Source organism: Pan troglodytes, chromosome 1 (assembly GCF_028858775.2).
Source record: "Pan troglodytes isolate AG18354 chromosome 1, NHGRI_mPanTro3-v2.0_pri, whole genome shotgun sequence".
Taxonomy (NCBI): domain Eukaryota; kingdom Metazoa; phylum Chordata; class Mammalia; order Primates; family Hominidae; genus Pan; species Pan troglodytes.
This window is the reverse complement of record NC_072398.2, coordinates 123,130,948-123,275,126: the sequence shown is the minus strand read 5'-3', so window position 1 is coordinate 123,275,126 and position 144,179 is coordinate 123,130,948. Positions and strand designations below refer to the sequence as shown.

The 144,179-nt window shown below is 39.7% G+C and overlaps 1 protein-coding gene across 1 annotated transcript; it reads right to left on the bottom strand.

Moving 5' to 3' along the window:
* Positions 1 to 79,024: 79,024 nt before the first annotated feature.
* Positions 79,025 to 143,146, bottom strand: SLC25A24 (solute carrier family 25 member 24). The gene is made up of 10 exons (XM_514375.8): positions 142,714 to 143,146; positions 128,562 to 128,688; positions 124,676 to 124,763; positions 103,864 to 103,975; positions 101,701 to 101,859; positions 99,221 to 99,373; positions 92,507 to 92,614; positions 87,773 to 87,940; positions 83,267 to 83,417; positions 79,025 to 81,042 (listed from the first exon to the last, which is right to left on the bottom strand). Exons 1-10 carry the CDS (start codon positions 142,894 to 142,896, stop codon positions 80,858 to 80,860), a joined length of 1,434 nt encoding a protein of 477 aa, XP_514375.5. The 5' UTR covers positions 142,897 to 143,146; the 3' UTR covers positions 79,025 to 80,857.
* Positions 143,147 to 144,179: the final 1,033 nt, after the last annotated feature.

The window sequence follows — 144,179 nt, the reverse complement described above, 5'->3', positions numbered from 1 at the left end:
AATGTTTATGCACTGTTGGTGGGAGTGTAAATTAGTTCAGCCATTGTGGAAGACAGTATAACAATTCCTCAAAGACCTAAAGACAGAAATAACATTTGACCCAGCAATCCCAGTACTGGGTGTATACCCAAAGGAATATAAATCATTCTACCATAAAGACACATGCACATGAATATTCATTGCAGCACTATTCACAATAGCAAAGATATGGAATCAACCTAAATGCCCATCAGTGATAGACTGGATAAAGAAAATGTGGTAAATATACACCATGGAATGCTATACAGCCGTAAAAAAGAATGAGATCATGTCTTTTGCAGCAACATGGATGGAGCTGGAGGCCATCATCCTTAGCAAACTAATGCAGGAACAGAAAACCAAATACCACATGTTCTCACTTATAAGTGGGAGCTAAATTAGGTGAACACATGGACACATAGAGGGGAACAACACACATGGAGGCCTTTTGGAGGGTAGAGGGTGGGAGGAGGGAGAAGATCAAGAAAAACAAGTAATGGGTACTAGGTTTAATACTTAGGGGATGAAATAATCTGTACAACGATCCCCCATGACACAAGTTTACCTATGTAACAAACCTGCACTTGTACCCCTGAACTTAAAATAAAAGTTAAAAAAAAGAGCTGCATGGGGACAAACTGTCCTTTCTTTCTTTGGACATGATCATGGGAGGACGCAATGCTTGTAGCAGATTTCCCTTTTGTGCCCATGAAGGGAAAACCAAGAAATATGAAAGAAGTTGACCTGTAGTCCAATTAACCAATTCTGGAACTATGGGAGAAAATAAATGCTTTATTGGTTAAGTCACTTTTAGTTGGATATTCTGATATTTACAGCCAAAAGCATCCTCACTGATTCAATGGAAAAACCCAGAAACTTCTAGTCTGTTATTCATATCTTGATATGGGCTGTATAGAGGGCATGCTTTCAGCAGCAGGAATACCTTTCTAATTATGGCATTTCTGGTCTCATGGCAGACATTAAGAGTTGTTTGGGGAAGAAAGCCATCCTAAGACCAGCCCCCTCCATGATCTTGCAGAAATGACCAAAAGTCTTGACATCTATATTAAGAAACAGTAACTATGACCAGCTACCGCCTGATTTAAGATGCTGCCTAAGACCAGCATCTTACAGCTCAGTGCAATACTGAAAAATCAGGTTCACTTGTTTTATGAGTTTTTCAGTTGGGAAAGAATTCCACACTATAAGCATCAGTTGTATTTGAACTTCATTCTCTGGGGTATAGAAATCATGGCAGAGACCACAGAATCCTAGAATTTTAGAATTGGAAAAAAGTTGAAGATCATCTAGATAAAACATTTGATTTTATAGATAAGGACAGAAGTACATGACTTAACTCCTCTAGATAATTACTGAGATCCTTAAAACTAATAAAACGCTCACTTTTCATGATGAGAGAGAATTTCTTCAATAACTTCTAGACCATCTACTTTAAACAAGACAGCTTACTTTTACCAGGTGCTTGGCATGCAGAATTTTCTTTATAAATATTTGTTGAATTAGGTGGAAAAAAACGAACTCATGCAAAAGAAAAATAATCTGGCTTCTTTCTCCGCGTTCTCAAGATGTTATATGAAAGAGACCATGGGCTGCCATGTTTCTGAATTAGCATCAAGATAAAATTATTCCTTCAAATAATTAAGCCAGAATGAATAAACTAAATTTGCATTTAGGCCTAGTTTACCCCTTTCCCTCTAGGATCTTATAAACATGTAAGTATATGTTTATTAGCCATATTAGAAACATGTAAATATATGTTTATTAGCCATATTATTAGCCATATTAGAACTAGTTTACCCCTTTCCCTCTAGGATCTTATAGACACGTAAGTATATGTTTATTAGCCATATTAGAATGTTGTATTCCTACTTTTATTTTACTACTTAGACCCCATGCACTGGGGAGTGTGTGTGCCCTTCTCCTCTCCCAGTTCTAAAAGGAAATGATCCCGTGACACTCTTTAAGTCAAGCTCAGCTGCCTGTCTCACCCTGGGAAACTAATAAGAGAACAGCCCCACCCCCAACCCCATTTCCTGCCTCCTCCTCTCTGCTGTTTCCCAACAAGCTGTCTGCCCTCAGGAATCAAAAGTGTCAACAGCTGAAGAGAAAGCAGGACCTAACGAAGGTTTTCAGAGTTTGTAACAAACAACATGGACGTATTTTGTATCAAAAGAATGGCATTTGTACTTTGACAAGGTATGGATATACTAAAAAGCTGAAATGAATTTAAGGAGTTTTTTGATCCTACAGTTGATAGGTTCAGATTCAAAATAACTTCTGATGGGAGAAAATAAAATCCTAGTATTATCTATTACTTCCCTTGTGGGGAGCACAAACCTTACGCACAAGAGGTTCACCTGGGAGTAATTTCAAGCATACAAGGAGTAAGAAAATAAGATTTTAATACAAATATCTTAGGGAGAGGTAACATGTTGATTTAAATGCATGCTCAGATTAAATACGAACAAGATTATTCCTGAACCTTTGTTTAAATAGTGGGGAGAGGAGAAAGTCTGGGTTGGGAGAAAGGATGTGTAAATGCTGAGAAGTAGAGAAATGAACAGCAGAAAGAGGATCCCAAAACAAAAGAGTCCCTGCTTCAGCAGCCTCTCAGTATGGTCCTGTTCATGGAATTAGATGTGATGCTTCTCAGGGGCTTCAGAATATGAGTTACAGGAGCAGGCAATGTGTCACCTCCAGAGAGGTGGTCTGCCCCACCTCTCCCTAGGCAGCAAAACACAACCACTTGGTTTGCATTCATCTCAAGCACATCATTATTGGCCAAATTGTAAGGGTGTTTCTCAGAAGGAGATGTGCAAATGGAATGTGTGAAGAATACTGTGGAATAATGAAGCTGATATCCTGCCTTTGTCCCTGGTTTCTGGTACAGAGCTTTGCAAACCCTTAGCATTTCCCCAGTGTTATGTCCCCGCCCCACCCCCCAAAATTCATGTGTTGAAGTCCTAACCAGTACCTGAGAATGTGACTGTATTTGTAGACAGGGTCTTTCCAGAGGTTAATGAAGTAAATGAGGTCATTAGAGTGGGCCCCAAATCCAATAGGACTGATGTCCTACTGGAAATTAGGACACAGACATACACAGAGGGAAGACCAAGTAAAACCACAGGGAGAAAAGAGACATCTGAAGCCAAGGAGAGAGGCCTCAGAAGAAACCAACCTTTCCCGTACCCTCTTGTTCTCTGACATCTAGCTTCCAGAATTGTGAGAAAATAAATTTCTATTAGTGAAGTCATCCAGTCAGTGGTAGTTTGTTATGGCAGCCCTAGCAAACCAATATACTGAGTAGCAGGAGTGTCTGTTATGATGATGAGGGGACTCTTGGTAGGCACCTAGATAGCTTCAGGATGGGGGCTGGTCACCAGAGAGACCAATCATGTGATTAGAGGATTGGGACTTTGGGCCCACTGGACCTCCAGGAAAAGTAGATGTGCTAGAAATTAAGTTCAATCACATGGCCAGTGATTTAATCAAGGACATCTAAGTAATGAATCCCCGGTGAAAACCCTGGACCCAAGCTTGGAGGGGTTTCCTGGTTGGTGAACACGTTGATGAGCCGGGGGATGATATACCAGGATTTCATGAGGGGAGGACATAGAAACTTAGCGTTGGCCCCCACTCAAGACCTTGCCCTGTGCATCTCTTAGTTGTCATTCCTGATCTGTATGCTTCATAATAAAATCGTAAGTATAATTCTTCTAGTCAGTTGAGTGTGTTGTTCTAGCAAATTATCAAACCTGGGAGGATTGTGGGACCCTTCAAATATATAGCTGGTTGTCAGAAATAGGGATGGCTCCCGGGGCTTGTGGCTGGCATCTGAAGTAAGGGAAGTTTTGTGGGACTGAACCCTTAAATTGTGGAGTCACACTAATTCTGGGTAGTTGGTGTCAGAATGGAATTGAATTGCAGGACATCCAGCTGGTGTCAAGGAACTGGAGTCAGAACAATAAGATTCTTCTGACAACCCTGTAGTTTGAACTCTTTTCACAAAGCATTTTGTCTACCATCCCAAATGTAAAACATTCCTTTCTTAGAGGAAATGTTCCTCTGAAATTATTCAAGGCTCTTCAGACAAAAAACAGAAAGAGAGAGAGAGAATTTTAGCCAAGTTCTATCTCCCAGATATTTTCATAAGCAATATGCTTTGCTCATTCAGAAAACCTAAATCTTTGGTAACAGCAACAATTTGACATACTACCAGCCAAAGTAACTCTTAGAGATTTTTGCTGAATTTAAATTTTCAAGTGAAAGATACATAAGTTTGGGAGATGATTTGTTGCTATTATGAAAGGAGAAAGTAGAGCAAAAAATAGAGTAAAAGTAGAGTAGGCGTTCATTACTTAGAAAATGATACTTTCATCATCCATACGGTTGGCTTTGAGTAGTTCTAATAATGCCAAAAGTTCTTGGAGATAGTTGTGAGGAACACCCACGATTCCCTTAGCAGAAACAAGAGCAAAGTAATTGCATAAGTAGATGTTAAATTATATCCAAGTTCTCTTTTCTGGGAAAGAAATAAAGCAACCAAAAACTTGTATAAATGTGGTACAAAAGTGACAGCGTAGAAAACATCAAGACCAAAGCAATTATCCCTTTAGTCTTCTAGCATGAAGCATTGTTGTAGTGAGTTGAAAGGAGATTTGACCCCAGATAAAATGGAATTAGGTGACTTTTTTTTTCCAGGAAACTAGTTTAAAAATTAAGAGGAATATTAAAGGCATAGTTATTAAAATAAAATTTAGTCAAAGTCAGTCATGTGTTTAAAAAAGAAAAAAAATTGTTTACAGGCCAGGCTGGTGGCTCACACCTGTAATCCCAGCACTTTGGGAGGCCGAGGTGGGCAGATCACAAGGTCAGGAGATCGAGACAATCCTGGCTAACATGGTAAAACCCCATCTCTACTAAAAATACAAAAAATTAGCCGAGTGTGGTGGCGGGCACCTGTAGTCCCAGCTACTCGGGAGGCTGAGGCAGGAGAATGGCGTGAACCCAGGAGGCGGAGCTTGCAGTGAGCCGAGATTGCGCCACTGCGCCACTGCACTCCAGCCTGGGCGACAGAGCAAGACTCCATCTCAAAAAAAAAAAAGAAAAAAAATTGTTTACAGCTGTTTTAGTAGGTGAAAAGAAGGCCAGAGAGTCTTTTATAAAAAGAGAAAACTTATAATATACTGAGGTGTCCTCCTACCCAAGCCATCACTTGACAAGTCTCAAGAAACATAGGAAATTTACATAAATTCTCACTTCTTTATGGCATTGAATAAAAATTATTTAATTGTAATTTGCTTTAAAATACGTTGGCAAAAAGATCATGTAGATATGCATACATTGCTTAATCTAGGTTGTGAATAAGTGGATGTTCACTAAACTTTTTTTTCTACTTTTCTATATGTTGAAAGTTTTTTACAATAAAAAGTCTAAAATTAGTTAATCAAACAAGAGACCTTTAAAAACAAAATGTAGAAAGGCTACAGAATTCAAATATCCCATTAGCTGTTGCCAAAAAGGACCAAATATTATTAAGACTTTTCCTAAAACATGATTAAAAGATAAAGACTGCCTTTTATCTTAGGCTTATAAGATTTTATATATTTTTATCACAAGATGAGAACTAAGACACCTGAGAAACAAAGGGAGTGAATAAATTTTTGTTGTAGTCAATTAAACATAAAGATGTATTGGTGTTTGTGTTTACATCAAAGAAATATATAATATTTGTCAATGAAGAGAATGAAATTCTAAAACCAATAGGTAAATATGCACCCAGCTGTCTGACAGATATATGCCCCCAGGGGATTGATACTTGATAAGGAAAAATGGCACTTCCATACCCAAAATAATTATAAATTATATAAAGAATGGAGCTAAATTAAATACAGTTATGGATTAAAAGGTATTATAGATACATGTGTATAGAGTATTTCTGGTAAGCAGAATAATGGTTCCCCAACGATGTCCACATCTTAATCCCCAGAACCTGTTACTTTCCATGGCCAAAGGGACTTTATAGATATGATTAAGTTACAGATCTTGAGATGGGAAGATTACTCTAAATTATTTGAGTGGGATTACTGTACTCACAGGGTACTTAAAAGAGGGAGGCAGGAGAATCGGAGTTAGAAAAGATGTGACAATAGAAGCAGAGGTTGAAATGATATGGGGCCACAAGCCAAAGGATGTGGGCAGCCTCTGGAAACTAGAAAGAGCAAAGGAATGGATTATTTCCAGGAGCCTCCATAAGAGGCATAGCCCTCCCGACCCATTTCAGACTTCTGAGTTCTACAGCTGTAAAACAATAAATTTCTGTTGTTTTAAGCCACTAAATTTTTGGTAATTTGTTACAGCAGGGTTAGAAAACATAAAGCATATTATAAGTGAGGGTGTTGTAGAGATTAGAAAAGAGATAAATATATATTAAATAAAGGAGTCTTCATGGGAGAAATGAGATATGTGAAATATATTAATAGATTTTAGAGACTAGAGAGGCTCTTGAGCTTAGAGAGATGAAATGTTTAACCCAGTATTGAAAGGATATATCTTATTAATAAAAAGCAAAGAGGCAGAGAAATGGCAACACTCTAGGGTAAACTGGTAAAACCTCATCTGGGAATCCATGATTCTGATAATACATACAAATTAGGAAATATTTAGGTGGGGATAAAAACAAAAAGGATACAAATGAAATGTCCGTGGGCAGCTTCATAGAACACCAAGCTACGTGAAAGTCATTGCTTTCCTGACAGAGATTAAAAATTAATGGAATATGCAGAAGATGAACCCCTTCCTTACACCATACATAAAAATCAATTCAAGATGGATTAAAGATTTAAATATAAAACCTTAAACTATAAAAACCATGGAAGATAACCTAGGAAATATCATTCTGGACACAGCCCTAGCAAAGATTTCATGACAAAGAGGCCAAAAGCAATTGCGACAAAAACAAAAATTGACAAGTGAGACCTAATTAAACTAAAGAGCTTCTGCACAGCAAAAGAATATACCAACAGAGTAAACAGACAACCTACAGAATGGGAGAAAATATTTGCAAACCATGCGTCCAACAAAGGTCTAATATCTAGAATCTATAAGGAACTTAAACAAACCAGCAAGCAAAAAACAACCTCATTAAAAAGTGGGCAAAGGACATGAACAGACACTTTTCTAAAGAAGACATAAACACAGCCAACAATCATATGAAACAGTGCTCAACAGCACTAATCACTAGAGAAATGCAAATCAAAACCACAACGAGACACCATCTTACACCAGTCAAAGTGACTATTATTAAAAAGTCAATAAGTGACAGATGCCGGCAAGGTTGCAGAGAAAAGAGAATGCTATACACTGCTGGTGGATGTGTAAATTATTTCAGCCATTGTGGAAAGCAGTGTGGTGAATTCTTAAAAAAACGTAAAACAGAATTACCATTTGACCCAGTAAGTCCATTACTGGGTATCTACCCAAAGGAATAGAAATCATTCTACCGTAAAGACACAGGCACATGTATATTCATCGCAGCACTATTCACGATAGTAAAGACATGGAATCAACCTAAATTTTCATTAATAGTAGACTGGATAAGGAAAATGTGATACATACACACATTGGAATGCTATGCAGCCATAAAAAAGAACAAGATCCTATCCTTTGCAGCAACATGGATGGAGCTGGAGGCCATTATCCTAAGCAAACTAATGCATGAACAGAAAACCAAATACCACATGTTCTCACTTATAAGTGGGAGCTAAACATTAAGAACACATGGACACAAAGAAGGGAACAACAGATACAACATGGAGCCTACTTGAGGGAGAAGATCAAAAAACTACCTATTGGGTACTATGCTTATTACCTGGGTCACAAAATAATCCATACACCAAACCCCTGACACACAATTTACCTATATAACAAACCTGTACATGTACCCCTAAACCTAAAATATGAGTTAAAAAGAAAAGAAAAAATCCATGGCAGAGTTCAACTGTACTAATGAACCCTAATGACATCAACAGTTTCTAAAAGTCCTTTTCTACTGAAAACCAAGTATCAGACTCATTCTTTACTTGCCCTGCTGGTAATATCATCTCTTGGGAGGCACAGGAAGCCACAAAGGGAACTGATACTCCATACCTAATTCCAAGAAATAAGGGAAATGTGGTTGGTGATTGAATGTGACAGGAAGTGACGATGTCATTTTGGAGCCTGTAATAGTGAAAGAAAGGATAGCTGCAAACTGTTGGACATGTACCATAGGCTTTAGACAACAGGACACTTTATTTTAGAGAAAAGATAGATATGACTGGAGATCTTGAAAAGGAATTTGGCACATGTGGGTTCAGATATTTTACAAGTATGAAATTCTAGGTAAATTGTCACAATCCCATCCTTTTTGGAAGAAAAGTGGAGTAGCATTTAAAGAAATAAAAGATTTCACAGAAGTTGTCTGATTAGCTCAGACTCAAAACTATACATTTTTTAAAAAGGATAGGCATAAAACCAGGAATAACCACCTATAAGTATAGACTTTGTGAGGGTAGAAATAGCTTTTTTCCTTAATTTTGTATCTGTAAAAATTGTGTCAGAAAGTAAAAAACTTCCATAGGTAATTAACAAACTTTAAGGGCAACTAATATTTAATTAGTTAAGTATAATTGATATATATGATATAGCATATTGATTATTGATCATATATTGATACGCTATATGAGATTAATATGGTATAATCTCAATAGATGATAGAAGACATATCCATTTTTGCTTCCAGATTCATTATAAAGAATGATGTTCAATTTTTTAAATTAAGATAAGCATGTTAAATATTATAATAAAGGAGAGTGGTCCTCAAAGTAAAATAGTTCAAGAGAGCAGAATGGGCACATGTTTGATTTGCTCTCCATCAGATCCCATTGATATAGAATAAAGATATACAAATATAACCCAAATAAACATCTGTGCCCCAAATTATAGCCTTAACATGGTGTCTTCCTTAATGAAAAAAAAATCCCAACAATATAGTAAGAAGTGCATTCTTAGGTCACAGCAAATACCTGCAATAACCTCTTTCCATCTTCTTCTATATCTTCTCCCCTGTAGCAGCAGTACTCTGTGTGTGTGTGTGTTTGTGTGTCCCCAATCTCCCAGATACTTACCCCTCATATTCTTATCCTTCCTCCATTCCCCACATACTACTATAATATCTCCCTACTATACACTTACAAGTAGCAACAGTTACAAATAGAAACTTTTATTCTTCCCTGTGAGCTGTATCAGATAGCTTCAGAATTCTGGAAAATATAATGTTTCTCCACTTTTCTCCTCAAGAAGAAAATGTGTGGAGCTTCCTAGGAAGTATAATTTTCTCACTCTAACAAATTTTCAAATCTTTTTGGAGAACTTCTGGTGAACAAAATTCTCTACCACATGACCCCGAAAAGAATAAATTTATAGATGTGATGAAGTAAAACAATGTGGCATCAGACAGATGTTTTTGATAGAGTTTCTGACAAAGTGAGTCTAATCATATTAACGTATAGCCAGAGTTAGGAAATAATAGATGAACAAAGAAAATTCCCAGAAGTGGAATACCAGAGGCAGCAGAAGTAGAGGCAGAGTCATTCTTCTTTAGAGAACCAAGAGAGGCCCAGACTCAAGATTGGAAGGTAGAGAATGCAGCATTGGATCTGGGGAAGCAATCAGCAAAAAAGACAGAGTGATGCATTACTGTCCCTGCCAGGTAAAAGCCAACTGCTCTACTAGTCTCTGCTATTCGGTTTGGAGAAACGAAGCATTTTCCAGATCACTAGCAGATGTGAGGGGCTATGCTAATTGATTCTAGCAAAGATAAGACTTTAGGAACAATCGATGCAATTAGAGTCACCATCGGATTACATTTTGGATACCCTACTGTCATTATCCAAGATCCATCTGTCTCCTTGCACAGGCCAAACAGACAATAAATGAAGAATAGGAATCACCAGCCATGCATCTTGCACATCGTTAAAGGCAACCTTAATCTCTGCTATTCTCTTGAGGATTCAGTATTGCTTTGGTTTATAAATTTGTCCTTTCTACTATAATAAATCTTAAACTACAAGTCAGAGTGAATATTTTGCTAGTTGCTTAGTATGCCTATTCTAACTTTCCATTCAGGTCCTGGGGAAAAACCACTAGTTAGATCTGTGAACCTATTGGACCCACCATGATAGAGGCTTGGGGCAATTGACACCCGCATTAGTCAAAATCATCTATGTTATGTAGAAAAACAAATAACTCCAAATATCAGTGACTTATAAAAACAGAAGATAATTTCTTGTCCATATTACATGTCCATCATGGGCTGGATATGGCTCTGTCCTACACTTCTTTGCTCCAGGGTCTAGGCTAGTAGCTGCTATCTGGAGCATTGCTAATCTTGTGGGAAAAGAAAAAGAAACATGGGAAAACATACTGTGTCTCAAATCTTTTGTCCAGGAGTGACATATGACACATGCCCACATGTTTTCAGCCAAAGCAAATCACACATACACTCCTGAGTTCAAAATGGCATCATAGAATCCTGCCATCTTGAAGGCACTGCAAAGAAAGAAAATGGAGTATTCAACAAATAGTAATAGGATCTACTGCATTGTCTGACCTGCATGGACTTCCACCCTGACTGTGGGACCACAGCGACATGTTGGAGCCCTATGGAGTAATGTCATCTCAGAGGCAGTATACAGTAAGTCCAGAAAAATCTTGGAATTCCTCTGTAGAACATTTAAAACATGTACTTGTAGCAATGTCAGAAGATTCTTCCTCCAGGAGATAGGCTTTCCTTCCCATTCTAGGGTTCCAGATTTGAGAAGTGGCTGAGGTCTGGAAATGGTGTGAACAGTATTAACTCTCCATTGTGATTAAAATTAAGCCTGTACTCATGACCTAGAACTTTTTCTATTTTATATATAAAATAAAATTGTATTACATAAATGTAAAAATTGCCCATCTATTTCAGTCTTAAGGACACTCTGATCAATTAGCCATCATCAAAAATATGTGTGGGGTAAACTTTTCTAATTATCACTAATCAATCCCACCCCACCTTGTCTTGTCAGTATCTGCTGCCACTTACCGTCTATCACTCTGAAATCCTTCATCCTCACTGAAATCAAGGAGCCTATTTCTACAGTAGCATCTTCAGTCATCATCCTCAGCTTTCAAGGACAGACACAAGAGGGCTTTCCAAGAAAGATGGAGTTCCTCTGACTAATGTTTTCCCCTATGTTTTGATAAAGGTAGTATCCTTTGATATCTTTGATGAGATGAGTAAGAGTGTGTATTAGTTTGCTAAGACCGCCATAATAAAATACCACAGACTGGTTGGCTAGAACAGCAGAAATTTATTTTCCCACAGTTCTAGAGGCTGGAAGTTCAAGATCAAGATAGGGTCACTTTTTCCTGAGATCTCTGTCTTTGGCTTGCAGACAGCCATCTTCTCATTGAATCCTCACCCAGCCTTTCCTCTCTACCCTGAGACCTCTGTCTTTGGCATGCAGACAGCCATCTTCTCATTGAATCCTCACCCAGTGTTTCCTCTCTACATGTGCATCCCCAATGTCTCTTCTTTTACTTAGAAGGACACCAGTAATAGTGAATTAAGGCCTCGTCCTTGGGACGTCACTTGACATTAATTACCTGTTTAATGACCCTATCTCCAAATAGTCACATTGGGGATGAAGTCTTCAAAATATGAATGGATAGGGGGACATAATTCAGTCCACAACATACTCTTCTTTCTTAATATGTCATATGTTAATTAATATGTCCTATAACTCTAAAAGATAAGATATTATTTTGAGGCAGTCACAACAGAAGCTCTCTGGTTTTCTGATAATGTCTAAGCAAACATTTTTAAACCCTGATGTCATTTCTGTAATCTCTCCAGTGTACTCAGAAATATCCAGCCCACCACGCAGTCTCTGTAGTCTTCACTCCAACAGTATGCAAATACTGCAACAGCATCTTTGTCTCCCAAAACTATATCTTTAATATTAGGCACTTAATTCTGTGCAAGTATAGGTAATAATTTATGTAACTCTTTTGCCATGAACTACTGATATCTCAGAGACCATCACTGCTTCAAATCTTAGTTATTGGAGGTGTCCAATAACTAAGCCAAATTCATATTTTTGAAGATCTTTTTCTTGAAGCCATTCTTGGTAAGTGTTCAATTAGAAAAAAAAAATCTATTATAGATACTCCAAGCAGGAAATAATCTAATATACTGACCTCATACTGCTGAAATGGCTAGAGGGGTAGGAGGATGCTACACAATAATCAGGAAACCACATAAATCTGTTGGTAAAGCTACAGCTGCTAGTAATGCATATTGAAACACAAGACAGCCACTGCAAAAGCCCATGCTTTTGCATGTCACTACTTCTGATAGAAGAATTAAACCTACCTCGCTTCCTACTTTTAAGTATCATATGAACATCTTTCATTGACCTACTCTAAACAAGAACATTGATAGCAAGGAATTCTGGGAAATGTAGTTTCCAAGCTTCCAGCCTCTATCATACAGGAAATACCAAGAAAGCTACTGAATACCGGTAGACAGATACCTGGCACACACTTTTTCTGGAAGTCATTGGAGAATATCCTCCACAAAATGAAAGATTAAACCAAAAAGGAAGACATCATGAGATCCTAGAAACTCAGAATTCAAGACAGAAGAGAGACAAAAGAACTTTCCTGGATGATGACATTAGAAAGTCCTAGGATAACAGCTATATTACTTGCCTATATAGCAGCCAACCCAAATTAGAACAGAGGGATGAAGAAATTTAAGAGAAGACTTTAAGGAAAACAAATGAAACTGATAATATAGTGTGACTATGTTGACAGGAATTTTATAGTTCTTTTGGAAAGATAAGAAAGAATTAGATAAAAGACAAGTACAGCTTGGTGCAACGGCTTATGCCTGTAATCCCAGCACTTTGGGAGGCCAGGAGAGGTGGATCACTTGAGGTCAGGAATTCAGGATCAGCCTCGCCAACGTGGCGAAATACCATCTCTATCAAAATACAAAATAATTAGCTGGGCATGGTGGTGCATGCCTGTAGTCCCAGCTACTCGGGAAGCTGAGGCAGGAGAATCACTTGAACCCGGTAGGCAGAGGTTGCAGTGAACCAAGATCGTGCCACTGCATACACTCCAGCCTAGGTGACAGAGCGAGACTCCATCTCAAAAAAATACAAAAACAGAACAAAACAAACAAACAAACAAACAAAAAAAGACAGGTACATAAAAAATCTAAACAAATAAAAAAGGAAGGCAATAACTACAGGAAAAACACAAAAGGGTACTCTACTTGGTTTGATGACTAAGGTTTATAGTCATAACACTAAAACACTAAATATTAGTTTAATCAAAATTATAATTATGTTGGAAACAGGATAGATAAGTCAAAGTGGTAGTATAAGAAAGTTAAGTTCTCACCTGCTGTGAAAAGTACAGGTTAGTTTTAAAATGGATAAACATATAAAGAGTAATATAATTATTTTTATTTCAGAATTGGAGGTAAATACTGGAAGAAATAGTTAAAGATGTAAAAGTTGATCGATTCTAGGAATTTGTTAGTAGGGATGGGGAGGAGTTAAAAAGGGGCCTGCCATTTTTTGTTATGAGCCTTGCAGAATTGACTATTAAACTCTATGTATGTACTAGTTAAATATAAAATAGGAAAAATTTTTAAACGACTGAATGGGAAGAAAGCAAATAGAGGCACAAGCCATAGCTTGGTGTGTCTCAAACTTTAATGTACATATAAATTACCCGAAGATCTTATTCAAATGCACCTACTGCCTCAGTAGATCTGAAATGGGATCTGAGATTCTACATTTCTTTCAACCTCCCAGATGATGTCAAGGCTGCTGATCCACAAATCATAACTTTGAGTAACAAAGATGTATACTGTTCTTTGTCTTAGGGAGACAGAAAGAGAAGTAATTAGATGAATACCAAGGATAAAAGTGGGGTTTTAATTGTGAGAGGTTACTCTCTTTCCACTCTATATTTTCTGCCTGAAAATGTATGCATGCTTTAAGTTTTTTCTGTGAAACTTTCCTGAAATTTCTCCCTCTCACTCCCACCACCAGCCCCAAGCAAATTAATTATTTCCCAGCTTGGAAGCTCCCAGAAAAATCTATAAGAGCACTTGTCTCATTGTATTGTTATAGTTGTTATCTTGTCTGCTTCCCCCAATAATTGTGGGAACATAAATCCTGGTTTCTTTTCCTAAACTGGTGTAATCCTTGAATTTAGCATAAATATTTGAAATATCAAAATTTAAATAAATGCTTAGGAGAAACAAATCATTAATGAGTGAACATAGTAACAAATTATAGTCACTAGAATTGTTTGGAAGACAGGTACATGCTCATCGGTGATATTATAGAAGGAATTTTAGGTGGCAAAAAGTAGATGACCATATAAATCCCCTCCTAAGAGCCTGTGATTCTATACCCTGAATGTTACGAAATAGTAATAATAACATTGCCGTGGGATATTTGTTATCGTGTTTTCATGCTTTCAGTAATTTATTTTGAGGAATTTTTAAGCTTTTTTTTTTTTTGAGACGGAGTTTCACTCTTGTTGCCCAGGCAGAGTGCAATGGTGCGATCTTGGCTCACTGAAACCTCTGCCTCCCAGGTTCAAGTGATTCTCCTGCCTCAGCCTCCTGAGTAGCTGGGATTACAGGTGCCCGCCACCACACCTGGCTAATTTTTTGTATTTTTAGTAGTCATGGGGTTTCACCATGTTGGCCAGGCTGGTCTTGAACTCCTGACCTCAGGTAGTCCACCTGCCTCAGCCTCCCAAAGAGCTGGGATTATAGGCGTGAGCCACCACACCTGGCTGAATTTTTAAGCTTTTAATACACCTGGTTACAGCCAATTCCCTAAGTACTGAGAAAAAAAAAGAATGTAGAAGTAGGCTTAGGAAACTATACAAGGTTTTAGCCATCAAAGTTACTCTGGCAAGTTTCAGATCCCATAAACAAAACTGACCTCAACTTGGCAGCCGCTGCACCCTAAATTATGGGGCTGAAAAGGCCAACACTCATTCTAATTAGGATGATAACCAGCTGTTAGAAATGAGCAACTGAGCCTAGAGAGGGTACACTGCCAGCCCAATTTTTAAATAGCAGGAAGTTAATTAAAATAATAAGAAAAGAGCGATAAGACACTGATATATTCTTCCAGCTAGTCCTGGGAGGTAGAAAGTGCTGGCCTCAGATGGATGTATCATTCCACATTTTGGGTTTAAGGTTACAAACGTCTGCAAATGTGGGAGTAAATGATAATGATTAGAAAAGAAATTAGGAAAAAATAAAGCATTGGAAGAGAAAGGAGCTGGGGCAGCCAATGATCTGTCATCTGCCAAAATTTAGACTTCAATTTGTATTTCAAGGTCTGGAAGGGAGCTTTTAGATCAGTTATTAGTGAGCGGATACTATTCCGGGATGCACATTAAAATCACCTAGATGCTTTTAAATAATTACTGATACTCAAGTACCAAAACAAGGAATTCTGATGTACCAGGTTTGGACTGGGGTCCAGGTCTCAGGTCATTAATTTGCCCAAGATCACTCAGCTTTTAGTTAGTTGCAGGCTAGTGATGATCATTGTTGGTATCCGGGTCTACTGACTCCCAATTTAACACATGCTTTCTTCTACCCTCTACAGTGACCACTCCCTGATATGCTGCAGATGCAATTGAGTAGCAGCTTCATTCCACATTTCTCCAACATCTTTCATGGTGAGGTCAAGAGCACATTCAAAACCATGTGTGGCTCAGTCCAACTGGAGAGACCAAGTCAAAGAGCCTCATTTCCATAAGGTAGAATCTTGTCCATACCTCTTCACTCACAACACAGACCAATCTTGCAGAAGCCAGGAGGTTCTGAGTAAGGTCTGCATAAAGAAATAATACCGTAGTTTCCAATTGGCCAGTTTCGTTCTCTAACCAAACAGCTGCTGCGTGCTTACTGAGTGTGCATGCCCACACACACTCACACTGACTGTAACTCACCATCAGCTGTAACCAGGCAGTTCTCTCAAGCCATCTGCAGCTGGGCAAAAACCTAGAATGATTAAGTCATTGATAGAACACCACTTTCCTAAAAATGGCAATACTTAAATACATCTAATCCTGATCAATACCTTGATATTCTATATCATACATTTAAAAATCAAGTTGCCTAATTATTTTAAATATATTCCAAATGAACAAAAACACATTATAACTCCAAATCACCATGTTACCACCACCATGGCATGGAACCTTCCTGTCCACTCCAGAAGGCAGTTTTGTGCCCTCCTGGGCACCTGTGTCGCAGCCTAGAGACACTTAGACATCCACTGGGATAGTCCCAGGGCTCAGCTGTGTTGTTTCCATGTCTCAGTGATCACTTTTCTTTGTTGCCTGATGTCTCAACATTTTGAAAACTGCTGTTTCACATATTTTGTCTGGTTTTCTAGTTGCTTCAGACAGGAGTTAACTACAGTCCTTATTACTTTTTCTTTCCTGAAAGCAGAAGTCTTTTAACTAAAGAAGGGTAGATATTAAATGTATCATCTTTAGAATTTGATGAGAAAGTAAAATTGCTTCCTCACTGTCCTCACCAGATTCACAGGGGGAAATGATTCAGAGGCTTTTGCCTTTACCTCCTAGAGCATGTTCTTGCAACTGTTGGGCTAGTCTTATCTGGCCAAACTCTGTTACTAACAGAATGTCTAGTTATTTTGCAGGCACAGAGTTAAGAAGTGGCAAGTTACACAGCCAGAGCATGCACAGAAGAAAACTTTGACCTCAAATAACACCTAGAACCAAAGTCCCTACCGCAGAACTAAAAGATTGGGATGTGGCTGGAACTCAAGCACCTAAACACTTTCAAAAGTGAGCAGTTTGTTTTCTAGGAATGTTCACTGATAAGACCCTTCCCCTTGCCTTACCATAAATAGTTACTTAAAGTTCCTCCAATAATCAAAACCTCCCCTGCCAATGCTTCTGCATACCAATCTACCCTCCTTAACTGATAAACCTTGCCCCAAATCCCAGATTAGAGAGACAGATTTGAGTTATCCTCCTGTCTTCTTATAGGTGGACCTCACAACAAATCTTTTCTTTCCTCAAAAACTGGTGCCATATCATTGGCTTCTATGTGCATCAGACAGCAAGCCCATTGCTCAATAACGTTCTGACTACTACATTTCCTCAGTTCTAAGATGTCAAGTGCAAGACACATTTTTCATCTAAAAGTCATTTTAGAGGGTTTGGTGAGAAACCCAGCACACTGAAAGTACACCAAATTGTAAGGTGCATCTTTATTTCAGAGATATTAGCTTATTAACAACTACTCATCTTAAAATTGAGGAAATGTGATTTCCTTTTAACTTTGAATTTTTGTCACCTATAACAAAACTTCCCTTGTTGCAAACAAACCTGTAGAAGGGATAGTGTTACTGATATGGCAAACAGACATGCCACAACTCTAAGATCCCAAACCTTCTAAATGGTGATCAGATCGGTATGAGTACTTCAGTCATGTTGTGGATAAGAGAAACTTCTGTGGACCTTTCTAAGATCCCTATCTGATTCTCTATCAGTCATGTTGTGGACAAGAGAAACTTATGTGGACCTTACTAAGATCCCTATCTATTCTCTATTTATAAAGCGTTGTTTGAGTGAAAAAAATTGTTTCCAGGCAAAGAGAAAATAACCTTCTTTCCTGATCCTCTAGAACTCTCTTTGTTACTTTGGTGACAGTGTCTGGAGTATATGAAAGAAGGGAATTCATGATACAGAGAGGATTTCACTCCCATCTGTTAGATTGGTGGTTCTCTAGTGCATCAGAATTACCTGGAGGGGATGTTATCCCACACATTTTGGACCCCACTCCAGAGTTCCAGAAGTGGTTAAGGTAGAGATGGGACCCCAGCATTTGCATTTCTAACAAGTTTCCAGGTGATGCTAAGGCAGCCAGTCCTGGAACTACACTTTGAGAATCACTGCTGTGGAGGCTTATTGGCCACAGGCCACATGGTTTGCAAGAGGATAGAACTCCCTGTCTTGGGGACATCTGTCTTTTAGATTTGGTGATAAGCATAGGTTGACCTTTGTATGGATAAGGCATTTATAAGTCAGATTTTTCCATCCTTAAGGACCCATGCTTATCTATCCTACAGTTTTAACACAGTTTACCTATTTGCTTGTTTTGTTGTTGTTGTTGTTGTTGTTTTTAAAGAATGAGTTTTAGATGATCGTCTTCCTTTACTAAACTTCAGAGGAATAAAGTATAGGTTGCTTTTATCCAAGGGAAGAGAGGATGCTTAGCCAATTATTTCTTCTAATAGCTTTTGTTTTTATTATCTTGTCATTCAATAATCAATAGCCAGTGAAGAAAAATGAAAATTGTTGACTTCTGGAAGTCAGGAGTATTTTTATTATTACATACTGTTCATGACAGTTTTTAAAACAAATCTCATACAGTAACAAATGATCCCACTAGCTGTGTATAACCCCTAAATTGTAGGAAGAAATAGGCAACCACAGGAGATTTGGAACCCACACGTTTCCCTCACCTCCTCTCCACAGGGTTTTGCCTTCCAGTGTCTACTTGGCCTTCCAGTGTCAGACAGCTTCTTGCACCTGACCCACCCAGCTGAGGACACAGATGTCAAAAAAAAAACCATAAATACAGAATTCCAGAAAATTTTACCAATATGTTATATTTGCTGTGGTTGCTTTATAGATTTTTTAAAATTATTGGTCCAGTAACAGGTCTGAAATTTAACCCTTCTCCTGGTTTTGAAGCATTTTTTAGGTAAGTAGTTTTCATGCTTTGATGTATATCATCAGAATTACCTGGGTGGTGGATCTGGAAATGTGTATTTTTAAAGTTGCTGTTTTTATTAATAGACTTTATTTTTTAGAACAGTTTTAGACTTACAGAAAATTAAGGCAATAATACAGAAGGTTATCCACACACACACATAGAGTTTCCCCTATTAACATCTTACATTAGTATGGTACCTTTGTTGCAATTAAGGAACCGATATTAATATATTATTATTAACAAAAGGCAATAGTTTACTTCAATTTCCTTAGATTTTACCTAATGCCTTTTTTCTGTTCTAGAATCCAATTCAGGATCCCATATTGTGTGTTTAGTTATTATGTCTCCTTATGCTGCTCTTGGCTGTGACCATTTCTCAGACTTCCCTTGTTTTTGGTGATCTTGACAGTTTTAAGGAGTACTGTAATATTCAACTGTTTTGTAGAATTGCCCTATATTGGAATTTGTCTGATGTATTAGTCTCGGGTTATGAGTTTGGGGAAGGAGGATCACAGAGGTAAAGAACCACTGTCATCATAGTCTATAAAGGGTACATGTTGTCACATGACTTATGGGTGTGGTTGACCTTGAGCATTTGGCTTCAGTAGTATTAGACAGATTTCTACGTCGTAACGTTACTCTTTCATTTCCCCTTTTCATAACGTATTCATTGGAAGGAAGCCACTATATGCAGCCCACACCTAAGGAATGGGGAGTTATGCTCCCCCTCCATTAGGATGTAATCTACATAATTTGGAGTTTTCCTGCATAGGAGATTTATCTCCTCTCTATAATTTATTGATTTATTCAATAATTTCTTTATGTCAGTATGGACTCATAGATATTTATTTTATACTTTGGGTTATACTCTAAAGTGACTTTATTTATGTTATTTCTCAAAATATGCTAGCTTTGGCCAGTGGGAGCTCTTTCAGTTAGCTCATGTACACTTTTGACGTACCCCATCTGTGTGTGTGTGTGTGTGTGTGTGTGTGTGTGTGTGTGTGTGTGTGTTGAGTATTTACTTACCTTCTGGCGCTACAAAATGCTCTAGAGTCATTTCATGTAGTCACTGCCCCAGTCCTAGAATCAACCATTTCTCCAAATAGCCCTGGTGCCTTTTATTGAAGAATAGTATAAGAAACCAAGATTTGAGTGCTTGGTGTGCTCCTTACTACTGGATGTCATTTCTTTTACACCTTGTCAGCTCACAGAGCAAAGAAATACATGTGCATATAAGAAGCTGTGTGTGTAAATATACAGCTTGGAAACACCTGTATCTACTTTAAGTTAAACATGAGTTCTTACCGATGTCATTAACTCTACTCCATTACCACATGGATCATTCTCTCACTTACCTATCATCTCCCACTCAAACAGTAAGAAACCTGGCTCCCACCATCTGCAAATTCTTTTACAAAAAATTAATTGTTCAATTCCAGCAGACATGTATAGCAGTATCAGAATTGTTAATACTTCCATGAGAAACAACTTTTTAAAATAAAATACACTACTTAATGTGCCTTTAGCCTTATACACCCCATTCATTTCCAAAGTTACCTATGTCAGTGCCTTTTCTCCCTTCAGGGAATGAAATATTATTATGATATATATAATTACAATAAAAATATTATATATATAATTATAATAAAAATATTATTATTATTTGTTTTTTGAGATGGATTCTCACTCTGTCTCCCAGGCTGGAGTGCAGTGGCACAGTCTCGGCTCACTGCAATCTTCGCCACCTGGGTTCAAGCAATTCTCCTGCCTCAGCCTCCCAAGTAGCTGGGATTGCAGGTGGCTGCCACCACGCCCAGCTAATTTTTGTAGTTTTAGTAGACACGGGTTTCATCACATTGGCCGGGCTGGTCTTGAAGTCCTGACCTCAGGTGATCCACCTGCCTAGGTCTCTCAAAGTGCTGGAAGTGAGGACGTTTTATACATTTATAATACAATTAGATTCTCTTGCCACAGTCTGCATTTTCTCCTGGGATCCCTGACCTCCTAAATTATTTATTAAATTTGCATACATTAAGGCTTATTCTTTATGTTGTAAAGTCATATGGGTTTTGACAAATGCATAATATCATGTATACATTGTCACAGTATCATACAAGGTAGTTTTACTGCCCTAAAACGTCCCTGTACTTCATGTATTCATGCTTTCTCCCACCCCAAGCCCCGGACAAACCACTGATCTTTTTATCGTCTATACAGATTTGTCCTTTCCAGAATGTCATACAGTTGGAATGAGAAAGTAGCCTTTTTAGACTGGCATCTTTCACTTACCTGTATGCATTTAAGCTTCCTCCATGTTCTTTTGTAGTTTGATAGCTAATTTCTTTTTATTGCTAAATGATATTCCATTGTATGGATCTACCACAGTTTGGTTATCCATCCATCCATTAAAGGACATCTTTATTATTTCTAGGTTTTTACAATTATAAGTAAAGCTGCTATAAACATCTGCGTGCAGGTTTGTGAACATAAGCTTTCAACTCAATTGAGTAAATACCCAGGAGTATGAGTGCTGAATAGTATGATAAGATTATGTTTAGCTTTGTAAGAAACTGCCTGTCTTCCAAAGTGGCTGTACCATTTTGCATTCCCACTAGCAATCAATAAGAGTTTCTGTTGCTCTGCATCCTCACGAGCATTTAGTGTTATTGGGTTTGTTTTTTAAAAGATATTAGTCACTCTAACATATGTGTAGTGATATACCATTGTTTTAATTTGCAATTCCCTAATGATGCATGATGTTAGAGCATCTTTTTATGTACTTCTTTGCATATATCCACTTTTGTAGTGTCTGGAAATTTGTATTTTTTAACGATTCTTCTGAATGATTCTGATGAAGACCAAAATTAAAGGGCCATTATTCCAGACTCATCATTTGCCACTCACCTCAACTTAGCCACTTGCCTCCAATTATAGCATCTTAGATACCAATAGGGACTCTTTCCCCTTTACCTCACTTCACAGCGAAACATTTTGGTCTTTAAATTTTCACCACTTATAATGAGCAATCTATTTGAATAGGAGGGTGATCTATTCCCAAAGGCCTAAAAGGGAGGTAAACATGAGGATGCCTATATCTGAGGATGGGCTAAAGTTTATACTTTCAGCTTATGGACTCACTAATTTTTACAATTTGATGAATTCTTACTCACTGAAGTTTGATTCTATGGGCCATGGTCATCTGGCCCACCTATCCAGGATCTCTCCATGTGAGGATAGCGGGTGCCATAGCTTTTGATTCACAATTCAGAACACATGATTTTTCTATGAAATTATAGATCTTTAATAAATGAGAATGTTTAAGTCCATTTGTAAACAGCATAGCACACAATCTAGAATAAGGCTTAAAACTCGAGTAGAAAACAGGTAGTTTCACTATAAACATCAATCGTTGGACATTGACCACTGAATCCAATGCTGTTTCTCTTTTTTCTTCTAAGAAGAAACTTTCTACTTTCCTTCATGCTTCAGATGTTTGAAATCTCAGGGCCTGTGCAACCCACAACTTCCTGGAGACATCACTTCCTACACTCTTCTCAGGAGCTTCAGAGCATTTTATTGTTTTCATAAAGAAGGGGTCCTTTACCTTCTTAACTCTCCTGATCACACAACCTGGTGCTCTGATACGTACCCAGGTCCTTCTGGAGGGGATTAGTAGTTCTATTTGCCTCATGTTTCCTGTTTACTTTCTTTGAAAGTTCAGAACAGACAATCTTCATCATCATTATCACCTGGTTATACCATGTATACCTAAACATCTGCAGGTATCATTAACTGCCTTTTTCCTGCCCCCGAAAAAGACAGGGTTTGTATCCTTGGCAATCAAGTTCCTACTCTCTCACTTACCATCTCCCATGTTTGGCAGCTCTGGGGAGCTGTGATAATTTTCACATTAATTCCTTAAAATCACCTAGTAATTGGCCCTCCCCTAAAACCACCTCTGGGTCGTTGTTTTTATTCCAGGTTTTGACCAGTAATTCCTAAAAAAAAAAAAACTGTTTTTAACCTCTCCAAAATTTTAAATAGGTTTACAATAGAAACATTCTATGGGTTATAATGTAGTTTCTTCACAAGGTCTTAAAGAATCCAGCAAAGGAAAGCAAGGTTATACCTACTGCCTTTCCCTAAGGAAGATAACCAATCTTCTTTCTTTTCTGTCTTCGGCCTTGGTTTATGTGGAAATCCATTTGAATGGGGACTATATTTATCTATATGATCTGTCTTATGTATTCAGTTTGGGCTCACTGTGAGAGATGTATATACACCTGTCAAATTATGACAATTGGTTATTCTTGGCTGCAATGCTGACTTAAGTGATGACCTTCCTCAAGTCTCATATATTTCTCACCTTGTAAAAATACTAGCCTACTTAAATAGAAACACTGTGAGGATTAACTAATAGGTTGTTCTGAAAATGTCAATGTCTATAAACATTATTATTAATGAGTTAAATTATAAATATACATGTTGAAGTAAGCAAGCCCTTGATTTTAAACTCCAAAAGAATGCTAGTTTGAATAGTTTAATGTTGTTACTCCAGTATAACACTAGATTTTTAAAAATCTAGGACTACATTTTGCCCAAGACTATGGCCAATACACACCAAATTGGTTTTTTGTTGTTTTGTTTTAATTACCTTTATTATTCACATTAAAGAATTTTCTAGAATCCAAGACTAGGCAATCTTAAAGATCATCATACTTTTACCCTGAGTGGGGTTATAATTGTATAACCACTTAAAAATCTGGTCATTCAGCCTCCCATTAAACTCTAGAATAGCATTCTACTTCATATGAAGACCCTTTGAAGTGTTCAGTGAAAACTAATTGTTAGAAATGTCTTTCTGTAAACTGAGATGAATTCCATTGAATTCCTAACCTTTGGTCTGTGTTCTGGAGCTAAATCTTATCAATCTTCTCCATGACAGCCTTTTAACTATTTGATGACAGTCGTCAGAGCCACACGAGTGTTTTTTTTTCTCACAGCCCCCAGCTCCTTTTTTCATCCTTAATGTGACATGGTTTCCTGAACTCAGCCTTCATCCTGTTTGCCCTCTCAAGACAGGCTGCAATTTCTCATGGTCCCTTTCAAGCGTGGTGCAGAGGACTGATGACAGAACCCTAGAAGTAGCCTCCGAGTGGGAACTAACACTGGGGCCCGCCTCCCTTCCTGTCCCCCTCCCACCTGCACAGGAGCCCAGCTGCAGGCAATGATAAGATGCTCTGCTTCTGGGCCCCGCTTCATTTCCTGCCTTCCAGCCAAGGGCTTCAACTGCAGACAATCAGAACTGTTCAGATCCTGGGGCCCCACTGTACATCCTTCCCCCTAAATCCCTGGGTGCCAAAGGTAAGTGCCAGTCAACACCCACCCCCTCACCCCCAGCAACTGGAGGCCCATGTCAGCTTCAGCATAAAAATCTCCTTATGCCCAAGGGCTCCTTGTTCACCAGTAGTTCACCATCCTGACTGCACATTAGAAATCCCTGGGGTCCTTTTAAAAATATCAATACTGCTATACTACCCACAGATTCTGATAGAATTGGGCTGCTGTAGGACCCAGGCATGATACTTTTGAAAAGCTCCTGGGGAGTTCTAACGGACAGTCAGGGTTAAAATCCAGTGAGGAAACCCGGATTCCTCCTGAGGCTATGAAAATGTTTTATCTCCCCTGCCCGACTTATCATCAAGTCAGTGGTGATTTCTCAGTCATCCAGGTCATTACTGTAGGCACTTAATATCAAATATTGAATGAATAAGTAGCCTCATGTTCCTTTGAGACCCACACCCTCTGTGAATGATAAGCTGTCTGCTTCTTCAACCTCGTCATTTGGTGATCTCTTGTCAATTCTCTCATATTCATCATGAACTTTGGCTTGCCATCCTTCTCCTCCATCTTTTCATCACCTGCTTGGGGACCAGCACCCACACAGACTGTGTTTCCACATCCTGGCCTCCACTTCCTTGATCTCAACTCCAGTGACCTTCATCACCACCCCACCACAGACACCTACACCCAAGACCACACTCACACTTTGTCATCATTCAGAACATCTTCTCCTCTGAAATATTAAATCCCACTGTTCCATTCTAACCATTCTCTGTCAAGCTCTCACTCTTTTTACTCCATCTCAATCATTCTTTTTTACCCCCTGGTCAAGCTTTAAGAAAGAGTGCTTTTCACTTTTTCCAATGCTTTCACTCTTTTCGGTGCTTTCCAATGCCCATTTTGCTATCTTCCACCTACTCCTCAACTCACTTCACTCTGTCTTCTCACCTCATCTTGTCACCAAAACTCCTTCTTCTAGGGATACTTCTAAATCTTCATTTACTGGAATGCTTTACAGCATTTAGTGCTGAATATAGTCACTCTCTCTTGAAACCATGTCCTCACCCAGTTCCTGGAGCCACACTCTCCTGCCTCACCTATCATCACCTATCTCACTTATCATTACTTTTCAGTGTCCTCTGCAGGCTTCTCTTCTTCCACCAGACTCCTAAATGTTGCTGGTCCCTAAGACTCCAGTGTGGTCCCATAATGACATTTACATTTTTAAAAATCATGCCCATAGCTTCAAATACTGCTTTTAACAGGCAACTTCCCCAAATAAATATCTAGCCCAGACCCCTTTCCTGATGTATGAATTGAATTTCAGTTCACTACATATCTCCAAAAGAATATCCCACAATTCTTCTCAAATCCAGTGTATTCAAAACTGAACTCATCATCTTCTCTGATAGGAATTCTAAATCCAAAAGGGACGGCAAAGTCTATTTGGTTCAATTTTTATCCTACAGCTTCAAGAACTCTCTAAGAACACAAGCATTGCTGCCCAAGAGCTACCTTGTGGTCCATTTAACTCAATATCTTCCTGATGAGACTTTTTGGATTAATCTCTCTCCTGAATTCCCTTTCTGAGCATATGACACCATCTTCACCCACTTGCCAAAGCAAAGAACTTGAGAGTCCTACTAATTTCACCTTTCTTTTAAGTCTACATCCAATCACCAAGTCCTATTACTTCTACCTCCTAAAAATCTCCCATTGTTCAAAAATATTTCTTGAGCATCTACTATCTTCCAGGTACTGTTCTAGACTCTGGACAGAGTGGTAAATAAGAAAGCGAAACCTTGCCCTCACCATGTTCATACTCAATATCGATCAGGGTTTGATCAAAAAAGCAGAACCACTCAGAGTGATAAGAGGTTTGCAATATGGATTTGACCTTATACAATCGTGGGAGCTGGTTAACAAATTTATGTACAGCTGTTGCTTCTTCATTTGGTGCTGGCCTGAAGTCATCAGGGTAGGCAGTCAGGAAGGAAAGATGGACAGGAAGTGGGGGAGAGCAAGGACAAGCTGGAACCCAAGAGGACAAACTGGAATGAGTGTTGGTCTCTCATCGCCTCCAAGCTTTCAATTTCAATGATGTGGGTGACCTGCCAAAGATGCTGGCACCCTTTGTCAGGAATCTAAACCCACGGCTGGCCCAGGAGTTGGACACACTGAAAGAGGAGAGCTGGCAGTGGTCACAGTAGCTGCAAGCCCAGCGGCTGCCTCATGCCAAGAAGGTGAGCCAGCAGATCCTGGACTATGCATGTGAGCTGCAGTAGCTCCTGATCCTATGCTGACTTCCTGTGACAATGTGGCTGCTGCCTCACTTCCCCCTTCCCAATCCTAACCATAGCCATCCAGGGAAAGGAATTCTGGGAAATCTGTTTTCAGTTAGCTAAGCTGACTTAGTGCAAAGCCACTCCCTGCATCGTCTCTCCCCTGAATCATGTGGCTCTACCTGCTGGTAATTGGTCCCACTCTAATCAGTCTTTCCCAGTGTCTTCAGGAGATGGTTCTAACATGCAACTCTGATCATGGTGCTGCCCATGATCAAATTCTCCACCACCTGTCCATCAGCAACAGCATGAAATCTAAACTCCTTTGCTCAATGCATTAAAATTAGATATATCTGTAAGAGACAGAAAACTCAAAATAACAGTTGTTTAAACAAAACAGAAATTTTTCTCTCTTGGGTAGAAATCTGGGTAGTGATTTATGGCTGCAAAGTTTTTCATGGCTTCAGGAACCCAGGATCTTTCTATCTTGTTTTATATAGCCAACGCTATTTGCTTTCCAGAATTTAGATGGAAATGGGGACAAAGACAAAGACGAGTAGAGAGAGAGAAAGAGGGAGAGATGCTGTCTTGCTGTCTGTCTTTAAGGGCAGACTCCCTGGAGCTGCTATGTGACACTTCCCTTTACAGAATTTAGTCAACTAGCCATGCCTACATTCAAGGGAGCTTGGGAAATGTAGTGTTTAATGCAGGCGGCCTTGTGCCCAGCTAACCTGTCTATCACCAATTGAAGAGGGGAGAAAACAAATAATGGAGACGATTAACAGTCTCTCCCACACATGACATATAAGATTCCTCATCTCCTGTTCCTGCCAACGCCTCTAACCTCATTTCCTGCCCATCTACCTTTCCTGTTTTAATAGCAAAACTAGAATACTTGATGTTTCACCCTACATTCCATAAACTAGTATAGTTTCCTGACTTTGCACATGCTGTTTTCTTGCCTAGAATCCCCTCCACTCACATGCTGGGCAAACACCTACTTATCCTCCAAGAGCTCATTGGCTATTTGCCTCAGATGTTCCATCCCCCTACACACCTCCTGTTTTTGAACAAATACCTATTAAAATTATTACATCATCCTATGACAATTGTTTGTCGCCATGTCTCTCTCCCTTCTGCCTGAGTTTCTAGAGTGTAGGGACTGTCTTTTTAGCCCTGAATCTTAACATGTGGCCCAGTGTCCACTGCGTAATACATAGGAAATGTTTGCAGAATGAAGATATGCAGAGTACAATGGGATTGTACTTTAATCAGTCCATATGTTGTATTTCTATGAATGTAGTCTGAAGCCAGCCACAGTCTTCTATGGCTGTGGAATTGCTACATATCTTTTTCTGTTTACTGAGACAGGATCAAGACAGAGACTTCCTGACAAACAAAAGAGCTTGCCTGAGGAGAGAAGTAATTGCTTATTTATCTCTTAAACACAGTACTGAGGGCAAGCACAGATGGCTCCCTAACTCTCCCTGTGCCTTTAGGAAAGAAGACAAAATGTCACAAGTCTAGAGCCAAAATACCATAGGATGCTTTAAGAAGGTTAAAAAAAAAAAGGGTCCCAGGTAATAACCAAAAAATCAAAATGACAAACATCTCTCATGGGTAAGACACAGAATTCTTCTTAAGGATGTGATAATGTTGGGAAAATGACCCTACGTCCCCTGGTAAATAATTTCTAACCTCTCTATAGCATCTCCTCTGAAACAGGAGGGCCTTTGAGATACAACTCTGTCCCCACCCTCACCCCACCATATTTACTGTTCTTTTGAAAGGATATAAAAGCTCTTCCTTTGACCTCCAAATACTCAGAGGATTAGGGAAAACCCTTCCTGGCAATTATTAGTATTATAGCTATCATTATGTTTTGCTGAAAAGTAAATATGAAAAATATATTTAATAAAAGATATTTTAAGAGAAAACAAAAAACAGTTTAGAAAACTAAACTGTCCTATCTAATGTGACATTCAGGGGCTCAAAAGTAGAGTGTTCAAGCAATTCTAAGCCTTGATTGTGTTCTCTTACAGACCATTTAAAAGAACAGCCACAGGAGAACATCTTCTGAATTATTTTAGGTAACTATTGACAACCCTTTGCAAAGCCTCAGAGGCTGCTGGTGTTGGTGTAAACCAGAGTGCCCTTTAAACCAGTAAATTCCACTTGTAGGAAATTACCCTACAGAAATCATCACTCTACACAAAGCTGCTTATAATAAGATATTCACCTCATCATTATTCATGATAGTGGCAAAACTGGAAATAAATATCTCATAATAGAGAATCAGCAACATATACCATGCAGCTATGAAATGATGCCATAAAATATTTATTGTTATAAAAAGATGTTCGTGATGTTAAGGAAAAACATGAAGGTTATAAAAGAGATGATTTAGTATGATCCGAATTTTATTTTTAAATGAATTATTACCATAGAGTACAAAATGCTTTCCTGGGCAAGTGCTGGCCCTGATTCAGGAGGCTGGTGGATTTGCAGGCCCCTCACCATGTACCTATTTGCATTTCAGCTTGAGAATTACAGAGTCTCTGGCCACAGTATTTATGCGCCCTAAATCGAGAGAGAAAAGACTTTTAGAAAATCCCAAATACTTGTGAGATTCAAAGTTTTAGTAAATTGTCTGAAGGATTGGGGTGAGAGGGCAGACCAAAAGAGTAGTGAGAATTCTGAATGGAATTCCCCCTGTGGGGAGAAGGAATCAGGAGTAGTAGACGGGTCTTGGCCTCAGGGTTAAGGATCAAAGGGAGCCTGGTTCTAGGTCAGGAGGGTGGCCTCTCTCAGAACTCTCCCCAACTCAGCTGTCCTGGAGACAGATTTGTATCAGAAGAGCTTTGGCCCTCAGGGGCCAGGGCCTATTTCTGTGAAGCTCAGAAAGTAAGTCAGACAAGTACTCCTTCATTCTAGATGTCCCATCACTGTCGCCTGCCCCAGCAATGGTGGTCGATGCAGCAAGTAATAGGGCCAGCAGGAGGTGGGGTCCAGCTGTCCGGATCCCTGAGGGGATGCCAGGGCCTCTGCAAAGTTGGCAGTGATACCAGCTTGTCCCAGTGGTCAGGGCAAGGGCCACTTCGCCATTGACACCAGACTCACTGGAGCACAAACAGCTTTGCTTTCGAGAAAGAGCCACTCTCACCCTGTGAGAGTGACATTTGAATCTCGGAATTAATAGGCCACATCAACATTGTTGTTCTGCAACTTCAGAGCCAGCTATTCCCAGCTAGTGATAAACTCTCCGGGGAACTGGCCCCGTCCAGTGGTGGCCTCAAGAAGGTGTCTGAGTTCCAACACTGCCTACAGATACAAAGATCAGGACAACTGTTAGGAATAAATGAGTGGCCTCTGTAATTCTCAGAAACACCAGTGGAAGAAAGAGGCTGGGAAAAGCTGGCCTTCCTGCTAATTTGGCTAAAGAGAGGTCTGGAAGTCATAAGTGTCAATGTAAGCATGGCCAAGTCTAGGGAAACTTGCCTATCTACACTACTTATACTTGCATGGGGGATGGTGCAGGGGGAAGGGGAGAAATAGTGGACAGCCTGTCCAGAATGATGATGAATCTTTCTCCAGTACACACTTGCCCCACAGACTACGTACTATATCTAGAACAAAAAGTATCTGATGTTTGGCCTGCACTGTTATTGTACAGAAAAAAGTATGGATGCACTCAGAAATGGGTGCCAGTGAAACTGAAATTCAAGGGACATTACAAACTGCTTTGAAATTTTTACTTATAAGAGTTTCAAAAGAAACAAAAAGGCAAATTTAGCCTGGTATTCTGGAGGGCTTAATTGTGACAAGCGACCATAATTCCGAAATCATCTTATGATAGTCCCCTGAGCCCCTCCCCTTGTAAGCATTATGTGGACTGGGATTCCATGCCCAAGTCCAAATGCTTCTGTCTACTTGGGGTATGGGAAGGTGGAATCTCCTGAAGAAGGGGTAGGGATAAGGAAGAGATGGTTACGGCAGCAATTGCATGCCTGGATTGGGGATGGATGTGTAAGGGGTGGCCCACGAATGGAGTACAACCTCAGCCCATCTAAAGTACTTGCTCAATACTGCAGGTGAGAGGCTAGGGACTTTCTGGATTTTTTTTTCTTGTCCTCTTCCTGAGTGCAGATCCTGCCAAAAGACAGAACCTGCTTCCTCTCCTAAAGCTGTCACAACTGGAACACCTTGTTTAAATCTTGGAAACTTTTATTTTGAAGTGTGGGAAAAGAAACTGAGGAAGAAGATCAAAGCAAGGAGTAACATTATGCTCTTCTGAAGTGTAATACAGTCTGTGTCAGGGAAAAGGCATAAAATAGAGAAATAGGAAACTTCACCCTGAAAATAACACCATAGAAAGAGTACTCTGCTTAACGTTAACAGCTGATTAGAGCTAATGATTAAGTGTATCATCTCTAGGGTGACCATGTGCTTTATTGCTCAAACCAAGATAACTTAGGCATGAAATGGAGTCCTACTAGTTAATATTTACACCTGAATAATAGGCATAAAGCCAGGACTGTCCCAGACCAACCAAAATGCATAGTCACCTAATCATCTCTAAATCCTATAGTTCGTATGCTTCTTCTATTGGGTTATGGAAGAAAAACAAGGCAAAATTTAGATGTAATATGAACTATGGCATTCTGAATAGATGCACCAAAATAGATCTGTGTAAAAAAAAAAAAAAAAAAAAAAAGCTACAAGTCAAGGATATTCCCGACTAAATGCTAGGAAGCCAGGTGTTTTAGGTGACTGTTTTAAGACATGGGTATTATCAAATGCATATAGGACTAACCAAGATAAAGAAAAGATGGCATTCTTTTGTCTTGTAGGGGTCCAATTTAAAAGTATGGCCCCAGGGATCCTGGGGCCACTGTTATATTTTAGAAATCAATGGGAAAATGATTAATGGCATAAATTGTATGAAAATGCTAGTTTGTCTATATGACCTAATTTTATTTGGCAAGACCTTGGAGGATCATGAACATAAAATTGCTCTCCATTTGGGAGAAACAGGCTTCCTGTTACACCTTGACAAACAGCAACCCTATTAGATCCTTAGTTCAAAAACATGTAGGACAGACAGAATTGCAGCAGGGGCAAAAGTATCTCTGCCACTGTTGTCAGCCCAGTTTCATCAATGGCAGAGGATCCAAAACCTTCTTCAAGTTCAGGAGTCTGAACTGAAGTATTCAGGTGAGAACCATGGCATTATTGCAGAAAGGAAGACAAAAGGGACAGCCCGTGGACAGAAAATCCTACAGGAACCCTGTCACCCCAGACCTCCTGGAAACTCTGTGGGGAATATTTCTGAATATTCATTCATGTCCTTGGCAAACTCCTAAATCTGAGTTCACGAGCAGGCATCTGTTGACACATCTCCTTCAAGCTCTTTATTTTACACCCTAACCTAGCTCCAGAAGTTAGGAGCCACGCTCTGCCTTTGCCAACTATTCTATCCAGGATTGAAACTCAATACATTCATCAGAATTAAACTTCCTGCTGCCAAAGTACAAGTACACACAGCTGAGAGTCAACAATGTGTTTATGGAGTTCTTCTCTGAGTATGGACTAATAACAGGCCCTTAGGGTACAAACATATTACCAGCATCGACGTAATATTACTGGGAGATGGCAGAACAAATCACAGGCAAAAGGTGAAATAGCTGCTTTCACAAACACAAAGGGAAGATAGAGTCCTAAAATTGCTTTAGGACTCACCCAAGAGCATATTACACCACAGTCCGTGAAGCAATTCTGCCTACTTCATCTTAGACAAGATGAACAGATGCCTTATCGAGGACACTGGCACATGAGGGGCTATGGCCCAACAAAACATGGTCACAAGGAGATAGACCACCATCAGTGGGAAAGAACTCCACAGCAGAGGGAAATACCTGCCCAGGACTTGCTGGTCAGCTGCAACCTTTGCAGCACACAGTGCCTGGGAAGTTAGCTCCAGAACAGCAGAAGAAAATGGCATATGGGATGAGATAGCTGAAGCTGCCGGGTTCCCAAGCACCTAGGAGACATCCCAAGGGCTCTGCAAACTCATGTAAGCTTCTTTCAAACAAGCTGGAGATTCAGAAAGTGCAAGAAGGGTAGAATATTCTGCTGATGTGGCTTAGAAAAGACAGGTTCCACAAATAAGACACTGTTTTCTTTGTTTTTCCTCCAACTTGTGTGATTTTATGAATGATGTTTTTAGCTACAATTATATTCAACAAAAGAATTATTTTTGATTATAGTACTTGTTCTTTTATCTCCTATTGCCAAAACAAAGGCAGAATACAAAACAGTATGTGCACTGTTATTAAAATGATCTAAAAATACGCAAGCAGAAGGACAAAGAACACAAGGTAAAAGATATTATTTTTAGAAAACTTAGAGACATCTGATATTTAAAACCAATATTTGTTGTTTTTATACATTTCTAGTCATGATAACTCTTAGTCACTGATATTTCAGAATGTTTTATTCAGAAATATTTTTTCTTATTTTTTAAAAAATTATTTTTGGTAGAGACAGGGTCTCACTATGTTGCCCAGGCTGGTCTCAAACTCCTGGACTCAAGCAATCCTCCTGCCTCAGCCTCCCAAAGTGCTGGATTATAGACGTGAGCCACCATGCTCAGCTAATTCAGAAACACTTTATCAAAAGAGTTTAGAAAGAAATAAGGTTATTTTTCTACCTAAAATAATGTCAGATTTGGCAAGTAATAATATGCTAATATCTCAGTGAGTCTCCCCTATTCTCAAAATGTTGCATACTAGTTTCATATGTGTTAGGAAATAGGTTGTATATCTGAGTGGCAAAGCGACAGTTCTTAGAGAAAGAAAAACTTTTCTCTTGGAATGTCATCTGTTCAATATTGGCAGTTACAAAAGTATTATCCAGAAGTGGGTTGAAAAATGTGGCTCAGAGTCAGTCAGTTATTAAATGAAAAGGAAAAGCTACCACTCTGGTCTCCTATCTCCTAACCCAGTGTCCTTACAAACCCTTCCACTGCTTTGAAGCACAGCTAAAACCTATGCTGTATGTATAATCTGAGAGCAGAAAGATGCTTATTGCAAAAGATGTATACATTCCTCATTGGACCATGCCCAAATAATATTTAACAGCCAAATATTTCAGAGGAAGTTCTTGTACCTTTCACAATAAGAGATGTATAGAAATGAAATACATTCATTCACTCTTAGTAGACCAACTAAAATGAGAATGAATGGACAATTTTGGATATTGGCATACTGGGATATATGGGAAATCCTCCAGAGATGATGCAGTGGCAGGAAGATGTTCACAGAAAACACAGCTGTTTTCAATATTAGAAACCCAGTGCACTGACCTCATGAGAAACAACTTGCACCACTTTTTTTTTTTTTTTTTGCTTTAACAAATAGCAAGGCCCAAAGGTTGGATCAACAAATGGGATTCCAAGGAACTGTTTTACATCAGTGTAGGGTCTGGGCCTGATGACAAGAAGTCATCAAATGGTTTTTGCACTTGGAAGTCTAGGATGTAAGACAGCATGAGCCCCGATTCCCTTGCCAAATAGGATTACATGCTCCTTCCCTGATAGTCTAGGTTCCTCAATATCCTTTTGAATATGGGATTCAAGAGATTCCAAAAATTCAAGAATTTAGGACAAAATATATTACTTGATCAATGAACTATATTTGATTGTATTCAACTCCTGTTACAAACATTTAACTTTAAGGAAATGAGAAAATATTCCTTAGGAAGAGAATACAAGATTGGAGTGAAATCAAAGCTATTTTCAGAACAGTGAGTGGCAAGGCACCCATCCTTTCATCAGGTAGATACACAGTGATCCAAGGAAGCAGGCTGGGAGGATGGGAAAAACAAAATATTTTTATATTTATGTATAAATTAATCCCAAACCATATCTCCATCTAACTCCTCCTTCCCTCCCCATCCTTGCATCATATACCTACCGATAGAAAAATAAACAGTGGAAGGGAGTTAAAATTAATCTTCACTGAACACCTACCAAGTACCAGAAATCCTAATAAGTGCTTATTCATGCATTCATTTACTAAAAATAAAATATTTTAAGCATATTCCAAATGTGAGGCTCTGTGTTAGATGCTAGGGATACAACCCTGAATAACATATAATCACTGACCTCTTCCCAAGACACTTGGGAAGGCTAATAGGCAAATACGCAATTACAATACAATTAAGGCTTGCTTTCTTGGAGGTATATACAAAATATGGTGGGGGCTTAGTGGAGGCAGTGCCTGAAGCTGCCCATGAGCAGTCAGGCAAGACTTCTCAAAGGAGGTAGAATTTGAGCTGATATTTAAAGAGTGAGTAGAAGTTTTATAGGAGTTGACAGTATTTATTAATATTTCTAAATTTAATCCTTATAATTCTATGAAATACATGTTTATCTTCCCTATTCTTCAAGTGAGAGAACTGAGACTCAGAGATATTGTCCAAGTTCACCCAAGAAGGTAGCAGAGCTGGGATTTGAAGCCATATTCATATGACTTCAAAGTACACATTACTTCCACCAGGGAAACTACCTCTCTTTCTTCAAAAATATGTTTTCAGGCCAGGCTTGGTGGTGCACACCTGTAATCCCAGCTCCTTGGGAAGCTGAGGCAGGAAGATAGCTTGAACCCGGGAAGTGGGGATTGCAGTGTGAGCCAAGATCGAGCCACTGCACTCCAACCTGGGTGACAGAGCAAAACTGTGTCTTTAAAAAAAAAATATATATATATATATATGTATGTATGTGTGTGTGTGTGTATATATATATGTTTTCAATCATATACTCTTGTTTTTTGTTTTTGTTTTTTTCCTCTACCACTGCTATTAATGTTCATTTTAATCTAATTTTACTTTATACAGAATAGAGGAGTAGATCATCATGAGAAAATGTATTATATGTTTTATCCAAGCTATATATCCTAAAGATGACCCAGGACTCTCTATCAACCAAAGTAGGATGGTCTTGAATGAAATATCCCATCTCACAAAACAAAAAAATATCCGACAGTGTCAAGGAAAATTTTACTTGCTCCATTTCTCTACCTGGGTACCCCATGTCTAGAAGTTGACTTCATATAACTCTTGCCTAAAATCAACAAAAATGTAGGACATAAACTCTAGCCAATTTTCCCACTTCCCAAAAGAGCAACTATTTAAATTTCCTCTTATATCATGAGGTCAATAACATAAGATATTTAATATAACAAGTTAAAAAAAGAGGTAGTGGTGATATGCCTTCTGTTCTCCCAATAATTGCTCACGTAACTTCTACTTTGAAGTTTATGTTGCCTTCATATTATTTTCAAGTAATTTTTTCTAACCCCACATGTCTAAGATTTTTGTCAGCTGATCAGGACCTTCACTTTGTCACATGGATCAAGAACTACTCTAGTGACCTCTTAATTTGGAAAATGAAACTAACCAAACATGCAAGAGACAGGCATGGTCCTAAATTATCACACAACTCTTAGGATAATGAATTTCAAGTCTTGATCACATGGGTGTTACTAAAACTCCTACCCAAGGATTGCTTTAAAATGTTTTATAATGATATGCATTTTCTTTGCACTTAATGTGAAAATCCAATATGTAGAAAGTAAAGACAACCCTTTTCTACTCATTTATCCTGGACAGCTAGCCACACGTTAAAGTGGGCAGCTAGAGGCAGGTATAGAGTGAGAAAGAAGAAACGGCAGACTAATACTGGACATTCCCCCACCTTCCTCCTTCTCCTCCTCTTTCTCCTGCTCCTTTTCCTCCTCCTTTTTTCTTCCTTTTCCTCCTTTTCCTCTTCCTCTTCCTCCTGCTCCTTCCTCTTCATCTATTAATCCCAGCTGTCGCATAAGTCAAGATTGATGTCAACTTGTAGGGAGGCTTCCTGTAGTATGGCTTAGTACTCCTGCCCACAAAACTTGTGGCAGTAATTTCTCTTTAGTCTAATTTTAAGAGTAATTTCTAACCTGAAAATACCTGCATATACCCTGACTCCTCTTCCATGCCTATCTCCACACAAATAAGAATCCTGGATTCCACCAAGCCCTTCCCCAAATAAATGGAGAGAATACTGGCAAATGGTTACTTCCTCCAATTCACTCTATGCCTCTCAGCTACCTCGGGCACCCATGATTCCATTTGAAATAGTGTTGCAATGACCAGCTAATCCTTCCCCTTAATCATCTGGGATACCGAAAGACATCTCATCAACAAAGACTGCTCTTTGCTAACATGAAACCTGTGTTACCCTTTCAATCTCAGCTGCTCATGCCAAACCCCTAGTCTAGTCTATTTTAGTCCAGTATAGATATAGTATAGTATCTATTGTATAGATATGCCTAGGATAGAATAGACAACCCATGACTCCCATCTCATTCTTAGGCATCCTCCACCAGCAATCAGTTCTCATGCTCTAAGAGCACCCATACTGTTGAGTCTTCTCCACATCCACCTACACACTCCAGCTTTTCTCATTACCTTGTCATTTAATTCCCATACCTCATATTCCACAGAACACTTTTCTGTCTCTCAGCTGCAACATCCATACAGTTCCCTTTCTACTATCTTCCCCAAACTTTTTCTTCCAGGATATACATGCCGGCTGTACTGCATTCTATTCCTCTCACTACTTACTGCCTTTTACTGTTGCCAGGATCACCAACCCACCGTTTCATATTGAGAACTTTGGAATTTTGTCATCCTCATGAATAATGTTAACCTCCCTGTGATCATACATTAGATTCAAAATTTATTAAGATTCTGGATGGTAAGAGCCTTCATTCACACTCTACTTCAACAACTCACTCGTAAGAATAAGAATATTCTAAATGCACATTTGATTCTGAAGCTCTAGCAAAATAAAATTCTCGTTCCTAGCCTACCTCTGTCCTATCTTTACCAAGAACTACATGGGGGTACAAGATGACAGATCAACCAAGGAGTCAGGGCCTTGGCCCTAACAACAATCTTCCTTCTGTTAAACCATATAAATAATCCCTTCAAGAAGAGGCTTTCCTCTTACCAACATAATTTAATCAGTCATCAAAGTCCTGCTGGTTTTACTGCCCAAATATTTCTTTAAAATTTTTCTTGCTCACTATCCCTACTTCCATACAGTCAATTTAAGACTTCATTATCTGTTCACCTACACTACTTTAATAATCTCCTAATTTATGTCCTGCCTGCATTATGTCCCCTTAAATCTATTCTCCAGTTAGCTAGAATGGTGTATCTAAATTGTAAATCTGACCATGTCACTTCCTTGCTTCAGTGTTGATATGGAAAACCTAACCCTCACAAGACAAAAAAAGAATAATTGTAAATATTAGCAGGAAAAAGTTACCGTGACTTTCAAAGTATCACAGTTGTCTATCAAGAAAATAGAATCAACTGATGAACTATTATAACTAATAAGAAGAGTGACAATTTGGCCAGTTAAAAGCATAATATATAGGAACTGATAATTTTCTTACATACAAGTAGTAGCCAGATATAAAAAATAATAATGAAAGGGTGGTACTATTCACACTAGCAAAATAAAATATAAAATATCAAGAAATAAATTTTAAAACAAATGTGCCTAATGTGCATGAGAAAATAAAAACACAAAACTGCTTGAAAAAATATAAAGACCCAAAGAAATGAAGATTCAAGCCACACTCTGGGGTAGAGAGATCTGATACATAACAATATTAACTGTCCTCAAATTCATCTGTAAACTGAATGTAGTTCCATCAAAACTCCAGTAGGATGGAAGGAGGAGGAATAGACAAAAGCTCAATAGAATAAAATTTAGAGCCTACACACAGAGCTACAGATATATGGGGATTTCGTATATGAAAAAGTAAACATCTTCAAGACAGTGGGACAAGAAAAAATAATCCAATGGGAAAGCAAGTAAATAAATATCACTAAATCCCCATCTCACATCATATACAAGAATTTATTCCAGATTGATAAAAAACAACTTAAACAAAAAAAAAGTGACTACAAGAAAATATATAATATTTTATATTGTGAGATGTGGAAGGGCTCTTTCCACAAAATATAAAACCCAAAAGTCATTAAAAAAAAAAAATATATATATATATAGAGAGAGAGAGAGAGAGAGATTTCACTATGTAACTAGAATTCTATATGGCAGAAGACACTATAAGCAAAGTTAAAAGGCAAAAGTACAGATTGAAAGTAAAGATTTTCAACAAGTTTAACAAGCAAATAATTGGTATCCATAATATACAGGAGCTCTTGTAAATAATAGGAAAAAATTTAAATTGAAAAATACACAGTACATAAATATGAAATTTATAAATAATTACGGTGAATAAATATTTGAAAAAACAATCATTCTCACTATATTAAGCAACATTATAACTGAATGTGAGTTTTGCCTTTATATAGGTAAATATTCTTTAAAAATTTATAATACCCTGGAGAAATCAGTAATCACATACTATTGATAGGAAGACAAATTGATAATCTTTTTGAAGAGCAATTTGATTTTTCCTTTTAAAAAGTTCATATTTTACTTATATAAATTTATTTGTATTCCCACAACTACCCCCCAAAACACACATTTTAAAATCTTCTTTACAACATTATTTGTAACTGCAAAACTTGGAAGCCCGACTAATATTCATCAGTATGGAAGTGGTTAAATACACTTCAGTACATCCACATCATGGAACACCAGGCGGTTTTTCAAAAAGTAGAACCATGTGTTGTAATGCAGAAAGATACTCAAGAATTATTACTTAATTCAAAAAGAAAGCTGAAGAACAATGTATATGTAACATAATCCCATTGTGATAAAATTATAGCATGTACAGAAAGTAATTGGAGGAATGGGAGCTGAAGTGTTGACAGTAGTTATTCTGGAGTTGGATTTGGTGGAATTTATTTTGATATTATATTTTGCTAATGTTTGGATACCACCAACCTATGTATTATATTTATAATCAGCAAAAAAACAATTGGCATCATGACTTAGGAAATCCTTCATGATCTAGAAACTCTCTAGCTTTCCAATCATCTTCACTTCTACCTGCCTGTCAATTTATTCTCTCACCACATGGAATTATATGTTGATTCTTGTTTACAACTTGCATATATTGCCTTGGTGATGCAGTGACGACCATCCCCCAGGCCATGAAGCCTCAGACACAAAAACACACCCAACTCTTATTCATCACTCCACACTCACCTGAGCTATCTCCATCTCCAGAAAACCTCACTTACTCCCCAACTCCCCACTCTGCTGGCTTAGGTGCTCCTCATCAAAGCAATCCCAGCATATTTCTTTTCTTACATTCAATGCTGTATTATAATTACCATTGAGTGTGTCAATCTCTCCCACTAGACTAGAGCTCCATGAAGGTTTGTCTACACAGTGCTTGGGGCTCTGAGTTATAAACTTCATGAAGGCATAGGCCATAGCACCATTATGCACTGCTGCTTTCCTGGTAACTCCCCAGTTATCTAGTAGACAGTAAGCAAATTGATGAATGAATGATAGATTGTGAATGAATGAGCTTCCCACCTGGCTGCAACTTTGCAGTCATTTCTTTGGTGGACCTAATTCAATGCCCAACCCATATTTAAGAATCTTAGTTTCAAGAATTTATATTCTAGGCCTCATTCAGCAGAGACAAAGAAAAACAGATGCACAAAGATGTTCATAGCAATATTTTAAACAATAAGGAAGAAAAGTGTAGGTAATCCTCCAACCAAAATGTCTAACTTTAGACATGGATCTCTACTAAACACACATTTATTAAATATCTATTCTGTAGTAAAAGATAAACGAGATGTAATTTCAGTAATTGGTTGAATTGTGCCCTCCAAAAAGAGATGTTAAAGTCCTAACTCCCAGTACGTCAGAATGTGGCCTTACTCAAAACTAGGGTGGCTGCAGATGTAATCAGTTAAGATGAGATCATGTCGGAGTAGGGTGAACCCCTAATCTAATCTGACTGATGTCCTGATGAGAAGATAAGAGAGACACACAGGAAGAACCCCATGTGATGACAGAGGACAGACTGGAGAGATGCAGGCACAAACCAAGGGACACCAAGGATTGGCAGCCACTACCAGAAGCTAGGAAGAAGCAAGGAAGGATTCCCCTACACATTCCAGAGGGAGCGTATTTGCAGACTAATAGACTGATAGACTTCAGAGCTGCAGAACAATAATTTCTGTTGCTTTCAAGCCACCCAGTTTGTGGTACTTTTGATAGGACAGTCCCAGGAAATTAATACAGTCCCTAACTTCAGAAACTTATAGTCCAATAAGAGACAAACATACAAACATGGAGTAATAAGACCCAAAAATAAAATCATGCATAACATTCAAGGGTAGTACAGAGCAGTGGTTAACTCTACTGGGGATCCAGGTGGGGGGAATTTGGGTAAAACTTCACAGATAGAGCAATGTTGATTTTGAGCATCCAGGATAGCTGCATGAAGACCATTGAACAAGGTGGGGGGTGGAGGATGAGAAGATATTCTTCCAGCATAGGAACCAGGATCTGCAAATCCTGGAAGGTGTGAAAGGTGCTTTGGGTCCGAGAACGGCAAAGAAATAATTCATTACTGCTGTAGGCAAGTGCAAGTGAAATGGGGTGAAAAAAATCCTAACAGTCCCACACCCCCTCAAAGACAATGCAAGAAGAAAGAACAAGATCCCGCAACACCTTATATGCTGTGCCAAGGAAGCTGGGATTTATCCATTCCATGATAGGAAGCACTGACATTTTGAGGGGAGCAGCTTGGTCAGAGTAGAAAGGTCACTCTATGGGCAGAGTGAAGAAGGAATCAGGACAAAATAGCAGATGTCACAAGCCTGAGGGAAAGACAAACTGAGAGGCTGACTTTTTTTCTTCTATCCCTCATGACTCCCTTTCTTTCTACCCACATCCTCTACCTCTCCCCCACACCCAGTCCAGATATCAAGTTTTATGAAAAATGGAGATTAGTCATTCTTCTCTGTGACACAGGGTTATAATTAATACTAATTGGTATAAATGTGAGAAAAGAAACAAAAACAACATTTCACTCATTATTAAGAGTTTTATAATTATTGCAGCGTTTTCCCAAATATATCCTCAGAGCACTTCTGTGGAGGGGAAAAATGTCCCATAATCAAATGCTTGGAAAACTCTGGGTTAAACAAAATAGAAAAATTCCCCCGCCCCATGCTTTTTCAGAGCTCTTATTATGCTCATTTACACAGTGGCTCTTCAAGAGGATACAGTTTTGTAAAATATTTCCCTAATGTATCTGACCTCAGAAACTTTTTCTGCAAATGATCACTTTCCAAACTGGAGCACACTTTGGAAAATGTTGAATTGAATTAGAATTTTCTAATGAAGTAGTGATTTCTCTCAACCCCCTTTTCTGGAATGTTTATTGAGAGATCAGCCCTCTTAAGAGTGATATGAGATTTCTCTATTGAGTGGTATAGATTAAACTACCTCTGAGGTCACTTTCAACTCAACACGCCATTACTCTGCGGCTATTGATGATTTCCTCATGCCTGCAATCTGATTGTTCTATCTTCAATATTTCATTTTATTATTGATTTTTTTAAAGGGGGAGGAAGTTTTCCCATTAATTAAATGGCAAACATAACTGGGCAATAAGGATTGGATTTTTTTTCCCCTCAACCTACATAAGGTCATTCACTCCCAGGATCAGACTACAAAGAGTTTTCTTAGTCGAGAAATGCAATCTTTGGCCCCACAGGGAACTTCCCGCTCCAACACCGCACTCAATTGTGTGGCTCCCTTTCAGACATGCACCTATGGGACTCATAGTACTTTATACTCCTGATTTCTTCCAAAAATGAGAATCAAATATTTTCAAAGGAATGCTGTCACCGATGATACTTGGAGGAATAGGGGGAATGGTGACAAAGACAGTCATTGTGTAAGGGCATGCTGGGGGGACACACCTGTTGCCACTAGAGTAGCCAAGAGGATCTGTTGTGGAGTGGACTCATTCAGAACTGAGGACGAGGGGCAGGAGGAAACCAAGGGAGAAAAATAATTCACTCCTGCTCTATGGCAAAAGAGGGGGGAAATACACAACATTTTCTGATCATTTGACAGTTTGTAAAGAATGTTTATGGAGATCGTGCCACTGCACTCCAGCCTGGGTGACAGAGCAAGACTCTGTCTCAAAAAAAGAGTGTTTATCCATTTCTTATTTAATTTTTAAAGCAATCCTACATGGTAGATAATATTCATCTCATTTTACAGATGGAGAGGTAAGTGGCTTACCCAAGGTCCTAAAAATCAGTGTAAGAGTTGTCATTTGGACTGAAATCTTTTGATTACAATTCCAGTGTTCTTTCTACTATATTTTAATATCCCGATAAGACTTCTTGTATCAGGTTAAAGTTCACTGTATACAACAGGACACACTCTAGCCAATTTAAACTGAAAGATAGCCATTTCCAAGTATTAGGGTGTCTTACAAAATCCTAAATATGGGTGGATTGAAGACCTGAGTCACCAGAAAAAACTCCCAACTCCAGAAGCATGCTGCCTCTGCAACAATCTCCAGAAAGCTTCCCCTTCCAATGGAAGAAACTTGCCAAAGGAGTAGACCGCTGACCGAAGACCCCTGGTACTCCATCACAGTCCCTTTCCGCCCAAGAGATGCTGGGCAGAGTTCTGCATCACTCAACTGCACCTGATGGGAAAAACCTACATTACAACCAGAACCCTTAGCCATAAGGGAGTGATAGAAATGTGGTTTTCAGCTTTCTAGGCTCTGCTGTACAGGAAGGCATACTAAAAGGACATTAGAGTGGATATGGAGGGGTATCTGCCATGCCATGCATAGATAAAATACTTAGAGAAACATGTATTTTTTAAAAACAAACAAAATACAAAATAAAAGAGCTAACTCGGGTTCAATGACAAGTTATAAGCGACTTTGGAAAGCTCCTGGTGGTCCACTGACCCTACCAGTCATTAATACCCAGTTACATGTAGGATGAGTCTAAGTGACGATGGAAGACATGGAGAGTGCATCCTTCTACCTTCCCTTCCCAGTCCTGTAGCAGGCATTAGTAATCAATCACATCACTTTTGTGCTATACCTAGATCCGACCTCAGATTCCTTTTCAGGACAACGCATCCTGCAGGTAGGAACATCAACCAGAATGATGGTAAAATTGAAGTTGAAGTGGAAAATCATTCATGTAGAGACTTCATAACATCTGCTTGTCTCAGACAGTTATTACCACAAAAAAATTATATTTTAAAAAAACACAAAATTCAGTGGTTTAAAGCAACCGTCATTTGTTATTGTTAACACATCTACAAGTGGGCTGACCTAGACTAGGCATGGCTGAGCAGCTGTGCTCCACATGTCTCTCATCCTCCTTGGACCAATAGGCTAATCCAGGCATGTCCTTCTCATGGTGATGACAGAGGCACAAGATGGCCTGCGGAAATGTACAAGGCCTCTTATGGCCTACGTTTGGAATCAGTACACTGTCACTTCTACACACATGACATTAGCAAGAATAGATCACAAAGCTGAGCCCAAAGTCATGGAGTAGGGAAATACATTTCAGCCACAATGAAGCCATAGCAAGAGTATAGAAGCAGGGAGCAGCAAAGAACTGGATAATGCAATCCATTAATACAATCTACCATAAGGCCCTCATGAAAGATCATTGTCAGCTCATAATAAAATCTGTAATTTTCAGTGCCAACAACCTTGAAAAATTCTGCCTTATTTCATAAGGCATTTACCCATGTCAGCTAACAATAGAAGTGAACGATTGACCCTAGGAGCATTGAGGTGAGCATGAAATCCACTGGTTGCGGAAGTGTTACCCTTGGGACTCTAAGCCAACACATAGAACTATAGCAAGAGTGGTGGTTATATTAAAGTGGCTAAGATCATCATCCTAACTGAATTAATGCAGGAACAGAAAACCAAATACCACATGTTCTCACTTATAAGTGGGAGTTAAACATTGGGTACATCTGGACACAAAGATAAGAACAATAGAGACTGGGGACTACTTAAAGTGGGAGAGGGGAGGGGAGCAAGGGCTGAAAAACTACCCATTGGTACTATGCTCACTACCTGGGTGATGAGATCATTTGTACCCCAAACCTCAGCATCATGCAATATCGCCATGTAACAAACCTATATGTATACCCCCTGAAATCTAAAATAAAACTTGAAATTGTTTTTAAAAAATTACTATCCAAAGGAAAATATCAGTGCTATGCATCTGAAACCTAAGAACAATGTTTTATTAAAATTACAATGACAAAAATAACTATCTATTCAGTTATTTGCTCTATTTGCTCCCTGAGAGGCACTTACTATAATCTCACAGGCATTCAGTGACAGTCACTTTCACTTAAAGTCTCCGATTTGCTTCTGTTACTCAGTTCTATTTATGAGAGAGGCTACTATGTTTACTACGTGAGTTTGATAGTCTTAAAAACACAAATATAACTTAATGGTAATCATAAGTACTGAAGTATTTACGGTGCTGTAAATTTTTGATTTATTGATGCAATAAATAAAAGAATTGCTAAGAAAGAATGTTTCAGCCATACAATACCGTGAAGCATGCCATTTTAACTACAGATCTTCACAATGTGAACAGCAATTGTATAATTTGATGGTATATATTGTATTCATAAGCAACATTTTAACACCAGTTAGAAGAAAAATATGAATACATTTGCTGGCTTCACCAATCCTATAAATGTCTTTGAATAATTTTTCTACCAAGAAAGCCAAATTTCTTGAACTGTTGTTGAACACCATCAGCATATACAATTTGTATTTGTCCATTTAAAAATAAATTTTAAAAAAGATAGCTAAATTTCAAAATACTTGTATTCCTGATTCCTTCCAATACACCTTAGTCTCAGAACTTCCAATAAAGATTTTCGTGCCTTGCTCTTTCTTCATGCTCTCATCTACAATCATTAAAGACCACATGGGGAGGAGTGGAGGGAGAAGAAAGATCGTTTTAAAAACTAGGTGGCAGAATCCTTTTAAAACAGAAGTATCATTTGTAACATATTGGCTTTTGATTGTAAAAAGATCCCCCTTAAGATGGGTTCAGGATAGGCCACGGATGAAGTAGAGATAACTAAATTGTTCTACATAATAAATAAGTTTTTGTGGAAGAGGTAGAGGGAATCTGAGAACAGTGTAGAAACTCAGGGAGAAGATAAGATAGAGAGACAAGACAAGTACAGTGGCAGGAGGTTGATACCAGAGAAGAGATCGCTATGGAGAAATTCAAAGTTGTGGGCATGGTGGTCCATCTTGATGAACAGGGACAGCTAATATTCTATTTCATATTACTCTCTGGGCTCTGCTGCAGTGTCACACAAACCTGACATCAACCTCCAAACCATCATCATCTTATTTCATTGAAATAAGAAAAAGAAACTGTTCCCTTTAGGTTGACCAAGAGCAAAGTAAGAAAAATATTCATGAAAGATGAAATACCTCAAGGAAGAACTTGGTGGAAGCAGAAAATGTGAGCAAGAGATGACTAGGAGAAATGCAAATAGGATTGCCAGATAAAGGATCCTTAGTTAAGTTTTAATTTCAGATAATATTTTTATAAAAATAAAGTACATCCCAAATATTACCTGATAAGTTTTTATGCTAAATGCAATTATATTTTTGTTTGCTAAATCTGGAACTCTAAATGCCAGCCTCCTCCACCCAAGAACCTTCTGCTCTACTGAAGGGAGTGTATATTTCTCTTTTTAATTTGGCTTCAAGCCAGTTGTATTTAAATTCATTAAATATACCTTCTACCTTTCAGCAGACAGGAGGACCTGAGAAATTTTGGACAACTGATAAATAGGTAAGTGTATCAAATTACCTTGTTATTAGCTAGTAATCAAAACTAACCCAGTCATCCACAACTAAGCACATTTTCTATTGCCCATGTCTTTTTGGTGGTGTTGCAGCACTTTAAAAAGAGGACTATTGTCCCAGTGAGTTTTGCTCCTGTGCTACAGAAAGAACAAAAAGTAAACTAGATATAGTCTTCCTTTTGACATTATGGACAAATTAGATACCCTAAACAACTCTCTCAACTGAATCAACTAGAATTCAGAAAAAAAATGTGGTTTAAAAAATACTTTAAATGCATCACTGAGCAGGTATAAAAGAATCTGTAGAATCCAAAAATGAGATGAAAGCAGGAACCCTGAGTGGTAAGCAAGTACCAAACCCTGCAGCGAGAGTTTGTGCTGAAACCTGGAGACCTGGAGACACATTTAGAAAAACTGCACAGTACACAGGCAGGAAAGGTAAAATCACAGGTATTATGCAAAGCAGAGAATCAAATGGGAGACCCCTTTATAGATCTGAATTTGCAATGGTCTATACTCTGAGAATAAAGGTAATGAAATATAAATGCCTCCATGCATGCAGAAAGAGACAATCTGCCTCCACCTTAATGATGCATGAAGGGGAAAAACAGTATTTTTATTGAGCTCTCATAGCCACACAGGGCTCTCAGGGGGTTCACAGACTAAATTCATATCAACTATGCAGCCCAGAAATTCAAGCAGAAAATTTTAAGTAGCCCCAGGGGACTCTCTGGAAAAGAATGATGGCAGCAACCAGGTGGACATGGGCAGTTCCAACTACTTTGGAGGTTGAAACAGGAGGATTACTTGAGGCCAGGAGCTTGAGGCTGCAGTGAGCTATGACTCCACCTATGAATAGCCACTGCACTCCAGCCTGGGCAACATTGCGAGACCCTATCTCTTTAAAAAAAAAAAAAAGGTGCTAAAAGAAAAATAATGACAGCAATCTGAAGTTATTGAAGCTTCCCAAAACTCATCCTGAAAACCAAATATAACAGCCTAAAAATGCTGGCAAATGCTTGCTACCAAAAGAAGAGCCTACCGAAGTGGCAGCCCAGGAAGCACACCTGAGAATAACTGGTGAAACTGAGAAAAGTCTTCATAGGCATCAAGTCATAGAGCAAAAACTACACGGGGGAATGAGAGAACATCCACAGTATGACAGTCATCCCAGTCATGACAAATCTCAGAAATTGTCAATAATTTCCAACCAGTACCTCCTATTAGCAAACCCACCAAAAGCCAGCTGACATGGAAACCTGTGAAACAAGGTGTCAACTTCCTACATTACAGAATAAGGCAAGGGAGAGACAAAAAATAGATCCATGAGCAAAAAGCCAAATGACCAGCACAGCCATCCTTTTCCTTACCACTATGCTCATGGAAGCACTTGTCAAGGAGTAACAATTAGCAGAGCCTCTGCAGACCTAAATTGAACTTGTATTGTGTTAAGCCATGGAGATTTTGAAGTCATTTGGTTCTGCAGCACGACTTAGGCTTACCTTCACAGGAACAAAAATTGGTATCAGAAGTGGGATTCTGCTATAACAAAAAAAAAACCCTCAATATGTGACATTGCCTTAGTGGTCCATTGGTCAGGAGCAGATAAACTGTAATTAGAGGCTAGAGTGGCCATTCATTTTATGCTTTGTGGGAAGCATTTGATAAAGCTGTCATTATAGCAACCTGGAAGGCAGATCATATGTCTAGTGAATTTATAACCCTAGGGGAAGAGTTCAGAAAACAAAATGTTATTTATATGTTTTGGTTACGATTGTCTACATTCAACAAGGAGCCATAGGGATGGTGTGAGTTCACAGCAGATTTGGCTGGTTTGCAGAAAGGAGGAAAAGAGATCTGGGACTTATACAGTACAGAAGGCAATCTTCTCAATCTTAAACAGTAAAAGATAACATTGAAGAAGTTTGGGCACAATAAGGGGCCAATTAAAACTCAGTTTGGGGGCAAAAATCCAGACAAAGGTATGGACAGCAGAATTCAGGGATAAATACCTTCAAATCGATTAAAGGCTGGGAGTAAAGGTTGAATTAGCAGTGTGGTAACCAAGAAATGCTTCACTGGAATAATGGCTCAGGGGAAAAGATACTGTATCTGTCTAGGATTTGAGGCTGTTTTTTAAATGCAAGTTATACATATTTGCTCATGTTTGCAAAAAGAAGGATAAACCAAAAACTTTTTTTAAGTAGTTAATTATTGGAAGGAGAAGGGGACAGTGTTGGAAGCAACATACTGTATTATATGGTTTTATTTTTGGATCATATAGTTGTTTTATATATTGTAAAATACATAATTAAGTTAAAGAGCAATCTTTAGAAATTGAATAGAAACAGAAATGAACTTAATTGTATGTCAGTTGGTTACATAACATAGAGAAAAGTATTTCAAGTGACTTTAGAATACACTGATTTGATTGTAATTATTTAGTAGACTATATTCTAAGGATAAATAAGGATGCAAAGAAATCTTTAACCTCATCCAATAGTCTTATGGTTAATATAATATTTGCTATTATTATTTTGAAACTAATTAATATCTTCTATAGGATAAATCAAATAAAGACTTATATTAATATTATGAGGAACCAGAATTTTCACTGTGAGATTTTAAATATACAATTTAAAAAGTCAAAGAAGTAAAAATACTGGGTGTTAAGTTGGAATTAAAATCATCAGTTTGAACTCAGAATTTTTGCAGTGTTTTCAAAAAACACATTTTTCTTAGCTGTGTCCCTGAAATTGCTTAAAGGCAATAATATTTTAGTACCAATAAACACTGCTTGCACCTTGATTTTGGTGTGTAAATACTATTCCTCACCAAAGGAAATTGGGCTCCTTGGAAGAACAGTTGATTTCAGGCCTGAGACAGGAAACATAAAGATGCTAGAGGATATTGTGAACAATTTTTTTTTGTAAATTTGAAAGCCATTTGAAACATATCAACCCCCAGGGAGAAAAGTCCTTGCCAGCAATAACCAAAGAAATAGAAAATCTGAATATTTCTATAACCATTAAACAAATTTAATCAACATTGTAAAACCTCCCCACAAAGAAAACTAGGCCCAGAGAGCTTTATAGGCAAATTCTAGCAAACATTTAAGTAAATAATTATTCTAATCTTACATAAACTCTTCCAGAGAACATTTTTTAAAAATTCAACTCAAATTATGGGCTACTGTTACAATTGCACACCCAAACCAAATGAAGACAGCACAACGAAGGAGATTTATCGCCAAAGTCAGGCTCTACTCAGGAATACAACTGTATATATCTTAAGGAAAATATTAGCACCCTGAATCTCAAAGCATGTAAAATGATAATACAACATGATCGAGTTGTTTTCCATTCTCGGGAATGAAAGTTTTATTTAAAATTAAGCGCTAATTACAATAAATTAATCTAAATTTTTTATCTCATTTGACATAAGAAAAGCATTTAATAAAATTCAATATTCATGATTAAAAAGAATAAAACTCAGCATACTAAAAATAGAAAGTCTCTAACTTATTAAAGGACATCTAAAAACAACTAATAGCAAACTTCATTCTTAAAAGGAGTGCTTTCAGCATTGTACTATCAGCCACCTTTAGACACAAATCATGAATGCCCATTTACCACTACTTCTATTTAACATTGTACTAGAGATCCTAGCCTGTACAATAAGATAAGAAAAATACGAAATAAAATAAAGTAAAATGAAGATTTGAAAGAGAGACACATGTCAATATTTGCACATTATATGACTGTTTGCATACAAATCCAAAACCAGTACAAAAAATTAGAGTAAATAACAAATTTTAGCATTGCTATTTACCAAGTTCATATAAAAATGTCAATTATATTGCTCTATACTCTCAGCAGTCAGAAACCAAAATTTAAAAGATATATTTGATATATTTTTTTAAGAAAAGATACATTTATCTAGGAGGAAAAGCTAACAAAAGATGTAAAAACCTTTTACAAAAAAAAATATAAACCTTTATTTCAAGACCTTGTGAAAGACCTAAACAAAGGAGAGATCTGTCATATTCTTGGATGGAAAGAGTTAATATTATAATGAAGTTAATAAAATGATCTTTAGATTCACTTACGTACTTTAAGATTTCCAAAATATTGTCCAGAGAAACATACAAAAGGAAAACAGCCATAGGAAGAGAATAGCTAACAGAAATTTCAGGGGAGTTACGTTTGGGTGGGGGCTGGGAAATGAATTAAACTGGGACAGGGGCCCCAGGAGCCTTCTAAAGTTTAGTAATATTCTGTTTCTAAGCTGAGACATAGCTATTCAGGTATTTGTTTTATGATTTTTTATTAAACTGTATGCTTGAGTTTTAGACACCTTTGACTGCATATTTCAAAAATAGTGATTTTTTAAAATAAAAATATTAGTAATTTAATTTGCCCAAACTGCCAAATAGCTACGGTTGTCTACAAAATACCAATAATGTTAGTCCATTACACTTGGAAGTACCAAAAGGGTATGCAGTAGATCTTGTTCTTCACCCCGTTTTCCATTGTCTAGTACAGCACCTGGATGGAGAAATAGCTCCATAAATATTTTGTAATGAGTGTATAAACAAAGCCTCATTAATTCTCTATAATGGCATACATCCAAGCCAAAGCCAATTATTCTCATCCTCAGAACTCTGCTTTTCTTGTTCATTTATCTCTAAGCCATGCTGGTGCTCCTATTATTTCCTGCCCACTGTCTCCTGGATTTCCTTTCTGCTGAAACGCTTAACTCACTTCCTTATATATATTTAATGAAGTTGTCAGCAAAGCCCTTTTTCATCAGTCAGCCTGGCTTGTTTGACTTAAGGTCTTATTAGCATGCCTAATTCCATTTCCAGAAAACACAGTTAATTAAGCTACCAAATCTGTGAGTATGGCCCAGCATCACTCTTGGCATTTAATTTATATTTATACACCAAGGGAAAATAGTGAACCCAATCCTCTTCCTAGGACTTGAGTAATATGGCAAGAGAACCAGGACTTTCTTGGGAGTCCATGAAAAAGAAATGGAGGTGGTAAACAGAGCACAAAGGAAAATTAGGCTCTGGCATGAGTAGCAAGAGTGCTAGGAGCCCCTTCACCGCAGCCCCCAGCAAAAAAAAACTCATGAGCCCATCCTGAGACTCAGGGCCCCCGGCTCAGTCTCCCTGAAAAGCTTCCATAGCACAGATTATTATAGCTCAGGAGGTTACCACATTTTTTTAAAAAATTATTATTTTTTAAAACTTTTGTGGGTACATAGTAGGTATATATATTTTTGTGGTATATGATGTGTTCCATCAGAATATATAAGGGACTCAAATAACTCTAGAGGAAAAAATCCAATTATCCAATCAAAAAATGGGCAAAAGATTTGAATAGACATTTCTCAAAAGAAGACATACAAGTGGCAAACAGGTTATTACATTTCTGAAAACAGCCTTACAGTGTCATCCAGCCTTCCAGGGGCTTATGCTCCTGAATGATTTTGGGATGAGGTGTCTTCTGGTGACTTTGAGAGTAGCACTAAGTGACTTGGGGATTTCCATGCTGTTCTGAGAGGAATCAAGAGTCTGGAGAAGATGACACAGAACTGACGCACAGCCAGGCTAGGCCACTCCCAGGAAGCCCAGGGACCACAGGACTCCATCTGAGGCGCCTCCTGCAACTCCTCCCTATCTTACCCTCCAGGGTCCAGGGCTACATGTGGAAGTGAATTTCTGCAATAGGCCCAGAATTCCCCAAGGAAGACATACAAATTAAACTCTACATGTGGCTCTGGGTTAATTCGACATATTAATGTAACAAATTCAAAGTAGGAAAATAAGCTAATAAAATTATAGTTCTGGAGTCTCAACTGCTTCCCAAGGCAGTTTTTTTTTTTGACAGAATTACAATGTTGAAGCAACTTCTAGTTCTAAGAACATGTCCCTCTCTAAACAGCACCAGCAATTTGTGGCCCTGGTAAGAAGGAAATCAGGTGATCTTACTTTGCCTGGCAATCAGGCTGCTTTCTGGACTTTGGAGATGTGTGGCTAAGAGAATTTCATGCAACTTCTCTCAGCCTTACTTTTTCCATCTGTAAAATGGGGATCACACAGCCCTCCTAGAGTTGTTGAGAGCGTTAATAATATGATATATATAAGATGGGCTTGTAGGAGATCAAAATATGCCTCTCCAAAATATGTCACTTTGGCATAAGAATTATTTTGAGCTAAAGGCAGCTGAGAAGAAACAGACACAAGAAAAGCTCTCTGCCCTCCTCCTATTTGCCACAAAGCAGGACATAAATTTACAAAGGTATCCCTCCTCCCCTCTCTCCCAGGGAGGGCAAATTTAAACTTTTATCAGCCTAGGGATGGCACCAGCGGAATCTATACAACAAATTTTAGTAACAAGCCTTCATCTGCTATTAGTTTACCATATATTTGCCATCCCACAATTTGCTTCCCCTAGAGACTCAAGATCCTTTTCCTTTGTCTATCACTAAAAATGAGTTGTCCTTTTGCTAAGATTTTGTAAAAACTCAAGTTCTAACCAAACCTTTGAGTTACTCATCTCTGGGTACTCCTATGGGTTACATATGTGATATACATGTTAATAAACTGCTGTTTTTCTCTTATCAATCTGTCCTTTGTTACAGGGGCCCAGCTGAGAATTTAGAAAGGTAGAGGGAAAATTATTTTTCTTCTCCTATAGGTTGCAAAGAGTAGGCACCCAATATACTATAGCTATCTGTATACTAATAATAATTTATAACATTAATGTGTCTTTATTATTCCATCCCACTCTCACCAGATTCTGGGTCTTCCTCCCCCTGCACCACACCACCAGCCCTATTTTTCCAGACGTGCTCCATAAAACTAAAGCATCAACTCTGGAATCAGAACATCCTGGGTTCCAATTCCAACTCTGCCAACTAATAGGGGTACAACTTTAAGCAGTCATGTCCTTCCTCTAAATACCATGGAATAGTAATAGGACCTCCTCAATTCCTCAACTCAAATTCCTGTTATCCCAATGCTGATTATCTTCTCCAGGACTTGGAAAGAGATTACCTTTCAAAACCTGCAATTTACCCTAAACAAATAAATTGCTAACAGCTTTAACCCTAATAATAGGTTGTTAACAAGGCAAATCTCTAATTACTGGAGATACTGTAAAAATATTCTTGAACACGGGGTTCTCCCTGGCTCTTTGGTCCCTCTTTCCACACTCTCGTGTTGTAGAGTTGCTCAATAACTGCTCCAGACTTCTGAGAGGAGTCCAACACCCGCTCCAAACTCTCAAAGACCAAAAACAGTGTTTCTGTTCATATTCTTAAAAGAATAGGACAGTGTGGGGTTATTCAGCAATTATTTCCTTGATGCAATTTCTTTTTTAATTTTTCTTTGGCAGTTGTTCCCTCATCTCTTAATTTTGACAATTTAACATATCTCATTAAAGATATTTCTGTAACCGAGAATCACTATTAGCCTATCTCCTTTGTGACGAAGGATATTGCTCAGACTCACTTTGCACGCGTACCCTAGGCCTTGTGGGAAATGGGGTGTGGGAAGGCTATATGACAGCAGGCTAATCTGGCTGAGTAGCAACAATGACTCTTGTAGCACTTTTCCTCCATGGTAAAATTCTTTAACATTTGTAATGAATTAATTGGGGAATCGCCTGCTACCAACTCCCCTCCTCCCCCACCACCAGCACCACCACCACGCACACACACACACAAACGCTGGACTATTACCTCCATAATGCTGGATTTGATCACCACAATATATCCAGCACCTAGAGCCATACTATCCACTTAGTATTCACCAATAAATATTCGTTAAGCAAATTTAAACTTTCCTATAGGAAAAGATTCTATTTCTCTTTCCTTGGAAATGAATCCCATTTTAGGTTGGGATTTTGATAACCAGGGGCCAATAGTTTAGAACATTGAGAAAAAAAGGAATCAGATAGCTTTATTATAATAATAATAAAGGGAGGCCTCCCTGACTGGTCAGGCCGTATTGTACACAGCAAAAAGCAAATCAAAATAAGTCTGTCTTGTGGACAGGTGGCTCTCAAAGAAAGTGTATTAGTTCATTCTCTCGTTGCGATAAAGAAATACGTGAAACTTGTGTAATTTATGAAGAAAAGAGATTTAATTGCTCACGGTCTTGCAGTCTATACAGAAAGCATAACTTTCTGTATAGACTGGCATCTGCTTCTGAAGAGACCTCAGGAAGCCTCTAATTATGGCAGAAGGTGAAGATGGAGCAGGAGCAAGGGAGGGGGACGGTGTCACACTCTTTTAGACAACCATATTTCGTGAGAACAGCACCAAGGGGATGGTGCTAAACCATTCATAAGAAATCCACTCCAATGACCCAACCACCTCCCACCAGGCCCCACCTCTAACACTGGGGATTACAGTTCAATATGAGATTTGGGCAGGGATATATACCCAAGCCATATCAGAGAGTGAAAAGAGGAGAGTGGGCTGGGTGTGGTGGCTCACACCTGTAATCCCAGCACTTTGGGAGGCCGAGGCTGGTGGATTGCCTGAGGTCAGGAGTTCGACACCACCATGGCTAACATGGTGAAACCCTGTCTCTACTAAAAATACAAAAAAAGTAGCCAGGTGCAGTGGCACACACCTGCAGTCCCAGCACTTTGGGAGGCCGAGGAGGGCAGATCATGAGGTCAGGAGATCCAGACCATCCTGGCCAACATGGTGAAACCCCATCACTACTAAAAATGCAAACATTAGCTTGGCATGGTGGTGCATGCCTGTAATCCCAACTACTCAGGATGCTGAGGCAGGAGAATCACTTGAACCAGGGAGTCGGAGGTTGCAGTGAGCCAAGATCACGCCACTGAACTCCAGCCTGGGCAAGAGGGTGAGACTCTGTCTCAAAAAAAAAAAAAAAAAATAGAGTAGGGTGATGGCTGAGTCACACAGGCTCAGCTCCTCCCCAAGTAAATCAAGTTGCCACCTCCCACCCTCCACACTTGGGGAGAAATGAGCTAAGGGATGGATTAAGAACAAGGCCAGAAGTGCTAACTGAGGTAAAGTCTTCCCACTGGGAAACATGAGGCTGTGAAATGGAGGTTCCCCTAACAAAAATTAACAGTATGTCCTTTCAGAGACTGTACAATATCCCTCAGCTGTGGCCAGCCTCTCCTTTTGGCCTAATGGGTAAAGACACACCACTTTATCCTGGAAAGGCCCAGGCTCGTTTGGAACAGCAGTCAGTCAACCGGGAATCTAGTGAGCCCCAAACAAAGGTTATGATGCTCAGCCTCCGAAGAGCCAGCCAACTCAGTGTGACATGGGACCAAGAGAGAGTCCTCCAGACCTGGCCCTCCAGCCTGCTCCATCAGGGGATGGGGAGGATGATGGCCTCCACGGCGCCATCAAAGTCGGAAAGGCATCCATGAGGGTGCTTGGGCACACACATATACACAGAGCACTAAAAAGTTGCTAGGCCTCTGCCCAGGCAGCTTGGGAAGTTTCCCCAGGTTCTGAGTGAATAGCAATGGAGCCTCTCACTGGAACCAGTGAGAAACCAGGCACATCCTGAAGGTCAAATAACAGCTTGAGCTTGTCTGGAAATGGGACTCGTCAAAAGTTGCTGAGGGTCGGGGAGCAGGCAGGTCCTACACACTTTTTACAGCAGTCATTACTCAGCCTCTTTCTCCTGCTCCTCTCTCTCATTCTCCCCTTTCCTTCTGGCACCCTATTTCCCCACGTGAATTCCCAGTGCCCTTGTACCTCATGTTCTCTGGTGTCCCAGAACCCACCCAGACCTGCCTCCCCTGAAGTGTCTCAAAAATCACAAAATTAGGTCATTTTCCCCATGATTACTCACATTCCCAAAACTCAGTCTCCCTCAGGGAAGCCAAACTAGAAAGGAAGGAAACATCTTAGTGAATCAACACATACAAAGGTTCCCCTCTTTTTGTCCAAACCATAACTTAGTAGAATTTCACCAGGTGAGTAAATGGGGGCAGGAGAGCCTTTGCCATAGCTTTTAAGGCATAGTATTTGTTTCTCCCTTGAAATGGTAGGAGATAGGACCATCTGTGTGGTTTCTAGGTAACTTCTCTTCAAAAGAAAGAAACAGAACTTCCTGTATGTCCACCTTAGTCTTTACCTTTTAACTCTCATTGCACTGCCCTAAACTAACCATGGCCTTAGAACCCCCCAAGCCTGGTCTCCTCATGTGTCCCAACTTGAGGGCAAGGACATCTGTCACAGTGGAACACCTGGGCCAGGGTAGAATCCTGCCTGAGAACAGGAACTCCAGAAAGCTACAGGGCACCTCTTTGTCCTTTTCAGTTTATTTTTTCTCCTTCCTCTGATTGACACAGCAATTGGATCAGATGAGTTCCTTGAATCCATTCTGCTGCCTTCTGAGCCCAGGACCAACCCTATACCTTCGTTCTCCTGAGATTGAATAATGACCTATGGGGTGCACCTGACCAAGGATCCCAGTCAAGCTGGAGTCAGACACAACCAGGAAAAACCACCTTTAGCCCCAGCCTGGTCCTCCATGGACCACACACACCAAGGGAGTTGGAAAAGCGGCTGATAATAATTTTTAACGAGTATCTACACAGTGGCATAGTAGAAGGAGCATGAAATTTGAAATTCTGCAAAATCTGGGCTTGAATAGCTGCTCAGTCACTTGTTAGCAGTTGGTTCTTTTTTTTTTTTTTTTTTTTTTTGAGATGGAGTCTTGCTCTGTCGCCAGGCCAGAGTGCGGTGGTGGGATCTCAGCTCACTGCAACCTCCGCCTCCAAGGTTCAAGTGATTCTCCTGCCTCAGCCTCTGGAGTAGCTGGGACTACAGGCGTGCACCACCACGCCCAGCTAATTTTTGTATTTTTAGCAGAGATGGGGTTTCACCATGTTGGCCAGGATGGTCTCCATCTCTTGATCTAGCGATCTGCCTGCCTTGGCCTCCCAAAGTGCTGGGATTACAGGCATGAGCCACCGCACCCGGTCAGCAGTTGGTTCTTAAATAAAGTCCATAATGATTTAAAGCCTATGTTTTTTATATTTAAAATAGAGTAGTGTACACTTTACAGAACTTCCAGGATTAAAAACGAAAATATGTGGAGTGACTTAAAACAGACCAGGAGTTTAAGAAATCTTAACTCATTACAGTACTGAACGTCCAGGTGTCATATCACACAAGCCTTTCCACAATGCCATGAAATAAAGCACCAGTAGATGTGTCCCCCTTTAGGCTCTGGATGTGATCTCCTCTGGATGTAATTCCTGGGACCGATGCAGCGAGCTGCAATCCCACTGGGAGCCAGCCTGGGGCTGAAGCTGATACCGAGGATGATGGAACAGAAGATGAAAAGAATCTGTCTCTTGATGGTATCATCAAGCTCAGGATAGCAACATGCCTGGGGCCTGTATTTTTCTCCCTGTGGATTTCTTTTTATGGAATACAGTAATTCCTTATTGACTAAGCTGCTTGGCAGGACCAGGATTAGGGTGAGGCAAGTGAGGCAGGATTGTGCAAGTGCAGGACTGAATTCTGTCTTCATTTAAAATTTTAATATTTTGTTCATCATGGGTTTCTTGCAATGATTTTTATTTAAAAAGAATATTATATCAAAATAATACTTACCTTTCTTGTTAAGTTTGTTGGTGTCCCTCCTAAATTTTTCATCCAAGGCTGGTCCCTCATTCACCTCACCCTACTCTTTACCCAGTTACTTTCATTTGCAATTTTCTTTTTCTTTTCTTTTCTTTTTTTCTTTTTTCTTTTTTTTTTACTTGCAGCCAAAATCATCCCCAGGGTGAAAAAAACACGGTCAATTCAATAAAAAAATTTGGGGAAAACTAGTTATCCATGTGGGATAAATGTTAAAGTGAGAGTTTGACTTTAGAACAGGCCCAAGGAAGAGCCTATGGGCTAACACTTCATTGCGGCAAGAAGGAAGGGCAAATTACTGAGCTGGCCACAGCTTTGCCACCAACACAGCTCATTGCTTGCTCTCACAGCATGTCTTCGGGAAGGCCATAGGAAACCACTGCATCTTGGAACACCATGGGAAAAGGAAGCAATCTAAATGCTGGCTTTTCCCTTCCCCTCCTTGCTATCATTAGCAGAAGCCCACCTGCTGAGGCTTTAACTCCCTGGCACTTCCTGGTTATGTTTCCTGACCCCTTGGAGAGCTGCTGAGGAAGTTAGAGGCTTCACAGGTCCCATGTGGCCTGTGTGGCAAACTCTGCTTGTCAGTCAATGCTGCACAGGGGGCTCTTCGGTCTGTGGCACTGGGGGCCATAACTTTACGACTATGAATGAACCATTGCCAGGGTTGCTCTGGTCAGGAAACAAGGCAGGTGGCCAGGATCCAGGGCAGTTGGCAGACCCAGACATATCTGGGGTGGTGCATAAACTGAGTTTGCTACAGATCCCCACCTCCTACTTTATACAAAAATAAATTCTGGGGCATTAAAGACCTATTTTTTTCTAAAGAAAAATGAACAATTAAAATACTAGAAAAAATAAGATACCTTATTCGTGGGTAGGAAAGACTTTCCCAAACAAGACACAAAAAGCAAAATCATAAGGAAACACCTTATCAATTTGATTGCTCTAAGAATTACACTTTGTGTAAGTCAGTTGTTCTCAGCTGGGGCAATTTTGTAACTCAGAGGATATTTGACAATACCTGGAGACATTCGGGTTGCCAAACTCAGAAGGGGAGGCAGGGTCTGACTGGCATCTAATGGATAGAGGCCAAGTATGCTTCCAAAAATCCTACAACACACAGGGCAGACCCCACCCCACCCAGTCAAAGAATTATTCAGCCCCAAAGTCAGTAGTGCCAAGGTTAAGAAACCCAATCATAACAGTTAATAAACAAGTTAAAGACTGAGAGAAGTTGTTTGGCATATATATCCCAGATAAAAGATCAGACTCTAATAGAGAGACTTACAAATCAATAAGAAAAAGTCTCAACAGAAAAATGAGTATCATTTTTCATCTTTTCAACTGGTAGCAAAAAAATAAATCCATTACTATCAAGTGATAAAGAGAACATAGAAGATTCTCATATTCTGCTGGCAACGGTGTTAACAAGTAGAGTTGCCCAGTATGGAAAGCTGTTTGACAGCGTCTATTAAGATATGAAATGTCCATGTCCCCCCAATAGCATATCAGGAAAAGCGCTGTGTACCTTTTTGGGGTCTGCTTCTGAGAACACCACCAACATGAGCTCCTCTATGCATTCCTCTTTACTTAGGATAGAATTTGGAACTACCTTCCACCTAGCTTCAACCCTGCAGACATGGCTAAAACATGATCTATGGCCATGTGAATGGAGCCAACGTTCCTCTTCAACTGCTCACATTGGGACTATTCCATGAGAGAACATAAACTACTTTGTTTAATCAGCTATATTTGGGGGTCTCTTTGCTGAAATAGCTTGTTCCTTCCCTGTTAGTATTAGTACACAATTGTATTAGTACACAATTCAGTGACAAGTATACCTTGTGGTTAGAGAATTAGAACATTCCCCTCTGTGGAGGGCAGCGGAGCTAAAGGTTGAGTTCATCATCAATGGCCAGTGATTTAATCAATCAAACCTATGTAACAAAACTTCCACAAAGACCCAAAAGGGCAGGGTTTGGGGATCTTCCAGGTTGCTGACCTCACAGAGGTGCCTGGAAGGTGGCACTCCCTAAAAGGGCATGGAAGCGCCATACCCTTCCCACATACCATGCCCCGTGCTTCTCTTCCAACTGGCTGCTCATCTGTATGCTTTATCATATGTTTATTAATATAACATCTGGTAAACATAAGTGTTTCCCTGAGTTCCATGAGCCACACTAGCAAGTGAACAAACCTGAAGAGGGGGTTGTGGAAACCCCCAGTTTATAGCCAGTCAGTCAGATGTTCTAGAGGCTAGGAATTGCAGTTGGCATTTTCAAATGGCAGGTAGTCTCATAGGACTGAGCCCTTCACCTGTGGGATCTGACTCTGACTACAGGTAGACAGTGTCAGAATTAAATTGAATGACAGAACACCCCCTTGGAGTCCAGTGGAGAACTGCTTGGTGTGTGGGGAAACTTCACGCACATCCGGAGTGAGAAGTGAAGCAGGATGCGCTGTGTTGAGTAGGATGTGTTGTGAGAGTAGGAAAAACACTGTCTTTTTTCTATCCCTTACAGTGGTCAAAGAACTCTCTGTGATGTTTTTCTTTTAAATAAGAGAAAGTATTCACACAGTGTGCAATTTTTTTAAATTTTACTTTAAGTTGTGGGATACATGTGCAGAACACGCAGATTTGTTATATAGGTATACATGTGCCATGGTGGTTTGCTGCACCTATCAACCCATCATCTAGGTTTTAAGCCCCACATGCATTAGGTATTTGTCCTAATGCTCTCCCTCCCCTTGTCCCCCATCCCCTGACCGGCCCTGGTGTGTGATGTTCCCCTCTCTGTGTCCATGTGTTCTCATTGTTCAACTCCCACTTATGAGTGAGAACATGTGGTGTTTGGTTTTCTATTCCTGTGTTAGTTTGCTGAGAATGATGGTTTCCAGCTTCACCCAGGTCCATGCAAAGGACATGAACCTATTCTTTTTTATGGCTGCATAGTATTCGATGGTGAATATGTGCCACATTTTCTTTATCTAGTCTATCGTTGATGGGCATTTGGGTTGGTTCCAAGTCTTTGCTACTGTAAATAGTGCTGCAATAAACATACGTGTCCATTTGTCTTTAGAGTAGAATTATTTATAATCCTTTGGGTATATACCCAGTAATGGGATTGCTGGGTCAAATGGTATTTCTGGTTCTAGATCTTTGAGGAATCGCCACGCTGTCTTCCACAATGGTTGAACTAATTTACATTCCTACCAAGAGTGTAAAAGTGTTCCTGTTTCTCCACAGCCTCACCAGCATCTGTTGTTTCCTGACTTTTTAATAATCACCATTCTGACTGGTGTGAGATTGTATCTCATTGTGGTTTTGTGCAATTTTTAAAACTTCTTTAAAACAATTGGTGAACATTTTGTTGCTAAAGTACATTCAAGAAATGGTAAGTACAATTAATAAGAGTCCCGTGCAAGACAACTAAGGCTGCACGCTCCTGGTGGGCCCAGGTCTGCAGGCCTGTTCCAGTGTCTATTTGCTGTGGGACTTTAGACCAATTGCATCGTCTCTGAGGTTAAGTTTCTTCAGGTAGATAACATAAGGGCAATCATGCCTCATTCACCTGGCTGTTGTGAGGAATAAAAGACATAATGTATGTGAAATTCTTAGAATGGTGCCTGGCATTTTGGAAGCACATAATACACAAAAGTAATTATTATTAGTAGTAATACTAGTATTAGTATTATTAAAATATGTGTAAAAATCTCTCTATTCTAATTAACATATTTTTCAAAATAGAAATGAAAAAGTTAGATAGCTGATGAGGGAAAGAATAAGACAAAACTCAGCTCCATTTAGTATGTATGTATTGAGTGCCTATTATATACTAGACATTAAGATACAAAGATGTGTAGGACCTAGTCCCCTGCCTTTAAAAAGCTCAGAGTCTAATTGTGATGATAGATTAAACTAAACCTCTAAATATGATGTAGAACCTCTAATCTGTGCAACAAGAGGAGTAGAACAAAGAAACTAGCAATTCCTTCTTCAGCTGGTTGGAGAAACTGGACTAGGAAGGCTTCAAAGGGAAGCTGACATTAACCATGAAGTTCTGGCAGCAGGAAAAGCCATGTACCAAGGACAGTTTAGGCAAAAATGGAGCCACCACATTTGTGGGGATCTATTAATAGATGTGAAAGTAAAAGGGATGACAGACCAGACTCCAGAAGCATCTGAGGCCGAAAACAGGAGGAACTTTGAATGCCAGGGTGCAGAACTTCACCCTGGCAGCAGTGTGTGGATATGAAGGGAGTAGGCTGAAAGAGGAGGAGTCAGCTCATGAACACAGCAAGAGCAAGGGGTTACAGAAGACAGGCTGTGGAGGAGGCAAAATCCACAGTCATTGATGATGCATGGGACATGGGGGAAGAAAGAAAAAGAGGACTGAAGATGGTTGTCAGGCTTCCAGCTGGCGCAACTGGTTGTGCCTCTGAAATACAGAGTTCAGGAGAGAGCTGTGCAATGGGTGGGTTCATAAGGCTGATATTATAACAAGCCAGCCAATTCCTGTGCTGCCAGGCCTGAGGGTGTGAACGGTTGGTGGCGTTGCCAGATCCTGCAGGGTGATCTGATGGGCAAGATTAGGAAGAAGCTAGAGGTAGGGAAAGGCAACTGCTAGCCTTGTGCTCTCCACAGAACCCTGGAAAATGGCATCCACCAGCCAGTGATCACGTGCTTCAATATGCCCTAGAATGGCCCAGCCCCACATCTGACTCATCATCTTTCGCAAGCATTTCTATTTAAATCTTCCAGGCCACAAGTGCTGCAGACACAAAGGATGGAAGTATGTAATCCTGTATTAGAATCGCTGGTATCTGTGTGCTTAATCTTTCATATTTTCAATTAAATCATGAGGAAATAATTGTGCAAACCATAAATTCACCATCCACAGGGAAGTGATTCGTTTATTATCCTTGAGAGGTTTGTAGCAGGGCATCTAAAAGCTTTAGATAAGGAGCTAATTTAATTTTGGTTCTCCTTTTGCTAAGATTTCTTACTCTGGGGTAATATATACAAAATAGGAAAAACATGTGAGTTCTGTAGGTCAAGAATATTAGCATGATTATTAATAACCAGAAATGTGACTTTCATACTGTTTTACTTCTTCAGTCTCCAAAGTTCTTTCTCACCTACTGTGTCAACTCTACTTAAAGGTAATATAAATTAAGCAAAAATTCCAAAAATGAAGTAGCTAATTTATGAGGGAAGCAAACTGTACTTTGGGAAGAGTCTTACCTTCAAATGTAGATATTGCCAAGCTTACAATACTTTGAATCATAGAATTCTTTTGCTGAAGGAAATCATTCCAGAGAACTTGGCTTGTTTGGGAGGTGAAACAGCGAAGGCGCAGAGCAGATTGATAGCTTGAGGACACTCCCAGTTGGTCAGGAAAGGTGCAGGGACCAGAACCCGGGTTTCCTACCCTCAATCCAGCATTCTCCCCTCCACCCCTTACTGCTTCCCTAGCTGTCACTTACTCATTCTTTCAAAAATCAGATTTCAAACTTCAAACTAAAAACGGTATCTGAATTGTAATTATCTATATTTGAGTCCATCTCTCTTATTCCATCTCTCCCTAGTGACTTTAACCTCTTCCCTCGCTGTTTTTTTCTCAAATTCATAAGCCTACCACCCTTGAAAAAAAGCATCCCTTTGATCACACGTCCCTCTCAGGTTGCCTCCTCCCCTTCTTCCCTTCAAGCCCAGCTTTTGGAAAGAATGTCTACCCTCCTGAATGCCTCTTCCTTCCCTCCCCTTCACTCCTCAGCTCACTGCCATCTGGAGTCTGTAGCTGCCACTCCACCAAACTGTTCTCACTGAAGCCTCAGACCTGGCACAACTCAAGGACCTTGCTCTTTTTGGACATCTGTACTACATGGGACGGTGTTGATCACTCCTTTCTTTTGGAAACACTCATTCCCTAACTACTGTGATATCAGCTCTTTGGTGTTTCTTTCCTTCTCAGTCTCCCTAATTGACACTTCAGTTTTATGAGCCAGTGAAGCCATGAGGGTCATGGGTTGACAAATCTGGCAGGGGCAGAAGAGAGGCACAACCCTCCCAGATACGGCTCCCCCCAAAACCTTGCATCCACCACCCCAAATCAGAAATTTCATTTTCCTTCTTTCAGTTATTCATCCAACAAATATTTATCAAGTACCAACCGTGTGCCAAATAACGTACACAACGCATGGGGATACAGACATGAGAGAGGTAAGGGCTTACTTAGCCTCTGCCTTCAGTCAGCACCTGCCTCCCATCCACTCCTCTCCAACCCATCCACCTTTCGGAAAGATGCAGCTAAGCATGCATTCCCCTTTGATTAAATCCTCCAGTGGTTCTCTTATCAAACCCAGTGCCTCAGCGTGGCATATAACTGGTACTAACCTATCTTTCTAACCAAAGCTCTCACCACTCTCCCCAGGGAGCACTCCAGCCTCACAGAACATCTTTGCAATTTCCCCAGATGTACCTATCCTGCCTGCCTGTATGCCTTTACATACGCCGTCTCCTTTCTCCAGAACATGTTTCACTTACCTTCTTTGTGTGGGAATATTCTCCATGTCCCCCAAAGACAGCAAAAATTTCATCTCACCTCTCACACCTTGTCGACTGCCCTGCCCATTGTTCTCATAAATCATTGAACACGCTTTTGCTACAGCACTTAGCGCTCTGTACTATTTTCTCATGTCAGCCTTTCCAGCAGACTGTGAGCTCTAAGGAAAAACAGCATATTGTTTACCTTTGTACAAGCCTCCTGCCTAGCAAAGGCTCTGCTAGATGGTTAGCAGGCATCCGCAAGAACTTTCTGAATTAATTATTCTCAGTGGTACCACGAACACTTGGTGCTTGTGCATCCCCATCAGCATTTCATATTTTCTGGGTTGATTTCATGTTCTTTACAATTGACTACATGTCATTACTTCTTTCTATTCTGTTTATGCACTTCAAGTGGAAAAGACAAAACCCGACCTCTTTTCTTATCCCTCAGGCTCCTCTTTATTAAGTTGAAACCGAAAATATTAAACCACAAAAAAGATTTGGTTCAAGGCCTTCCTCCTGTAGACAGCAAAGAGGTCAGATTTCCTTTCAATGGATTTGATTTATTCCTTCATAATGGAATAAAAATTAACTTCAGGGAAACAGTACATGCAGCCAGAGGTAATTCAATCACTAATGAATGAGATATTACATAACACAATAGGCTAATTGGCTATTCTTGATTTAAAAGGCACAGCCTCTGTATTTGATAATGTTTGGTTTCCTTCTTTTCTTTCCAACCTTGTCACTGTTGTAGTAATTACTGCATAGCCCTCTTAGGAAACCGTGCCTTCCGCTCATCCCATTCCTGCCCTTTTAGATGCGCCTCGCTCACCCACCCCGGACTTCTTTGGGACTGAATTGAAAAAATCACCGCACAAAAATGCCGGTACATGCCCGACCTCCAGGATACTCCCAGGCCCGCGCAGCCGGCCCTTCCAGCTACCTCTCCCACTCGGCTTTCCAGATTCTCCTCGCTCCCGCTTGTGGTTTGTGCCGCGGGCCCCTCACTTTCTTAGTAACACGGATGATGACTCCACTGGGACTTAGTGACCAGCTGATCTTGGCATCCCGCCGGCAGGGGGCCTCCAGATCTGCCTTGCGCTCGTCCAGAGCAGCCAGAGGCCGGGCCTGCTCCTAGGAGAACTGCCTGGAGCAGGAGCCTCAGGAAGGGGAGGGGACTGGTGGGGCACCGGCACGGTCTCGTACCTGGCCTTTTTCTGGGTTTTAGAGACGGGGTCTCATTGTGTTACTCAGAGTGGATTCTAACTCCTGGGCTCAAGCGGCCCTCCTGCCTCAGCCTTCCGAGAGCAGCTGGGACTACAGGCGTGGCACCAGTCTTCACTGGACCCTCCTTCCTCAGCCCTCAAATCTCTGCATCATAAAGGTCCGCCCAGCCCTCGCCCAGGTGCCTCCTCCCAGCCTCCCTTCTCACTGAACCAAGGCCTCCGAGGAGGACGCCCCTCGCCCTCCTCAGAGTGGCAGGCAGCCTGTGTGTGCCCCTCACTGTCCCCCTCCTCTCCCTCACAGTTCTTCCACCCACCACCACAGACCGTCGTGTGAAACCCCTGCACCGTCGACGGTCCCGTGTCTGACCGCTTACCCACCCCTTGTTGTTACATTCCCCCGTGCTGCTCACCCCTCACCCCTTAAAGACTTTAAGGTAGCTGGGTCACTAGAAATTCTCATCACCCCAAACTGTTTCCTGTCAGCTTTATGATTCAAAATCTGTCTGGCCCAAGGCTTCCCTTCCAATTTATTTGCCAATCATTCCCAGCCCTTTGTTCGAATTCCTTGGGACCGCCCTGTCCATCGACCACTACACTTCTCTATGCCTCCACCTCCTCCTAACTCGGAGTCAATGGCTCTAACCAGAGTCCCTCCAAAGCACTCTCAGTCTCCCTCCCCTCTGCTCTCAGCACTTACCTGGTTCCACTCTGGGCCAATCAGGCACCCGGCTTTGTGCTCACACCTTGGATAATATCAGTGCTGCTGGAGAAAATCCAGTGTGGTGGAGCAGGACTCTCCTTCCTGCCACCGGCTTCTTTTCCTCCTCTCCTTCCCCTGGTGACCTCCGAGGAGGAGTGTGAGGCAGGTTCGGTTCTGGGTCCTCGTCTTACCTGATGTGGCCCCGGCCCATCCCATTCCCCATGTTTTCCTCCCACTTTGCTGGCTTCTGCTTCTCAGCACCTCCACGGCTCCCTCCTCATCTCTGGCCGTTTCCTAGAGGGGCCAGCCTTCATCCCCTCCTTATCTATCCTCACTCCTTAGAGAATCATCTGACCGCATGGCTTTCAACACCATCTAAATGCCGATAACTGTCAAACGTGTGTGTCTACTAGCCTGGACCCCTCCCTGGATTCCAGAACTTCCTACTTGAACTTTCAACCTGGATATTTCATGAGCATCTTAACGTTCATGTGTCCAAACCCAATTATCCATTTCCCACTCTGCCCACCTTGTTATTCATGCTACCTTCCCATCTCAAAAGCAACTTCGTCATTCTGTCTTTCTTGGGTCAAACAATTACAGTCATCCTTGACTCAACAGCTTTATTTTTCTTCTTCTTTTTTTTTTTTTTTTTTTTTTTTTTAAGACATCGTCTTGCTCTGTTGCCCAGGCTGGAGTGCAGCGGCACTATCTCGGCTCACTGCAACACCTGCCTCCCAGGTTCAAGCGATTCTCCTGCCTCAGCCTCCAGAGTAGCTGGGATTACAGACACCCACCACCACACCTGGCTGATTTTTGTATTTTTAGTAGAGATGGGGGTGTCACCATATTGGCCAGGCTGGCCTCGGACTCCTGACCTCAAGTGATCTGTCCGCCTCGGCCTAACAGCTTCTCTTAAACCTCTATCTAATTGGTCAGCAAATCCCGTCATCTCTCCCTCCTGGCCTCCTCCACTTGGGAGGGCACTGGGAAACACTGTCCTTGTATTTATAGTCCTTTAATCCCAACCATTACTAACATCATGTGTAGACAGTGGTCAGAATGAAGCCAGACTGCAGTGGTTCTCAACCTTGGCAGCAGTTGGAATCACCTGGGGGACTTTAAAAAATACTGGTGTCTGTGTCCCACCCCAGAGATTCTGCTTTAATTGGTCTGGGATATGACCTGAGAGTTTTAAAAGCTAACCCCAGCTCCCGCCCAGGTGGTTCTAATGTTCAGCCAAGTTTTCAAACAGCTGTGCTAGGGCTTAAAAAAGACCCAGTGAAAATCATTAGCGTTAATCAGTGCTTAAATGTCAAGTAGATTTTGGTATCACACACTAAAAAACTTTCCAAAATATTAGTAAACAATACAGACAGTCCCCAACTTAGTGACTGTTTGATTTATGATTTTCAGCTTCATGATTGGTTTACTGGGGTATTAAATGCGTTTTTGGCTTATGCTATTTTCGACTTACTATGGGTTTATCAGGATGTGACATGACCCCATCATAAGTCATGAAACATCTTGCAGTTAAAACTGGGAGATTATATAAGTACACCCTCGTCTCTTTGAATGAGCCTTATAATTTTAATCTTCACTTTGATAATTTTTTCTCATTTTAATAAAATATTTTAGTTTTCAATATTGATCATTTAGTGAGAAAATCCCAGCACTGCCTAAAATATTGGGCAGAATATCACCATCTCAGCTCCATTTTACATCCTCTGTGTTTTTCTTTTCTTTTTGTGGGGAGGGGATGGGGTCTCACTCTGTTGCCCAGGCTGCAGTGCAGTGATGCCCTCTCAGCTCACTGTAACCTCTACCTCCTGGGCTCAAGTGATCCTCCTGCCTCTGCCTCCCAGCCTATAGCTTGGGACTACAGGCATGCAACACCACACCTGGTTAATTTTTGTTCATTTTTTTGTAGAGATGAGGTCTTACTATCTTCCCAGGCTGGTCTCGAACTCCTAGGTTCAAGCAGTTCTCTGACCGTGGCCTTCTAAAGTGCTAGAGTCATAGGCATGAGCCACTGCGCCTGGCCCGCTGTGTTTTCTTTTCAAGCACAGTAATTTTTTCTGTGAATTTTGGGGAAACTGTGCTGAGAAGCTCACCTCTGTTTTTGGCAATGTTGAAGGAGTTTAACAGATTAATGAGGCCAGTTTTATCACCTTAATTTTCTTTTTAAATTTTCTAGCGCTTTTCCTCCAGAGGCATTCATGGGGGGTCATCACGTCACAGTTTTTTCATGATACGTTAACAAGCAGGGGAGAAAGAGACAACTGGTAAGTAAAGAATGATATCTAAAAGCAACTCACAGAGTGGGGGGTGAAAGGACAGGGGAGAGGAGAGGCACCAAAGGGCCTGCAGCGAGGGGCGCCTCTTCTCAGTTCCTACCGCCGGGAGAGAGCTGGGAGAACAGACAGCTGGCTCATCATGAAGGGTCACCCACATCACCGCAGCAGAACCCAGCTTTTCCCTTCCGCGTCCTGATTCCTACTTTTCTCAGCTCAAAATTTCTATTTCCACCTGTTTACTAGAATTGAAGGAAATTCCTGATTAATCCAAAAACACAGTTTGGGTTGCCTGATTTTCCTATTAACTTCTTCCTCTGATGTGTATTGTTCCAGAGAGACAGCATGCAAACTGTGTTCATCTGAAACCCAAAGTTTATTTATTTTAAAACGTGTCAGCCGGGGTGTCACACAAATCAATAAAAATAACTCTTGTAAAAAAAGAAATCCCTAAAAGGGAATGGAGTCAGAAATTTTGTGGTGCGTTTTATTACTTGTTTATTTTTGCTCTCATTTTACCACTACTCTTGTATTTCAAGCTTGAATTATGATTATACTTCTGAAATTATTTTAAGCAAACAAAAATATTCATCACACTATGAAAACAAATATCCAAAAATATGCTCTATGGTCACAATTTTTGTATCTGAACATTTACCTACGACTCTGTATATGAACAGTGATACTTGTTTTTCAATCATTTCTTATTTGACTTGTAAAACAGAATTTTTCTATTTTTGGAAAATATCTTAAAAATTAAGAACAAGCCCTTCTCCTCAGTGCTACACATAAAGGACCTTCTTTGTCACCTTCTGTCCTGGAATGACAGGACAGGTTGACCCTAATTTCACTCCTCTAAACAAGGTAATGATGGCTTGTGCAGGAAATCTAAATCTGGCCTCAGAGGCAGCCCAGTGATTTTCCAGGTCAAGGGAAAGGGAGAAAGCAAAGATCTGAAGCTCTGCACTCCTCTCCTGGGTATCTGCCGTCCACAGAGCTGGGGGAAGTCTGCCATCTAGTGGAAAGTAGAGGGCACTGACAGTTACTTGCAATAGTGGTTTCCCAGGACCGCTTGAGCATCAAGCGTTTCTGATCCGGGGGCATAGCTTCCATCAGGGACAGGGTGGACTAGCAGAAGAATATTCAACAACAACAAGTAACATTCAAACCCAATACAGAAATGTTTCTTTATATATATAAACTACACATAGTGCCCTATACAAAGTGCTTCTTCATAAAGTAGTGCCAGGTGAAGTGCTAAGTGTTTTAGTTAATAAATCTCATCTCATTTCTACAGTGATTATCAATGTATTCTGCATGATTTTTCCTATACAATGGCAAAAACACAGGGTGGGAAGTATACTTAATCCCTAACACAGTGATTACCATTATACTTTTAAAATTGCTGTACAGAGAATATTTTCCATCTGTTCAGATCCATACAATAATCGATTTCAGTTTATGCTTGTCTTTTGACAACGATTGACATATTCAGGTAACAACATTAAGGGGGCTGGGGGACAGACCTCAGGCCAGGTCACTCAGATATATTTGTGCTCTCTCCTTTTGATTTCATTTGTTACACTGTTCCAATTTGCTTTAAGTGACTGTTTTTAATTATGTTAAAGTAGCACATGCCATGCATATATTTAAAAGCACGGTCTCCTCTTCCGCCCCTTCCCACCTCTAGTCTTGGTCCCTAGAGGTAATGACCTGTAGTTCTGTTAGTTGCTTCTTTTCATATTTTCCTCCATAATCTCTAAATAAAACGCTCTGCTTCTATTTCCTTGTCTGTCTGTGGTGGATTGACTGCCTTAGTTTGGGTTCTTTCAGAGGCAGACCCTGAAATGGATGATTCAAGGACAGGATGGGAAAGTAAGATGAGGAGAAGGCCATCAGTAAAGGGCAAATCATCACACCAGCTGCCACCATAGGCACCTGCACCAGACCCAGTGTTGAAATGGGAGCCAGTGTGAAACAGAGCTCACGACCACTGGTTTAGAGCTGCTCCTGTCACATGGGCAGCAAGTAAGCTCCAGCACCAAGAGCAACCCCAAAGCAGATGCTGGCAATTGCACACAGAGCTGCCTTGTGCAGCCGTGGTCAGGGCCAGGTGTGTGGGCAGGGAACTGCCAGTGTCTGCTACAGCCATCTCATCTGTCGGGTACCCAGGTAAGCAAGAGCCTTGCACACCCCCACCTTCCTCATCCTTCCCTTTTCACCCCACCTCCTCTCTCCTACTGCTCAGCTTCTGATTACATTTGCTTCCTTGTTTACATTCTTCTATAGCTATATTTAGGCCTACAGTTTGATTCTGAAAGCACATTGATGATGTGACTTTGCAGTATTTTTCACTGCCGAGCTAGTGTTCACTATAATTACATTTTTTTTTTTTTTTAGACAGGGTCTCGCTCTGTTGCCCAGGCTGGAGTGCAGTGGCACAATCACAGCTCACTGCAGCCTGACCTTCCAGGCTCAAGCAATCCTCCCACCTTAGCTGCTCTCCCCTCAATAACTGGGACTACAAGCACAGGCCACCATGCCCAGCTAATTTTTGTATTTTTCGTACAGATGGGGTTTTGCTACGTTACCAAGGCTGGTCTCAAACTCCTAGCCTCAAGTGATCTGCCCACTTCAGCTTCTCAAAGTGCTGGGATTATATAGGCATGAGCCGCCACACCCAGCCACATTTCTTTTATATTAGAGCTTTTTAATTTTTCCTGAAGTTATTAACTGCCTTTTAATTTTCTTGCACCTTTTGCCCTTGTTTCACATTAGTGTTTTTCCTTGACCTCTTCTGCCAATTAGGGATCAAGTGTTCCATGGAGAATCTTTCTTTTATTATTATTATTATTTTTTAATTTTTTTTAAATGGAGTCTCACTCTGTCGCCCAGGCTGGCATGCAGTGGCGCAATCTCAGCTCACTGCAACCTCCGCCTCCTGGGTTCAAGCGACTCTCGTGCCTCAGCCTCCCAAGTAGCTGGGATTCCAGGCATGTGCCACCACACCCAGCTAATTTTTGTGTTTTTTATTAGAGATGGGGTTTCACCATGTTGGCCAGGATGGTCTCCATCTCCTGACCTTGTGATCCGCCCACCTCAGCCTCCCAAAGTGCTGGGATTACAGGTGTGAGCCACAGTGCCCAGCCCCATGGAGACCCTTTCTATGTAGAGTTTCTCTGCAGGGCCTTGTCTCATACTGTGGAATGTTCCTACAAGGGAATACTACTCTGCAAAACAAAGAATAAATTATTGAGACATGCAACAACACAGATAACTCTGATTAACTTTGCAGAGTGAAAAGCTAGACATTTACATAAAATTCTATGAAATACAAATGAATCTACAGTGATAGAAAGAAATAAATCAGGCTGGGTGCAGTGGCTCACGCCTGTAATCCCAGCACTTTGGGAGGCCGAGGTGGACAGATCATGAGGTCAGGAGTTCGAGAGCAGCCTGGCCAATATGGTGAAACCCTGTCTCTACCAAAAATACAAAAATTAGCCGGGCATGGTAGCACGCTCCTGCAGTCCCAGCTACTCAGGAGGCTGAGACAGAAGAATCACTTGAACCCAGGAGGATGAGGCTGCAGTGAGCCGAGATCGCGCCACTGCACTCCAGCCTGGGCAACAGGGCGAGATTCCGTCTCAAAAAAAAAAAAAAAGAAAGAAAGCAATCAGTGGTTTCTTGATGTACTCAGAAACTGGTATGTTCACCATCTTTTGTTCATGGGTATGTACATATGTCAAAGCTTATGAAATTATATAATTTAAACATGTGCAGTTTATTGTGATCAATTATAATAAATCCAGTTACACTCAATAAAGTGTTGATGATGTCAATGGTACCATGAATAAAATAGAAAGATTATTAGTTCATGCTATGTGAATAAAATAGAAAGAACATTGTTGAACAAACCATTTGACCAATGAATGTTTCTCACTGCCTTATAAAAAGAGTAAGTGAATTATTAAGGCTTGGCAAAGTAAAGAAAGTCTCCCACAGTCTCTGATTGGAATTCCATAAAACAATAGTCGTACATTTTTACTAGACAAAGAAAACATACATATAAAATAGCTAACTTTTCAAACTCCAGCAAAAGTCTCCATTCATTTACTTTTTGTTCGCCTTAATATAGCTTTATTACCTTATAGAACATTTCCCTATATCTTAAGGGGGAACATCTTTACAAAGAGTAAAGCAGGAAGCGAATAAAATCAGGACAAAAACAAAGATCACTAAAGGATGAGCTTTAAACCATGTTCCTCATCTTCTGGTAGAATTCCACCAGATTCTTCTACTTAGAAACTCAAGCACCCAACTCATCAATTTCACCTCTAATTCTACACTTGCAACTTTATCAGCCATGTCTTCTGAGAGCTTGCACTCATATTCACCAACACATCCAAAACCAAAACAGATTTAGAAACAGCTCTAGACTCCTTGCAGAGAGGGAGTCTCACCTTATCATTCTTTTCAGCATTCCAAGTAATTGTACCCTCTCCCATCCTTCCCATCTCCTCCCCAGGCCATTGAAAAGTGTTGAATTTTAAGTACATAGTTGACCCTTCAACCTGGACACCGTTTATTGAACTGTCTGGTTGTGAAACTGCATTGCCACATATCAATATAGTTGTGGGAACTTGGAGATTCAATAGGTATAACAATCTGTTTATGTTAAAACAAACAAAACAGCCATCTCCTTTTATGTGCAGAGCCTACTGCTGTAAGGCACAAGGCTTACTCCTGAGACAGAGTACCAGGAGACAGGAGGCAATTTGAGAGGCTATAGCAAGATAACTGAGTAAAATACTAACTTGTATTTATTTCCCTATATTTTCCCTTTTTTCTCATTTCAGGGCAGGAGTCAGGCCTTTAGCATTTCCTTCCCTTGGTGATTTTTTAAAGTAGAAATCAGAAGTCACTTTTGATCAAAGTCTCTTCTGTCTTTTGCAAACACTGAAGCTACCTGCAGAGAGGATGACAGGGGCCTCAGAGGGAAGAGGAGAGGGATAATTTTAAGAGCAAAGAGAAAAAGAGGTGGGTCGGAGGTTTGGAAGAAGACAAAGGTTAGTGGGTCCCAAGGCTAAGGGAGAGCCACATTCTACTCATCACCCTTTCAGCATGGAAAGGCCAGACCCCAGACACAGACGCTCCATGTCTTCCCAACTGCTCCCATCCCAAGCATGGCACAACTGCTGGAACCAAGGGACCATGCAGGCTAGAACAAAGGGCGCCTCAGCTGTGAGTGGTGTAGACCATGGCCAGTGTCCAAAGGGGCCAACATCCTAGATCATTGGCACAACACTGAGTGGTTAAGGAGCTGGACTTAAGTTGATTTAAATTAAAAAAGAAAAAACCACATTTTTACCATCCCATTTGCTGCAGTAAGATGGATGTGGGGACCCCCCGCAGTACAGCAAAGACTGGCTGGGTGACACATAGCTACAGAAGGCACTGATTACAGGTGCTGGGATTCAGGCCACTTCATCCTGAGCCCGTGGCTGAGATTGTGTGGTAGAATCGGTGTAATCAGATGAGTGTAAACTCATGCTGACTAGGGAAAACTGGGAGTCTGTAATAAGCTTAGGTTCGAAGCGTACTTTAGAAAGCTTTAAAATCCCTGGACAAACCAGCCTCTCTTTCTGGAGTAACAAAATACAAATCACTTGTTTGTTATGGTTATCTTGACTTTGTGGAAGTGAATTTAAAACAGGACATTATCAATGAACACAAAACAAAAAATCAAATAAAAGGATTGTTTCCAACATTGTCAAACTTGTGTAAATTAAAAACAAATAAACAAACAAACCAACCCTGGGCAGATACAAAGTGATCAGAGAAGGAAGTGAGGACAGTGGGAGCCTTGTTAGTTTGCTAAGATTAAAATCCTCTGTAATTCTCAGAAAATATCTAGAAAGATTTTAAGGTTTCTAAGTTAATTCTCTTTTTAAAAATTACAATTCTCCCTGGAGGAGGAGAGGCACAGAGAAGCCAATAGACATGCTATCTGGGGAATGGGCCCACGTGTCCAGGTAGCAGTAAGCTATTCTGTCTGTGATGGACATGACAGTTCCCAGAAACTGAGGTATTTTCCATCATTTCCAGTGATACTACCCCAAGTGGCCCCCACCCCCCGAGGAGAGACATTTGAATCTTATTTAGGGAACACCCTCAAGAAACTGCTGCTATTGCAGAACTAGAAAGCAAGAAATGGAGAAATGAATGATGATGTGGCTCCCTCAGAGTCCCCTCTGCTTCCTGGATTGCTGCCTCCCGGGGCTTCCTCTCCTGCAGCCACACGGGCCTCCTGCAGGTTCCTCCCTCCTGTGGCCACTGCATCTGCTTCCCTCTGCTGCCTGGCTGCTCTTCCCAGACTCAGTATAGAGCATTCCTGCACCACCTTCAAACAGCACCTCCTCAATAAGGCCTTCTCTATCAATCTCTGTACAACTGCAGCCCTGGCCACAGCCCCAGCTCTCCCTTCTGCACTTAGCACCATCTGACACACTACATGTTTTACTTAATAGTTTATCATCTGTCTCTCCCCACTAGACAAGAAGTACTGAGTCTTTTGTTCAATGTTGTGACCTCAGCCCACATTGGCTGCTGTATTAGTCCATTTCCACACTGCTGATAAAGACATACCTGAGACTGGGAAGACAAAGAGGTTTCAATGGACTTACAGTTCCACATGGCAGGGGAGGCTTCAAAATCATGGAGGGAGGCAAAAGGCACTTCTTGCATGGCAGCGGCAAGATAAAATGAGGAAGAATCAAAAGTGGAAACCCCTGATAAACCCATCAGGTCTTGTGAGACTTATTCACATCACGAGAAAAACATGGGAAAGACCTGCCTCCATGATTCAATTATCTCCCCCTGCGTACCTCCCACAACATGTGGGAATTCTGGGAGATACAATTCAAGTTGAGATTTTGGTGGGGACACAGCCAAACCATATCATTCCACCCCTGGCCCTCCAAATCTCATATCCTCACATTTCAAAACCAATCATGCCTCCACCAGTTCCCCAAAGTCTTAACTCATTTCATCATTAACCCCAAAAGTCCACAGTCCAAAGTCTCATCTGAGACAAAGGAAGTCCCTTCCACCTATGAGCCTGTAAAATCAAAAGCAAGCAGTTACTTCCTAGATACAGTGGGGGTACAGTTATTGGGTAAATACAGCCATTCCCAATGGGAGAAATTGGCCAAAACAAAGGGGTTACAGGGCCCATGCAAGTCCGAAATCCAGCAGGGCAGTCAAATTTTACAGTTCCAAAATGATTTCCTTTGACTCCAGGTCTCACATCCAGGTCATGCTGATGCAAGAGGTGGGTTCCCTTGATCTTGGGCAGCTCTGCCCCTGTGGCTTTGCAGGGTACAGCTTTTCTTCCAGCTGCTTTCATGGGCTGGTGTTGAGTGTCTGCAGCTTTTCCAGGCACACAGTACAAGCCGTCTGTGGATCTACCATTCTGGGGTCTGGAGGATGGTGGCCCTCTTCTCACAGCTCCACTGGGCAGTGTCCTAGTAGGGACACTGTATAGGGGCTCCAACCCCACGTTTCCCTTCTGCACTGCCCTAGCAGAGGTTCTCCATGAGGGCCCAGCCCCTGCAGCAAACTGTTGCCCGGGCATCCAGGCGTTTCCATACATCTTCTGAAATCTAGGTGAAGGTTCCCAAACCTCAGTGCTTGACCTCTTTACACCCACAGGCTCAACACCACATGGAAGCTGCCAAGGCTTGGGATTCCACCCTCTGAAGCCACAGCCTGAGCTGTACATTGACTCTTTTCAGCCACGGCTGGGACACAGGGCACCAAGTCCCTAGGCTGCACACAGCATGGGGACCCTGGGCCTGGCCCACAAAACCACTTTTTCCTCCTGGGCCTCTGGGCCTGTGATGGGAGGGGCTGCCATAAAGTCTCTGACATGGCCTGGAGACATTTTCTCCACGGTCTTAGGGATTAACATTAACAGCTCCTTGCTACTTAAGCAAATTTCTAAAGCCAGGTTGAATTTCTCCCCAGAAAATGGATTTTTCCTTTCTGTTGCATAGTCAGGCTGCAAATTTTCCAAACTTTTACACTGTGCTTCCCTTATAAAACTGAATGCCTTTAACAGTACCCAAGTCACCTCTTGAAGGCTTTGCTGCTTAGAAATTTCTTTCGCCAGATACCCTAAATTATCTCTCTCAAGTTCAAAGATCCACAAATCTCTAGGGCAGGGGCAAAACGCCCCCAGTCTCTTTGCTAAAACATAACAAGAGTCACCTTTGCTCCAGTTCCCAACAAGTTCCTCATCTCCATCCTAAATCACCTCAGCCTGGATTTTATTGTCCATATTGCTATCAGCATTTTGGGCTAAGCCATTCAACAACTCTCTAGGAAGTTCAGAACTTTCTCACATTTTCTTGCCTTCTTCTGAGCCCTCCAATCTGTTCCAATCTCTGCCTGTTACCCAGTTCCAAAGTCACTTCCACATTTTCAAGTATCTTTTCAGCAACGCCCCACTTTACGGGTACCAATTTACTGTATTAGTCCATTTTCACATTGCTGATAAAGACATATCCAAGACTGCACAATTTACAAAAGAAGCCTCATAATCATGGCAGAAGGCAAGGAGGAGCAAGTCACATCTTAGACGGATGGCAGCAGGCAAAGAGAGAAAGAGTTTTTGCAGGGAAACTCCTGTTTTTAAAACCATCAGATCTCATGAGACTCATTCACTATCATGAGAAGAGTGCAGGAAAGACCCACCCCCATAATTCATTCACCTCCCACCAGTTCCTTCCATGACATGTGGGAATTGTGGGAGTTACAATTCAAGATAGGATTTGGATGGGGATAAAGCCAAGCCATAACAGGTGCCTACTAAATGCACACTGCAAGAACAAATGAGTGAGTGAATGCTGGTGGAATAAATGCTGAAGTGGCCTGGGGTTAGTGGCTGTGGCTTAGTGTCTGGATATAGGACTCTGGGGCCCACTGACAATCATCTTTGTTTACACTGTGGTCAGAAAGCTGGTCAGCTTGGACTTGAGCACAGTGGAAGGGGCTAGGCTGGGAGAACATCATAGGATGTGCTCTCCCAGAGAGTGGCCTAAATGACTTCAGACTGCTCCACATGTCTCCCAGTGAGAGCATATGGCAAAGGAGGGTTGCTCCCTCCACAGTATTTTACTCCTTTGGTGCTCTTTTCAAAAAAGGAAGTTCCATGAGAACAAAAGGGCTGGCAAAGTTCCTATTGGGGGATGAGGAAGCCATGCCACATTTTTACAAATGCAACCTAATGCCAAGCTCAAAGACAAAATACTGTAAAGTACAATCTCTGCTTGCATAAATTTATTCTCTTGACTGGGAGACAAGACTAATAGGTGAGAAACAAATATGGCAGCATTTTTCTAACAAAGATTCCCTGAGAACAGAGGAGCAGATGCTGGCAATTGCACACAGAGCTGCCTTGTGCAGCTGTGGACAGGGACAGGTGTGTGGGCAGGGAACTGCCAGTGTCTGCTACAGCCATCTCACCTGTCAGGTATCCAGGTAAGCAAGAAGCTTACAGAAATAACTGATAAGTTATTTCTGAAGTCTGGATAGTATTGGAGTTGAAATGCAGAATTTCTCTGCAGTCTTATGTTTTAATTTTTAAATCAAATTTTGGATGTAATCTGCATTATGAAATTTTAAAAAATTACTTACCAGTGAATTCAACTTAGAATTTTTTCCCACAATTTCAGGACAAACTGATACTCCACGGCAAAATGAGCCCGGCCAATCCTGAGGCTCTGGATTGTGAGGCTCTGAGCCTTGGTACTATGAACCCCAGGGCTCTAACTCTAATGGGTAAATGTAGAATTTTGAGATCACAAAAAATATCATCTTGTGTCAAAATGCATCATACAGACAATATCTACAAAGGCTGCTCAGGAAAGGCCAAAATGTTTGGAAAGACTACATGGAGCCAGCTGTAAAAAGCATGATTCAAACTGGTGCCAAACATCTAAGCTAGCTAAGCTGTAGGATACAATTTTTGCTTTATTTATAATTTTTTTTTCTATTAGGAAACTGAGACTTAAGAATTTTCTCTAAAAAAAATAAAAACTGGAAAACAAGTAATTTTAGAAACAAATATATATTTTTGATAGAAACTGTAAGTAAATATTCAGTACTACCAGAAATATACTATCTTCAACTCTCGGCTTTTTTCCAAAAGATACAGAATCATTTTTTGGAAAAGATACAAGATGTACAGACAAATCACATTCATACCTTACAATTTAAATTCATAATGAACAATGAATATTTTCATATTTTCCAGAAGTTTGAAATTTCAAAGTTGTTAGCAAAATTATTCATTTCCATAATTTTTACGAGTAAAAATAGAAAGAGCTGATCATGTACCTTAATATTGTCACTTTGTATATTACTCAAAAGTACAAATAACCCTAAAAGTAGAATCCCAGGCTTATCATATTATAAAAATACTGAGACATTTATCAAACATAACTAATATAAATGAAACTACATTTTTAAAAATGTTTCACAAACACCAGTCCATCTTTCTCTTTGGTTCAGAAAATAAAAGAGGTAGGTTCAAATAAAGAAAATGCCTATTACATCATTAGATTTTCATTAAAATGCTGGCAATTTATAACAGAAATTATTACAAGTGAAATGAGTTTAAGAACTAAATTAAAAACTGATAATAACTTCAACTAGTAAATATTTTTCTAAGTTCTAATCACACAAATAAGAAAAGATAGTTGACTATAAAAATGGCTTTAGTAAAATAAAAAAATGCTCTCATTATTATAAATTAAGTCTCCTATATCCTAACATGTTCCTAAAACTTGGGGCAAGAGAGAATATGAATGTATATGTTTACAAATTGGGCCTTTCATTTAAATATAGGTATCTAATGTATAAGAGTAATACATACTACTATTAATATGTATCTCTCACCTTTGTGCTGCCCATATTGAAAACAGCAAGTTCAAAGATATTCAACAGTGAGGGAGAAATAAGCACATCATTTGCCCATGATCAATCCACTTCATGCAATTAAAAAAGAAATTTCAGGTTACTAAGAATGGTCCCAAGAAGTCTTCCTGACTAAAACGGAATCTGATTCAAAAGGTAGGAAACAAAGGACAAAGGAAAACAAAGATGCTCTTCAGAAGCTGATACAAGTCAAAGGATTTCATTTCCTGCTGCTTTTCAAAGCAATGGCAGGATAAACGGAATCTTTCAAATAAGTTGCCTTGTGTTGATAATTTAACAGTAATATACTGAAAATTAGTGTATAACTCCAGGAACCAAATAATGGTACAGTGGTAAAATGGAAAAGTGCCCACTGAAATAAATATAATTTCATCACTTCCCTTCAGAAATTCCACCACTGTGTTCATTCCTATTCCGCTGAAAGAAAAATAAGGACATAAACCCTACACTTATTTGGATGCTTTTGCTGTAAGGTATATTTTAAATGTAATGATTTTCTATTAATGGTTCTACAAGGAAATTTAAAGAAATCTATAAAGACATTCAAAATATATGAAACAAGACATTTAAATATAAAGGAACTGGCATAAACGTAAACCACCCGAAATAAAGATTAACGATTTATAACTCTAACACACAAAACAAATTTTGTTCAAGCCAGTACATTTTCAGATTTCGGATTCAGGGCAGAGATTTGCAGGATTATTAAGAAAAGATAAAGTATAATTGTGTGGCCTTTTCAAAACACATTAAAACTATGATTTTGAACATTTCTGTGTACATATAATTGAACCCAAAAGTTTGAAGTGACCATTGTTATCATCTTCCCTTTTGTGAAAAAAATGCAGCTTCTTTTGCCATAGACTTGTTTCAATTCGAGGAGAAAAAGTCACTCCAGGGATTGTTGAAAGTTTCAATTATCAGGCTGAAGCAAAAAATGCAACATCATTTCTGGGTTACTCCTAAAGTTTGCTTCATATTTTCATAAACCACATAACTGATGCCTACAGCAGGGAGCACCTTCATGAAGTTTGGGGTGATGCCTCTGTAAAGTCCTGGTATTCCTTCTTTGGAAATAATTCGTCGAAAGAGGCCAACCATATTCAGCTGTGGGGAACCTTCTAACATGGCTAAAAAATAAAAAAAGAGGGTAATTTAATATTCAAGTATGTTTCATTATTATGACAACAAACAATTATGACTCAGAATGATATTCTAAAATACAGTAAAAGGACAACATTTATTCCAAGAAGCCCAAGACAATATCCCTTTTATGATCCTCTTTGTATAGCACCTAACAGTGAGTGTCCTAACTATAGTAATGATGGTAATAATAGTTATTTATTAATTACTATGTTCTAAATACTGGGTTAATTACCTTCCATACCAATCTTGCAAGGTAAATATTATATCAATTTTGTAAGTGAGCAATTGGAGGCTTAGAAAGATAGAGAAATTTGTCCTAAAAAATCTAAGTAGAAAATGTTAGGGCTGAGATCCAATGGTCTGACTCCAAAGCTGGTACACTTTCCACCACCCCACAGTGCTGCTGCTGCCTCCTTCTTACTAGACAAGCGCTGAAGAGAGAACAGTTAAATCTCAGGAAGTAAGGGGAGTATGGAAGAAGCTCTGGGAAGCTTGGGAAAAAGCACAAAGACCTGGGCCTTGGAAATGACCTCAACAAGCAAGAAGAGACAGCGAAATCCAGTGTTGCTGGCACAACCAAGACAACGGGAGGAGTACCATGTGCTATGGAGATGCAGCCAATTGTTGTATGTGGTTATTACACAGAGAGTGAACAAAGTGGGGCTAGATTATTAAAGGCTTTGAAATTCCCAATAACAACTTTGGAACTGACACCGAAAGGCTGCAAAGATGTCTGAACAGATGTAAAATGATCAGACTTTTAGGTCAGAAATGACAATCTATCAGCCATAGACAATCTATCAGCCATATCAGTCATGCAAAGTTCTGGATCAGAGCTGGCAGACAGGAGGGTTGGAATCAGACTGCATGTGTCTGAATTTCAGTCCCACTATTTACCACAGGTATAATCTTGTGGGAGTCACTTAAATTCTCTCTGCCCCAGTTGCTCATCTGAAAAATGGGGATAATGTTAGTATTCCCATCCCCAAGATGGTTATGATGGTGAAATGAGAGAATACACAAGAAACATGTAGTTCACTACTTTGTGTTTTTCTCTACAGCCATGACTGTCTCTCAGCTCCTCAAATACACCATGTTGGTGCCTGCCTCAGTGCCTTCACACATGCTTTCCCTCAGCTGGAATGTTTTCTGTTCCCACTCCACTGGCCTGTGCCCAGCTAACTCCCACTCATCTTTCCAGTCTCAGCTTCACTGACAGCATTCTGCAGCGCCCAAGTTAGGTTATAGCTCCTTGCTCTGTGCTCCCCTAACAAAAGAGGAGTTGGTTTAACCAGGTTGTTTACTTGCTGGACATAACGTTAGTCTTCTCTACTCTACACTGGCGGGGCCACATCTGACTTGTTGACTGCTCTACCCCTAGCATCTGGCAGTGTCTAGAATGGGACAATGGCTCAGGGAGTATTTGCCAATTAGTGACTGACTGCTTGGCTGGGCTTGCTGTGGCTGGCACTTGGAAGGGAGGTTGGGAATAGAGCTGTAGATGCCCAAGGTGTACTACTTAAGAAAACAATGGATAAGACTGACCAGGGAAAGCATCAAAGAGAAAAGAAAGGCATTTGAATGCATACTTTAATAGAGTGGGGATAGCAATAAAAGCCAGCAAATGGTAAAAGTTATCAATGGGCTGGCAGAACAACCAGGATGGTACAGTGTAATCAAAGCCAACAATGGAGACAGTGTCACAGTGAGGAGGAATCACAGCTCAAAACTTGTAGGGTCTACGCAACACTAAAAAATGATTCCAACCACCATTTACCAAAAATTTAACAAACCCAAGATGCTTTATTTATATTGTTGGTAATTCTTACAACACTGTACAATTTTCATTCCCATTAAAAACCCCAAGAAGTCTGAGGCAAGGATCTGAACCCAAATCCATCAGATACTAAAGCTTATAATCTTAAAACGTGCATGTAACACAGTCAAAAAAATAGTACTCTGTTTATGTATAAGGCATATGTATGCATACAGTACATATGCAATGCTTCTGTCACATTAAAATTTCATGACGAGGGAGCATTTAGAAAAAGAATTTCTGAAAAGATTCCTTAAGGAGGCAATAATGAAAAAAAGGTTGAGAAATACTGTCTTAAAACTACAGTCTGCATCTTAGTAGAACTTGGAGTTCTAAAAGCACATTACTGGTGCAGCACTTTTATCGGTGTGGTTCTGTAATCAAAAATTCACCTTGAGCCTGCATGCGAGTTCTCACCAAAGCCAATGGGTAGCTGGCCAGCTGACCACAGGTGCTGGATAAGGCACCGCATCCCAGCAACACCATGACTCCAGGGTTTACAGAATCTTTTGCAAAATTATCCAGCCAATAGGACTTCAAGAGCTGCCAGAGAAATAAAGAAGAAAATAATTAACGAACTCTACAACTTCAACGTAAACATTTTCACAGCTATTCTCAACCTCATGAGAAGCCCCATTTCTGCAGGATGAGGCCACGCATTTGCAGAAGCAGCAGGCACTGCAGGAGGCAGTGACTCTGTGGAGAGGTGGGAGGCCACTGGGGATGCAGAACACATGAGGTTTGCACCGGTTACTGACATTCTTCTAAACAAACGTGAACTGCGTACCAAACGCTGCAGGATCTAAAGAACACCTCTTATGGTGAGTATTAATAAAATAATATAATTCTACTACTTGTATCCCATTTTACACGTTACATATATTTCATTTGAGCCTTACAAAAACTCTTACATAAATCTATTATTCTTATTTTAGAAATGAGAAAAATTCATCTCAGCGGAGTTTTTGTTTGTTTTTTTGAGATGGAGTCTCGCTCTTGTCACCCAGGCTGCAGTGCAGTGGCCCAATCTCGGCTCACTGCAACCTCTGCCTCCCAGGTTCAAGCGATTCTTCTGCCTCAGCCTCCTGAGTAGCTTGGATTACAGGCACCCACCACCACGCCCAGCTAATCTTTGTACTGTTAGTAGAGACAGGGTTTCACCATGCTGGCCAGGCTGATCTCAAACTCCTGACCTCAGGTGATCCGCCCGCCTCGGCCTCCCAAAGTGCTGAGATTATAGGCATGAGCCACCACACCAGGCCCAGAGTTTTTTAAGAAGGACTCAGAACCAGGCATGCTAATCAAAAGGCCATACTTTATCCCCTATTACTCTCGGTCCCTGTATTTCATTAGAAGGCAATAATTAGGAGAAACTATATAAAATATATATGATAATCAACTTTTTAAACATAAGATACTTTAAGTATAAAATACATGTTACTATGTTATATAACTAGATTAATTTTTTAATTTTTTAATCCTGTAAGGCTAAAAATTTTACATCTTATGGGATTAAAAAATCATCTCAATGGATTAAAAAATCCATTGAGTGCATTTCTCAATGGAAATCTTGCAGGTTAGAAGGAAATGGAATGTTACATTCTATGTTTTGAAACTTAAAAAAACTGCCAAACAAAAATACCATATGGGCAAAACTGCCCTTCAAAAAAGGAGAAATTAAGACTGTCCCTGACAAACAAAAGCTGATACAGCTTATCACCACTAGACTGGCCCTACAAGAAAGGCTAAAAGGAGAAACAAAAGGATGATAAATAGCAACACAAAACCACAAAACATGAAACCCTATAGTAAAGGTCAATATTTAGAATATTATAAAATCCTATAGTATTGTAATGAAGGTATATAAATAACTTTGAAATCTAAATTTCAAAAACAAAATTTAAACAGAATTTAAAGAAGAAAAGCATAAAAAGTAACTATAAATTTATGTTAAGGATATACAATATCAAAAGACATAAAGTTGGTGGGGAGGAGGTGAAAGATGTATAGAAATAGAGTTTTATATACCACTGAAGTTAAGTTGTAAACAGCTTAAAGTAAGTTGCTATAACTTTAGTATGTTTTATGTAGTTGCAATGGTAACCACAAAAATAGCATCTATAGAATGCAAACAAAGGGAAATGAGAAAGGAATCAAAACATGTCACTACAAAAAAAAATTAACAAAACACAAAAGAAGCCAGGAAGAGAGGAAGGGAAAGACAGAAAAGCCACAGGACAAAGATAAAAAGGCAGCTAGCCAAATGACAACAGTAAGTCCTTCCCTATCAGTAATTGCTTTAAGTGTAAATGGATTAAATCCCCCAATTAAAAGATATAAATTGCTGAGTGAATAACACATACAGAATCAACTATACCTTATCTATGAGACTCACTTTAGATCTAAGGACACACATAAGCTGAAAGTGAAAGGATGGAAAAACATATTCCATAAAAACGGGAACCCAAAGAGAGCAGGGGTGGCCATAATTACATCAGACAAAATAGACTTTAAGACAAACTGTCACAAGAGACAAAGAGGGACATTACATAATGATAAATGGGTCACTTTACCAGGAAGAAATAATAATTATAACTATATATGGACCTAATATTAAGCTCCTAAATATATGAAGCAAACACTTATAGAACTGAAGGGAGGAATAAACAGCAACACAGCAATAGTAGTAGACTTCACCACCCCACTTAATGGTGTTGGGGAGGACATGGAGAAATTGGAATCTTGGTGTACATTGATAGAAATGTTAAAAAACAAAAAGGTCTACTTACTATGGAAAATGACATGGAGGTTCCTCAAAAACTTAAAAATAGAATTACCATTTGACCCAGAAATTCCACTTCTGAGTATATGTCAAAAAGAACTGAAAACAGTATCTTGAAGAGATATTTGCACAACCATGTTCACTGCAGCACTATTCACAATAGCCAAGATGTAGAAACAACCCAAATGTCCATCAACAGATGAATAAAGAGAATGTGATATACATACCCAACAAAATATTATTCAGGCTTAAAAACAAAAAAGTCCTGTCATATGCTATCATATGGATGAATCTTGAGGAAACTATGTTACATGAAATAAGCCAGTCACGGAAAGAGAAATACCACATGATTTCACTTATACAAGGTATTTAATGTAGTCAAACTCATAAAACGAGAAAGCAGGTTACACAGCGCTGGGGTGAAGGGGAAATTGGGAACTGTTGTTTAATGAGTATAGAGTTTAAGTTCTGAGAAGTGAAAAAGTTCTAGAGACCTGTTGCACAACAAACCACAAACAGTTAACACTTAGTGTACTATATATTTAAAAATGGTTAAAATCGTAAACTTTATGTTATGTGTTTTTAATCACAATTTTTTAAAAAACTCAGCACAAGAAGTAAAGTCCTAAACCATGATACCACCTCACACCTAAGAGGATGGCTATAATAAAAATAAGCTTTTTTAAAGTGGAAATTAAGTGTTAGTAAGGACGTGGAAAAACTGGAACCTTTGTATGTTGCTGGTGAGAATGTAAACGGTGCAGCCACTATGGAAAACAGTCTGAGAGTTCCTAAAAGCTAAACACAGAATGACCATATGGCTCAGCAATTCCATTCCGAGATATATACCCAAAGGAATTGAAGGCATAGACTCGAACAGATACGCAGATGCCAATTTCACTGCAGCATTATTCACAATATTGAAAAAGTAGAAATAATCCAAACGCTCTTCAACAGATGAAGGACTAAACAAAATGTGGTATATACACATAACGGAATATTACTCAGCCATGAAAAGAAATGAAGTTCTGATACATGCTACAACATGAACAAACCTTAGAGACATTATGCTAAGAGTAATAAATCAGACACAAAAAGAAAAATACTGTATGATTCTACTTATAAGATATCTTGAATGGGTAAATTCCTAGACATAGAAAGCAGATTAGAGGTTACCAAGGGTCTGAGTTACGGAGGGTAGGAAGTTATTGCTTAAAGGTTAAGGTGTTTCTGTTTGGAGTGAGGAAAAGGATTTGGAAATAGTGTTGATGGTTGCACAATATTGTGAATGTAATTAATGCCACTGAATTGTACACTTAAAATTAGTAAAATGGCAATTTTTATATTTTATAATAATTTTTAAAAATTATGTAAGAAGCCAAAAACCATTTGCTTGTACACTTCAAATGAGTGAAATGTAAGGAATATGAACTAAATCTCAATAAAGCTCTTTAAAAAAAAAAGTCGACTCTTCTTTTCATTACACATTCCACTCTTCCTCTACGCTGTAGCTTAGGTCCCATCCTAACATGCACCCTGGCTCATGTCTATCGCAGCACAGATAACCACGCTGAGTTTTAGTCGTTTGTCTCCCCCACCAGACCTTCAGTTTCTTCAAGGCACACATTGAGTCCTTTGAATCCCCAGATCCAGTGTCTAACCTAGTGGTTTGTATAGTGTGTGCTCAATAATTGTTTGTGAGATTCAAAAATTATTAAATGATTTAGATTGCAGGGTTGATCCAAGATTTGTATTCTTCCGTACAAGGAATGAAACTGTATTACTCATGTTAGTCACATTAGTCACTTGGCTTAATGTCAGATTTTTGCAAATCCAAAACAAAGGAAAAAATCTCTAGAAACACCTTTTAAGGTGAACAACTATACCTAACTTTGAGTCTACTCTTCATTAACAAAAGCAATTCCCAAGAAAATCTAATACAAAAGTGACCCCATGCATATTCACACTCAAGTTACTTGAAAGTTCAAATAACACATGCTTGAATTTACTTCTGGTCACACACTGTTTTCTGGTATATATCTACTTCTTCATATAAAGTCCAATTCTAACAAGATCTAACTGCATTTTCCAATTCAAAAGATGTCTATAAACTCACCTCATACACAGCAAGATCTATGCCTGCATAAGGTATGATACCTAATAAATTGGGAACATAGCCTTTGTAAAAAGCTCCCAAGCCTTCATGTTTCAAAATCTTCTTGGCACAATCATATATTCCAGAGTACTGCCCAGTTTTGCCTACAGCCAGCCTGGTTTTCATAACCTGGATATAAAAAAAAACAAAATATGATTGTTCATATTAACTCTATCATCATGGAATTCAAATGAAGTAATTTTACATGGAACAAATACCTAGCACATATTGTCATTCAAAAGACTGTACGATTTGTTGATACATTCTCTTTCATGTATTACCTCTACTGGGGGGCTAAGACCAAAGCCAGAGAGACCCGTTTACTGCAAGGAGGATCTGATGAAGGAAGTGACCAAGGAAATGGAAGCAAGATAATCTATTGATGTCTTAACAAAACTGACTGGTGACCACCTGCATCTGGAAGGTGAGGGAAATGGTAGTATAAAGGATAACCCCAGTACTTCTAGCTTGGAACACAGGATGGGGCAGTGGGGAGTTGGGAAGGTGATACTATTAACTGATATGGAGGATATGAGAGGAAAAATAGGTATTAAGATTTTTTTGAGAGGTGTGTGGAGTAATATAAACAATCATATTAAGATGCTTTTAAAAAGCTGTATTAGCATGCATACCACATATCGGTGAAAATTGTATTTATCTTGCTTAAGTCATCAGTTACTAAAAACCCCTCTGCTATATCAATAAATTCCACATCTACAATATTATTTTTGCTATAAAGCAGTAGTTGGAAAACTTTTCCTGTAAAGACTAAATAGTAAAATATCTGTCGTTGCAAGCCTAAAATATTAGGTCTCGGTTGTATATTACTTTTCTTTTCTTTTGTTTTTGCCTACTTTTTAAAAATTGTACTTTAAGTTCTGGGATACATGTGCAGAACGTGCAGGTTTGTTACATAGGTATACACGTGCCATGGTGGTTTGCTGCACCCATCAACCTGTCACCTACATTAGGTATTTCTTCTAATGCTATTCCTCCCCTAGCCCCTCATCCCCAAAAAGGCCCCAGTGTGTGATGTTCCCCTCCCTGTGTCCATGTATTCTCATTGTTCAACTCCCACTTATGAGTGAGAACATGTGGTGTTTGGTTTTCTGTTCCTGTGTTAGGTTGCTGAGAATGATGGCTTCCAGCTTCATCCATGTCCCTACAAAGGACATGAACTCATCCTTTTTTATGGCTGCATAGTATTCCATGGTGCATATGTGCCATATTTTGTTTATCTAGTCTATCACTGATGGGCATTTGGGTTGGTTCCAAGTCTTTGCTATTGTGAATAGTGCTGCAATAAATATACGTGTGCATGTGTCTTTATAGTAGAAAAATCTATAATCCTTTGAGTATATAACTAGTAATGGGATTGCTGGGTCAAATGGTATTTCTGGTTCTAGATCCTTGAGGAATTGCCACACTGTCTTCCACAATGCTTGAACTAATTTACACTCCCACCAACAGTGTAAAGGCATTCCTATTTCTCCACATATTTGCCAGCATCTGTTGTTTCCTGACTTTTTAACTAACTGGCGTGAGATGGTATGCCATTGTGGTTTTGATTTGCATTTCTCTAACAACCAGGGATGATGAGCCTTTTCTCACGTTTGTTGGCTGCATAAATGTCTTCTTATGAGAAGTGTCTGTTCATATCCGTCACCCACTTTTTGGTGGGGTTTTTTTTTCTTGTAAATTTGCTTAAGTTCCTTATAGATTCTGGATATTAGCCCTTTGTCAGATGGATAGATTGCAAAATTTTTCTCCCATTCTGTAGGTTGCCGGTTCACTCTGATGATAGTTTCTTTTGCTGTGCAGAAGACCTTTAGTTTAATTAGATCCCATTTGTCAATTTTGGCTTTTGTTGCCATTGCTTTTGTGATTCAGTCATGAAGTCTTTGTCCATGCCTATGTCCTGAATGGTATTGCCTAGGTTTTTTTCTAGGGATTTTATAGTTTTAGGTCTATGTTTAAGACTTTAATCTATCTTGAGTTAATTTTTTTTATAAGGTGTAAGGAAGGGGTCCAGTTTCAGTTTTCTGCATATGGCTAGCCAGTTTTCCCAACACCATACATTAAATAAGGAATCCTTTCCCCATTGCTTGTTTTTGTCAAAGATCAGATGGTTGTAGATGTGTGGTGTTATTTCTGAGGCCTCTGTTCTGTTCCATTGGTCTATATATGTTTGGTACCAGTACCATGCTGTTTTGGTTACTGTAGCCTTGTAGTATGTTTGAAGTCAGGTAGCGTGATGCCTCCAGCTTCGTTCTTTTTGCTTAGGATTGTCTTGGCTATACAGGCTCTTTTTTAGTTTCATATGAAATTTAAGGTAGTTTTTTCTATTTCTGTGAAGAAATTCAATGTTAGCTTGATGGGGATATCACTGAATCTATAAATTACTTTGGGCAGTATGGCCACTGATTCTTCCTATGATATATTGATTCTTCCCTTCCATGAGCATGAAATGTTTTTCCATTTGTTTGTGTCCTCTCTTATTTCCTTGAGGAGTGGTTTGTAGTTCTCCTTGAACAGGTCCTTCACATCCCTTGTAAGTTGTATTCCGAGGTATTTTATTCTCTTTGTAGCAATTGTGGATGGGAGTTCACTCGTGATTTGGCTCTCTGTTTGTGTATTATTGGTTAATAGGAATGCTAGTGATTTTTGCACATTGATTTTGTACCCTGAGACTTTGCTTTAAGTTGCTTATCAGCTTAAGGAGATTTGGGGCTGAGACAAGGAGGTTTTCTAAATATACAATCATGTCATCTGCAAACAGAGACAATTTGACTTCCTCTTTTCCTATCTGAATACGCTTTATTTCTTTCTCCTGCCTGATTGCCCTGGCCAGAACTTCCAATACTACGTTGAATAGGAGTGCTGACAGAGGACATCCTTATCTTGTGCCAGTTTTCAAAGGGAATGCTTCCAGCTTTTGCCCATTCAGTATGATATTGGCTGTGGGTTTGTCATAAACAGCTCTTATTATTTTGTTATACATTCCATCAATAACTAGTTTAGTGAGAGTTTTTAACATGAAGTGGTGTTGAATTTTATCGAAGGCCTTTTCTGCATCTATTGAGATAATCGTGGTTTTTGTCACTGGTTCTGTTTATTGATGAATTCCGTTATATTGATTTGCATATGTTGAACAGCCTTGCATCCCAGGGATGAAGCCAACTTGATCATGGTGGATAAACTTTTGGATGTCCTGCTGCATTCAGTTTGCCAGTATTTTATTGAGGATTTTCACATTGATGTTTATCAGGGATATTGGCCTGAAATTTTCTATTTTGGTTGTGTCTCTGCCAGGTTTTAGTATCAGAATGATGCTGCCCTCATAAAATGAGTTAGGGAGGAATCTCTCTTTTTCTATTGTTTGAATAATTTCAGAAGGAATGGTATCAGCTCCTCTTTGTACCTCTGGTAGAATTTGGCTATGAATCTGTCTGGTCCTGGGTTTTTTTTGGTTGGTAGGCTATTAATTACTGCCTCAATTCCAGAACATGTTATTGGTCTATACAGGGATTCAGCTTCTTCCTGATTTAGTCTTGGGAGCGTGTATGTGTCCAGGAATTTATCCATTTCTTCTAGATTTTCTAGTTTATTTGCATAGAGGTGTTTATAGTATTCCCTGATGGTAGTTTGTATTTCTGTGGGATTGGTGGTGATATCCCCTTTATCATTTTTTATTGTGTCTATTTGATTCTCCTCTCTTTTCTTCTTTACTATTCTGGCTAGTTGTCTATTTTGTTAAACTTTTCATAAAAACAGCTCCTGGATTCAATGATTTTTGGAAGGGTTTTTCGTGTCTCTATCTCCTTCAGTTCTGCTCTGACCTTAGCTACTTCTTGTCTTCCGCTATCTTTTGAATTTGTTTGCTCTTGCTTCTCTAGTTCTTTTAATTGTGATCTTAGGGTGTCGATTTTAGATCTTTCTCACTTTTTCCTGTGTTGCCCACTTTTTAAAAATGTAAAAGGCATTCTTAGGTCAAGGGCTGTATGACACAGTCCGTAGGTCTGTGTTTTGCCAACCTATGCACTAATGAAAGGATGTCTAATTAGGATAATCACCATATAATCAAATCCTGAGATTCCATTATTAAATTTATGGTACAGAAACTCTTTGGACAGGAATGGCAGCCAGCCTCTAAAGTGGCAGCCAGCCTCTAAAGTGACCCCCAGTGATATTTGTCTCCGGTTATTAACACCATTATACCAGCCCCTCCTACACTCTACCAGGGTTGGTCTGTGTGATCAATGGAATACAGCAGAAGAGGCAAAAGATATCAGCTTTCATCTTAGGCACTCTCTCTCTCTCTCTCTCTCTGTTGGACCACTGACTCTAGGGAAGCCAGCTACTGTGTTTTGAGGATACTCAGGCAGCCTACAGAAAGGCTCACGTGATAAGGAACTGATGTTTCCAGCTAATAGCCAGTGAGGCCTGGCAGCAACATGAGTGAGCTTGGAATCCGCCTCCAGCTGATTCCAAGCTCTGACTACCATCTTGACTGTGGGCTATGAAAAACCCTGAGCCAGAGGCACCCAGCTAAGCTGCTTCCAGATTCCCGACCCAGAGAAACTGTGCGATGATAAATGCTTGTTTTAAACTGTTAATTTTGGGATAACTTGTTAGAGAGCAATAGACAACCAACACGAACACCATCACACAGTCAGACTTGACAATGGTACTCACCTCCATTGGATATATAAAAGTCTGTGCAGTTGCTCCAGCCATGGAACCAGAAATAAATCTCTCAAATGTTCCTATTTTTTGTCCTTCTTCAGTAAGTAACTTCTTGTACTGTATAAACAAGTTTTAAAATGCACATTACTACCTGCTGTGGACTGAGCTGCACCCCCACCAAATTCATATGTTGAAGCTGTAACCTCCCATGTGATGGTATTAGGAGATGAGGCTTCTGGAGGTAATTAGGGTTATGAGGTCATGAGGATGGAGCCCTCATGACAGGATCAGTGTTGTTATAACAGCAGACACCAGAGAGCCCACTCTCTCTCTCCCCCTTCACATGTGCACCAAGAAAAGACCATGTGAGCACACACCAGCTGTCTACAAGCTGAGAAGAGAACGCTCACTAGAAATCAAACTGGCTTGGCCCTTGATCTTAGGCTTTCCCGCCTCTGAAACTGTTAGAAATAAATTTCCGTTGTTGATTCCACACACACTGTGGTATTTTATGGCAGCCCAAGCCAACTAGACAATCCTAGAATACAAATCAGCTCCTAGAAATCAATAAATTGACAAATGTGATGATGTGTCTCGAAATGTATACACTACATTAACAATACATAGCAGAAGAGCAAGGCCTAAATGCTAATACACGCAGTGACTGGACAGTGGTTTTCAAGTCAGATTTCCACAAAACACAGATGTCTCCCAGATTGGACCAAGTTGCTCCTTTGCTGAAACAGCATAACAGCATTCTTCCCCAGATGTACAGAAAATACAAGGTTAATCAAGTTTTCACAATGTTTGGATATTTTCCCCACAGTTTTTAAAAGATGAGTTTATTTTCACCAGTGCAAATAAAATGAATAAATAGGTGACAAACAAATATTAACAAAACAATGTATAAAAACAGTTTTTGTAGGTAATACATACAATTATACTAACCTATCAAGCCCAGCATCTCCCTGGCTATCAGTACTAAAGTGACCCAACATAGCTAACTGGACCAAGGGTATAAATATGACCCCAATACAGCCAAAATAGTGACTGGCCAGTATATTAATATCATGGGACTGAGAGTCAGGCAGACCTGAGCTGGAACTCCAGAGCCACGTGGCCTCGAGCAAGTTCATGAACAGGTCCACATTGTGGTTTCCTTTTCTGTGATAACAGTACTTACCTCACAGGGTTATGGAAAGGATTACAAAAAAATAATACTTGTAACACGGTTAGTGCAGGTCTGAACACCTAGCAAATGTTCAGTACATGTTATTATTATTATTAATATATGAATACACTATCTTCACACAACTTGCTAAGACATTCTGCCCAAACATAGACCATGGGAATTAGCCAGGCAAGCCAGATTCCTTCTCTCAGAAATGTGAGGGGGTCTCCAGAGGTAAGCAGCTGCTGTCACCAGAGGGACAAGGGGAAAGTCAACAGAGAGAAGTGGACTCATGCATGGAGAAGGGAAGGGGGAAGTCTCACCTCCTGGACTTCTCCAGGGATCCTTCCCCTACATGATCCATCCCCACAGTGATGCCCATTCCTGTGCCAGCCAGTTTCTGTTCCCTGGGATCTAAAGTGCCCAATGCAACAACATACGATGACTTTCTCCTAGCAAATCTGTGTTTTGCTGCTCATGATAAAAATTAAGTATATTATCATTTCATGAGATTCCCAAATACCAGACATTCCTCCCCAGAGAGATCACTGCTTCCAAGGGCTCTGTTTCCTGAACTACAGAGTGTTACATAAAACTCCTCTTCTGCATAGGCCCTATTAATTTTCCTGCATGTCAGACTGTCAAAATCATTAAACATAATTTGCTTAAAAACCTTCCTGCACTTTAACAGTAACTTTGAAGGTACCTTTTATACCTTGGACCCCCACAGCACCTATCAAAAGTACAGAGTAAACATTTAGTGACTGATGGAGGATAAATATTTAAAGGATAAGTGCTTGAGGCTCCTATTCCCCGAAACATACCATATACAAAGGGAAGACTTCAGGACAGAGCCAAAAAGTCAGGCACTGTGCCTGGTATGTAAAACTAAGTCACCAAGCTTAATCCCCATCTTAGAGATGAAGTAATAGTCACAGAGACTTTAAGTAACTTGCCAAGGCTACAGAACTGAACCTTCCTAAAGGAGATTTAACTGAGCCCTCAAAAACACCCTGAAATCCTTTTGTCTATCTCAGTTCTCTCCCATTTGTTAGACTAACCATTTTGATCTTCTCCATTCTTCTCCAGCTTCCAATACCACTTCCTCCCTCATTCTCAGATCACATCCTTTCTCAGGAGCTCAAGGAAGAGTAGAGAGGCCACCAGGCAGAATATCTTGGTATTCTGCCCACCTCCTGCAAAATTATCCACAGCTACTCACATATTTTTTCTTCCCAAACAGGTATAAGAAGAGTTCTTTTTGTAATCAAAGGCTAATCCTTTTAACAGTCTCTGGATAGAACCTGTCTCCCCCAGCCCCTTTCCACCTCCCACTCCCTTTCCCTACACAAAAACTCCCTTGAAACACCTACTGGGTTAATCAACCTCTCTTACCTATGTTTTCAACTTCTTTATTTGTATTGACATGCTTCCTTCAGCAACAGGCACATTAAAGTCAAATCAAAATCCTCCCTCCAGGCCAGGCACGGTGGCTCACTCCTGCAATCCCAGCATTTCGGGAGGCTGAGGCGGGAGGACCACTTGAGGTCAGGAGTTTGAAACCAACCTGGCCAATACGGTGAAACCCCACCTCTACTAAAAATACAAAAATTAGCTGGGTGTTGTGGTGCACTCCTGTAATCCTAACTACTCGGGAGGTTGAGGCAGAAGAATCACTCGAACCTAGGAGGCAGAGGTTGCAGTGAGATGATATTGCACCACTTTACTCCAGCCTGGGTGATAAAGTGAGACTCCATCTCAAAAACAAACAAACATACAAACAGAAAAAAAACAAAAAAAAACCAAAAAAACAAATCCCCTCCACCCAACATCTTTCTTATCTATCACCCTCTCCCTCTTCTAGTTTCCTTCTCTTCACTGTCAAACTCCCTAAAAATGTGTCTCTACTGTCCAAGTTTCTTCACCTCCCATTCACTTTAAGCTCATTTCAGCATGGTTTCTCATTTCATTACTTCACGGAAGCATTTATACTAAGCTTACCTGTCTCTGGGTTGAGAAATCCTAAAAGATACTCTTATTATATTCACTACCCAGTAGCACTGACCCCCATGAAACCGTTTTCTTCCACTGACACCTATGCCATCCCTCTCTCTGGATTTTCTCCCATCCCTCGAGCTATTTCTTCTCAGTGTCCTTTGCGAGTTTCTTCTTTTACTTCTCCCTTTGGACTTATTCCTAGAATTCTTCTCATTTATAAGCTCTTCTTGAGTGATCCTGCCCATTCCAATGGCTCAACTCAGCAACAACCTCTCTATCAAAGATCTCTCTCTTAATGGCTAGCTGATATATCCAATTGCTTACTGGACAGCTCCCTGTACATGTCCCATACATCTCAAACTCAGCAGGCACAAAATGGAACCTGATATTGTATTCTCTTTGAATGCAGTCACTCAAGTTAGAAATTAGAATATCATTCTTGACTCTTCTCTTTCTCACCTCCATATCCAGTCAGTCAGTGAGTTCTGTTGATTCTACTTCCAAAATATTTCTCAGTTCATTCCCTTCTCCATTCCTCAAAGACATCACCTTATACTGGTGTTCATCATTTCTTACCTCAATTATTTAAATATTCTCCCTGCCTCTAGTCTACCTCACTCTCCCCCAACAATGTCTCCACTCTTTTTTCAGGTTGATATTCCTTAAATGTGAATGTACTCATTTCACTTCCCTATATAGGATGCTACAATAGCCCCTACCATATTCAGAATAAAATCCAGACTCCTATTACATTTGGCCCCTGTTTATCTGTCCAGCTTTTTCATCATTATCTTTCCGGAAACACACTCCACCACTCTTGAGGCACAGTGAACCACTTTCAGTCTCTTCAGTGAGTGATGCCTTCTTGTGCCTACATTTCTGTCCACATGCTGCTCCTTCTGTTTCCAATCCTTATCTTCCCCTTTATTTATTTATTTATTTTTTTTTAGACAAGGTCTCACTCTATCACCCAGGCTAGATTGCAATGGTGTGATCCCAGCTCACTGCAACCTCTGCCTCTCGAGCTCAAGTGATCCTCCCACCTCAGCATCCCGAGTACAGGCACACACCCCCACGCCCAACTAATTTTTATATTTTTTGTAGAAATGGGGTTTTGCCACATTGCCCAGGCTGGTCTTGAACTTCTGGGCTCAAGCAAACTACCTCCTAAAGTGCTGGGATTAGAGGCGTGAGCCAACACGCCCGGCTCCCCTTCATCTTAATGGCTTGAGATTGAGGCAAGCTTGAGCTCAAATTCCAGTCTGTCAGTTCTGTCTTTTCATTTACTTAATAAGGGTTTCCTGGCACTGGGCAAGGTGCTAAGAATACAAGTAGCTACTGCCTAAAGAAGCTCACAGTCTCACAAAGCAGATAAGTACAGAGAACGTCAGAATTCAATGTGAAAGTGCTGTAACAAAAGGAAACTAGAACAGAAGGCTTCCCAGAGGAACTAACTCCTGAGTAAGTACTAAAGGGCATTCCCCACCATATGACATATAGAAAGAGGAAGGGTGTCTGTCTGTGTTGCTGGAGCAGGGTCAGGAGACAGGGAGTAGCAGAAAGATGACCATGCATGGTGGCCATATTGAGTGGGAGGCACTCCTGGGTCATGCAAGCAGAGATGCTGAAACACACAGTACACAGGTAGACCTACAGTGTTGAGATAAAGAGGAAGATGTTGGAGTGGAAAGCAGTCAGTACAGAGATGGCAGCTGAAACCACAAGAACACTACCCCACACTACTACACTGTCAATGATACAATGACACTACTATGGTAATGACAACCCACAGAGAACACAGGTTTACCCCATACTGATGATGTGTTTGACAGAGCTACATACCAGGTTGAAAAGATCTTTTTCTTAGTTTCCTAAAGTACTAGCTATTCAAGGAACAAAATCTATCTGAATCTAAAAGTGACCTAGTTACATACTCTGGGGAATTTGAGAATATATACAGCCTATTTACCCCGAAGTAATTTACAATCCACTGGGAAAACAATGGGTTTTCCATCATCCAATGAAAAATGGGATATTCTGCAATTCAGCACTCGAGGGAGGCTGGACAGGGGAGGAACTGGCTTTGGTTGAGATGCTTAGGATATGCTTGTCACAGGAAGGTGGCTTTTAGAGAGCCCCGAGGGATGAATGGACCTTCAGCAGGAGGAGAGAAAACAGCACCATAGGTCCAGAGCCCATAAGAACACTACACCACACTGTGTAGACAGCTTTCTCTTCATGTCTAAGAAAGTTAGTGTGCAGAAATCACAATACTATAAAGAGGTCTCAGGAAGGAGCTTGGGTGGACAGAAGCAGAGGATGCCTGTTGGTGGTATCCAAGGTAAGAATCTGACAAATGGCATAAAGCAAAATGTGCATATTTGCTTGCAATACCCATGGACTTTTTCAAAAATACCAAACTTCTTGCATACTGAAATAACTGCATTGAGTATTTATTTATTTTAGGCTGTGGCTTTCCTATCATAAAATCCAAGTATGTGGTCAGAATAACCTAAGGGTATCTCAAACATTAGCCCTTAATAATCATGATTTGAATCTTCAAACCTTCATATAAGGAAAATAGCCTTCCCAAGGATAGGTTCTAATTAAAATCCTGGAGACTAGATTTTCTTTAATTTTTTTTTTTTTTTTTTTTTTTTGCTTCTCTATTTCCTAGGCAAAGAAAAGGATACCACTGGACTTCGTAATCTTCTCAAGAGTATTCTGTTGCTCAAGAACAAAACACTCTCCAGAATAATCTAAAATCTACATGGAATAATACAAAAACTATGGGGGGGGAGTTGAATTTCAAGGCCCTTACAGTCCTTGATAAACAATGATGGAATAAATAATGGAAAACATAATCTGTGGCTGCTCAACTAGACAGTTCTGCTAATGACCATAAAGAGAACCCAAACTCTAAAACTTACCTCTGTATTTCCCCTTTACATTGAGTTAGGCTGAAGCAATAGCTCAAATAATCCAAGTTAACAAAAGCCGACAGAGAAGTGATTCAGAGGTAAATGCATTTGTTCATTCATTGACTCATTCAACACTCGCTTGAAACTTATCACATGCCAAGCTCTGTCTAGGTGCTGGAGTACATGGGGAAGAAGCCACGCCCCTGCCTGCATGGAGCTGTCACTCCAAACTCAGCTCAATTTTACAGCAACGTCAAATTACACAAAGGACTTCAACTTATAAGTTTTCCTTCCAGAGGTTAGATTGTGACACTTTCATAAAACTTATGTTAGTGTGCTGCTTCTGCTCAGGATTCAGAATGAATAAACTAAAATTCTACCCTTCCTTTAAGAACTACTTAGAAAAAAAAAACTTTATAAATATTATGATGAATTAAGAATCCCATAACTTGGTCATGAGAAATCTCTGATTTTATTTAGTCTAATCTCCTATAAGTGATACTCCTTATGGAGTATATGTGAAAGATTATCATGTATTAAAACAAGAATCCCAAAAGCATTATACATTAACATTTATTGAATCCGTTTACTAACTCCTCTTTGTTAATAAATTCCACGGGTGATAACAATTACCTGTTCATATGCCCAGAATTTAACAGCTGTCTCAGGAGCAATTTTGATGACATTTGTACCATTTCCCCTCCAAAGCGAGCGGATACCTCCTTCTTTTACCATCTGTCGAAAGCCACCAAATATGTTCATTTTGTCTGATTTTGAACCGTGAACCTAAAAATAAAAGCAGAATGATATAAAATGCTGGTGGCATATTACTATTACTTTTTCTAAAACAACCACACAATCTTTTTCAATACCGTTTCTAACTGCAAGAAGATATATTTGAAAATAAAATATAGAAAGGTTGAAAAATATATATAATGATGAGAGGGAGTATTGCCATGATTTTAGAGGCCTGTCTCTGACTCTAAAACTAAGAATAATTGGTATCTTCAGTGTGAGAAAGCAGAGAGAGAAGACAAGAAGAGTATTAAAATTATGAACAACCTTCATAAGATAATATTAACTAAATTATGTATCAGGCAATGGAACACCCTTTGAAACATGAACAAGCTCAGTTAAAGGGAAATAAAAAAGTATACTGCAGATAATAACATTATATTATTACATATAATTTAATGTATGTATATTATTACATATAATTTAAAGTAATATGTTACTCCCTCTCCTCAAGAAGTCGTACAGACATGAACTGTAAATGGGTCTGAAATGGTTTGGATATTGTGTATATCAGGGCTACCAACACTGGAATGCATACAGCCTGAAACCAAAAATAAAAATTGCACCCTCTTTGGCATATTTTGAGGCCCTCTCTAGGCAATAAATTCATTACAACATGTACCCATCCTGTGAGTACTGATAAATTACTTGGCTTATACTACAGATGTGGTAGTCACTTAAAAATACTGTACCTTATGACCACCTACAGATAAAAACTGATTAAGTCCAATACACCAAAAATAATTAAACAAATCAGCTATTCTTCTGATTGTTTCAGCTCACATAAAAGGGGTGACTACCACTAAACACACACACACACACACACACACACACACACACTCACAGAACGGGTTGAATTCTGAAGGCCAGCCATGTGGCCAGTATGAAAACGGGCCCCAATAAGAACTCTGCACACCAAAGGCTCAGGTGAGCTTCCCTGGTTGGTCTGCAGTATTCCATGCCTAGTGCCACACAACAGTGCCAGGAAAGAAAGACATGGAGACTCCACAGGTAGAGGACAACAGAAGCTCTGCCCTATGTGCTTCTTTACTTGACTGATTTTCATCCGCATCTTTTCCCCGTAATAAACCATAACCAGGGGTAATAAGCTTTCAGTGAGTTATGTGAGTCTTTCTAGAGAAGTATCAAACCTGAAGGTTGACTTTGGAAACTCCTCAAATTTGCAGAAACTAAATTCCAGAGAAATCCATTTTATTTTAAATAAATAAACTTCACAATAAAATAGGACAAAGGAAAAAATAAATGCTTATTCAAGTTCTCTAAAAGTCAAGTTACTACTGTCCCTAAAGAAAAACACACACCAATCCCCTCTCCTTTTTCTTTAAAGCATTAGCTTTGCCCCTAAATAAATTTTGAGATTTGGGTACATTCTGAAGGAATGCTGGCTTAAAACAGCGTCAGAAATCTTTTTGTACAGAAATCTACAGACGAATATAAAAAGTGTTGACCATAAGTGTAACAAAGTTTTAAAAATATTTTGTAAACAACTACTATGTTCCAATAGGTTATTCCAGTGTACCAGACATTATCACATACCTGATATTGCTTGATTCTTAAACCATTCTTATTAGATATTCTTATCCCCATCCCAGAATGAAGGAAAATGAGACCTCAGAGGTTTCATGCAGCATGAGAACCAGGAGCACTGGAGGCAAAGATACTGCATTCCCCCTCTCATTTGTTGTAAAGGAAAAGTCAATTCTCTGGGCCTCAGATTCCCCCTGGAAAAATGATAAAATACCTACTTCACTGGGCTGCTGCAAGGATTAACTGGGTTACCACAGTGAGCAAATACATATTAATTCTTTTCCATTCTCTCTTTCCACTCTGGCCAGCCCAATGCTACACTGCTAGTAAATAGCAAAGTCAGTCTATAAAGCCAGATCTTTTTCTGCTAACCTCAGCTTTAGAATAATTTTCAAAATTACATTGCTGCTCTAAGATTCTAGATTTCAAAAATACTTTACTTTTGATAAAGTATATTAAAGAGAAGGAAACTATAAATAAGGAGAATCCTACAACAATAGCTAGAGATATTTTTTGAATTAAATGTTTGAATAGTCATAGAATGCCAAAGATTAAAAGTTCATTACACACATGTACTAACAATTTAAGGTTTGGTACACTGCCATACTTACATGGACTGAATTTAGAGTTAACAGCAACAAAATAGATTTATTTTTTAGGGTATAAAAGATTATTACTGAGAAATTTTAAAACTTCTTTTTCACAGCACCACATTTCTCATTGTTTTAGAATATTTAGGGTAAACCTGGACACACGATAATAAAGCTCACCTGCATCATGATTTTCAGACGGTCCAAAGGGGCAGTGCTTGTTCGAGAGACAGCACCAGCAATGCCTCCTGCCAAAAGCTGCCTCCACCATTGTCCGGATTTTTTTTCGTCTTCCGTGAATTCATCTGGAATAGTTAAGCTATCCCCTATGTCAATTCCCTGTTAAAATGAAAAAAAGATCCCCATGCGCCTTAGTTAAAAATAATCCCAGAAGACGTTTTGTTTTAGAGAAGAATCACGTTATTTTACAGTTAATATGAACTTCATTCCCTAGAATTTATACTAAACCAATTTGAGTACATAGATTATAAGTTGTCTACTCACAATGAACAAAGTACAGTATCAGTTCACAAGAAATGAAAATAAACAGTAATTACAAATATACAAAAGCAACAGTTACAACTTTCTTTCATTCATCATAGATGCACAGTATGTTTTCTTCTCTTGGTCTAGGTTAGAATGAAAGGGCAGCATTTTATCATAGTCAATCTTTTTTATTGCAACCATAAGGCTAGAAAACCAACTGGTGATGACATCTTTTAAGAAATTAGTTCATCAATTCTTAAACAATACTTCCTTTATCTCAAATTTATATCCACATCATACTTTATACCATGATATGTTTTAAATATGTAAATAAAAATTAAAACTGTATGTGAATACCCCTAAACTCATTTCCTACTGTTTATAAAAATATTTTTATAAATCTGACTTATCATTTAAAACATGCAATAGATTCTATAAAAAATTTAGCTAATGGAGAGGTATTGTTTCAAATCATCACCCCTTCAACCTATTCTACATTACTATAGCTTGAGAGAAACAATTCTATAATAATATTTTTACAATTCTGTTATCTAAATTGTTTTGGCAGAAAAATTTTTACAGGCAAGAGTGCAACGGGGAGGAGCTCTCCTATGGTAGTAACCCTCTCTTCCTTCATTTTACTATCAATAAAATGGAGATACAATTGTAGTCTCCACTGTTATCAACTACCTTAAAAAATACCGTAAGAATTATGTAAATAAAACTTCACATAGTGTACAATTTAGCTAGGCAACTGAACTACTAGTATAATATTATCTTATACTCATAGCTGAGAAGGCACTAATCACCAACAATTTTATAATGCTTTATGTAAGCTTAGGCATTGTTACTAGTGGCAATGTGAACTCCTGACTTCATTTAATGCATATTTAATTTAGTCAAATCTGAAGTGTAGAAGACAAGCCCATAAAGAAAAAAAAAAAAAAAAGTCCGGGCACAGTGGCTCACGCCTGTAATCCCAGCACTTTGGGAGGCGAGGCGGACGGATTACAAGGTCAGGAGATCGAGACCATCCTGGCTAACACGGTGAAACCCCGTCTCTACTAAAAATACAAAAAAAATTAGCCAGGCGCAGTGGTGGGCGCCTGTAGTCCCAGATACTCCGGAGGCTGAGGCAGGAGAATGGCGTGAACCCCGGAGGCCGAGTTTGCAGAGAGCCGAGATCGCACCACTGCACTCTAGCCTGGGCAACAGAGCAAGACTCCGTCTCAAAAAAAAAAAAAAAAAAACAAAAATAAAACTCCTTCAGAGAGTTCCCAAGGGTTTCAGGAGCAGATTGCACAATAATAGAACTTGGTTTACATCAGTATGCAGAATATTAATGAAACAATCAAAATTTGAAAGTTTTGTGGAAAACAAACTGGTATGAAATGCTAAGCAGATGAAGCAAAAAGATTCTGTAAACCTTTAATGAATATTGTTAAGTGCCTTATGCCAGAGATAAACCTAGGCAATCTGACCAAACAAGGACACAGATCCTTAGTAACCATGAGGTGCTGAGATTATTTGGACAATATAGTACCTATAAAAAGTAAAAGCCTACAACTTTTACACTTCCCTATGGCAGAATACTTAAATGCCAATAAAAGCTAGACAGCTTATTCATCAAGGTGGTACTTCTTCCAAGTTTTCAGAATGGACATTTATGCAGTCTTGGGTTGTTTTTTTTTAATACTCTATAAATCTATGCCTAATAGAATAAATAGAACTCTACAGGTTAAGGAGCTACTGGGACTCAGGTATCCTGGCCCATAAGTGTTACAGAGTGTTCTTGGGTGATAACTGTACCTATGGTTTATAGCTCCAAATAAGTATAAATACATAAAGTAGACTTACTGTAGAATGTTTCCAGAAACGGATAATTTCCTCAATGTCTGTAACAGGATTAAATAAGAAGTAGTCTCTCCATTCATTCCAGTCCACTGTCATTGTCCCATCAACATCAATGCTGGAATTTTTAAAAAAGTGATCAAAGTACAAAACTAAATTGATAAATAAAACTAACATTATTGGCCACTTTACAGAATGACAGTTTCTTTTCTAACATAATATTTTTATTAAATTAAAAAACCCCATCCACAAATATAGGTTGTTGGAAATGGCAGCAAGCATTTTATGGTCCTGTCAGATAGTTTTAATTATCTAGATAAAAATGGGCCCAAAAATTACAGCCAGCTCACTAAAGACTACTTTCAGCACTCTGTCAAACTCTGCCAATGAGCTACAAAACACAAAAACTTGAAGATAAAATATTAAAAGGTGGTAATGAATAGATTCATTATCCATTTTTTTCATGCACTTAGTGGATCATGAAGATAATTCTTAATGTTCTATTGCAACATTTGAATGCAGTTTTGAAATATACTCAAAACATGCTATCAATTTCCTCGAAGTTAGGAAAATTAACAGCTATTATAAAAAATCAAACTGTCAGTGACTGTGCCTTTGAGTCTTTTTTTTTTTAATTATACTTTAAGTTTTAGGGTACATGTGCACAATGTGCAGGTTAGTTACATATGTATACATGTGCCTTGCTGGTGCGCTGCAACCACTAACTCATCATCTAGCATTAGGTATATCTCCCAATGCCATCCCTCCCCCTCCCCCCACCCCACAACAGTCCCCAGAGTGTGATGTTCCCCTTCCTGTGTCCATGTGTTCTCATTGTTCAACTCCCACCTATGAGCGAGAATATGACGTGTTTGGTTTTTTGTTCTTGCGATAGTTTACTGAGAATGATGATTTCCAATTTCATCCACGTCCCTACAAAGGACATGAACTCATCATTTTTTATGGCTGCATAGTATTCCATGGTGTATATGTGCCACATTTTCTTAATCCAGTCTATCATTGTTGGACATTTGGCTTGGTTCCAAGTCTTTGCTATTGTGAATAGTGCCGCAATAAACATACGTGTGCATGTGTCTTTATAGCAGCATGATTTATAGTCCTTTGGGTATATACCCAGTAATGGGATGGCTGGGTCAAATGGTATTTCCAGTTCTAGATCCCTGAGGAATCGCCACACTGACTTCCACAATGGTTGAACTAGTTTACAGTCCCACCAACAGTGTAAAAGTGTTCCTATTTCTCCACATCCTCTCCAGCACCTGTTGTTTCCTGACTTTTTAATGATTGCCATTCTAACTGGTGTGAGATGGTATCTCATTGTGGTTTTGATTTGCATTTCTCTGATGGCCAGTGATGGTGAGCATTTTTTCATGTGTTTTTTGGCTGCATAAATGTCTTCTTTTGAGAAGTGTCTGTTCATGTCCTTCGCCCACTTTTTGATAGGGTTGTTTGTTTTTTTCTTGTAAATTTGTTTGAGTTGATTGTAGATTCTGGATATTAGCCCTTTGTCAGATGAGTAGGTTGCAAAAATTTTTCCCATTTTGGAGGTTGCCTGTTCACTCTGATGGTAGTTTCTTTTGCTGTGCAGAAGTTCTTTAGTTTAATTAGATCCCATTTGTCAATTTTGGCTTTTGTTGCCATTGCTTTTGGTGTTTTAGACATGAAGTCCTTGCCCATGTCTATGTCCTGAATGGTAATGCCTAGGTTTTCTTCTAGGGGTTTTATGGTTTTAGGTCTAACGTTTAAGTCTTTAATCCATCTTGAATTGATTTTTGTATAAGGTGTAAGGAAGGGATCCAGTTTCAGCTTTCTGCATATGGCTTGCCAGTTTTCCCAGCACCATTTATTAAATAGGGAATCCTTTCCCCATTGCTTGTTTTTCTCAGGTTTGTCAAAGATCAGATAGTTGTAGATATGCGGTGTTATTTCTGAGGGCTCTGTTCTGTTCCATTGATCTATATCTCTGTTTTGGTACCAGTACCATCTGTTTTGGTTACTGTAGCCTTGTAGTATAGTTTGAAGTCAAGTAGTGTGGTGCCTCCAGCTTTGTTCTTTTGGCTTAGGATTGACTTGGCGATGCAGGCTCTTTTTTGGTTCCATATGAATTTTAAAGTAGTTTTTTCCAATTCTGTGAAGAAAGTCATTGGTAGCTTGATGGGGATGGCATTGAATCTGTAAATTGCCTTGGGCAGTATGGCCATTTTCACGATACTGATTCTTCCTACCCATGAGCATGGAATGTTCTTCCATTTGTTTGTATCCTCTTTTATTTCCTTGAGCAGTGGTTTGTAGTTCTCCTTGAAGAGGTCCTTCACATCCCTTGTAAGTTGGATTCCTAGGTATTTTATTCTCTTTGAAGCAATTGTGAATGGGAGTTCACTCATGATTTGGCTGTTTGTCTGTTGTTGGTGTATAAGAATGCTTGTGATTTTTGTACATTGATTTTGTATCCTGAGACTTTGCTGAAGTTGCTTATCAGCTTAAGGAGATTTTGGGCTGAGACAATGAGGTTTTCTAGATATACAATCAGGTCGTCTGCAAACAGGGACAATTTGACTTCCTCTTTTCCTAATTGAATACCCTTTATTTCCTTCTCCTGCCTAACTGCCCTGGCCAGAACTTCCAACACTATGTTGAATAGGAGGGTGAGAGAGGGCATCCCTGTCTTATGCCAGTTTTCAAAGGGAATGCTTCCAGTTTTTACCCATTCAGTATGATATTGGCTGTGGATTTGTCATAGATAGCTCTTATTACTTTGAAATATGTCCCATCAATACCTAATTTATTGAGAGTTTTTAGCTTGAAGCGTTGTTGAATTTTGTCAAAGGCCTTTTCTGCATCTATTGAGATAATCATGTGGTTTTTGTCTTTGGTTCTGTTTATGTGCTGGATTACATTTATTGATTTGCGTATATTGAACCAGCCTTGCATCCCAGGGATGAAGCCCACTTGATCATGGTGGATAAGCTTTTTGATGTGCTGCTGGATTCGTTTTGTCAGTATTTTATTGAGGATATTTGCATCAATGTTCATTAAGGATATTGATCTAAAATTCTCTTTTTTGGTTGTGTCTCTGCCCAGCTTTGGTATCAGGATGATGCTGGCCTCATAAAATGAGTTAGGGAGGATTCCCTCTTTTTCTATTGATTGGAATAGTTTCAGAAGGAATGGTACCAGTTCCTCCTTGTACCTCTGGTAGAATTCGGCTGTGAATCCATCTGGTCCTGGACTCTTTTTGGTTGGTAAGCTATGGATTATTGCCACAATTTCAGAGCCTGTTATTGGTCTATTCAGAGATTCAACTTCTTCCTGGTTTAGTCTTGGGAGGGTGTATGTGTCAAGGAATTTATCCATTTCTTCTAGATTTTCTAGTTTATTTGCATAGAGGTGTTTGTAGTATTCTCTGATGGTAGTTTGTATTTCTGTGGGATCGGTGGTGATATCCCCTTTATCATTTTTTATTGTGTCTATTTGATTCTTCTCTCTTTTTTTCTTTATTAGTCTTGCTAGCGGTCTATCAATTTTGTTGATCCTTTCAAAAAAAACCAGCTCCTGGATTCATTAATTTTTTGAAGGGTTTTTTTGTCTCTATTTCCTTCAGTTCTGCTCTGATTTTAGTTATTTCTTGCCTTCTGCTAGCTTTTGAATGTGTTTGCTCTTGCTTTTCTAGTTCTTTTAATTGTGGTGTTAGGGTGTCAATTTTGGATCTTTCCTACTTTCTCTTGTGGGCATTTAGTGCTATAAATTTCCCTCTACACACTGCTTTGAATGCGTCCCAGAGATTCTGGTATGTTGTGTCTTTGTTCTCGTTGGTTTCAAAGAACATCTTTATTTCTGCCTTCATTTCGTTATGTACCCAGTAGTCATTCAGGAGCATGTTGTTCAGTTTCCATGTAGTTTAGCGGTTTTGAGTGAGATTCTTAATCCTGAGTTCTAGTTTGATTGCACTGTGGTCTGAGAGATAGTTTGTTATAATTTCTGTTTTTTACATTTGCTGAGGAGTGCTTTACTTCCAAGTAAGTGGTCAATTTTGGAATAGGTGTGGTGTGGTGCTGAAAAAAATGTATATTCTGTTGATTTGGGGTGGAGAGCTCTGTAGATGTCTATTAGGTCTGCTTGGTGCAGAGCTGAGTTCAATTCCTGGGTATCCTTGTTGACTTTCTGTCTCATTGATCTGTCTAATGTTGACAGTGGGGTGTTAAAGTCTCCCATTATTAATGTGTGGGAGTCTAAGTCTCTTTGTAGGTCACTCAGGACTTGATTTATGAATCTGGGTGCTCCTGTATTGGGTGCATATATATTTAGGATAGTTAGCTCTTCTTGTTGAATTGATCCCTTTACCATTATGTAATGGCCTTCTTTGTCTCTTTTGATCTTTGCTGGTTTAAAGTCTGTTTTATCAGAGACTAGGATTGCAACCCCTGCCTTTTTTTGTTTTCCATTTGCTTGGTAGATCTTCCTCCATCCTTTTATTTTGAGCCTATGTGTGTCTCTGCATGTGAGATGGGTTTCCTGAATACAGCACACTGATGGGTCTTGACTCTTTATCCAATTTGCCAGTCTGTGTCTTTTAATTGGAGCATTTAGTCCATTTACATTTAAAGTTAATATTGTTATGTGTGAATTTGATCCTGTCATTATGATGTTAGCTGGTTATTTTGCTCGTTAGTTGATGCAGTTTCTTCCTAGTCTCGATGGTCTTTACATTTTGGCATGATTTTGCAGTGGCTGGTACTGGTTGTTCCTTTCCATGTTTAGCGCTTCCTTCAGGAGCTCTTTTAGGGCAGGCCTGGTGGTGACAAAATCTCTCAGCATTTGCTTGTCTGTAAAGGATTTTATTTCTCCTTCACTTATGAAGCTTAGTTTGGCTGGATATGAAATTCTGGGTTGAAAATTCTTTTCTTTAAGAATGTTGAATATTGGCCCCCACTCTCTTCTGGCTTGTAGAGTTTCTGCTGAGAGATCCGCTGTTAGTCTGATGGGCTTCCCTTCAAGGGTAACCCGACCTTTCTCTCTGGCTGCCCTTAACATTTTTTCCTTCATTTCAACTTTGGTGAATCTGACAATTATGTGTCTTGGAGTTGCTCTTCTCGAGGAGTATCTTTGTGGTGTTCTCTGTATTTCCTGAATCTGAATGTTGGCCTGCCTTGCTAGATTGGGGAAGTTCTCCTGGATAATATCCTGCAGAGTGTTTTCCAACTTGGTTCCATTCTCCCCGTCACTTTCAGGTACACCAATCAGACGTAGATTTGGTCTTTTCACATAGTCCCATATTTCTTGGACGCTTTGCTCGTTTCTTTTTATTCTTTTTTCTCTAAACTTCCCTTCTTGCTTCATTTCATTCATTTCATCTTCCATTGCTGATACCCTTTCTTCCAGTTGATCGCATCAGCTCCTGAGGCTTCTGCATTCTTCACATAGTTCTCGAGCCTTGGTTTTCAGCTCCATCAGCTCCTTTAAGCACTTCTCTGTATTGGTTATTCTAGTTATACATTATTCTAAATTTTTTTCAAAGTTTTCAACTTCTTTGCCTTTGGTTTGAATGTCCTCCCATAGCTCAGAGTAATTTGATCGTCTGAAGCCTTCTTCTCCCAGCTCATCAAAGTCATTCTCCGTCCAGCTTTGTTCCGTTGTTGGTGAGGAACTGGGTTCCTTTGGAGGAGGAGAGGCGCTCTGCTTTTTAGAGTTTCCCGTTTTTCTGCTCTGTTTTTTCCCCATCTTTGTGGTTTTATCTACTTTTGGTCTTTGATGATGGTGATGTACAGATGGGTTTTTGGCGTGCATGTCCTTTCTGTTTCTTAGTTTTCCTTCTAACAGACAGGACCCTCAGCTGCAGGTCTGTTGGAGTACCCGGCCAGCTGTGTGAAGTGTCAGTCTGCCCCTGCTGGGGGGTGCCTCCCAGTTAGGCTGCTCGGGCGTCAGGGGTCAGGGACCCACTTGAGGAGGCAGTCTGCCCGTTCTCAGATCTCCAGCTGCATGCTGGGAGAACCACTGCTCTCTTCAAAGCTGTCAGACAGGGACATTTAAGACTGCAGAGGTTACTGCTGTCTTTTTGTCTGTCTGTGCCCAGCCCCCAGAGGTGGAGCCTATAGAGGCAGGCAGGCCTCCTTGAGCTGTGGTGGGCTCCACCCAGTTTGAGCTTCCCGGCTGCTTTGTTTACCTAAGCAAGCCTGGGCAATGGCGGGCGCCCCTCCCCCAGCCTCACTGCTGCCTTGCAGTTTGATCTCAGACTGCTGTGCTAGCAATCAGCGAGACTCCGTGGGCGTAGGACCCTCCGAGCCAGGTGCAGGATATAATCTCCTGGTGCGCCGTTTTTTAAGCCCGTCGGAAAAGCGCAGTATTCAGGTGGGAGTGACCCGATTTTCCAGGTGCTGTCTGTCACCCCTTTCTTTGACTTGGAAAGGGAACTCCCTGACCCCTTGCGCTTCCCAAGTGAGGCAATGCCTCGCCCTGCTTTGGCTCGCGCATGGTGCACGCACCCACTGACCTGCGCCCACTGTCTGGCACTCCCTAGTGAGATGAACCCAGTACCTCAGATGGAAATGCAGAAATCACCCGTCTTCTGCATCGCTCACACTGGGAGCTGTAGACCGGAGCTGTTCCTATTCGGCCATCTTCGCCTTTGAGTCTTAAGAAATCCTGGCACCTCATTTTCAATCTTAAAATTAACATACCGTACTCAAATATTTATCATTAATATTTGGCTTGTTTTACAAGTTTCTTGGTAATTAATGCCATTTGTATCTGTTTTCTCCTAAGAGAAACTCTGAGTGTGCCAGGATTTTGACTGTTTTATTCCCTTCCTTGGGCCACCTCTTACAGCGGCTGGCACAAAGAAGGTGCTCATTTATTTATTGAATTAATGGATGTCTCTAAAAAAAGCTTTGGTGCATCCTACAAATTTTATTTTATAATTAGTATGAAAATGATGCAAAAGGATGGCAGTCAAATAAAATGCAATTTTCAGATATTCATTATTGTGTTTTCTAGTGTCACTTTTTATTTTGACTTGCATATGGGAAATTACACTTAAACTTTCATTTGTCCCAGCACAGAGGTATATCTGCATGAGAGTCCTAGTCACTACTTACATTTATAATATTACTCTGGGTTGCAATATTTATAGGTTTATTTATGTCACTATTTTCTATTTTAATGTAATTGTTGTTTGACCCCACCACCCAACTCCCCACACATAAGCATCCTCCACAAGGCAAGGATTTTTTTTTAATTTCATTCAAAGTTAGAACCAAGGTTTCTAAAACAGTGCCTGCCACTGAGTATTTATTGAATAAATAAATGAATTACAAACTCTGTAGCTTAAAACCACGGAACATTTAGGGTATTGACAAACTTCCTAGATAAGATAGTCTTGCTGTGGGTATAACTTGCATTTCCCTTCAAATTACTAAACGTGTTGAGCATCTCTTACCACGTTCATTTGCTACTGCTGTTTCTTTCACGTGAAATATGCTGTTCATGTCTTTGCCCATTTTTCTAACCAGTTGTATGTCTTTTTCTTATTTACATAGTTCTTTATATCATTCATTCTAATCCTTCAAGTTATAAGCTGGCAAATACCTTCTCTTTGTCTTTCCACTCTATGCTGTCCAAGTACAGATGCTCTTGATTTTAACGCAGCTGAATTTAATCTTTTTAATGCAGCTGAATTCAATCTTTTCATTTCTATGTATGGCCTTTTGTGTCTTCTTTTTAAAATAAATTCTTCCCTACACTGAGATAAAGATATTTCTTCCCCACCACCTCAAGCTGTTATAGTTTAACTTTCACGTTTAGGTTGATGTTTGTGTACGGTAAGAGGCAGGTATCCCAATTTCATTCTTGTCTGCATAAGCACAAGCATCATCTATTGCACACACTCTCCTTTTCCCAAAGTTTTGCAAAGCTACTTCTTTCACGTGACAAATCCAAAATATGGATGGGTCTGTTTCTGGGCTCTCTATTATGTTTCACTTATTAACTTGTCTGTTTCTGTAGAAACAGCACTGACTTGGTTATGGCTTCATAACAACCCTTGGTATCTGATAGGGCAGGCCCCTGGCTCCTTACAGTTCTTCAGGAATGTCCTGGATATTCTTAGGCCTTTGATCTTTGATATAAATTTGAGACTCAGCTTGACAAGTTCCTCAAAAAAACCAGGTGGGTTTTTTTAATGGCATTGAATCTCTATCACCAATTTGGAGAGAAGGTACATCTTTTCTATACTGAGTCTTCTTTAATGCCTTCTAACAAATTTTGTTAAGCTGCTCTTATGAATGCATTGATTGTGGTATATTTTTTAAAATGGCTGATTCAGTTTGCTAATATTTTCTTTAAATTTTTACATATAAGTCATAGGTATCTTGGCCTCTAATTTCCCTGTTTCATATACTGTCTGCTTTTGGTGTTATAATGATCTCCTAGAAAGGATAGGATGGTGTACTTCTACACTCTGGAAATGTTTGTACATCTGTTCTTTAATCATTTGCAAGAATCATCTGGGGCTAACGTTTTGTTTATGAGAAAATTTTAAATTACTGACCCAATCTCTTCAATTGCTTAGGTGCTATCAGCTGTTTCTTCTTCATTCAGTCCCAGTAAGTTATATTTTTCTAGAAATTCATCTACTTTGTCTGTTTTCAAATTTATTGGCATTAATGATTCATATTATTTTATTAGTTTTTTAAAAGTCCTTATGTGCCTATTTATAACTGAACATGATTTATTTACATCTCATTTCTCTTTTTTCTTCATCAATCTTTCCAGAGGCTTGTCTTTTCCAACAGTTTCTGGCTTTGTTGATCCTGTTACTGCATCTTTGCTATATATTCTTTATTATCTCCTTCCTCCTACCTTCTTCGAGATTATTCCATTTTTTCTCCCCTAACTTAGCACATTAATTTTCAGACTTAATTCTTTTCTAATAAAAGCTTTCAGACTATAAAATTCATACAAGTGCCATCTTAGAAATAGTCCATAAGTTTTAATGTTTTCAAGTCAACGTGTCCTTGAATTTCGACTTACGATTTCCTTTGACCCATAAGTTGAGAAGTGTATATCACACTTTAAAATATTGGCATTTTTATAATTTATGTCTGTAATTAACTTCTATTTTAATGCATAGTGGTCAGAGAAAGTAGTTCTTGTGATACCAGTTCTTTGAAATGTGTTGAACCTGGCTTTATGGCCTACTACGAAATCAATTTTTATACATGTTCCATAAATACCTAAGAAAAAATATTTTTTCTAATTTTTTGATGCTAGGTCCTATTACATGCCCATTAAATCAAGCTTATGTATTTAGAAGTTTTTGTCTTCACTAAAGTTTTCCTCTGCTTGACCTATCAAATACAGGAAGAATTGTGTTAAAATCTCTCACCACTATGATGGATTTACCAATTAATCCCCAGAATTTTATCAACCAGCTTAAAAATTGTATATCCTCATACTGAATTTTAAAATGTAGTGACACTCTATTTTTATTAATGTTTTTACTATATAATCTATTATTAATAGATTATTAATAATTAACAGTTGATATTAACATAGCTATCCCCATAGCTGATATTAACATAGCTACCCCAGCTTTTTTTCAGTTAGTAAGACTTTCATTTTGCTTGTTCTTTCATCTGACAATCTCTGCCTTCTGATGAAATTTACATTAATTTTTATTAATTGAAGACTAAACTGAGAAAGTCCTAACTGATCAGAAGGTGATTATCTTCTAACTTACTCGTCACCCACCTCAAACCCCCAGGGAAACAGGATAAGAACTTTATTTAGGCTGCCCCATTTGAGAATGGGGATGAAGGGAAATCATGCCCCAACATTATTGCAGGGCACATTTTAGTGGAGTTTTACTGTACTTGAATTTATTTCTCACATCTTACCTATTGCTTTCTAATTATCTCATTCTTTCTATGTTTTTCCCTCTTCTCTCTACTCTTCATTGGATTGTTTCAATCTTATGTTTATGTATTTATTTTCTTATTCCATTTCTTTCCCCCCTGATTTGGAAGTTATATACTCAACTACTACAGTTTCAATGGTTTACCTTGAAATTTTACCACATATATATAACAAAGTCTAAAGTTAATGTCTGACCCCATCATCCTACATAAGGTAAGAATTTTAGAACAGTTTAATACAAATCATCCCCTTCCCTCCTAACTTACATACTATTATTGTCTAGTATTGTAGTTGTCCTTTTTCTTAGAACCCACAAATGGGTCATTATTATCATATTCATGGATGTTTCCAACAGACTGCTGAAATAATCCATAGGCCACTAGCTAAGAGGTGGCCCACTATGGTCTAGAGAGTACCAAGAAACACTGTGTGACCCATTCCCCATATATGCTGCTTCCAGGGCTGTATATGTCCTTTCCCCTACCTACCTTCCACTCACCCTTTTCAGTAGCATAATTCTACTCATTATTTAACATATTCTTCAATATTTTCTGAGAGTCCATTATTGAAATGTGGTGGACATAGAACTGTTAACCAGATACACATGGTCTGTGCCCTCAGTGGGAACAACAGGCATGGCACTAAACAAAAGCAAGCAATACTCAATATTCATTGAGCATTTGCCAGGCATTGTTCTAAGTATTTCACATGTTAACTCATTTAATCCTTAAAACAAGCCCATGTATTTACTATACTCTCCATTTTACAGACAAAGAGAGGCTAAGAATTTTGTTATAGTCACAAGACTAGTAAGTAGAGTAGAATTAAGAGTTTCAACCCAGGCATTCTAACTCCAAACTGTACTCCTAACCACTGAGCTATACAAACAAGTCAAGGATTACAAACCATAAGTGCCATGAAGCACAGAAACATATTGCATAGTCAAAGAATAACTGGAGTGAAGGGTTCCAAGCTTCTGAACAATTGTGGAGAAAGAAACGTAAAGATACGAAAATGAGAGTAAACAGGGGAAATGAGATGGAGACGAAAGCCTAAAAGAAAAATGAGAGCAGAAGATAATTATGACATATGTGAAACACATGTTTCAGAGGGAATGCCTGCTTCAGCTACTTCATATCTACAGCTTCTACTGAACAGGTGTAAGTAGGAGGCTATATTTCAACTCAGTGACTCCTCTCTTACACCCTGATGACCCAGTCACAGCTGTTTCAATCAACACTGTGTTAGTCTGTTTTGTGTTGTTTTAAACGAACACCTGAGACTCGGTAATTTATAAAGAAAAGAGGCTTATTTGGCTCACAGTTCTACAGACTGTACAAGCATGGCACCAACATCTGCTCAGTTTCTGGTGAGACCTCAGGAAGCTTTTACTCATGGCTGAAGAAAAAAGGTGAGCAAGTGTGTCAGATGGTGAGAGAAGGACAAGAGAAATGAGATGCCAGGCTCTTATCAACAACCAGCTTTCATGAACTAATAGAGTTCACCTATTACCAAGCCCTTAATGAAGGATCCACTCTCATGACCCAAGTAGTCCCTACTTCCAACACTGGAGGTCATATTTCAACATGAGATTTGGAGGGGACAAATATCCAAACCATATTAAGCACCATTCAGATGCTTTTCCCATGAATTCAGGTTTGGGACACAAAGAGACAGTGAAATGGAAGAAAACAAGTTGACATTTGGAGTGACATGAGTAACACTAATGGCTAAGCACTTGAGGGAAGGTCCATGATGGTTATATAACTACAGGAAAATCTGGTCACATTCTGCCTTTAAAAATTGTTTCTAACACTTTTACTGAAGAAGTATAAACACTAGTAATAATAATAATAATAACAATATCCCAAAAGTACAAAAAAAGTCACTAGCCATGAAAGAAATATAAATCAAAGCCATGAGATATCACTTCATACCAATTATATATTAGTCAGGGTTATCTAGAGAAGCAGAAACAATGGATGGTTAAAATCAAAAGAAATCAAAAGACAGTTCAGATATGGTGGCTCATGCCTGTAATCCCAGCACTTTGGTAGGGCAAGATGGGTGGATTGCTTGAGCCCAGGATTTCGATACCAGCCTAGATGATATGGTTTGGCTGTGTCCCCATCCAAATCTCATCTTGAGTTGTAGTTCCCATAATTTCCATGTGTCATGGGAGACAGCTGGTGGGAGGTAATTGAATTATGGGGGGTGGTCAACCCCATGCTGCTGTTCTCATGATAGTGAGTGAGTTCTCACGAGATACGATGGTTTTATAGGGCTTTTCCCTCTTTGCTCAGCACTTCTTCTTCCTGCCACCATGTGAAGGACATGTTTGCTTCCCTTTCTGCTATGGCTGTAAGTTATCTGAGGCCTCCCCAGCCATGCGAAACTGTGAGTCAATTAAACCTCTTTCTTTTATAAATTACTCATTCTCAGGCGGTTCTTTATAGCAGCGTGAGAATGAACTAATAGAGTAAATTGGTACTAGGAGTTGGGTGCTACTATAAGGATACCCAAAAATATGGAAGTGACTTTGGAACTGGGTAACAGGCAGAGGTTGGAACAGTTAGGAAGGTTCAGAAGAAGACTGGGAAAGTTTGGAACTTCTTAGAAATTTGGAGAGCTCAGAAGACAAAAAGAGGTGGGAAAGTTTGTAAGTTCCCAGAGACTTGTTGAATTGCTTTGACCTAAATGCTGATAGTAATATGGGCAATGAAGTCCAGGCTGAGATGATCTCAGATGGAGATGAGGAACTTGTTGGGAACTGGAGCAAAGATGACTCTTGTTATGCTATAGCAAAGAGACTGGTGGCTTTTTGCCCCTGCCCTAGAGATCTGTGGAACTTTGAACCTAAGAGAGATGATTTGGGGTATCAGGCAGAAGAAATTTCTAAGTGGCAAAGCATTCCACAGGAAGCAGAGGACAAAAGTTTGTCAAATTTGCACCCTGATGATGTGACAGAAAAGAAAAATCTACTTTCTGAGGAAAAAATTCAAGCCAGCGGCAGAAATCTGCATAAGAAACAAGGAGTGAAATGTTAATCACTAAGACAATGGGGGAAATGCCTCCAGGGCATTTCAGAGGTCTTCAGGAAGGGCCCTCCCATCATAGGCCCAGAGGCCCAGGAGGAAAAAATGGTTTCCTGGGCCAGGCCCAGGGCCTTGCTGCTTTGTGCAGTCTCAGGACTTGGTGCCCTGCATCCCAGCCATGGCTAAACGGAGCCAAGGTACAGCTCAGGCCATGGCTTCAGAAGGTGCAAGCCCCAAGCCCTGGCAGCTTCCACAAGGTGTTGAGTCTGCGGGTACACAGAAGATAAGAATTAAGGTTTGAGATCCTCTGCCTAGATTTCAGAGGATGTATGGAAATGCCTGGATGTCCAGACAGAAGTTTGCTGCAGGGGTGGAGCCCTTGAGGAGAACCTCTGCTAGGGCAGTGCAGAAGGGAAATGTGGGGTTGGAGCCTTCACACAGAGTCCCCACTGGAGCACTGCCTAGTGGAGCTGTGAAAAGAGGGCCACCATCCTCCAGTACCCAGAATAGTAGATCCACCGACAGCTTGCACCATGCACCTGGTAAAGCCACAGACACTCAACGCCAGCCTGTGAAAAGAGCCAGAAGGGGGTCTGTACCCTGAAAAGCCACAGGAGTACAGATGCCCAAGGCCATGGGAGCCCACTTCTTGCATTAGCATGAGCTGGATGTGTGATGTGGAGTCAAAGGAGATCATTTTGGAGCTTTAAGATTTGACTATTCCACTAGATTTCGGACTTACTTGGGGCCTGTAGCCCCTTCATTTTGGCCAATTTCTCCCATTTGGAACAAGTATATTTAATCAATGCCTGTACCCTCATTGTATCTAGGAAGTATAATAACTACCTTGCTTTTGATTTTACAGGCTTATAGGCAGAAGGGACTTGCCTTGTCTCTGATGAAACCTTGGACTTTTAGGTTAACGCTGGAATGAGTTAAGACGCTGGGGGACTGCTGGAAAGGCATTATTGTGTTTTGCAATATGAGAACATGGGATTTGGGAGGGACCAGGGCAAAAATGATATAGTTTGGCTGTGTCCTCACCCAAATCTCATTTTGAATTATAGTTCCAATAATCCCCACATGTCACGGGAGGGACCCAGTGGGAGGTAATTGAATCATGGAGGAGGCTACCCTCATTCTGATGTTCTCATGATAGTGAGTAACTTCTCATGAGATCTGATTATTTTATAAGGGTTTTTTTCCCTCTTTGCTAGGCACTGCTCCTCCTGCCATCATGTGAAGAAGGACGTGTTTGCTTCCCCTTCCACCATGATTGTAAGTTTCCTGAGGGCTCCTCAACCAAGCAAAAGTGTGAGTCAATTAAACCTCTTTCCTTTATAAATTACCCAGTCTCAGGCAGTTCTTTATAGCAGCATGAGAATGGACTAATACACTAGGCAACATGGCAAAACCACATCTCTACAAAAAATATAAAAATTAGCCAGGCATTGTGGTACAATGCCTGTAGTCCCAGGTACTCAGGAGGTGAGAGGATCAATTAAGCCAGGGAAGTCAAGGCTGCAATGAGCCATGATTGTGCCATTGCACTCCAGATGGGATGACAGAGCAAGACCCTTTCTCAAAAAAAAAAAAAATCAAAAAATGAAAAGACGGACAGTAATGAGTATTCATATAGCTATGGAGAAACTGAAACCTTCATTCATTGCTGCTGGGATTATAAAATGGTGTAGCCACTTTAGAAACAATTTGGAAGTTCTTCAAAATATTAAAGATATTTAATTAAATATTAAAGAATCTCTAGACAGGCTGACTGTTGAAGGGCATTCTCAGACAAAGCCAGTCTGCAAAGACTGAAATAAGTGCCTACTTCTTCAAATGCACAGATGTAAACACAAGGCCACAAACATCAACAACAATCAGGAACAAATGACACCACTAAAGAAACAAAATAAAGTACCAGCGACCATCCCTAAAGAAACAGAGATGTATGAACTGACATAGAATTCAAAGAAAGCTCAGCAAACTTCAAGAAAATACAAAGAAACAATTCAATGAAATTAGGAAAATAACGAGTGACCACAAAGAGAAAGGTAATAAAGAGATGAAATAATAAAAGAAAAAATCAAACAGAAATCATGGGGCTGAAAAATACAATGAACAAAATTAAAATGCAATATGGGAGCATCAACTGCAGAAGTGATCAAGAAGAAGAAAGAAACTATGAACTCAAAGACAGGTTGTTTGAAAATACACAGAGGAGAAAAAAGAATGAAAATGAACGAAGAAAGCTTACAAGATTTATGGAACAGCATCAAAAGAGCAAAGTTTTGAGTCACAGGAGTTGAAGAAGGAGAAAAGGAAGATAAAAGGGGTAAAAAGCTTAATTAAAGAAACAGTAACAGAAAATTTTCCAAACCTGGAGAAAGAGGTAAATATCTACATGCAGAAAAAGTCCAAGGTCTCTAATCAGATTCAATCCAAACAAGACTACCCCAAGACATATTACAATCAAACTATCAAAAATCAAAGACAATGAGAGGATCCTGAAAACAGCAAAAGATAAGAAGCAAATAACATATAAGAGAGTCCCAATATGGTTGGAAACAGACTTGTCAGCAGAGACCTAACAGGTCAGGAGAGAAAGGGATGATATATTTAAAGTGTTCAAGGAGAAAAATACCAACCAAGGGTAATGTACCCAGCAAAGTGTCCTTCAGAAATGAAGGAGAGATACTTTCCCAGACAAACAATAGCTGAGGGAGATAATCATGACCGCACCTATTTTATAAGAAACGTAAAAGGAGCTCCTCAAGCTAAAAGAAAAAGATGCTAATGAGTAACACAAAAACATCTGAAAGTATAAAACTGACTGATAAAAGAAAGTACACAGGTAAATTCAAAATACTCTAATACTGTAATGATGGTATGCAAATCACTTACATCTGTAGTAGGAAACAGAAAACTATTAAAAGTAATAATAGCTACAATAATTTAAGGGATACACAATATGAAAAGATGTAAACTGTGACATCAAAAATTCAAAATTTCAGGGGATTAAGTAAAAGTGTAGATTTTTTTTGTTTTGGGGGGTTTTTGCAATAAAAATTAAGTTATCAAGTTAAAATAAACTATTATAACTCTTAAGATGTTTTTTGTAACCTCTTGGTAACCACAAACCAAAAACCAATAGGAGATACACAAAAAATAAAAAGCAAGAAATCAAAACATACCACTAGAGAAAATCACTTAACCACAAAAAAAAGACAGCAAGAGAGGAAGAAAAGAATAAAGGATCTATAAAAGAACCATGAAACAATAAGCAAAATGGCAGTACAAAGTCCTTACTTATCAATAATTACCTTGAACATGAATGGATTAAATTATCCAATCAAAAAACACAGTGTCTGAGTGGATAAAAAAAACTAGATCCAACTATATGCTGCCCATGACAGACTCATTTCATCTGTAAAAATACACACAGACTGATGGTGAAGGAATGGAAAAAGATATTCCATGGAAACAGAAACCAAAGGAGAGCAGGAGTAACTTTACTTATATCATATAAAACAAACTTTAAGTCAGAAATTGTAAAGGAGAAACAAGGTTCCTATATAATGATAAAAGGGTCAATTCAACAAGAGGATACAATAGTAAGTTATATGAAGGCACTTTTACTCCACTCCTCCCATTTAAAACTTTCAGTGTCACACTTTATATATTTTATATTGCATATCCCTTAATAAGTTATGTAGCTATTGTTTTTTATAAATATATATGAACCCAACATCAGAGCACCTAAAGATAAATACCAAACATTGGCCAGGGGTGGTGGCTCACACCTGTAATCCCAGCACTTTGGGAGGCCAAGGCGGGTGGATCATGAAGTCAAGAGATCAAGACCATCCTGGCCAACATGGTGAAACCCCGTCTTTACTAAAAATACAAAAATTAGCTGGGCGTGGTGGCATGTGCCTGTAGTCCCAGCGACTCGGGAGGCTGAGGCAGGAGAATCGCTTGAACCGTGAGGCAGGGGCTGCAGTGAGCCGAGACCCTGCCACTGCACTCCAGCCTGGCGACAGAGTGAGACTCCGTCTCAAAAACAACAACAACAACAACAACAACAAATAAAATAAAATAAAATAAAAACCATTAATACGTCTGAAAGGAGAGATAGACTGCAATACAGCAATAGTAGGGGACTTCAACACCCTACCTTCAGCAATAGACAAATCATCTCAACAGAAAATCAGTAAGAAACATCAGACTTAAACTATACTCTAGAACAAATGGACAGATCAGACATAAAACATTTCACCTAATGGCAAGAGAATACACATTCTTCTCAACTGCACATGGAACATGCACCAGGGGATATCATATGTTAGGCCACAAAACAAGTCTTAACAAATTTAAGCAGAATGAAATCATATCAAGTTTCTTTTCCAACCACAATAATAAAAAACTAGAAATCAGGCCAGGCGCGGTGGCTCACGCCTGTAATCCTAGCACTCTGGGAGGCCGAGGCGGGCAGATCACGAGGCCAGGAGATCAAGACCATCCTGGCTAACACAGTGAAACCCCGTCTCTACTCAACACACAAAAAATTAGCCGGGCATGGTGGCGGGTGCCTGTAGTCCCAGCTACTCGGGAGGCTGAGGCAGGACAATGACGGGAACCCGGGAGGTGGAGCTTGCAGTGAGCCAAGATCGGGCCACAGCCCTCCAGCTCGAGGACAGAGTGAGACTCCGTCTCAAAAAACAACAACAACAACTAGAAATCAGTAACAGAGGTGCTTCAGCAAATTCACAAATACATGGAAATTAAACAACATGCTCCTGAATGATCAGTGGGTCAATGAAGAAACTGAAAGCAAAATTCAAAAATTTCCTGAGATGAAAAAAAATGGAAACACATAATACCAAAACCCATGGAACACAGTAAAAGCAGTTTTAAGAGCAAAGTTTATGGCAGTAAATGCCTACATAAAAACAAAAAACCTCAAATAAACAACCAAAAAACCCCAATAGACATTTTTCAAAGACATACAAATGGCCAAAAAGTACAAGAAAAAAAAAAAAAAGCTCGATATCACTAATTACCACAGAAATGCAAATAAAAGCCACAATGAGATATCACCTCATACTACACTTAGAATGACTATTACCAAAGAGACAAAAGATAACAAGTGTTGGCAAGTATGTAGAGAAAAGGGAACTTTTGCACCCTGTTGGTGAGGAGTTAAACTAATACAGCCATTATGGAAAGCAGTATGGAGTTCCTTTAAAAATTAAATATAGAACTACCATATGATCCTGCAATCCCACCACTGTATGTATGTGTGTGTATACATATATATATATATACATATATAAAATGAAATCAATATGTCAAAGAGCCATGTGCATTCCCATGTTCATTATAGCACTATTCACAATAGCCAAGATACGGAATCAACCTAAGTGTCCACCAATGCATGAAGAGAGAAAATGTGCTATACATATACAATAGAAAACTATTCGGCCATTAAAAAAAGAAGGAAATCCTGTTATCTGTAACAACATGAATGAAATAAGCCTGGTAAAGACAAATAAATACTGCATGATCTCACTCATGTGGAATCAGAAAAAGTTAATCTCATAGAAGCAGAGAGCAGAATACTTTGGGAGTCGGGTATGGTTTGTGTTAAAGGACACACAATTTCAGCTTGACATGAGGAATAAGTTCAAGAGCTCCACTGTACAACATGAAGACTACAATTAATAATAATATATTATATTCTCGAAAAATACTAAGAGAATGGATGTAAAGTGTTCTCACCACAGAAATCATTAAGTATGAGATGTATCATGTTAATTAGCTAGACTTAGTCACTCCACAATGTACATATACTTCAAAACATCATGTTGTACATGATAAATACATATAATTCTGTCAATTTAAAAATAAATAAATGTTTTAAGTCACTGAATTGTATACTTTAGAAAAGTGAATTTATGGCATGTGAATTACATCTCAGTAAAGCTGCTGGCTGGGTGCGGTGGCTCACTTCTGTAATCCCAGCACTTTGGGAGGCCAAGATGGGTGGATCACCTGATGTCAGGAGTTCGAGACAAGCCTGACCAATATGGTGCAAACCCGTCTCTAGTAAAAATAAAAAAAAAAATAGCCAGGCGTGGTGGCGCGTGCCTATAGTCCCAACTACTCAGGAGGCTGAGGCAGGAGAATTGCTTGAACCTGGGAGGCGGAGGTTGCAGTGAGCTGAGATCGCACCATTGCACTCCAGCCTGGGCAACAGAGCTAGACTCCATCTCAAAAAAAAAAAAAAAAGTTACCATAAAATATTTATATTAAAAATTGTGTCACTACTTTTAAATATCCAACCCTCTGCATTATCCTTTGCTATGGACTGAGCTGTGTCCCTCCCAAATCCAAATGTTGAGGCCCTAACCCACCGTGTGATTATATCTGGAGATAGCATCTTTAGGGGGTAAAGTCAAATAAAGTCATAAGAATGGAACCCTGATCCAACAGGACTATGGCCTTATAATAGAAATCAAGAGAAAGATCTCTCTCTCTCTCTCTCTCTCTTTCTCTCTCTCTCTCTCTCTCTCTCTGCCATATGACAATACAGTGAGAAGGGGTCTATCTGCAAGCCAGAAAGAGAGCCCTCACTACAACCCAACCATGCTGGCACTCTCATCTTAAACTTCCAGCTCCCAGACCTGTGAAAAACTAAATTTCCGTTGTTTAATGCATCCAGCCTATGGTATTTTGTCATGGCAGCTAAGCTAATACTTCTTAGTCTATTCTGAAGCTTGGGCTTAGAATTTGCATTATTCCTAAAGCTATCAAAGAAAATATAGGAATATGATTTCTGGCCTAACAGCCAGGGAAACGCCCTCACTTTCCTAGAAGAATATTACTTTAGAAGCAGAATATTATATGCTCTATATCTCACTGTCCAAATTCTGTTTATCTTCTTTTCATGTTTTAGGTTTTCATTTCCTCAGGAAAGCCCTTCTCATCTAGTACTAACAAAAGTCATTACGTGCTCAGCCTTGAGACTTTGAGCCTTCCTCTTGAGTAGCTGTTTGTAAAAGAAATTATGAAGAGAGAGAAAGGATGAAAATGCTACTGGCACAGATATAAAATGAGATAAATTCAATAACAAAGCCATTTAGAAAGTTTTTTTAGACAATGTGAGGACTGAAAATATTCACAACAATATTAATACAATGTAATTGTCCTTTTCTGTTTTACGTTATCATAAAAAATCAGTTCCTGCCCTATGTTTATAGCAACAGAGTATTTGAGAGCACCTGGGCTGCAGAGATTACTGCTCTATCCCATGAAACAAAACATTAAGAGTATAAAAGTCTGACTTAAATAGTCAAACTGATTGCCCCAGACAATAAGGTTCAAATTTGCATTTCTGTTTTCTGAAAGTTTAAACAGGTATTTCTTTGTTAGCTTGGAGAGCTTAGTAATTTCCCTTTTTTCCAGTCACATGTAGGTTAAATAATGTGATGAATCTGCTAGTCTTCTTAGTTTGAATCAATGAGTTTTACTGTCACATTAGAAACCAAATGGAGAAAAAGCAACACCAAAACTCTTTAGCTCCTCATCTATGGAGTTAAAACCTTACTTCCTGCCATTCCACTATCCTTTGAGGCCTTGAAAGAAAGAGTCCAGTCTGAGCTTACACTTCCCATTCTTACACTTTAGATAAATGTACACATACAAAATGAATGAGAGGAAAAAAGACAAAATGATCTTGGATATACATAATGAAGACTAGGGAGGTGTTTTAAAGCCACACTTACAAACACAGAGTTCTAATGCAGGATATTAAAGTGAAAGTCAATTGTTGACCAACATGAAGAGCTTACCTTTGAAGAATCAACTCTGCTTGTTGTTCAGAAATAGTCAGACCCAGTGTCTGGAGAGACTGGACAATTTCTGAAGCCTCAATTTTTCCTTTAAAAAAATAAAAAGGGCAAAAAATAAAACTCAGAACTGATAAGAACCACAGAAATTATGAATTTCAAATCTCTCATTTAAGAGAAAGCTTTAAACTGATTAAGGCAAAATTATGCATGTAGGTGAGTTATAGACTTGCTTAAATGCCTATCCCAACATCAATACTAAAAATGTAACAAATACATTAAAAAATAAATACACATTTTTTAAAATTCAGTAATTATAACAGCCTTATAGATAAATAATATTCCTCCAAAGAGACTGACTTCTCAAGTGGCCTTACCAAGTAATGTAATTAAGAAGTAGCAGAACTAAGATCCAAATCAAGATATTCTAACTCCAAGATAAATTCAATTAAAGTAGGATCTACTCATTTTAAAAGTACCTATTTCTACATTTTTAATAAATTACTAGACATTTACTATGCAAAACATCATATATGACTGAGTTAAAGAGAAGTAGTAAATGAGGAAATAGAGCTAAAGCACAGACTATTCTTTTAAAAATCTAGCAGTAAAAGGCCAAGCACAGTGACTCACACCTGCAATCCCAGCACTTTTGGAGGCTGAGGCGGGTGGTTCACCTGAGGTCAGCAGTTAGAGAGCAGTGTGGCCAACATGGTGAAACCCCGTCTCTACTAAAAATAGAAAAATCAGCCAGGCATGGTGGCAGGTGCCCATAATCCCAGCTACTTGGGAGGCTAAGAGAGGAAAATTGCTTGAAGCTGGGAGGCGGAGGTTTCAGTGAGCTGAGATCGCACCACTGCACCCCAGCCTGGGTGACAGAGTGAGACTCCATCTCAAAAATAAATAAATAAAAATAAAAATCTGGCAGTAAAAATAAGGGAGCAAGGATAAAAGAACAACAAAAGACAGAAAATTTTTAATACTAGGGAAATTAGAGCATGTTTGTGGACAGAAGGAGAACATTCAGAAGACAGGAAGAGAAAATAGAAAATAAAATAGAAGCAATAAATGTAAGCACTGCTGTATTTCCTTCTAGCAGCTCACAGGCTCATGAGAATCCTAAGACTACTGTACATGAAAAAGAATGAAACAAAACAAAGTAAGAGAGGGTCTGGTGCTGAAGCAGCATAAACAGCTGACTTCTCCAGAAAAAGAGGAAGACCAAAATTACTGTTAGTGGTGAAAGGATAGACTTTCTTGGAGAAAGGATCCTGGAGAGATGATAGGATTCTGAGAGAATCCTTCTGGGGAGAGGGAAGGAGCAGCATGAGAATCTGGACCATGTAAGGACAGTGAGAGGCAGCATCTGTTAGTAAAGAAATTATGCAAATACCCTTCTGAATATTCTCCTTTAGAAATGCACTCTTAAAGAGATATGGTTAATTCTCATTATTCACAGCAATCATCTTCCATAAAGTTCTATATTCATTGCAAACACTGAATTAGCAAATACCAAACCATTGTTCCTACAGGAAAAACAGGGTTAGGTTCCTGTGAGCCTCTGATTACAACACTTTCATCAACTGATTAATACATAACCATGTCTTATGTCTGTTTCTGTTTGAAGGCACCTCATTTAATGTGTGCTGTTGATTCACTAACATTGAATTTGGGGCAAAGCTTATCAAACGCATATATTTTCTCCATAAGGCATGCTATGGCTTTCTTGCACTTAGGAACACTAGACAGCACTTCAGCACTACCTTTGGGGAACATTTTAAAAAGGAAATTACCAACAAAAATACAAAAATGCAAAAACTGGCACAAAATAGACCTTGAAAGGGATACTTGCTAGTTAATAGTATGAGAGCTGAAACAAGAAGGCAGAATGTTGCCTTATTCTACTAGCTAGGAATGTACATGCTGAGCAACTCAAGTTTTTCACTGCTCTGTGCATGTCCATGAATGCCTGGGAAAGTACTGTGAGTATATATTTTGGGGTTACTTTGGGGATAAATTTTATTGAGTAGGCAAATTTGCAAATACAGAATCCCCAAATAATGAGGATCAACTGTATATGTTTTGCATTAAGGAAGTCTAAAAAATAAAAATATGAACCAATAATGCCACATTGTTTTAAAATACACAAACATGGGAAATTAGGGAAACATTGTGTAGATTTCCTACAAATATACCATCAAAATTTCATCTTTAATTATTGCCTCTGGTTCATTTAGAATTTTATAAAATGAACAATTGATATGTACACTACTAATGCACTGGGATAATTGACCTCTGATTATCTGGCAATTGATCTTAAGGTAGCTCCATCTCTCAGCTACTGCCTGCCATAGCAGCACACAGACAATCTGACCTGCAAGACAATCTGAACTGCAGAGGGTCGATGTTGGAATGAAAGTTTGCAGAGAAGAAAGAAAACTGAGTTTTGCTAGAAGACTGGACTAAGGCTAGACTTAGGGGCATATATTGTAAGGCTTATGGGCAACAAATGTTCCAATAGTACTACTTTCCAACCCAAACTCAGCTCTTCCTGGCTGAGAGTCACAGATGTGAATAATCTTCAAAACCATCTAGAGTTTAGTTTGTTTGTTTGAAGGAACTTGCTTTGAATTAAACTTTAATATTCATTGTAAATCAGGGGATGGCAAACTATAACCCTCAAGCCAAATAAGGTGTATTAACTATCTTTGTAAATAAAGTTTTATTGGAAATCAGTCATCCCCATTCATTTACATATTATCCATGGCTGCTTTTGAGGTACAGCAGCAGAGACAAGTAGCTACAACTGAGACCACATGACCCACAAAGCTAAAATATTTATTATCTGGACTTCTGGACAAAAAAGTTTGCTGATCTCAGACATGAACCACATTTCCTCTCAATCTATTTGTTTAACCTGTTTCTTTAATAACAAGTCTGTAAATGAAATGACCTTGACTATTCACAAGTAGGGAGGGGTTTGGTGCTGCATTATAATTTTTATAAATTCTCTCTTCCTGTTAAAGGTTACCTCTAGTGATGAGGGCTTCAAGACCCTATTTCCAATTAGAATTAGATAAGGTCTTCAGAGTAGGGCCCCCATGATGGGACTAGTGGCTTTTTAAGAAGAGGAAGAGAGATCTGAGGTAGTGCATTTGCTCTGTGATGCCTGCTAGCATGTTATGACATAGTAAGAGGCCCTCACCAGATTCGGCTCCTCAACTTTGAACTTCCCAGCCTCCAGAACTATAAGAAATAAATTTCATTTCTTCATAAATTACCCAGTCTGTGGTATTCCATTACAGCAACAGAAAACAGATTAAGACAAACTCCAACCTATTAATCGAAATATAGAAGTCATAATCTTAACCAGAAGGTACACACTTAAACGTTTATATGCTATTTTTCCCTAATTTCCAGGATCAGAGATATCTTCTCTAAATTAATTCTTCCAAAAAGACTAACAGATGCAAGATAATCTGAAAGTTTTTTAAATTTTAGATGACACAACTGTCATTCTTCTATACAAATAAAAAGAAATCTCATTTTACCCAGAGGACAAGAAAATATAATTATTATTTTTAACCTACAGGTTTAACTCAAATCAGCATAATGTTCCATAGTTAACATTTACAACAGGCCCTGCCCACAGTTTTTAATTCAGAAATGTAATTCATTACATTTCAAAGTAATGAAAAAGAAAAGCTATCTATAAGTTTTCTTCACTAATATAAACTCTACATAAAAATCACATTACTAAAAAAAAGTATTAACACAAATAATAATTATCATCTAAAACCAGAGAGATTAAATAAGCATCCTTTTAGACTCTTGAAAGCATGATAAATGCTTCTTCATAGCTGGTGATAAATACAAAAGAAAGACACACCATCATTATTCTTGTCTAAACTCTTAAATGCCAATTTCATTTTCTTCTCATGGTCTTTAAGGTACTTCATAAATTCTTCAAAATCCAGCTTCCCATCTTTGTTGACATCTCCAGTAGTAAAAATTTTCTATAAAAAAAATTAGAGAGAAGTTATTGCCAATATGGGCTGATGCACTAAATTATTTCTACACATATTTCAAGCAGATTAGCTGTTTTCCTAAAAGACTATAGTACCTATTTTTGGCCAGATGTATCATCATTCATTGTCGCAAAGATCTATAATAAAAGTAATTCCACTACTGCAAAAAGATTCTGAGTCTTGTGTTAAATTTTCAATCAGAAAAATGATGCATTGATTTTTATAAAACATGACATTTTTAAAGCTAATCTAACCACACCCTAAATTTCTTGACATGTACTTTATAAACCCCAAGATAGAAGACAACCACTTGACCTACCACAGGATTTAAAATATTGCAGCACTTTGGGAGGCTGATGGGGGAGGATCACTTGAGGTCAGGATTCAAGACCAGACTGGACAACATAGTGAGACCTCATCTCCATAAAAAATTTTTAAAATTAGCCAGATGTGTTGGTGCATGCCTGTAAATACTAGCTATTGGAGGCTGAGGTAGGAGGATCACTTGAGCCCAGGAATTTGAGGTTACAGTGAGCAATATTGCACCACTGCAGTCTAACCTGGTGACAGAGCAAGACCCTGTCTCTAAAAAAGGAAGAAAGAAGAAAGCCTAAAATAGTGTTTTCCCCTTTGATTTCAAAAATTAAATAATCTTTTACTAAGGATGATCCATACAAAAAGCTGTCATAGCAAACTGTAAGCCCTCTCCTACCACCACCCAAAATATAACCTATCTACCTATTATGACACTCATAGTCACCCACTCGAAGCTTACAAATTCTACTGTTCTGATGGTCATGCTCTTCTGGGTAAATAATGCCAAGGTGGGCTGGGCACAGTGGCTCATTCCTATAATCCCAGCACTTTGGGAGGCTGAGGCGGGCAGATCACCTGAGGTCAGGAGTTCAAGACCAACCTGACCAACATGGAGAACCCCCATCTCTACTAAAAATACAAAATTAGTTGGGCATGGTGGCGCATGCCTGTAATCCCAGCTACTTGGGAGGCTGAGGCAAAAGAATCGCTTGAGCCTGGGAGGTGGAGATTGCTGTGAGCCGAGATCGCACCATTGCACACCAGCCTAGGCAATAAGAGTGAAACTCTATCTCAAAAAAAAAAAATTAAAAAAAATAATGCCACATTGTGACTGGATGGTTTCATGGTCATGGTCAGATCTCCAACCTCCAGACTGAGAGACAGATCTGAAACTTGTGAGCTGCAACTAAAGCTACACTTAGAGAAAGATTTATGGTTTAAAATGCATAATTAGAAAAGAAGAAAGACTGGAAATCGGTGACCCATCATTGAGGCTTATCTCAATCTCAAGAAATTATTTTAAAATTAAGCAAAAAAGAAGTTGAAGGAAATAAAGAGCAAAAAGTAATGAGAAAGAAAACACACCATTGGGAGGATTAACAAAGCCAAAAGATGGTTCTTTGAAAAGACTAATAAAATTGATAAACTCCTAAAACTGGCAAATAACCAATGTCAGAAAGTAAAGATGGAAACTACTAGACACTATAGACATTAATGATATTATGAACAGCTTTATATCAAAAATATGAAAGTGAGATAACAAATGCCTACAAAAACAACTTATTAAAAACTGACATAAGACAGCAGAAAGTCTGAGTAGCCCTATACTCAGATTTTAAAGAAATTTAAAGTGTAATTTGAAAACATTTCCATGAAGAAAAATCGAGGCCCCCATGGTTTTAACAATAATGTCTACCAAACTTTAAGAAAAAAACACCAATTTTCCAGAGAACAGAAAGGGTGGGAACATTTTCCAACCCATTTTATGAGGCGGGTATACACTTGATTCTAAAACCTAACAGGGACATCACAAAAAAAGGAAAATTACAAGCAATGTCAACTAGTGAAAAAGATGCAAAACTCCTGTATAAAATATTAGCGAATCAAATCTAATAATACACAAATAGATAAGACATTATATATATATATATACATATTCATGCACTGTATACATTTCAGTCAATGATAGACCATATATATGACAGTGATTTAGTAAGTTTATAGTACTATATTTTCACCATGGAATACTACACAGCCATAAAGAAGAATAAAATCATGTCCTCTGCAGCAACATGGATGCAGCTGAAGGCCATTATCCTAAGCAAATCAACGCAGAAATAGAAAACCAAACACCACAAGTTCTCACATACACATGGGAGCAAAACATGGGGTGCACACGGATATAAAGATGGGAAAAGCAGAAACTGGGGACTACAAGAATGGGGAGGGAATGGACAAGGGTTGAAAAATTATCGATTGGGTACTATGCTCACTACCTGGGTGACAGGGTTCAATTGTACCCCAAACCTCAGCATCATGCAATATACCCTTGTAACAAATGTGCACATACCCCCCAAATCTCAACTAAAAGTTGAAAAAAATTACCATATTTTTACTGTATCTTTTCTATGTTTAGATACACAAATACTTAGTGTGTTATAACTGCCTACAGTATTCAGTAAAGTAACCTGCTATAATCCAAGAGAAAAATATCACAGCATTCTGTGGCGCCATTTACGTACTGAAGTTTCATCTGAGAGGTTTATATTTTGGCCAATGGAAATATCAGCGAACAAGAATAGTCACCGACCAAAAGGGGCTTGCTGCCCGATGAACTAGAAGTCAATACTATAATACCAGGTTTTGAGAAAAGAAAAGCTTTTTATTGCAAGATGACCCACAAGAAGACAGAAGTCCAGCTCAAATCTGTCTCCCTATGCTGCTTTAAGGTAGTTATTAGAAAAGGTTTGGGGGCGGATTCTGGGATTAGTGGGTGATTGGTGGAAGGAAATGGGGAGGTCTCCGAAGTCCTTAGGCATGCATAGTTACCTCTTCATGCTACCTCACGGATCATGTGTGAAAATCCGGGGGGAGTTAGTATAAAATATGTGGTGGAAATTTGGGCTGTAACATCACCAAGTTAGTTCTGTGCAGACTTGAGTTGGCCATATTCATTCCAACCAGTTTTAGCCAGTTTTGTGTTATCTTACAAGTGGAGAGATTTTCAGTGTTTCAACAAGTTGCTTCTTTGTTAACCTGTCATTCTGAAAACAAGATTTTCTCTTAGTCATTGGTTCCTTTCACTCTTTGGGGCCACAGTTTTCACTAACATTTTGGAAGTAACAAGTTAAAGGACATCCCTGACCCTATTTTTGAACAGTTTTTTTTTTAACCCATATTTCTGCAGCATTTCTGATGGTAAATCAAGAGTTATGATTGCCTAATGAGTCTGACTTAACAATACAATAGTCCTCCCTTATCCACAGTTTCACTCTCCACAGTTTCAGTTACCTGCAGTCAATCATGGTCTGAACTATTAAATGGAAAACTCCAGAAACAAACAACTCATAAGTTTTAAATTGCACACCATTCTGAGTAGCATGATAAAATCTCTCAACATTCTGTGCCATCCTGCCCAGGAGGTGAATGTCCTTTTGTCCAGCATATCCACACTATAGATGCTACTTGCCTGTTAGTCACTTAGTAGCTGAACCAGTTATCAGATCAAAAATACATAGTCTATGGCTGGGCGCATGGTGGCTCACGCCTGTAATCCCAGCACTTTGGGAGGCCAAGGTGGGCGGATCACTTGAGGTCAGAAGTACGAGACCAGTCTGGCCAACTTGGTGAAATCCCGTTTCTACTAAAATTTAAAACAATTAGCCAGGAGTGGTGGCACATGCCTGTAGTCCCAGCTACTCCGGAGGTTGAGGCACAAGAATTGCTTGAACCCGGTAGACAGAGGTTGCAGTGAACCAAGACTGCACCCCTGCACTCAGCCTGGGTGACAGAGTGAGACTCCATCTCAAAAAAAAAAAAAAAAAGAGCTAAAGCTAATTAAAGATAAAGTAAAAAAATACTAAAATATATATATATGTATATATAGAGAGAGTATATATAGGGTTCAATATTACCCACAGTTTCAGGTATTCAGTGGGGGTCTTGGAAAATATGCCCTGCAGATAAAAGGGGACTACTATAATATGAAAGATTAGGAATGGATTCCCCTTTAAATTTTCCTGTATGTTCCTTGTAGAAATAAAAGACCAATCAAATGAGAAAAGTAAAATCTACTTGGCCCAAGTTTGCTATAGCAAGGGAGTCAGACACCCTCACTTGTGTATTGACAGAGACTCAAAGGCAGGCAGAGGAGTGGGAAAGCTTTACAGTGGGAAAAAGGGAAGGCTTCAGGCGTTTCCTGATTGGGGGCTGCTGGCCTGGGGAAGCTGTAGGAGGGCTCATTAGAAACGCGGCACCCTATTTGATTAGTAGGTGGTGCATATTTAGCTTTCTCTGGTTCGTCCTAAGTTGGAAGTGAAGAAAAAAATTAGGGGGGCTGTCGGTTATTAATCAAATTCTGACCATTTGGGGCTGTTACAGCAGTTATTGCATAACTTTGTGTATTGTCTCTAGAGATAGCAACCTGACTTCCTATAAGTCTGACATAACAGGCTGGTTTCCTGGTCTGTTTATTTTAGATTAAGGGCTGGTTTTCTGGGCAGACTGCTGTAAATTTTGAGTCAAAGTTCTATTTTTATTTATGGTCTGACCATTATCTCTTCGTATATTTAGTTTCTCAACTTTCACAGGAAAAAACAAAACAATATATTGTTCAAAAACAGACTATTTTCACAATAAAAAGTTATTGTTTTTGTATCTTAACACGACAATGTAAGTACCATTTCTTTTTTTTTTTTTTTAAATCGTTGAGTTTTGTCTATATAAACAAATTTTCCTACTGGGGAGGTGGAGACGTGTGGGAAGAGACCTCACATCAAAACCTCCTAACGATGTGACTGCCACTTGAGGAAAAGTCACAATGGTGCTCCTCTGAAACAGAATGTTCTGTGTGGTTGGTGCAGAATTCTCTGGGGATACCCCTCCCTTGGGTTTTGACATGTGAACCCTCATCAGTCACCACTAGGTACACAAAGCATCCTTGCCAAAAATGCAAGACAGATCTACAAACCTTTTGTTTCAATAAGGAAGAAATGTGTTTCAAAAGATTCGACTTGATAGTTAACCCAGAATTTCTTATGAAAGACTAGTTTATATCAAATAAACAAATACAAGTTACACTTGCAAATCTAAATATGAGTGTCTTTAAACAAATATGAAGAACACTTAACTTTTTTTTTTTTTTCTTTTTGAGATGGAGTCTCACTCTGTCACCCAGGTTGGAGTGCAGTGATGCAATCTCAGCTTGCTGCAACCTCTGCCTCCCAGGCTCAAGTGATTCTCCTGCCTCAGCCTCCTGGGACTACACACACCCACCACCACATCCGGTTAATTTTTGCATTTTTAGTAGAGATGGGGTTTTACCATATTGGCCAGGCTGGTCTTGAACTCCTGGCCCCAAGTGATCCACCTGCCTTGGCCTCCCAAAGTGCTGGAATTACAGGCATGAGCCACTGCACCTGAACAAGAACACTTAACTTTAAAAGGAGAAACACTGCTTTTTTCTAGGAATTAAAAATCCAGATAAGCTTTGCAGAAATAACATTTTGGACTGAATTGGTCCACAGAAAGTACACAGTCCAGGCCTCTGATATAACAGATGAGGATACCAGGGTATGGGGCTTGGAATACAGAATGTGCTCAAACTAGAACTGACCCATGACTGAATGGACGCTTCAATATTCCCAAAGTTCACATGGCTAATAGAAAGAGTTTTACTAAATTTCAACATGACAGAACTCAACTGACAGTTTTTTGGGCACGAAGTACCAATTATCCAAAATAAATTCAATAGTCCACATGCTCATGATCTCCCAGTCTACCGGGTCAAACATCCAAAGAGCAAATATACTTATAAAGTAATTATTATATACAATAATAAATTCCAAATGAAAAATGACTTGGAAATACTGCAATAGGAGTATGTACGAAGCACAACGTGCTGAGAAGGAGCCTGTAGGTTAGCCTTCTGGGGAAGAGAAGGGTTAGCCTAAGCTCGGTACTGATAACTAGGGTCTATTAATTAAGGCATATTATGAGGAAACCTCAGCACTAGTGAAACCCAAGAGTAAAAGCCACTTCCACTGCCCCCTTCCAGGAACAGAAACCAAAACATAACATCAGAAAATTTCCAATCACCACCCCACTCCCAAATACACGTAGAGTGATGATCCCAGTTCTCTGAACTGGGGAGGGTGCATCTTTGGCCTAGACGCCCCTCTGGGTGACTAATGACAGGTGAGCACATTGAACAAGGTGACTCCTAAGACAAGGCTGTATGTAGCCAACATCTTGAGAGCAATCTGAAGTTGGAGATTTTACTACAGCCAGGGAGAAAACGGAGAAAAATACTTGAGAAATGTGTTAGCTGTGTTGTTATTCTTAATAAACGGTAACGCTGGTCAACCACCTGAACACTGCAGTGAGCCCAGGTCAAGCTTGACAATATGTAAATTTTGCCCTCTCTGCCCAATGCCTCTCCAGGGCTCCCAGCCCCAACGTCTCTCTGATTACAGCCCCAGTGAGACCCATCTTCGCTTCCTCTAGAGATTGAATGGCCCCTATATCCTCCAGGCCTTCCTGAAGCTCAAAAATGTCCAAGGTCCCATCCTTGTTATAGTCCAGGTACCAAAAGAGATCTCCGTAGAGGGAGTCCATCGAGGATGTCTCCCTCGCAGCTCCGCGGCCTGAGTGAGCCCCAGGGGGGTGGAAGTGCGACGGACCAACGGGATCTCTGCCCACCACACACGTCCAGTGGGAAGAGGCCTAAGACAGCATCCTCCTCAGGGGCGCCAAACACAAAGCACCTTCATCGGTTAAAGCTCTGGAAGGAGAGGGCTCATCCTAACGGCTTCAGCGCAAAGGCGGGAGCACGCAGGACCCGGGACCTGCGTGGGACCGCACTCTGGGCTGCGCTGGGAGACCGCGGAGTTCCTGCCTCACTCACGTCTGATCAGAAGCCCCGGCCTCCCACTCCAGGAAGAGTCCAGTCAGGGCAACTCACGCCCCTTTCCCCAGAAACTTCCAGGGAGAACCCAGCACAGGGCCATATGAAAGCATAGCTTCTCTTTTGGAGAGAAGTAGGTTGGGAATGTTGGGACGTGGGCTATTGCAGCATAAGTGACTGGCGGTGGCGGCCTGCCAACATTTAAAAAAAATTGTTTGGCTGCACCTGTCTAGGAATCCTTCTTTTTAAAAATCTTTATAATGATTGTTTAAAATAAAATAATTTTATTGTAGATTCAGGGGTTACACCATCAGCTTGTTACAAGGGTATACTGTGTGATACTGGGGTTTGAGCTCCTAATCGTGCCATCACCCAGGTTGTGAACAAAGTACCCAGTAGGAAGTTTTCCAGCCCTTGCCCTCCTCCCTCCCTCCCCCCTTTTGGAGTCCCTAGGGTCTACTGTTCCCATCTTTATGCCCCATTTACCCAAGGTGTAGCTCCCCCTGTAAATGAGAACACAGTATTTTTCTGTTTCTACAATAATTCGTTTAAGTTATTGGCTTCCAGCTGCATTCATGTTGCTGCAAAGGACATGATTTTGCTCCTTTTTTATGGCTGCATAGTATTCCATGGTGTGTATGTACCACATTTTCTTTATCCAATCTGCTGCTGATGGGTACCTACATTGTGTTGTAGGAATCCTTTTCTAAGGTTGCAGCACTGGAGAACTGCTGTAATAAAGACTAGGAATTGAATGAAAATCTGCCCACATGGGCCCTTTCTTCTGTGACACCTCCCCTCACAGTTTTTTATCTTTTATCTTCATCCAACCACTACAATGGCTCCAGGGCAAGCCCATCCTTCAGCTGTTAGTGGCTGGATTGGAAAGATGATCTCAAAATAGGCAAAAGTTCAGTGATCTTGGGTCCCAGAGAGAAGTCAGGAGATACTCATAAATACTATCTAAGGCTTCCTCTTAATCCTCACCCTCCGGAACCACAGAGGGCCCTGGCTTCCCCAGACCAACACCTGTGCTCCCTCATCCTGCACCACTGGGAATATGGAGGTGCAGTTTCACAATAAAAACTCTCCACTTTTTATGTAATTTATTTTCCTAAATATGGAGATTGGGTACCCTAAAAAGTTGAATATTAAAATTCAAAAAGAAAATTTAATTTAGCCATTATCTGTAAGCTCTTGCTCTATACTACCCATCATGTCAGATACTGGGGACAAAAACAGACCATCACATGTCCTTGAAATACTCCTAGGTTTCCCTCTGGGAGGAGGTTGCACCATGGTTAGTCAAAAAAACTACTGTACGCTTCTCAATAAACATTTTCCCCCAGAGCTGTTGAGCAGTGGCAAATGTCTAATGCTGTTTCACAAGATGTGCTGTGGCCCAATCAAGAATGAATTCTTTCAAAAAGAGAATTTTATGGTCCACGGGGAATGGTCCTTCCCTGTGCAACACAGAGAATGTAGGTAGTGGCAAAGAGCCACAGAAGGCAGATAGCCAGGCAGAGAATGAGCCTTGGGTTAGAGTCTACAGGACCAAGCAGAAAAGACAGAAGTCATGGCCAGGGTGATAAGGAAAACAGACTGACAGCATTTAACAGAATTGACAGGAGAGAACAAACCATAGAGTTGAGAGTTTCATCTAATAAAAGGCAGGTAGTTTTGTTGAATAGCTCTTTCTGCTTTTTGAAATTACCCTGTTCATTATTTGCTTATTATTTTTTATTCCCCATGCACCTACACACACAGACAGACCTACTTACTATAGGGAGGGTTTTGAGAATACAGTGAAGAAGCTGTCAGTGTTGTTCACCACTATATCCCCAGTTCATTAAACAATGTCTGGCACTGTTTGAAAACATGAAATGAACGAATTTACTATTTATGCTAAGTTACTGGGTAGGTCTTACCATTCCTAGTTAACATTTGAGGCCTCCAGGCATTAAATAACATGCCCAAGGCCACAGTCTAGCAAGCGGTGAAAACATTTGAATGCTGTTCTGATTCCACAGCCTATAATAATAACCATTATATCCACTAAAACAGTTAATGTGTAGTAAACACTATGATCCACGTTTCAGAGTTAGGCTTCAAACTTTCTCAACAAATCCTTTTGTTTTCATAAATCCTGTCAAATATAGATACCTTGGTGGACTCCATTTGATCCTTAAAAAGATAAGATTTTTGAACTCAGCAGGGTCAAAAGAAGTTAAGCAGTGTATTACAGAATGTTGTCTTGTGGAAGCTTCTTTCTAAATGTTTTTTATGGAATACCGATAAAGAAAGTGGGCTAGGAAAATTATAAAGGTGAGTTGGGGCCTTAAACAATGGGCAATCATATACCAGGCAGAGAAGGGGGAATGAGAGAAATCTCAGGCAGAGAGAAGAAAATAAAGGGATCAATGTACATGGTTGTGGCCTAGTCAGGGAATATGGCATGTTGAGAGTTTGGAAAGGTGACAAAAGGCTTAGAATGCTACAAAGATGGAAAGGGTGTTTTATACCTTACTAAAGAATTCTTCCATTTTTTTCATTCTTTCAGATACTTTATTTCTGCAGAGAAGGATAACATCAAATTTAGAATATAAATCAGGAGAGAACACAAAAGATACAGATTTTATATATTTTAGAACATTTGACAGAAATGTAGCTGGAATTCCATTGTTTTTCTTATACCATAATCTTTCTGTTGTGATGCCCTAAAATTCACCCTATGATTTCTATATCATGTCTTCTTAATATTGTGCCAGAAACCATAACATGTCTGACAATTAAAATATTAAGGAAATGGGCTGGCCATGGTAGCTCATGCCTGTAATCTTAGCACTTTCAGAGGCAGAGGCAGGCAGATCACTAGAGGCCAGGAATTCAAGACCAGCCTGACCAACATGGCAAAATCCCATCTCTACTAGAAAATACAAAAGTTAACCAGGTGTGGTGGCATGTGCCTGTAATCTCAGCTGCTTGGGAGGCTGAGGCACAAGAATCGCTTGAATCCAGGAAGCAGAGGCTGCAGTGAGCCGAGATCGCGCTGCAGTGAGCCGAGATCGCACCACTGCACTCCAGCCTTGGTGATAGAGCAAGATTCTGTCTCCAGAAAAAAAAAAAAAAGCAATATTAATGAAATAAAAATGAAATGAACCCTCCTTGTTAACAGAGGAATTACTTAATGGAGTGAAATCCTGATTCCATTCAATGCAATAAACATTTGCTAAGCTACTATTCTTCTATGTGACTCTATTTTTTCTGTGATTGTAAATGTAAAAACTTAAAGACAGAGAATTTAAAAAATCATAGAATGTAAGAGTTAGAATGGCCCTTAAATCAGGTTACCAGTCCACCCACTCCTCTAACATTGGGTGATCATTCAGCATACACTTCATACCCGTGGGCACAGAGGTTCCTCAAGAAGTTCACCAGCTAGTAAACGGGATACCACATTTTAAAGGGTTTTTTAACATGAACTTTCATATTCTGCAACATATGACCTTGTTAAAAGCTCTGTCCAGGATGCAGGCAAGATATCTGCATTTTAAGAATAAGAAAGTAAAGCTCCAGTAAGGCTCAAACTTGACAAGGGTTACACGGTCAATTTACACCAAGGACGGAACTCTCTTGTAGCTTGCTGCTTCCCTTCTTGCTCTTGGTAATTGTCCTAGTCCATCTGGGCTGCTATGACAAAAATACTATTGGCTTACTTAAACAATAAGCATTGATTTCTTGCAGTTCCAGACACTGGAAGTCCTAGATCGAAGTGCTAGGAGATTTAGTGTCTAGTGAGGACCCACTTTCTGGTTCCATGGACCACTGTTTTCTCACTGTGTCCTCACATGGTGGAAGGGGCAAGGAAGGTCTTCCAGGTCACTTTTATACAAGCACTAATCCCATTCATGAAGGCTCCACAGGAAGAAAGAAGACGGGGGTAGAAGGAGGAAGACAAGAGGGAGAAGGAGGTGCATAAAGAGAAAATAACTGAAGACTTTTAAAAGGAAATAGGATTACTAGACAAGTATAAGACAATTAGTAATGGTTAAATACTGTATCTCCTTGTTCTCACACTACATTCTACTCTCAGTCTATACCCTTATACTACTGAGTCCTAGGAGAACTTAATGTGAATTTTCTCTAATTTTTAACTTTAATTTTTCACTAATTTCATAGTGAGGAGATTTGGAACATATAGAAAAGAAAGGTCATACCAGAAAAAAAAAAATGTAGCGCTTTCACTTCCAATTGGTTCTTAATTTTGTCTCAGGACTTGCCTTGAATCCTTTTCTCTTCCCTGGATAATTCTGGAACACTTAGTAATGGTTAGCTATTATATTCCTTATGCCTATTTCTACATTCTACTCTTATTTCTACATTCTTTCCATCTAAAATCTAAAGAAACTTAAACAGAAATTTGTTTTCTTCTAAATGCTCAATTCATTACAAATGCTTGGAAACACGGAGATGAGATCAAATCAGATGAAAATTTATAGAGATTTTGCTTCAAGCTGAGTATTTGGCTTAGATACAAACTACTACCTTGAAACTTTCCACCGAAGAGTCACCCCACAGTTCTCACTTCTATGCTCAAGTAGCCAATGTCCTCACTCCTTGACATTACACAAACCCCTGACATGCCTCTGAAATTTTCTCCCATAAAGGTTGACTGTGTAATCCTAATTCTATCCCACGTGTGATGGTTAATTTTATGTATCAACTCGTCTGGACTAAGGGATGCCCAGATAGCTGGTAAAACATGATTTCTGGGTGTGTCTGTGAGGATGTCTCTGGAGGAGGGTAGCATTTGAATCAGTAAACCAATTAAAGAAGACTGCCCTCACCAAATGGGTAGGCATAATGCAATCCTGTGGAGGATGTAAATAGAACCAAAAGGCAAAGCAAGTGCTACGTTTTGTTTGTCCCCACAAAAACTCATGTTGAAGTCTGATCCCTGATGTGGCCGTGTTGGGAGGAGGGACCTAACAGGAGGTGTCAGGGTTACGGAGGCAGATCCCTCATGAATGGCTTGGTGTCATTCTTGCAGTAGTGAGTGAGTTCTCTCTCTCATGAGACTGAATTAGTTCCCTCAGTAATGGATCAGTTCCCTCGAGGCTGGGTTGCTATAAAGCCAGGACACCCCTCGGATTTTGCTTCTTCACACATGTCCACTTCAACTTTGACTTTCCACCATGTTGTGACACAGCAGGAAAGCCCTCCCCAGGAGTCCAGCAGATGCCAGCACCACGCTTCTTAAACTTCCCAGCCTGCAGAACTGTGAGCTAAATAAATGTCTTTTCTTTATAAATTACCCAGTCTCAGATATTCCACTACAGCAACACTAAATGGACTAAGACAGGAAATGAAAAGGAATTTCACCTGCAGAATAGCAGACTTTACAAAGACTGATACCCTGAATGAGCGAGGATGTGGAGAAGCAAGCACTGTCAGTCAAAAGAGTGAAAATGGGTCCAAGGTTTCCGAAAGGCAATACATATCCCAGTTTAAAATGTGTGTTACCTTCAGACTCAGCAATGTCCACTCCTCAAAATTTATCCTATGAAAGTAACTGGACCAGAATGAGAAAATGAATACAAAGGACATCCATTGCAATTTCACTTACAATCGTTTTTAAACTATCAATAAAGTAAAAGGTGGTTTAAAAAGAATTGGTAACGTATACTATGACACAAACATATAACAGAATATGATGCAGTTACGTAAAAATGGTGATACAGCAGCAATTCTCAAGCTTTTTGATCTCAGGATCCCTTTACAATCTTAAAAATCATTGAGCACTCCAAAGAGCTTTCGTATATTGTAGGGACCATGGAGTTGTACCACTGAGATCTCCCTTCAAAGGCACCTACTGTGAGGAACACAGTTGACTTCCACTCTCTAGCCTCTAACCCTGGCATCTGCTGATGCACTGCAGCAAGGCCGTCCCTTTCCTGGGCTGCTTCCAGCCAATGATTGGACATGGTGGGGAACTCCAACTGGGCCATTTCTGGGACAATCAGCACAAAGTACCAAAAGTTGGTTCCTTCAAAGTATGAATAAAATACACAAAACTTTGGCAAGATTAAAGGGGAGAAAAGGATAGATATCAGGAATGAAATAGAGAACCTACCTACAGATTCAGTCAGAAGTGTTATAAAATCATCGGTGAGTATTATGAACCTTGGACAGAACGGGCAGTTTCAAAAAAAATTGTAACTTACTAAATCTGACTCTAGAAGAAACAGTAAACTGAAGAGGCCTATAACTACCAAAGACATTAAAAGAGAAGTTAAATATAACTATATAACAGTTGTTGGCCCTCATAGTAACCTAATCACTTTCCCTCTTTGGATAAGAGAATGCCAGTGTCAGGGAACGCTTCAACAGGGTTGGAGAAGTTCCACATATCTCCACCCTACTAAAGGGGCAGAAGTTCAGGGGCACAGTTAAGATGACTCAGAGAAAATGAAATTGCTCAGTCGCAGGTCAGGTCAACCCTTCAGATCAATTTATGTACCTAGGGCATTAACCTAGGAATGTCTTAAACAATGGAATGCCGCCATTCCTTCTCAACAGGAAGTGGGGGAAACACGCGATTGGTTTTCAAACAGTTTTGAAACAGCAGACAACACACATAGCTGCTGTAACAAAGCAGCTTCGAAAGAGATCGAATGTGTGCGCCTTTTTACAAAACTTGGGACCCACTGAAGTCTGACAGCTAAAACGGATTACATGTCTGCAAGGTATTAAAAAAAAAAACAAAGAACCTGGGATGGATTCAGGACCAAAGTGTCTTAAAAATTTAACAATGCCCGTGGGCCAGAGTGTCCACAACACTCATTTTATCTGGACAAATACCAGTAGACTTTCGTATTATGACCCACTTCTGTTACCGGGGTCGCCGGTCGCGGCCCCACGCCCGAGTTTCTGAAGCCACCGGAGCGCTGAGCGCCACAGTTCCTCCTTCCTCTCCTGGCAACGCCTCAGGCCGCCGCCCTCCTCGGTCCTCGCAGTGTCCCCAGCGCCCGCAGCCCTCCCTACGCTCAGGCGGCGCCCCGGCGGCGACCCACCTCCTCGGCGTCCTGGCCCAGAGGGATGCCCAGGTTCCTGAGCCCCTCCTGCAGCTCGCCGATGTCCACCACTCCGTCCCCATTGCGGTCCAGTGCCTGGAAGAGGGTCTCGTAGCGCGTCGGCGGCTCCGCGTCCTGGCAGGCCGCGGTGGGCAGCACGAAGCCCCGCAGCCAGCGCAACATGGTCCCAGAGGCGCGGGCGGCCTGGCCGAGGAAGTCACGGGAGATCGAGGGCTGCGGGGCGAGACCGGGACCAGCGCGAGGCCGGGCTGGGCGGGGCGCGCGGCGCAACAGCGTTTGGGGCGCCGTCGGGGGTGCGGCTGCGGCGCGCAGGGCGCAGGAGCGGAGACCCCACCCGAGCCCGCGCGACGCGCAGGGTGTGGCCGTCCCGCCGCTGCTGGGGAGGAGCTCGCCGCGCTGGCCTCGGCGGCACTGGCCGGGCCCGCCTCCAGAGAGCAGGAAGTGAGGGAGCTGCGAGCTGGGTCTCGGGAGGGGCTGTGCGGACCCGGGGTCGACCTCCGCCCAGTTGCCAGTCCCGCTGTCAGCAGTGCGGGTCCGAGAAAGAGGCCCCCAGCAGGTCCAGGGCTGCAGCGTCAGCGCGTCGGTGGCTTGGGAGCGGGGTCTTGAAGACTGGTTACTCCACTTAAAGACCCCCTCGGGCCGGAGCCTTGGCGGTCAGCCCAGAGCTCCTTCTCTCTGCCTGGAAACTGGGCCATGGAGGGCATTGTCTCTCACGGATGTCTAACTTTTTCGTGGTTGCACACCTGGGATGGCGATTCTGCTTTAAAAAGCAGAGAGTTAAATCCTAAAGCATCTATTGGAGCAATTATAAAACAAAAAGGAGAAACTCCTGGATTTGTTGCAGAAAAGATCAACAGCCATCTGCGTGGGCAGCGGGGAAAAGAAGGACTAGTTTGGTAGGCAGCTTAGCTAGGATTTGCCCGTGATTAAGCGTATAGAGTGTCTGCCAGCTGCACTTATCAGAAAAAACCACAGCGCCCTCCTCCTTCTCAAGATGGGTGCAGTTCCGAGGTTTGGAGCTTATTACTCAGGCAAGACAGAACTTATTACTGCCTAGCATGGAATAACGGAAGGAACATTGGACTTAACAGAGAAAGTACCTAATCCTTCAGATGTGACATAGCGTCTCCGGGTAGTCTCTCATCAGTAAAATGAGAATATAAATATCTGCCTTCACAACAAAGTTGTATATTAGGTGTGAAAGGTCTTAATTCTCTAAGGCGCCAATCAAATGAGATATCATTAATTGTAATAATTCTGTTCATTCACAGCTGCGTAAGAGAAACTATTGTTGTACTGCTGTTTGCAGAAAAGAAGATACCTCTGTACTTGTAAATTAGGGTGTCTCACATCTTCTGAATCACTACACAGAAATCAGTTGTTCCAACAACAGCCAGGAACTCAGACCCTGAACTTACCTCCTCTCATATCATTTTGTATGTTTA

Bases quoted from the DNA above. Each gene is read 5' to 3' on its own strand.
- SLC25A24 (XM_514375.8), bottom strand. From the start codon at position 142,896: ATGTTGCGCTGGCTGCGGGGCTTCGTGCTGCCCACCGCGGCCTGCCAG. The intron at 124,764-128,561 runs GTGTGTCTTTCT...ATTTTTTTAAAG, and splicing joins TTTAGACAAGAATAATGATG to GAAAAATTGAGGCTTCAGAA. The intron at 83,418-87,772 runs GTGAGTTTATAG...TTTCTCTGGCAG, and splicing joins TAGATCTTGCTGTGTATGAG to CTCTTGAAGTCCTATTGGCT.